The sequence below is a fragment of the Phaseolus vulgaris genome, chromosome 8, assembly GCF_051622355.1.
Source record: "Phaseolus vulgaris cultivar YP4 chromosome 8, ASM5162235v1, whole genome shotgun sequence".
In the NCBI taxonomy this organism is placed as follows: Eukaryota; Viridiplantae; Streptophyta; class Magnoliopsida; order Fabales; family Fabaceae; genus Phaseolus; species Phaseolus vulgaris.
The window spans coordinates 61,289,686-61,392,663 of record NC_143505.1 but is presented as its reverse complement, the minus strand read 5'-3'; the positions used below and the strand labels follow the sequence as shown (position 1 = coordinate 61,392,663).

Sequence of the window (102,978 nt, the reverse complement as noted above, 5' to 3'; positions counted from 1 at the left end):
TTTTGGTGACTAGTATTAAACATTATTCATTCTTATTATTCTTGAGAATTATAGGAGTTATTACACTATCATTAAGATACACATCTCTATTATTGTAGTCAATGTCAATATTAATTCTTCATACAAATAAATACTATAAACAATCAATATAAATAAATAATATTTATAAAAATATTAAAATACAATAATGTCATGAGTAAAATATTCATTATCCTTGAAACTTTTCATAAAATTTAATAGTATTAAATTATAAAATAATCTTTATGAAAAAAATAGCATGATAAAGTTATATTCTTAATATTATTAATAAGGTTAAAAGTTTTCCCAGGTCAAATAAAAAAAGTAACATCTATGTTACAATAATAAAAATCATCATGTTCTGTTTCAATATTTTTAAATGATTTTTAAACAAATTCAACAAAATATTTTGACGAACTTCAAACACAAAATCAATTACTTTAACCACCACAACGATAATGTATATTTTCATTTTGCCTACTATTCTTTTTATCTTTTTCCTTTTTTACTTTTATATTATTTTTCCATTTTTTGTGAAAAAATAAATAAATTTATGACATTTTTCAAAATCATAATAGAAGTATATCTCAATCTCAACCATATAATACTATCATAAAAACTGTATATGGTTGCATTTACTTATTAGAATCAAACAATAACAATTTATAATTTTTTCTAACAATACTTCGTAATAATAATTATAAAATCAACAATATAACATGGAATATATAAATAAACTTATGAATGTAGACAAATATACTAATAATAAAATATTAAAAATAAATTTTGAAATTAACCTCAAAACATGAGTTAACAAATATAGACTTTTCATGTAAAAAAAAAACACTTTATAAAATCAATAAAAGAACGAGATGATATATAAATTCTCTTTCTATCAAATAGATATTTTCTGTTTATAAACTCAGATATAACTTATAAGTTTATAAACAACTTAAAAAGCACTATATTTACTAAAAAAAATATTAAATAGTAAAGTATATAAAGTTATTTAATATCTCTATAACAATTATTCATGGCAAATATTATCGAAGTAGATAAATTACATATAGAACAAGAGAATAGTTGAATTGAGTCTTGTAATATTTTCACAAACGAGATAGCTTATTTATTTATTTATATATAGGTACAAAGTTATAACTATCTTTAAATGTTTTTGTGTATTAATGGAACTTAATTACCAATTACTATTTATTAAAAAGTATTAATGGAATATGAATTATAATATTATAAAATAAAAATATCAAATGTTCATAAGACTTCTATTTAAATTTAACGATGTTTAAGAGTATGTTTCGTTAAAACTTTACTATAATTAAAGAAAAAAAACATAAATAATACATTATCTTATAATCTCACTAAAAACTCTGTCAAAAAAAAAATTCCATATGTGTTTCTAAGTTTTCAAAAACTTTACTTAAGTACATATAATTAATTAATTAATTATCACTAACTGCATAAAGTAAAAAAAGTGTAAATCATTTTTAAATTATACCGATATAATTTTAAATTTAAATTTAATTATTTTTAAATGTTTTATGAACAGCAACAATAAAAAACAAGTATAATTAATTTCAAAACAATTCATAATAGTTTATTTAAAACAAGAATTGTTACTTAGAAAATTAGAAATAAATTATCACTCGTATTTATTAATTTACGTGTTAAATTAACATGTGCATTTTTTTTTCATTTTAAAATATGTGTATAAACTATACTTATTGTAATTATTAATTGTACTGGGCTGGGCGAGAGATGGGACCGAAAGCAATGCGAAGACTAAGCCGAGATCTTAACCCGAAAGTAAACTAAATAAGGAAAGAAATAAAATAGAATGGAAATTATTATTAAGCAAAAGCCCAGCCCATGAAACTGGGCCCAACTGGACCCAAATATGCGGGTGAATGTAGTAAATGTCTGATACAAAGAGAAAACGTCCAAATAACTTCTGGGCCCAATAAAAGAGTAGTATAAATACAGGGTCATCCTGAAAGGTAAAAGTAAGTGGAATTCACTCTGATATCTTGTAAAACTGAATCTAACTTTGGCATCGGAGCACCTTTCAGGTACGCACACCCGTTCGTGAGAGGAAACCGAGACGAAAAACCGAAAGATTAACTGGAGTGAGCTAGAAGTTGACTGGGAAGTCTCCATCAGGCAATCTAATAAAACGTGAAGGGTAAGGAGTGCCCGAAAGATCATACCGAGAAGGGAGTCCGGAAGCGAAGGCCGAGAGATCAACGTTTGGAAGGCGTAGGAGGTTTGTTTCTAGGTCCTTGTAAGAACATTAATATTGGTGATAAAAATCATGTTTATAATTGAGATGTTTTACCCTTATAATAATATCATAGGAGAAGAGAAAAAAGTCATAATCACAATAAAAAGCAAAATTTAAATTTAAATTCATATTTGTCTTTGGGGGTAGTTTAGTCATTTCACGTTGTTATCCTTTTGCAACGGTCATCTAAACATAACTGGATTCAAAAACTTGTTTCTCTTATCTATCTGTCTTTACTCTTGTGAACGTTTGAATCCAAAATTCTCATTCTTTCTCTGTTCTTCTCTCTTTCTATTTTCTCTCTGTTGTGTATACATCCATTACTAATTTATCTACCTCTTCTTCAAAGCCATGAGGCAATTCAGTAATAAACAAACTTCAGAGACTCGTTTTTCTGGCACCATTTCCTCCACATCTCTCAGAAACTTTCTTCCCAGATCATTCTCTTCCAAGCACAAACCCACTTCAAACTCTAAAATCCCAACTTCAGATGCAGAGAACACTCCCCCCACCGATCCCAACATCTTGATCAACCATGACCAATCGTTGCCTACCACAATCAAGCAACCACACTCAAAAACCTCAACTTCTCAGAACAACCTCCACCAATCGAACCCCCCCTCTGAATTAGACCCCCCAGTGAAGGTAAGTACAATTTTGTCTCTCTTTTGAGCTTAGTTTTTGAATTTTGAAGTTGTACTCTGTGAGTCTGAAGATGGGTAAGTGCAAAGTTTCTGCTTTTTTGTTTGCTTATAACTTAATTTTGACACAGGTTGTAGTTCGAATCAGACCTACCAACAACAATGGCATGGAGGGAGATCGAACTGTTAAGAAGGTTTCTTCTGACACCTTGTGTGTCGGGGATAGGCAATTTACCTTTGATTCAGTTTTTGATTCGAACACCAATCAGGTAAAAACTTCACTTCATCGTGTATATGTGATTTGCATTTTTTTTATCCTTCATTAATTTTGTATAACAGTATTGAGGTAATTTACTTACTATTTATATGACTAAAAATGAACACCAAACCAGATATATTTAATATTTCAATAATTTTCTCTAACCGGTTTAAGGTACATAGTTACCATTTATATGACTTGCTTTATGAGGAAAACAGCTATGAATTAATTTTCTTTAGTTCCATGCTGTTGATTCATAATCATAAGGGAAGATAAGTTGATTTATATTTGCTTTTGTTTGTTCAGGAAGATATTTTTCAGTCAGTGGGTGTCCCCTTGGTTAAAAATGCTTTGGATGGTTACAACACTTCAATTCTGTCATATGGCCAGGTACTCATGTTTGCTATATTATGGTAATCTTGATTGAAATATTAAGTTTGAACATTTTTTTTTTAATTTTCTTTTAATCCTTTGTTAGTCTGGAAGTGGAAAGACTTATACAATGTGGGGTCCCCCAAGTGCCATGTTCGAGGAGCCCTCGCCTCAAAGTCACAAGGGAATTGTTCCTCGGATCTTCCAAATGTTGTTTTCTGAGCTTGATAAAGTACGTTTTACTTCCCTCTTGAACCACTAAATCCATTTTCTACAATGTTTTCTGACTATTAACAATTTTTCATCCTCAATTACTATATTAGGAGCAGCAAGCGTCTGATGAGAAGCAATTCAACTATCAATGTCGATGTTCTTTTCTTGAGGTGATTTTTTTATAAAACTTCTTATTTTGGCTTCATCATTTTATGATACTGATCTAGTATTTCTTTGTTCTATTGTTTGAAACAGATATACAATGAACAAATTGGGGACTTGCTAGATCCAATCCAGCGTAACCTTGAGGCATGCATATGTCATCCTTTTGTATCACATACCATTAAACTATTTACTAAATACATTGGTTTTTCATTGCTGCATGCTTATTATATGGCTGGTCCAAATTATTGCAGATGAAAGACGATTCCAAAAATGCGTTGTATATAGAGAATCTGACTGAGGAATATGTTACTAGCTATGATGATGTGATGCAAATTCTGATTAAGGTAGGGACTAGGGAAGTCTAAAAGCAATTATATTGCTGAAAATTAGATGTCTACGTGCTATATGTACTAATTTGGTCTTTATATGCTTCAGGGACTTTCAAGCAGAAAAGTTGGAGCAACAAGCTTAAATTCAAAGAGCTCCAGATCACATATCATTTTAACTTTTGTGATTGAATCTTGGTGTAAGGTATTACCGCTATAGTTGTATTTAACATGACTAGCTGCAGAAGTTAAGCATTTTTTTCTTATTTAATATGGAGACAGATTCATATTGATACTTTCACTCTTATTTAATTGCTGCTTCTGGTTTTCTCTCTTTTACTGGTGATGCAGGGACTATCATCGAATGGTTTCAGCAGTTCAAAATCTAGCAGAATTAGCCTTATTGATCTTGCCGGCCAGGACAGAAACAAAGTTGAGGATGCAGGCAAACAATGTCAAAAAGAAAGCAAAAATGTGAAGAAGTCCTTATCTCAGCTTGGGTAAGATGCCATGCCATGACTATGTTACATTTGGTTCATATTTTCTGCAGTTTGGGTTACATTTGCTAGTTTAACACACATACATGGTTTCTCTTGGTTTCCATTTCTCATGATTTGTGAATTTAACTGTCTATTGCAATTTTAAGTCTCCTTATTTGTCCTCTTTGTAACCTCTAACTTTTTTTTTCACTGCTGTAGGCATTTAGTGGATGTCTTGACTAAAGAAACACTCTCAGAAAAAGCAGAAGTTTCAAACAGGAATTCCTGTTTAACCCGTTTACTACAAGAATCTCTTGGTGGAAATGCCAAACTCTCGTTAATATGTTCCATCTCACCAGATAACAAGTAATTTACCTTGACCAATGAGCATTACTATTACTTAATCATATTATATTTGTTTCTAGAGGTAACCATTGTATCTGTTGATTGTAGGAATAATGGCGAAACTTTGCGCACACTCAGGTTTGGACAGCGAGTAAGAACCATCAGAAATGAACCTGTTATCAATGAGATAAAGGAGGATGATGTTAATGATTTAAGTGATCAAATCCGGCAACTGAAGGTATTGTTTTCCCCCAAGACTTTATTTGAATATTTTTCGAAAGGGTTGTTGCAGATATAACATAACATCCAAGAACTACACATGTTTGATCACAGGAAGAACTTATTAGAGCAAAAGCTGAGGTTCGTTGCAATGATGGGATAAAAAATGGATACTTCCAAGGACGTAATGTAAGGGACAGTCTCAATCAGTTGCGCGTCAGCTTAAACCGCTCTATACTCCTGCCACGCATTGATAAAGACACTGATGAAGAAGATGTGAATGTGGATGAGGAAGACATAAGGCAGCTACGCCAGCAGTTTGATGAATTGTATCATTCATGTGAAGGGAATACTAAAAGCAGCATATCTGGCAGCGAAGATGGTGTGCAGTATTATTCTGTTGCTGAAAATGGTGATGCAGATATGACCAGTGGTGATGAAGTTGAAATGGAGGAGGAAGTATGCTTTGAAGAGACAGTGAGTAAGCTTTGTCCCGAGGAAAGTGAGGGATCTACAACAACCTTGTTTACCTCAGCTGATGACTTTGCCTCAAGGTCAATTAAATCTTCATTCAGAGACAGCATTTCAGTTAGCTCATGTGGTCGGTCTCCAATACTTGAGGAACCACCCTTGTCTGAGTCTCCAAAAATCAGAAATGTCCAGAGGAAAAGCATGGCTTATTCATCAAGTTGTCTGGGAAGTTGGAACAATGTGGCAGAGGAGAGTGAAGATATATTACGACAATCGTTCAAAGAGGGGGAGAAGATGCGTTTGTCCCTACGATCAAGCAAGGTTTTTCCAGGTCCTACCGAATCCTTGGCTGCAAGCCTTCAGAGGGGATTGCAGATAATTGATTATCATCAGAGAAACTCAACATTAAACAAATCTTCAGCTTCCTTCTCTTTTGATCACTTGACACCTTGTTCAGAAATAGACAAGGACGATTCTTGTGATGAAATAAGGCAGCAGAAGAAATATTCCATCGATGAAAGTACTGCTACCTTGCTTTGTGAACCTTGCCGTAAGAGAATAAGCAATCAGGATTCTACTGAGGTTCAAGGCAGCGTGAAATCAAGGACTGAAACTGAAGCAGAAAATCCAGATGGACTGACAGATAATGGTTCAAAAGTATGTGCTATAGAAAATTCTCAAAGTTTTGCGATTAGTTATCAAGTAAAGCTCCTTTATCTTATCTTATTATTATTCTTGCTTCAAGGATTCACAGAGTACAATGGAGAAAGCGATCGCAAGAGAAAAGGAGCTGGAGAATGTTTGCAAGGAGCAAGCTGCTAGAATTGAGGAACTAAACCAATTGGTATAAGGAGCCGTTTCATTCATGAATTATGTTTGCAGTGTGAATTTACATTACTGACAATTTCGTTTGGGTTTATCTAGGTGGAGAAGTTGAAAGGAGAAAAAGAACTACAATCTTCCATCATTGTGTATGATCCAGAGAGAATCAAACAGACTAGACATGAAGACGAGGTCAGTTGTTGATTTTGTTGTAATTTACTATATAGTTCTATCCAATTGAAGGTTCATATCTCACCCTTGTGATCTACCTTTTTTATGTTGTTTGCAGCTTCCAAGAGGCACTTCAATACCAGATACTGTAGAGGAAAAATGTGAAATTAAGGAAGTCAAGGAAGAAGTAAACAGAGACAGCTCTTTTGATGCAGCCGAGAAGGAAGAACTTCTCAAGGAGATTCAAAATCTGAGAAGCAAGCTGCTAATCTGTGGCGATGCACCAGTTAGAAAGTCCACCGACAAACTAAGATCGTCATTATCCTTAATGTCAAGATCCATTCAACAGAGAAAAAGTGTTGTATTTTCTCAGGAGAATAGTGGAGATGATGAGGTAGAGAAAGAGAGACAAAGATGGACAGAAATGGAAAGTGAGTGGATTTGTTTGACTGATGAACTAAGAGTTGATCTCGAGTCCAACCGTCTGCGGGCAGAGAGGGTGGAGATGGAACTGAGTCTAGAGAAAAAGTGCACTGAAGAGTTAGACGATGCACTGAAAAGAGCAGTTCTTGGACATGCTAGAATGGTGGAACACTATGCAGATCTCCAAGAAAAATACAACGATTTAGTTGCAAAGCACAATGCTATAATGGAAGGCATAGCAGAGGTGAAGAGAGCAGCAGCCAAGGCTGGAAAGAAGGGTCATGCTCGCTTTGCCAAGTCTCTTGCTGCTGAGCTTTCTGCATTGAGGGTGGAGAGAGAAAGGGAAGCAAAATTCTTAAGAAAGCAGAACATGAATCTCAAGATTCAACTTAAAGAAACTGCAGAAGCTGTTCATGCTGCTGGGGAACTACTTGTCAGACTAAGAGAAGTTGAGCATGCAGCATCTATTGCAGAGGTAAAAATCTCATCATCAATTCTCTTAAAATGCATATGGTAAAATGAAGGTTGCTAAAAACTTGGTGCACAAACTACCTTAAAAGGCAACTATATGTGCAGAATTATTACATGTGGGGTGTCACAAAAGAAAGAACTTCCATATTTTGGTTATTTCTATGTTTTTTTTCTTGATTTTGGTATTTCTTATGCAGGAGAGTTTCACAAAAGTGCAACAAGATAATGAAAAGCTGAAAAAGCAAATGGAGAAGATGAAAAGAAAACACAAGATGGAGATGATTACCATGAAGCAGTACCTTGCAGACAGCAAATTACCCGAGTCTGCACTGCAGCCACTATTCAGAGAGGATTCTGATGTGGTTCAAAACAATGCAACTTCCCATGATGATCAGGCATGGAGAGTAGAGTTTGGAGCAATCTATCAACAGCATTATTAGTTCCAAATTTCTGGGGTTAACAATTGATGACTTTACTTTGTCTGGCATCAGATCCTTCTTGGATCAATAAAATTCATTGTATTGTTTTATAATTCATTCTATTTTTTAAGCATGTGTGGAATTTCAGTTCTTTTGTCTCCTTGTACTGACAGTAGGTAGGTACCAACATTTGAATGGTTTAATGAAAATGTTTGAATTATTTGAGCAATGGAAATGATGTCTGCAATACAGACACAACTCACAAGCATGAAATGACATCTAACACCTGAAAATGTTAACGTCAATCAAGGCTTTTTGTTCAATTATAGTGATATTTTCATTTGTATAGATAAATATGTAAATTATAAATATAAATATGAAATTAAAAGATTTTCTATAAAATAATTCATTAAGTTTTAGTTATATATTTAAAAATCTGTCTAAAAAAAACTGACAGTTTGTATCTATAGTGCTTGGGCACTCTTCTTAAATGGCGTGTCATGTGTCAGATACACACACCGATACCAATAGCATATTGATGAAGTGTTAAATTCAAAAAATATTTTTATTGGATTTTTGACGATTCTAACACAGTTCTAACATAATTTTAAAAAGAATAAATATATTAATGAAATCTAACACGTGAAAATGTTAACCATTAAGTTTAGTTATAAATTTAAAATCTATCTAAAATAAATAAATAAAACCTTTTGATAGTTTGTATCTATGGTGTTCGGACACTCCTCTTAAATGGCGTGTCGTATTAGACACCGCACTCGTAGGACATATTTTTGAAGTGTCAAATTCAAAAATTATTTTTATTGGATTTGTGACGATTCTAACACAATTCTAACATACTTTTAAAAAGAAGAAAATATATTGATTTTCTAAAAACTCAAACTCATTATATAAATTTTATTATAATTATAAAAATAAAGAATAAATAATTTTAAATCAGTCATGAAAAACATATTTCTACTTAAAAAAAATCTAAAATATATTTATACACATAAATTTTTACTGCAATTTATATAATTTATAATTATATAATATATATTCGTATCATATCTATATTTTAAAGATTATTTGTTGTAGTGTCTATATTTTATCTTATCAATATCTATATTAATGTTTCTCCTCCACATAGGTTTGTATTTCACGTGAATGATATAATCTCGTTTAAACACATAAAGATCATAATTAGCAGGTGCTTACTAAGTCTCTTTCATTATACATATATACAATTTATTCACGTCTTCTATGATCAACGAAGAGATGTATATGATATAAATTAATAACTTAATATATAAATATTTTTAAATAATGGTTTGATGACCGTGATCATGTCACGCTTTCAATTCTAGTTTCAACGATTTGAATAATTTTCGGCGCATTTATTAATATTTTGAATAATCATTTTACAAATAGTTTGCATTAAGATCTAAATACAACAAAAATTGTATAATTATTTTAAAACCAGTTCGTCATTAATTTAAGATTGTGTGTAGATATTACTTGTAAGAAAAAAGAACTATTGAATAATTATTTTTTAATTAAATGACCCTTAATGCATTAACTGAAAGCAATTTTAAAATATCACGTGTTGTTTACATTTTTTCAAAAGAAATTTTTTACCGTGAAGTAAACAGTGGAAAAAGATGAAAACAAGGTCAAATATTTTATTATTTATTTCTAATTATAAAGTGATTTTTTTTTTGTTTACCTAAATCGCAGAGGGTTTATACTTAAAAGCAGTGGGAGGCGTCAAAACGACGTCGTGGTGAGCGTATGAAGGGATAACATCACACTCACACACAACAGAATTTAGAAGAGAAGAACCAAAGAGGAAAACGAAGGAGAAAGAGAGGTTCAACTTCTTCATCTATGGCGACGCCAGATTCTGACGCTAATTCTCAGCCTCAAGATTCTGATTCTCTGTCCATTCCTAATCCTCCCAACGCTCTCGTCCCCGCCGCTCCTTCCGTTTGCCTCCTCCGCTTCGCCACCGACTCTGCCGGTGGCGCTCTCATGGGCTCTGTCTTTGGATACGGTTATTCTCTTCTCATTTATTCGTATTATCGTATTACGCCGTCGTTTTATCAACTGATTATCGTTTATTAAGCCTGATTTCTTCGCTCACCTTTTAATCGAAGATTCGTTGTTTCTGTTGATAGTGTATGTGTTTGTTGCGGATATAGTGCCTTCGTTGTGTTGTGTGTTTTTGTTTGTATTGTCGATTGGTTCGTTTTAGCTATGATTTGCAGTGACTAGACGATTGACGCTTAGTTTAGTGGAACTCTGAAAGAGTGAATGTGTTTTTTACTCGGTTTACAGGAGCAAGTGTCTGGTGTTAGGTTAAATTCAAGTATGTTTAGGTTTTTTGAAATAATTAATTTAGTTTTCAAGTAATGTAGGTTAGTTGTGTTCAGTGTGTATTTGAGTGAAAAAGAAAAACACTAGCACGGGATTTTTTAAGGTGCGTTTATCCTGAAAAAAGTGCGTGTCTGTATTTGAGTGACAAAATCTTTGAGAAATATGAGTTAGTTGTGAATTGATTTTTTCTGATTTTGCTTAGAGATTCTTGTTATGGTCTGTTTCAGGTGCTGGATTGTTTAAGAAGAAAGGTTTTAAAGGATCCTTTGTAGAAGCGGGGTCTTATGCAAAGGTGCATTGGGATCTCGGTGGTCTTTTAGTTGCTTGTTTTACGTTGGCTACTTGATTATGTTTATTTTGTTAGTTTTAATTTAGCTTGTAATTAATAATTTTTTCTTTGTTTTTAGACATTTGCAGTTTTGTCCGGAGTTCATAGTTTGGTTGTTTGCATCTTGAAACGACTTAGAGGAAAGGATGATGGTAGGAAAATTTAACTACAAAATGTTACTTTCGCCTTTTATTGATCTTCCACTGGTAATGTGAATTCTTTTGTATCTGCAGTCATTAATGCGGGGGTAGCTGGTTGTTGCACTGGTCTTGCTCTAAGTTTTCCAGGTATCTCTTGTTTAGTCATATAAATAAATTGACGAATTTTGCTTTCTTTGAAACTTGTAAAAGGGATAAAGGCCTTGCCAATGTGGCTATTCTGAATAAGCTTTCTAGTCATTCTTGATATCATAAGCAAAGGTAATTTTGTCTATAATCAGTGAGTGTGGCAATTTTTTGAGATGAATTACTCTGGATTCCTGTCTCTGCATACCATCATTTTAAAAGGAGGAGTCGAAAAAGTTTGCTGACTTAGAATGCCTTCCAATCATTGCTAATTTTAAAAAATGTTTAGCTAAACATGCTTGTAATATCATTTTGTGTACTTTATTTGTATTTTGTTATTAGGACTTATCCACTACGGTTTTGCAGGTGCTCCACAAGCTCTTTTGCAGAGTTGTCTTACTTTTGGGGCATTTTCTTTTATTATGGAAGGGCTAAACAAACAGCAACCAGCACTTGCAGTTCCCATGTCATGGAAAAAACGATCTGTGCAATACAATGCACGTCCTCCCCTGGCACTCCCCCTGCAACTCCCTCTTCCAGAAGAACTAAAAGAAGCCTTCTCTTTTTTCTCCGAGTCTCTGAAGAAGCGCAGCAAGGGATCTTATCCGACATCTCAATAAGAAATCGGGTATCGTGGTTGTCTGGTATCATGTAGATAAGTTGTCATCCTTTGTCTTTTAGTTTTTAGGTTCCTTGTAGCTTTCATCAACATTTATTTTTATGAACTTAAGGATGACTGCAAATTGTCGAAGGACATGGATTGTTTACATGTTACTGACTTCCAATATGGTTTGTTTTAACTGGGATGGCCTATGTTTGATGATTGATCTAGTTTCCCAAACACTGATACTATAGTATAGCACTATTTGGAAGCGATTTTTATTGGAAAACAAAACTCTGCAATTTTGCAATTCTGCATAACTGACCAAACATTATTACGTAGTTATTAGATCCCAATTCCAATACCTACATCGCGCAAAGTTTGTTGTAACCTGTGAGATTCACGGATTTACCGTTTTGAATTAGAATATTATCTTTCTGAAGTTGGTTAGAATTTAAAGAGCATTCAAGCATTGGGTTTTCTTCTTGGGCATCCACCACTGTCTTCACTTGAATTCCATTTATATTGTCGACTTCCCATAATTATCAAACTTGGTACTAATTTAACCTGCTCACGTGCTTTAAATGTAGACAATTAAACTATATCAACTGTAAGCACTCGACGGAAATTACTGAATAAGCATTTGTGCTAATTTATCTGTAAATCTATGGGTTGCATTAGCATCGAGTTCGTACATTACGTGAGCTAATGGTAAAATGATATTAGAAAGGCGCCATCGTGTCCCACTTGTTTGAAGAAATTTCTTTCAAAACAACTTATTCTAGACACTTGAAAAAACTGTTTTGAATTAGAAGAGTCTGATAATATGGGTGCTCTTAAATACCGCACTCTCTCCACTGATACTAGAATGATTTATCCGAAATATTCTCTAATTTTAACATACATGACTACACACTAGCTGAGTATTTTCGGTATTTTAAACGTGAATACGATTGTGTGAATTGATCTTGCCCACCTTCTTAAAAGCAATACTAACGACCATTTTAAGGAACCTGATTAAAGATTCTTGTGGACTGCACTCCCCATGATTTATTTCCAGACTGTTTCTTCCTGCAACTCCATTCTTGTGCCATACCCATACAAAACTTAAAAATACTTTTTTATCCCTATTATGTCACCCCATAAATTTATAAAATCCAGAAACAATTTTAAAAAGTATATATTCTGGATTACATAATCCAAAAGTTAATATCAGATTTGGAAATAGCTTCTGAATTATGTAATTCAGATAAACAATAAAAAAATCTATTAGAAAAGATTTTTGAATTATGTAATTCATAAACTAATCATGTATCTGAATAGGAGCTTTCTGATTACATAATTCAGAAACTAATTACGAATTTGGAAAAAGATTTTCAGATTATCGTAATTCAAAATATTACAGAAAGATATTTTTGGAATACAAAACTTTATGGAGGTGAGAGAAGAACATATGGAGGTGCAGGAAAAAGTAATCTGATTTCGAATGAACTGTTGCCAGCCTTTTTCTTGTGAAGATTAAAATCGACCAATTTTGAAGTTGGGCCAAGAAATAGAAGTGGAGAGCTAATTGTGAGAATCGGACTTTGACACCATGGGTTTCGGCTTCCACGTCGAGGGGTGCAGGAAGAATTTTATCGGGGTGCAGGAAGAAACACCGAATAGTAATTAAACGATGCGTTTTAATGGAGAAAAGGAAAGATCCTTCACCGTGGATCTGCGTTAGGGCACTGCAAGCAGGAACAACACAGTGTGCAAGACCACTCAAAGAGAAGGTAAAGTTGAACATCATCGCTCCATTTTCTTCTTCCTTAATTCAATCCTAATTCTTCACTCACAATAATAATCTCGAGCGAATCTCTGCTGCTTTTTTTATGTTTTACTCTTCGATCATCTTTCATTTCTCTTTTGGATTCGGAATGTGGATTTACATTTTAAGGACGGGAATCGCCGTGATGAGATTACGTTACGAACTTTTTTTATTTTTTATTTGGAAGCAAAATTCGTCACACTTTTCTTTCTATGTACGTTTTTTTTTGTTTATGTAGGAATTATTTGAATGGCTACTTTGAAGAGTCTGAAGATCAAGACAGGCACTTGCAAACGTATAGTGAAGGAGTTGCATTCTTATGAGAAGGAAGTTGAGAGAGAAGCTGCCAAAACTGCTGACATGAAGGAAAAGGGAGCTGACCCTTATGATCTCAAGCAGCAGGTATTATGCCCTAAACAATCTGCCTCTGCATTTCCATTCTTTGATTTTTGAAACTAATCATACGTGTGTGTTGTTTACTTTTCTCTGCTAAAAACAAGATTGTAGAATTGATTGTAACTTATGTTGAACTACTTTTTTGGATATGAACAGGAAAATGTGTTGGCTGAGTCTAGGATGATGATTCCTGACTGCCGCAAGCGCCTTGAGGCCTCTCTGGAAGACTTGAAAGGAATATTGGTACTTTTTGTTTCTTGTTTCTGTGCTTGCTGTGTCTTTCAGTTTCTGCTGTCATGGATATTTTTAGTAACTCTCACATTCTCAGCATTTGATGCCTTGGCTCTATCATGAAATCACCCTGCTAACTTAATTGTTTTCTCTCTTATTTGGTCTGTGATAAGATGGTGCCTGTTAGTGATGTATGTATATTGACCAAATCGATTGGGATAGGAATATATACCTGTCTTACTTATTATTCCTGACCTTTCTAGTTCAAGGTTCAATACAAAATTGTGTTTCCTAGTTCCTACTGTTTTATTCTCGTCTGGGTCCAATGTGTCTCTCTTCAACTAGTCCATGGTTTCTCAATGAATTCCTGCAACTTCCTCTTTAACTCATTTAATCCTAACATGGAAGTTCAAGAATTATTGACTGGTTGGGGATTGTTTGATCTTTATTTTGTATTTTTATAAATATTTCCTGCAAGTATTTTGTCATTTTTATCAATCCATTTCTGGGGCTTCAAAACAAAGCAATTTATTTTCATTTATGTACAAAAACTCTTTGCTTTTATCCCAGGTGGTTTCTCGATTCAAAATCAACTTGATATGTTTAATTTATGCGTTTGTTGAAATTGGATGGTAACTTTTATTACGGTGGAATTTTATTTTATTTTATTTCCTACTGTCAGTCTGAGTTGGAGGACTCTGATGAGAAGGCGGGTCCTGAAATTGCCGATGCTCGAAACACCATTGTAGAAGTTGAAAAAGTATTTGAAACAACAGAAGCATAAGGGTGGGTTTGATCAATGCTCTTGATGGAGGATATTGTGCCTGTGTTATCCATTATCCAGTTAGAAGCAGTCATACATTCTTCTGGCTGCATGAGCCCTCTTCTCCCCTGTCTATAGAACTTCTGAAACTGAATGAATATGAAAACACTGTATCAATTTGTCAAAGCTTTTACTTCTAAACTTCTCTAATTCTATATGGTATGCCACCTAAAATTCATTAAGTCCTTAATTTCGGCAGTATTGTGTTTGAAGATAAAGGAGTAGTAAATTTGGATGCAATCCTAACTTCTTTGTGGTAATAGCTTTAAGGCATATAATCTATGCAGCATATATCTAGCATAGACACTATTCATAATTTAAGAGGCATGTTCTAGCCTCATAGCATATAATAAATTAATATAAGGTTTCACGTTTTCCATAAATTGTCAGATAGAGTTGTAAACCTACTTTTTTTAGTCAATTCCATAGACTGCCCTATATAATTGACAACTTTTAATCAAATTTTCCCCAACTGCTTGATATTTTCTCCCATTAGAGTTAGTATTAAGTAGTTGAAGACCAATGGTAGGAAAATTTACAAAGTGGGGCAATTTTGCACTCATTCTACGAGAATGAGTAGATTTGTGAAATTCTACATAGATGAACAAGTCTTGCTCTTGGAAACAAGACTTCATTATTATAAAGTCATCTTGTACAAAGATGTTTTTGGTTAGAGGATAAAAAATATTAAAGTCGAGCATGACTATGGATATTTCAGGGTATAATTATTTTTTTATTTTTATAAAATTATAATGTTTTTAAAAAAGTAACAAATTTCTGTAAAATATTTGTAGGGTCATAAAATAAAAATATTTTATTATTTTATATATTTAAACATATCAATAATTAAAAAATACAATATAGATTCTAACATGAAAATATTCTAAAATAACATAAAATACAAACTCCAGAAACATTGATGTATTAAGTCCACAAGTCACTCTAGTAATGAATTACATATTAAGGAATATATTTTAATAAAAAATATAAAAATAAAAATTACTATGTGTTATTATAAATATATTTTTTTGAGTTAAAATTAGTGGTGTTAAAAGATTGGGTGTAAGATTATTTGATCGTTTTTTATAAATTAATATTTGTGTGTAAATTTTTAAATTCTTTAATATGAATGTCATGTCGCATTGTCACAATAAAGGTCATGTTTCAAAATGTTTATCTAATAATATTATTTCTAATTCTTTTATTATATCGTCTTATTTTAATGAGTTAAAATTATTATTATTATTTTTTTAAAAAAATACATGTATACTTATTTTTGTATTTTTATATAATCTATAATTTAATTGACATTTATATTAGAGAGTCTAAAAATTTATATATAAACACAAATATTAATTCATGAAAAAACAGCAAATAATTTTACACTCAATTGTTTAATATAATTAATTTTAATTTGGAAAATATAGTTATAATACATACATAAGTTTTACTTCTAATTTTTTGTTAAAATATATTTCATAAGTGATATATTATGAGAGTGACCTGTCCTAATTTGAGTGAATAATGTTTTTGGAGTCTAAATTTTATTTTACAGAACTTACATGTAATTCTAGAATATTTTTTAAAATCTGTTTTATTTTTAATTATTGACATAATTAAATATATAATGCAATAAAACATTTTTAATTTATGATTTTTTTACACAAATTTATTGTTTTTTTTAAAATTATAATTATATAAAATAAAATAAAAATTGAACTGAAATCATTACATGTGCGACGAATTAAGTGTAAAAAAAATTAACAGTAATTAAATTTTAATCATAATCGTGTTTAAGTAAACATAACTTTTTGATTCAATTTTTTAACTAAAATTGTGAGAGATCATACGATGGATGGCAACTTTAGAATAATGAGAACTTGCTTAAAAATTTCAAATTATTTTTCTCGTAAAATGAGTTTAAAATTGCATAATTTTTTTATAAAATTTTCATAATAAATTTTCATGATTATTTGATATTGATGACTAGTAATGCAAATTGTATTAAAATATAGTGAAGAAAATCTGTAACCCTTATTAAGAATATTATTTAAAGTCAACCAGAATAAAATAAATGAATCCCAAAATACACACACAAAAAGGCTGCTGGTGAATAACAATATTCAAATCATCCTTCATTGACTAAACCTAAGTCTTTGTTTATTTGGTATGCATGCTACAACAAACAAAACATGGATTTAGGATAATTGACCACATTTATTCAAAACTTACTACTACAACCTATTTTAATGCAATTTCCTTTTCACTTCCAAATGTTCACATACTAATCAACATGAGACATTTTAATATATTTTATTACTAAGCTTGTATTAGCTACTTAATGGATTAAATACATATTAATCAACCATCTCAAATCATTTTGCTAATTAAAGGGTAATGTACTTGAAAGTTGAAAAACCTTTTTATACCATTAATAGAGGTATTTGGGTAATTTGCAATTGCACCCATAGTTATGTAAATGAGGTTGATGGTTTCTTCACTTTGCTCTACCTATAATCAAATTGAGAAAAGCTTTTAATTTCCCTTTTTTTTATGTCAATTCACCTTTTTTTTTTTAAAAAGACCTCATTTCTAGCATTAATACACAATAAATGAAACAATACAAATATTATTTCTAACATTAATCCACAATAAATAAAACAGTATAAATATTTTAGAGTTAAATATGTTTTTCGTTCATCTAATATAAAATAAAATTTATTTTATTATCCGTAGTTCAAACTTTATATTATACTTATAATAAGAAAAATAATGAAATGAATTTTTATTAATGCTTTTTTTTGTAACAAACAAATTTTGACAATGAAGATATGTTTTGTCTCATAAGATCTAAAGTTTAATCTAAAAAAAATTAATTTTATATAAAAGTATATGGAGAAAAAAAAATATATGACTATTTTTTATAAATCTAAAATTCCTAGAGTTAATCAAAGAAGATTGACACTAATATATATATATATATATATATATATATATATATATTATTGTTATGAAAGAAGATTATAAAGAAAATCTAAAACCAAAAAAATTAAAAATAAGAAGGGTAATTAACTATAATTTTACTCTGCTTTTGGACCTACTACATGTGGATTTTAATTTACTCGTTCAAACACTATAGTATAAACATAATATAAAGTTAAAAAGGATAGAAACTCTTGGCCTAATTCATACATTCCAATTTACATCAGAACTTATTTTTCTTCCCAAATCAACCAACAAATGTGATCTAAAATAGAATCAATAATCAAGGCTGAGTGCACTTTCAGATCTCCAGTGTCTTGCTTTCTCAAATCCATTGGTATAATTCTCATAATCATCAATTGTTTGGTCAATCTCTTCTTGAGTGTTCATCACAAAGGGTCCATATTGCACCACAGGTTCTCCCAATGGTTCCCCTCCAACCAAAATGAACCTAAGAACCTTAGAAGATTTGTTCCATGCCTCAAGGCCATCCCCAGAACCAAGAAGAAGTATATGATGAGAATTCACAGGTTGATACTTTTGGTTCCCAAAAACACCTTCTCCTTCCAATATGTACACAAAAGCATTCCATGATTTTGGTATAGGTTGCTGCAAGTGAGCACCAGGTTTAAGGGAAAAATCCAAGTACATGGTTGGTGTCCTTGTGTAGATTGGAGACTTTATTCCAAGAGCTTCCCCTGCTATCACTCTAACTTTGATTCCATCTATCATAGTTTCTGCTATGTCCTTGCTCAGCATTTCTTGGTACCTTGGCTCAATCCTAAGATAACAGTACAAAGACATATTAAACCAAAGCATTGGCGTCTGAATTAAGAAACTACTTTACCACTTTAACTTAAACTTCAAGGTAGACAATGATTTTTTCTTAAAGGATCACAAATAGTACTTCCAAGAGGACACTAATGAAAAAGTTGAATTCTTTTCAAGTGGGTCATCCACAACCAGACAAATAAATTTGAAACTAGCATTCACAACATGCTATGGTTGCCCTTTTATCATTGAAACTTCCATCATCACCTTGGGAAATATGGGGTGAGAGGCACTTTTTTTATGCTGGCCATTTCAGGCCATTTTGCACACTTGCTTCCTGTAGAAAAGCACTTCTATGATGGCAAATCATGAGAAAAAAAGTCACTTGTGAAAGTGAGGAAGCCATATCTTGATTCAGAAAGTTTAAAAAGATTTTACTGTTTCCTTGTGAAGAGTGCAGTTCCTTTTTGTCTCACTGATATTTTGGTGATGAGCATTATCCAAAAAACTATACCCCAAATCAATGATGATGATCTTCAGTGACGCAAAGAGTGTGTCATCAAAAAAAGTCTAACATTGTGATTTCAGTATTTCATTAAAAAAATCATGTTGAGTGGTTACTCTTATTTGGAGGTTTTTAGATTAAACTTTTTGATTTTGTATTAACTTCAAGAAGGTGTATCACCTGAAATAACAAAGAGGAGTTTTTGCATTTTTAAATTCATTTGACATGATTTTGTTGATAAACATGTATAGTTGATGCTTATCCAAACCAACTATAAAAATGACTAATGAATTTTTGTAAGTTCAATTAGTACTTAATTAAGTTGCTTACTAATTTTGACCTTTTAAAAGGGCAATAAGTGATTAATTAAGATATATATTCAAAAGTGTTTATGTGATTGGTATAGAAATATTTTGCACCTACATTTTATGTTTTGAAGAGAGGTTGATCCACAGCTGGAGACCCTTTTGGGTTCCTTGAGCTGCAGGCATTTCTGAGTGAACTATCCCTCTCCCTGCAGTCATCCACTGCAAATCACCAGCTTCAATTGTTCCCTTTCTTCCTTCAAAATCTTCATGTGTTATAGCTCCCTGAATTGGGCAAAAAAGTTGCATTCAGGTGAGGTTAGCACATCAGCACATGCATATGCCACCAATACACAACTTTAGATACATTACATTACACTCAAGATGGTAGTTGGCATTCTAGAAAAATAAGCATGATAGCAACATGTGGGGTCACTTCTGGTTTTGTGCTCATAAGTCATAACCAACTACTATGGTAATCTGAACATAAACTTTAATGGTTTGGTTTTTGTGGCACTAATCAAAATGGCTCATTAATTTGTGACTTACATGTTGCCACACCACCAGCACACAGATTGACACCATATTGAGCTGATATTTTGCTCCACTAAAACTATGAGCTAATATAGAATAATACATTATAAGGCGAAATAGTACTATTTTGTTTGCTTCTAATTTTTGGTTTTTCAACTATGTTGATTTGCATAATGACATTTATGTTATGTGCCTTTGACTTTATAACACGGATTGCAAGAAAAAGATAAAATAACATAACACAAGGTTTCTGAAAGTTGGAAAACAGTTTTATAATCAATGAGCAAAGGTTGAAAAGGCAATGAACTGAAACAATGAAAATTAGCTCTACCTGCAACATGTATGTGACTGTCTCAAATCCTGTCAAAAGAAAAGTGAAAAAAACACCACAAGGAACAAGGAGTCAGAAGCTAAACTGAAGAACATAACATCAATGACACAAAAGCTGATAAAAAAACATCAATGACACAAAAATCTAATTGACAAACCTCTATGTGGATGATCAGGAAACCCAGCTGGAGCAGTGACTGCAATATTTCAGAATTTCACATTCTTAGAAAAAACAAAACAAGATTGACCCTGATGTATTTTTTGAGTATTGAAGTTAATAAACAGAGAAAATCAGAAAGATGCACACCTGAGAATTCATCCAAGACAAGGAAAGGATCAAAGTTCTTGAGCTCAAATCTGAACACACCCACATAACCAATCAATTCAAAAAGCTCAGTTTTCAAAAACTTGCAATGCAACATACATTTAAATTTAATCTACACCTCTCAACCTTATTAACAAAACCAGTTTCAGTTAAACAAAATCTCATCAATTCAGAATGGATAAAGAAAAACTGCTATATCGTTCTCTCTTACCTCCCTATGCTTCTTCTAACAACTGCCCCAACACCCTCATGCTGAGGTCTGGCCAAAAACTTTCTGGCTACAAGACGAGGTTCTTTAAGGTGACTGCAAATATCTTGGTTCGGCATTTTGTGGAAAAGAGAGGAAAAAGTTGTGGAATGATGGAAATGTGAGGAGCAAGACAAAGATTGTTTAAGGTATATATAGGAAAGTGGGGGCTGTGGCGTGAGAGGAAGAAACAGAGGCAGAGGTTCACTCCTGGAAAGTCAAACCTCAAAACGTATAGAGTTGCCTGCCAATTAAGATCCACATCGAATAGAATATCGCTTTGCTTCAGCTCAAGGCTCTTTTTATTTCCTTATTCCCATGTACGTCACCATAACGCACTCATGATGCATGTCGTAGGAATAGCCATACCAACTTTTTTTTTTTTTTTTTTTTTAATTTTTATAATTTTCATGTTAATAATAAAGTAATTACTAATTTTTAATTATTACTTTTTTAGATAATGGGCAACTAAATAAATGCCAGTGTAAGAAATATTTGAAAAAAGGAAAAATTGAATTTAATTATTAATTCTGAATAACAATACAGCTCTAATTTCAAGGACTATTTAGCGTTTAATTAAAATATTTTATCATTTTAAAGTATAATATTCAAGAGAAAAATTATATTTTTTACACATTTAACAACAAAGTCAAAAAATTTATTTATAAAAACTAAATTATCTGGTTCTTAAATTTTCACGGTCGTAATTAATCTTTTATTTTTATTTTTATTTTTTATAAGAGTTTAATAGTTTTTTTAATATTATTCTGATTAGTTCTTCGAATTTTTATTATTCTTGAAACTTCTTAATTTAGTTTATTTTTTAATTAAAATAAGTCAATATCATACATTATGTTATAACAATGACATGTAAGATAAATAATAAATTATACTCGTCATTAATTAAAAGTTAACTTTTTTATTAATACAACATAGAAAATCAATGTTACATTATAACTACAATATAGAATAGCATTTAATGAAAATGATTACACCGATTTGTTTCTAGAAAGTATAAATCAAATTAAAAACCTTCAAAATAATAAGATGAAACTAAACAAATCTTGATAAAAAATCATTAAACCTTTTTAAAAGGATTTTTTTTAACTTTTTCTTCATTTACAAATGTAAAAATTAAAAAAAATCATTAAATAATAATTAAAAACTAAAAATAATTAGTCATTATATTAATAAAATTAGATATTATTTTAGAGATTAAAAAATTAATTGTATCTAAAATAGTTTTATTATTAATGAAAATTTATAAAATACTTTTTAAATCAGAATCTAAATTAATTATAAGATTTTAACTACTAATATTTTAGATTCTAAATTAATTTTTTAAAAATTAATTGAGAATATAAATAGTAAATAACTAAAACTTGATTAGTTAATGGTTAGATACCAATTTAAAAAATATTTTATAAATTTTATAAATAATAAAAAATACTTTAGATACTAATAATTTTTTTAATTTATAAAATCATCTCTAATTTAATAAAATAGTGATTAATTATTTTAATATTTAAAAGTAGTTTCTATTTAATGATTTTTTTTTATAAAAAATCTAAATCTAGAATAAGTGTTAATATAAATAATTGTATAACAATTTTCTTAACCAACATAGGTATAAGAAATTGGACTTAGGAATTGTTTAAAATGAAATGTGTGGTTTTTATATTAAAAGGAAAGTTAAGGTTGAATAGGTGGAGTTGTGCATCACTTGACATCACCCACGTTTCAGAATCACTTATTTTTTAACAACCTTCCTTCTTCATCATTTCTTCTACTTTACCATTTTTAGCCTACCTTTTTACCTTTCACACTTTTTTTATTTTTTAAGCACATTTAAGTGCTTCTAAACTTCACTTCTTATTTTTACTTTTATTCATTCTCCTATACTTTATGCCATGTATTCAAAATACTCTTGGGAATTCCTTGGTCCCACTACAATAATAACACATAACCTTACGTTTGAACCTAACACAAATATGGTTTAATGCTCAACTTGAAAAATCATTAGTTGATTTAATAATTAAATTGCTCTTTATTTTTATCTATAATATATTTTATACTAAACAATATTTGGTGATATTTGAAATGATTGGATTAAATATTTAGAAATAGTGTTATTCCTTACAAAGAAATAGGTTAAGTTTTAATGTTAGTTTGTAAGGTATTTTTTTGTTCTATGTAAGTACAAAAAAAAATGGTATATTAAGAAGTGGAGTTTAAATGTAATTCAATTTTATAAAAATGGCTTGTAAGGTTATCGAACTTATATACTATAAACCGTGTATTTATGGATGATCAGATAGTGAGTGACCTGATAAACCCAACAAACCCTTGTTAGAATAAGTTATGAATGAATTGATATCATCTTAAAATGACATGATAGGTTCAACAAACTTTTGACAGACTTTAAAATGAATCTGATATCATTTTAAGAAGAAGACTTTAAGTATAACTAAACCTTACAAAATCAATTTATAAGTGAGGTTTAAGCCACAATAATATTTATCTCTGGTCGAAAATGAGATTATCAATAATTTTCAATAATAAAAAAGTTACACCTGATAAAATATAACTTTAATTATTATTGATGATATTATTTTCAGCTTGATCATCATGTTCAAAAAAAAGTTATCATATCACTCCAAAATTAAAAAAAAAAAAGGGTTGATCTATGACTCAACATGGAAAATGAAGCACAGTGAGATATGGATGAAGGAGTGGTGGTCCTAAGAATAAGGTAGTATGCAAAATTCTACTTGGTAAATATAAATATTAAAAATGATTTGTTTTTTGCATTGTTAACATCTTTCCAAAAATTAATTATGGACAAACAAGATAGTGTAAAAGTGTACTCTAACATATCTATTCAAGTTAATGCACTCTTTTTTGTCAGATGAACAAAATTTAGTTTTCTTCAAGAATGAAAAGATGAAGGTAGAAAATCAAAATATTTTGTATCTTGTTCAAAAGATTGTTAAATGAAATCATATCATGCAAAAAAAAGCATAATGAAATTTTCTGTGAATGGGTCTTGTTACTTTTGTTGAAACCATGGTGTTGGAAGATTTAATTTAACAAAACAAGTTTGAAATGGTAAAGGATTTGAGATTGAGTTGTTGTGAGTGAGATATTTGAAGATGGTGTTTGTGTGGTGATAATAGGAGAGAGAAAGATGATAGTATTTGAGAGAGATGTTTGATCATCATCATCACCTCATGTGGAAGGAATTAATCAAAAGTTTGAAAAATGGTTTTATGAAAATCTTGAATCATACTTCATTCATTCTTCTTGCATCAAACTAAGTAAGTACAACAAACAAAGGAAAAGACTCTAAGTTCCACAACTTTACACGTTGCACCACGCAACTACTTACCACACAAACAAGCCTTCTTCCAATTCTAACATTCTAAATTAAGGTATTTTTGCATTAAGGAATGATGGGTAAGAATTCGAGAGAAAAGTGTGGAAAAAAAATGTTAAATTGTTTTTATTGTTGTATGTTAAAGTGAATTTGTGAAAAGAATGTATTGAAATTTGTCTGTAATTATGAGAGATTTTTTAATTATTTTGAAAAATGTAAAATGTATGTTTGCAGATTTATCATTGTCTTTAAAAACATTTAAGTAATAAAATATGAAGTATTTTTGTGTATATATGAGTTGATTAAATTTTTTAAATTATTTTTAATACGTCAAAGTTTTTCATAAAAATAAATTTTTGAGTGATGCAATGAGTGTGAATAAAATTTTAATTTTTTTAATTAATAAAAAATAAATATTATAAATTTTTCTTTATATTTAAAATAATTAAATAATAATAATGAATTAATTTATATATTTATTTTTTATAATTAATAATAATTTAATTATTATATAACTTTTTTTATAAAAAGTGTTTTTATTTATTTTATTAATAATATTATAAAATATTTGATACAAATAAAATTATTATTATTATTATTTTGTTAGTCGAAATATATCATATAAGATATAAACCTTTAGTATATAGTGAATTTTGCAGAATTTGTTGGAGATCCCATATCGATTAGAGCTTAGAGCCTTTCATTGTATATAAGTGGGTGCAAATGTCAACTCTATGAGTCGGTTTTATAGGGTTGAGTTAGGCTTAAAGTTCACTTTCTAATATGGTATCTCTATAAAGAGAAACAACTTATAATTAGAATTGAGTTGAATTTTTAAATTTATTTTCTAGTAGAACAATATCATATTACCTATAATCGAATATATCTCTTTTCCATCTTAAAAAAAAAACTTAAACTAAATTTGAAATAAAATGGTGATAATTGTATCAAATTATTCTTCATTGCGAGTCTTAAACCCCTTATAAACGTTGGAAAAATGTAGCAAAAATGGCTTGTTGACCGAGTTGATTTTTAAAAATAGGTATGAATTGACCTAAACTCGATGTGGGTTACATCACCACTCATTTACTTTGTTTCTTCTTTTCAACACCAAAAGAAATCTATAATAATTTCCCAACTCAAATAATAACAATTAAATTTGTTGTTAACAAATGTTTTGCATGACATCATTAGAACAAAAGCATGACGCATCAAATCTTCAACTCTTTAATTCATAAAGGTAATACACAAACATACCTTTCTAATAAATATGCTTCTTCCTTCATTTTCATTATCAATATCTTAGAAACATTTCAATCTTTATTTTATTTTATTTTATTTTAATAGATTAAAATACCCAATAACATTTCATTTTTTTCTATAAAAAATATATTAATTATTAGTTTAATACTTTTTTTTCCCACTAGTTCTTGATTAGGTGCCATTTTTCTTAGAAATATGTCAAATTTATTTATTTTTATTAATTGATTGTGATGATGTTACTATATTTTAATTAATAAGTTAACTTTAGCTGGAAGAGTGTGTTTCACTGTTTTGCATAATATGTTTATGCAATAATATTTTTACCATCAATTTGATGGAAAATACTATAATAACTTTAAAAAGGTGTAATCAAATTAAAACTATTAGAAAAAATATCATAATAATAAAATAAGAAAACTAATGAACTTAATTTATAAGAGCTATTTGTTAATATATTTACGCACTTTTTAAAAATACATGTTACTAAATTATTTGGATTTTATAATATAATTATAAGGCTTGTGCCACCAAAATCATGGGCAACTAAAATTGAGAGTGCAATTATGTAGGAAAATTCCACATACTTTAGGTCTTGTTAGAAGCTGTGGTGAATTATTATTCCATTTGTTTAACACAATTCGCACCACAATTGGTCATTATTGCTCCCAATATTTTATGACTTTGTGTCTCATTTCTACATCATACAATCTCTTACAGAGACTTCTTTATAGTGTTCATAGAACCTCTGTGAAGTTGGTGCAGGATGGGAATATGGACTTCCCTGTATCAATTGCTGCTCTGCTATCTTTGGAGATTTTCAGTGTAATTTAGAGAAATCTCAACAGAAGTTGGCATGATTAACTCATTAATATGCTATTGATCCGAAAAGATGATGCCAAATATTTTTTGGTAGTATTAAGAAGTATTAACTTGAAAAGATAAAGTTTATATCACTTATATAATATGAAATGTATTTATCTTTAGTTAATGTGAGATCTCCAACACACTCTTTCATACCGAGACTTATCAACTCGAACGTAAACTTATATATTGTAGCTGGTTCGATGATGAGGTAATCTGATAAGTCCAACAAACTCTTATTAGAATAGACTCTCATATCATATTATCTACTTATATATTATGAATGTGATTATATCTAATTGCGATCTCCAAAGTGCATAGTGAAATCATGAATTCAAAACCCAGTGAAGATCCACCACCACCAGTTTGTTTGGGATTGTCAAATTCACCATCTTCTGCCACTCATTTTGTGAGTGAGGTCAAATGCATTCATTAGGTGCATGTATAACTTAAATAGTACATAATTGTAAATCTTCTGATATTTGTGCTTAATTCCTGTAAATAAAAAAATACACGCTTCATAAATTAAAAGTCTTCATGCTATTGTTTATTTTTCTCAATGGCAACAACAAAATTTGAATTTAAGATCCTGAGTTATACAAATCCTTTGTTAAGGTAACTCTAGTGGGTTTTTCCAGTTGCATTGGATCATAGTATATTATGATTAACTTATTCTTCTAAGAGTGCGTTTTACTCATTTTCCACTTTCTGCAGTTGCAACACCAATTGATGTGTCGAAAATCATTACCCATTAGCCTTCAATTAAACTGAACACCATTCAAACAATTACTATGTTTTGTATTCGAGAATGCAGTGATTTCTGTAAGTTGCATGTAGGATCAGGAGAGTAATACATAACAAATGCATAAAAGTATAAATATATCTTACAACAAGAGATACAAAATACAAATCGTATATACCACTAGAGCTTGTGGTCACAGTATAATCCCGAGAAGCAATTGGGGATTGAAAGAATTTGCTCCTTTTAAGTAGAACAAAAAATGTGGATTGTTCATGAAGTCAATCTGAAGCCAAAAGTTTCATGCCACTCAATCCAAGAAGAGATGTGCAAAAGCAGGGTTGAAACCAGCAAAACCAACCTTTTCTCCTTTTATTCTTTGTTTTTTCTTAGAAGTAAGCTTAAAGATGATTTTGCTCAGAGCAGAAGAAGGGAAGCTATGAACACAGCCAGAGAGGAAAAGAAGAAGCAGACAGCAACCTTAGACTGTGCATTTCCTGGTGGCGCTTTGGTTTCAGCAGTGGGGCTGGAAGCTGGGGCTATTTTAGCAACAGGAGGCAAAGCTGGCTCTGCAACTTCAGATTCTGTCAAGGGTGGGAGTGGTGCTTCAGCTGGAGGCAAGAAATCTGGGCTAATCAGTCCAAAAAGACCACCTGGTTGAACAGGGTCCATGTAAGTAGGTTTCTTGTCACCCAAGTTTAAGCATTTGTTCCCTGCAGTAAAATGGAGAAAAAACATTTCAGTAATGAATAGGTTCACAAAAAACGACCACATGGTACAGCCGAATTTGCCAGCTCTTACTTCTGTATCTGTCGGCAGTTTTAGGGAAATCAGTGATGATACCATCAATTTTTATGCCCTCAGCATTTAGATATGAGTTTATCTCAACAGTGGCATCTGATAAGAAATCCCATGCTTGAGAAACAAACTCATTGCTGAATGTCTCTACAAAAACTGAGAGTTTGGCAGCGTTTAGCTTTGGCACAGTTTTCGTAGTGCCTGTCAGGAATTTATCATTAATAGAAAATACAGACTCCTTGTTGACAATCACAGCACTAGCAAATTTCTTTATATCTTCAACAGCTTCTGATGCAGCATCACCCACAATCTCGTCAATCTTGTACACAAGCTCGTAACTGGTTTTCTCTTTGAACTTTAGCAGTACCGAGCTATTAGTGGATTGAATATAAACCTTTTGGGATCCGGGTTTATCATAACCTGCATTGCTCAAAGCATTGATGACTGCATCAATAACACTTAATCCTTGCTTTTCAGCAAGATAGGCTGCATTCTGATAACATGAAAAACAACAAAACATGCATGTTAGTAAATGGAAGATGAAACTCGAAAATACAACAATTATTTATGTTTATCATCACCATAAAAAAAACAACATTCTTTACTTGGTAGAAAAAAACCATGCTGAAGAAGAGTTAGTGGAGAAATATTTAATGTTAAATTCACATATATATACAAGTTTTGAGCAAGTGAGTCATTTGGGTTTTGGTTTCAAAGAGAAAATAGTCAGCAGCACAGAGTACAAGAAGAACTCTAGAGTTAAAAACTATATATTTCATAATCTTCTGGCATGGTTACAACACTTTAGAACGAATATATGGTCAACAAAAACAAGTGCAACAGGTCTTCTAACCATTTGATAGAAATAATGCATGATAGTAGTAATATTTCATAATTCAATTTGCCCTGTCATTTGACGGTGAAATCAATCATAAGAATTATTAAGTAACTAAGTGACCCTAAGCCATCTTCACAAAAAATTGTTTTATTCTTACAAAAAAGACTAAATGTTCAAATAACAGCAGATATAATAAATGAATTAACAGGTATGAAAGAACAAACCTCAACAATGATAGAGATACCAGATAGAGAAGTCTGATTTTTTGTCAAGGACAAGAAATCTGATAACGACACCAAATTCCCGGAATTCTTAGATTTTGGATTCCTGAACAATTTGTATTTTGCAAAAGGATTCAATATTGAGGCTGCAGGGCAGATAGAGAAGAGAAAAATATGTCAAATATTTGTTGTAACATTTTCTGGCAGCAGCCAAGTGAAAGGCACCAATATGAAGGGGAATATATAAGCTAATTTCCTCTTTGTTCCCAACACAGGACTTGTATCAATGTGCATATATCTCATTCTAAATTTTGGCTAATTCAAAGTATCAGTCAACTAAGCTTTGACTAGTCTGGATTAACTCCATGCAAATACAGAAATATAGAAGAACATTTTACCTAATTGAATAGCAAACGGCTACAGAACTTAAGATCACTTACGGGTCAAAGTTTTTATTTCATTCCAAGTGAGGTTGAATGCAAATATGCCACTGCCAGTTTTGATCTCAGGGATAGTCATGCCAAATTTGCTGAAGTTTGATTTGGCAACTGCCGTACCCTCTATAAGGTCAATGGAGTTTAAGCAAAATGGTGTTCCATCCTTTGACATTTGAACCGGACAGTCAAGAACATCCACACCATCAGCTATGGCCTTATCATATGCTAAGTTGGTACAAGCAGGATAATCCCCACTTGCTCCATATTTTGAAATAATCAAAGTTTTATCTGAACCATGATAAAAAAATTTAAAGAAACAAATCAATAATGGTGCAAGCTTTGGTTCCATCAAATCCTCAAACAATAAAAACACTAGAAATCGCTAAAGAACAAGATGAGAATACATATTCCAAAATTATAACTAAGTATACCTTGTTTCGTAGCATTGGTGCCTAAGTGAGAAAAGCAACCTGCATAACAAGAAGACAAGTGAATATCTACTTAAGAGAGGAAACAGGAATTGTGAACGCAAGCATAAAGACATGTTTTGAGGTTATAATTTATGAGTATGCAGAATGCAGAAGCAGCTAATATGGAGCACATGCTTATGTCTCATTTTAGGGAAATTTCATCAGTTAAAATTAACTTACACGTGAATTAATTTATAGAAGTTATTTCCTATTAACTTCAAAATCTGACTTTTTAACTCGTGAATAAGCTAAGCTTAGGTTATACAGAAGTTAATTTCATTTTTTATCTCCTAAAAGTACTTATGGAAAAGATTCATCCAAACAGACCCTATGTATCTGTGAAATATATTGAAGGGGAGGGGAGGACAGCAGATTTTTCATTTCTAAATTTAGAAACATATAAAAGTGTTAGAAAACAGAAGAAGTGATGATGATTGGTAATTTACATGATAATCTCTGATTTTATTCTTCAAGTTCTGTTATCTTTAGAAATTCTCAAATAGTTAGAATGTTTACATAAAACAAATACTTTTTGCTCTCCTCTAATATCTTCTATCCATAAAACAACCTACGTAAACAGGATTTTGATCAGATCAAATGTATTCTAATTGTAACAGGCTATTCTGACAATATGGGAGAAAAATAAAGAAACTTACCTATAGCTTCAAATGGAGTAACGGGGAAATCAGACAGCACACCATCAACAGAGAAGTCACCGTTGTCTATGAACTGGAGGTACTCAGTAAGTGGATCATAACTGTAATTGAAGCTAGATGGAACATCATTCACAAAATCTGATCCAAAAACTTCTAGCCCCACTTTATGTGCATCCGAGACCAAAGATGTATGTGGTTGTAGATAAAGACTTCCATCTACTGGCCATATGTATCCCTTTGGAACAAGAATTCCAGAAGCAAATGTCTTGATAAATGTAAGATTCTTTAAAAGCGATCCATAAGTCTGATTGATTGATGGTTCCAACTCATCCTTATCCATAAACCGGAAGACAAGTTTTGTTGTTTTTAGGTTCAAGCGTGAAGATATACCTCTCAGAAAATTAACCTCCGGTGAAGAGATATAACTGAAAATTATTCTTTTAGAAGCTGAAATCACAAAGCTTCTCATGCTCAAATTGTGCTGTGCGTAGAATGTATCATGCTTTAAAATATCAGAGAAAACAAGAGTTAGTTTTGAAAGAAACAAGAAGACTGAATCATGAGAATGGATTATGCGTTCATTCCATTTACCTGAATATTCAACCATATTCCTTTTGGTTTTTGATTAAGTGTAACCAAACCATCAACAGTAAGAATTTGAAAACCAACGCCATCAAACCGGTTGGTTCGAGAATATACTCCCTGAGTTACTGTCCAGAAACAGAAAACAGTGAGGAACTATGTAAAACAACAACATCAAAGCTCATTCGCAAACTGGGAGAGAGAAGTTAAAAAAGATCCTGCATTAGATGCTAGACCTCACATCAGCAACACACATTCACTGTAGAAAAGAATCACTTAGTCCATCAAATAAAACTACGTCTTTTAAATAAATTAAACTCACAGAAGACACTGTTTAGCTGCTTCATGGTGTAATCCAGAGAAAAATAGCCCCTGATGGGTACTCCATTAACCAAGTAACTTGTGGTTTCATTTGGGTATCTGGAGGCAATGTAAGTAGAATTTGCAAGGTTTATGTCTGGTAGGCAAATCCCAACTGCATCTTTTGTTAACTGCACATCACACGATACATACACATCCGGCCCAGTCGTTATTACTGCCAAACTATAGGCACTATCACTGGAATCAGGAAAAATCCCTGAAAATCCACCACGTGCCACAACCAACGGGGGACCTCCTGCGAAACAAGAACACAAGTTTCAAAACACCTTGCACAGTGAAAAAAAGTGGCAACAACCTTTGACGTTACATCGACAACCTCAAGTTTGCAAGCAAAAAAATCATTAATGCTGAAAATCCCACTTTCACAAGTGATGTGATATGGCTAGAAAAGAGTATTCTGCTGAGTTAAGCCTAAATCCAAATTCCAAAATAGTTTCAAAACTTATATGAACAATTTTTGGTAAGGTTATGAAGTCAGTCACCCTTGGACCATTATCCGCCACTGGAAGATGTCTTAATACTTGACATGTACGGTCGTTTAAGGAATTGTTAGAAATTTCACATGTGGTTAAACACGAGTATATAACATAAGCTGAGCCAAAACTTTGGGTAACAATTGTTAATAATCCGAACTCAGCTGAAAGAAAGCAATGAAAGTTGAGAGAAAAGAAACGCATGGTAGAAAGTTAGTTGATATAGGTTGAGAAAATAGAATGAGTGAGAAATTTTTGACCATTGAGTGTTTTCCAAGCAGATATCTGAGCAGATACGATAGCAATAAGAGAGTGAAGAAGAAGGACGGCGGAAAGAGCGCGTGGATTCCACATCCCGGCAAAGTTGGAACTGAAGAAGCCAACCACCTCAGAAAATCAAAGAGAAGAGAGTAAGTGTTTGTATGTGTGTGACACTGCGCTCTTAACTCAGAAGCTCAGCTGAACTTACATTTATATATTATGTAATTATATTTAATATTATTGTGTTGAAAAATCAAATAAAATAAAAGGAAATGACACGTGGCGTATCGTGGTTGGTCCAAGGGAGTGGATTGAGAAAACACACAAAACGGCGAGGGTGTGCGTGACTAAGTGGTGTCCATCGTGGAAGGACACGTGGGACCCTGAATTGCGACTGCGATTTGATTAGACATAGCTTGAATAAATGAAGGAATAATAAGTTTATATTTATACATATTATTGTAAGGTATGTATCCGTGAAGTGTTCAATTCAAAAAGTATTTTTTGTTGGATTTCTGACAATTCTAGTAAGATTCTAACATAATTTTAAAAGAGAACAATACATTAATTTTCTAAAAATTCAAATTTATTATATAATTTTTTATTATGATTATAAAAATAAGAAACAAATTATTTTGAACCAGTCATAAAAAACTTTTTTCTGCTCCAAAAAAATAATCTGAAATATACTTGTGCACATAAATCTTTATTATCGATTTATATAATTTATAATTATATAATATATATATTTGTGTCTCTGTGTCCTTCCGTGTCTTACATTTGAGATATTATATGTATTTTCGTGTCTGTGTCCATATTGTATCAGTGTTCGTGTTAGTATCTTTAAGTTGCACTTATACATTATTATATTATTAAAGTGTGTTGTGAAGTGGGTATATTTTTTTTAGAGAGGTGTCCAAATATTAATTTTCCAAGAAAAAAATTGGAAGAGAGAAGAAAAGTATGAATGAGAGGAACCTCAAGTAATAAAGTATATAAGGTGTTTTGAAATAGTCTTGGCCACAACAAATGTTTGGAAGCTCGAGATGTCACACCAAGACAGTGATCTCTTGTCTTCTTAATAAACTCTAAATTATTTATCATTAACCTGTTATCTAAACTGTTGATATTAGTCATTTTTATTTTTTTATTACAAAATTTTATAAGCAAATCATTGGGCTAAAAAGATATGAATGATAAAAGACCAAGACTTTACTTGTATACACTATGGAGAGAGATTTGACTGGTGTGTTCATTTCATAAAACAACAACTTTTGATTTTGTTTCTTTAATAACACTAGTTTCTCATAAATGTGCATGAATTTGAATTACGATGATGTTCTGGCCCCACTCCCATACATTAAATTCTCAGTTTGTCTTGTTAATATAACAGATCATTGTCTTGCAGTCACTTCATCTAAAGTTTCAAAACAGTTTCTGAGACCAAGACTATTTCAAAAAAACCTTATACTACTTAACTATTTGAGGTTTCTTTTTTCATTCTCTTTTTTTTATGACAGTTTTGCCTTGCTTCATTTGAAGAACTCCTTCACTCTAGGATCAGAGAATTCAAACTAATGTACAAGATTTTGTTCTTTACATTTAGGATTAAACTCTTAACAAACAATCAGGTCCTTCATATTTATTTTTCATTTATATATTTTGAATTGTAGAATTTGAAAGATATATCTAGATATAGAAATGGATTATACAATTTAAAATGTTTTTTTAATATACATTGAAAATATTTATCTGGTTTTATTTTTTGTAATTTACATATCTATCTGGTTTTCGAAAAAAATGAATTTAAAAATATTTTTGGATCTATAAATATCTTTCAAATTTTATTATATGAAGTTTTTCTAGATCACTCATTCCCAACTAAAAAAATATCAATGAAATAAAAAGTAAGAAATAGGGGATGTGAGAAGAAACTGTAAAAATGAAGGCAGGAACAACTTGGTTGCATGATATTGAGTTCATGTATTTGTTTTTGAACCTATTGACAAGACAAAACCAATGGATCAATTCTCATCAAGCAAATACAAACTTGGATTTCTTGGTCTTACCTTTAACTTATTCTCTTTTGGCATCTTTTCTTAGAAACCAATTTAGTAAAGTTCTCGTATTACATAAAAATAAGAAAATTAAATAATAACTCAATCTTAAAAAATCAGCTTATAAGATGAAGTTTGTACTCATTTATATATTATGAAATACTCTTATGTCTAGTTAATGTGACATCTCCAACCCATTCATTCTCAAAACTTACAGACTCGTGCATAAGACTATATATTATAGGTAGTCTAATAGAAGATGACTTAATAAGTCCAACAACTCTTGAATAGATTCTAAATGACTCTAATATTATATTAAGACATGAACTTTAAGTCTAACTTAACTTTATAAATCGACTTATAAGTGATGTTTGCATCCACTTATAATATGAAATATATTTATTTCTAGTTAGGATTTTGAACGGGAAGTGTCTAGTTGTTTGCTTGGGATTGTCAAGTTCACCATCTTCTGCCACTCATTGTGAGTTATGTCACTCATTGTGAGTCAAGTTAAATGCATTCATTAGGTGCATGTATAACTTAAATAGTGCATAATTGTAAATCTTCTGATATTTGTACTTAATTCCTGTAAATAAATAAAAAATACACGCTTTATAAATTAAAAGTATTCATGCTATTGTTTATTTTTCTCTTAGCAACAACAAAATTTGAATTTAAGATCTTATGTTATACAAATCCTTTGTTAAGGTAACTCTAGTGGGTTTTTCCTGTTGTATTGGAACATAGTATATTATGATTATTTTATTCTGCTAAGAGTGCGTTTTACTCATTTTCCACTTTCTGCAGTTGCAACACCTATTGATGTGCCTTCAATTAAACTGAACACCATTCAAACAATTACTATGTTTTGTATTCGAGAATGCTGTGATTTCTGTAAGTTGCATGTAGGATGAGGAGAGTAATAAATAACAAATGCATAAAAGTATAAATATATCTTACAACAAGAGATACAAAATACACATCTAAAAAGAATTCATAGATATATACCACGAGAGCTTGTGGTCACAGTATAATCCCGAGAAGCAATTGGGGAACTAAGAATGGACAATCATAACTACAACAAATAAGATTCAAAGAATTTGCTCCTTTTAAGAAGAACAAAAAAAATGTGGATTGTTCATGCAGTCAATCTGAAGCCAAAAGTTTCATGCCACTCAATCCTAGAAGAGATGTGCAAACACAGGGTTGAAACCGGCAAAAACAACCTTTTCTCTTTTCTTTTTTGTTTTTTCTTAGAAGGAAGCTTAAAGATGATTTTGCTCAGAGCAGAAGAAGGGAAGCTATGAACACAGCCAGAGAGGAAAAGAAGAAGCAGACAGCAACCTTAGGCTGTGCATTTCCTGGTGGCGCTTTGGTTCCAGCAGTGGGGCTGGAAGCTGGGGCTATTTTAACAACAGGAGGCAAAGCTGGCTCTGCAACTTCAGATTCTGTCAAGGGTGGGAGTGGAGCTTCAGTTGGAGGCAAGAAACCTGGGGTAATCAGTCCAAAAAGACCACCTGGTTGAACAGGGTCCATGTAAGTAGGTTTCTTGTCACCCAAATTTAAGCATTTGTTCCCTGCAGTAAAATGGAGAAAAAACATTTCAGTAATGAAGAGGTTCACAAAAAACGACCACATGGTACAGCCGAATTTGCCAGCACTTACTTCTGTATCTGTCGGCAGTTTTAGGGAAGTCAGTGATGATACCATCAATTTTTACGCCCTCAGCATTTAAATATGAGTTTATCTCAACAGTTGCATCTGAGAAGAAATCCCATGATTGAGAAACAAACTCATTGCTGAATGTCTCTACAAAAACTGAGAGGTTTACAGCGTTTAGCTTTGGCACGATTTTCGTAGTGCTTGTTAGGAATTTATCATTATTAGAAAATACAGAGTCCTTGCTGACAATCACAGCACTGGCAAATTTCTTGATATCCTCAACAGCTGCTGATGCAGCATCACCCACAATCTCGTCAATCTTGTACACAAGCTCGTAACTGGTTTTCTCTTTGAACTTTAGCAGTACAGAGCTATTAGTGGATTGAATATAAACCTTTTGGGATCCGGGTTTATCATAACCTGCACTGCTCAAAGCATTGATGACTGCATCAATCACACTTAATCCTTGCTTTTCAGCAAGATAGGCTGCATTCTGATAACATGAAAAACAACAAAACATGCATGTTAGTAAATGGAAGATGAAACTCGAAAATACAACAATTGTTTATGTTTATCATCACCATAAAAAAAACAATATTCTTTACTTGGTAGAAAAAAAATCATGCTGAAGAAGAGTGAGTGAAGAAGTATTTACTTTGACGGTGAAATCAATCATAAGAATTATTAAGTAACTAAGTGACCCTAAGCCATCTTCAAAAAAACTTGCTTTATTCTTACAAAAAAGACTAAATGTTCAAATAACAGCAGATATAATAAATCAATTAACAGGTATGAAAGAACGCACCTCAACACTGATAGAGATACCAGATAGAGAAGTCTGATTTTTTGTCAAGGACAAGAAATCTGATAACGACATCAAGCTCCCGGAATTCTTAGATTTTGGATTCCTGAACAGTCTGTATTTTGCAAAAGGATTCAATATTGAGGCTGCAGGGCAAATAGAGAAGAGAAAAATGTCAATATTTGTTGTAACATTTTCAATATGAAAGGGAAATTTTTGCCGTGATAGTTTATCAGTGAGACATGATTGCTCTTTATAAAGTGAATATGTAAGCTAATTTCCACTTTGTTCCCAACACAGGACTTGTATCAATGTGCATATATCTCATTCTAAATTTTGACTAATTCAAAGTATCAGTCAACTAAGCTTTGACAAGTCTGGATTAACTCCATGCAAATACAGAAATATAGAACATTTTACCTAATTGAATAGTAAATGGCTACAGAACTTAAGATCACTTACGGATCAAATCTTTTATATCATTCCACGTGAGGTTGAATGCAAATATGCCACTGCCAGTTTTGATCTCAGGGATAGTCATGGCAAATTTGCTGAATCTTGATTGGGCAACTGTAGTACTCTCTATAAGATCAATGGAGTTTAAGCAAAATGGTGTTCCATCCTTTGACATTTGAACCGGACAGTCAAGAACATCCACACCATCAGCTATGGCCTTCTCATAAGCTAAGTTGGTACAAGCAGGATAATCCCCACTTGCTCCATATTTTGAAATAACCAAAGTTTTATCTGAACCATAATAAAAAAATTTAAAGAAACAAATCAACAATGGTGCAAGCTTTGGTTCCATCAAATCCTCATACAATAAAAAAAAAAACTAGACAATATGAGAATACATATTCCAAAATTATACCTAGTTTTGTAGCATTGGCGCCTAACTGAGAAAAGCAACCTGCATAACAAGACAACCGAATATCTACTTAATAGAGGAAACAGGAAGTGTTAAAGCAAGCATAAAGACATGTTTTGAGGTTATAATTTATGAGTATGCAGAATGCAGAAGCAGTTAATATGGAGCACATGCTTATGTCTCATTTTAGGGAAATTTCTTCAGTTAAAATTAACATACACGTGAATTAATTTATAGAAGTTATTTCCTATTAACTTCAAAATCGGACTTTTTAACTCGGGAATAAGCTAAGCTAGGTTATACGGAAGTCAATTTCATTTTTTTTTCTCCTAAAAGTACTTATGGAAAAGATTCCTCCAAACAGACCCTATGTATCTGTGAAATATATTGAAGGGTATGTTCTAATGGAGAAGTTTGAAGGGGAGGGGAGGACAGCAGATTTTTCATTTCTAAATTTAGAAACATATAAAAGTGATAGAAAACAGAACAAGTGATGATGATTGGTAATTTACATGATAATCTCTGATTTTATTCTTCAAGTTCTGTTATCTTTAGAAATTCTCAAATAGTTAGAATGTTTACATAAAACAAATACTTTTTGCTCTCCTCTAATATCTTCTATCCAAAAACAACCTACGTAAACAGGATTTTGATCAGATCAAATGTATTCTAATTGTAACAGGCTATTCTGACAATATGTGAGAAAAATAAAGAAACTTACCTATAGCTTCAAATGGAGTAACGGGGAAATCAGACAGCACACCATCAACAGAGAAGTCACCGTTGTCTATGAACTGGAGGTACTCAGTAAGTGGATCATAACTGTAATTGAAGCTAGATGGAACATCATTCACAAAATCTGATCCAAAAACTTCTAGCCCCACTTTATGTGCATCCGAGACCAAAGATGTATGTGGTTGTAGATAAAGACTTCCATCTACTGGCCATATGTATCCCTTTGGAACAAGAATTCCAGAAGCAAATGTCTTGATAAATGTAAGATTCTTTAAAAGCGATCCATAAGTCTGATTGATTGATGGTTCCAACTCATCCTTATCCATAAACCGGAAGACAAGTTTTGTTGTTTTTAGGTTCAAGCGTGAAGATATACCTCTCAGAAAATTAACCTCCGGTGAAGAGATATAACTGAAAATTATTCTTTTAGAAGCTGAAATCACAAAGCTTCTCATGCTCAAATTGTGCTGTGCGTAGAATGTATCATGCTTTAAAATATCAGAGAAAACAAGAGTTAGTTTTGAAAGAAACAAGAAGACTGAATCATGAGAATGGATTATGCGTTCATTCCATTTACCTGAATATTCAACCATATTCCTTTTGGTTTTTGATTAAGTGTAACCAAACCATCAACAGTAAGAATTTGAAAACCAACGCCATCAAACCGGTTGGTTCGAGAATATACTCCCTGAGTTACTGTCCAGAAACAGAAAACAGTGAGGAACTATGTAAAACAACAACATCAAAGCTCATTCGCAAACTGGGAGAGAGAAGTTAAAAAAGATCCTGCATTAGATGCTAGACCTTACACCAGCAACACATATTCACTGTAGAAAAGAATGTCTTAGTCCATCAAATAAAACTACGTGCTTTAAATAAATCAAACTCACATAAGACATCGCTTAGCTGCTTCATGGTGTAATCCAGAGAAAAATAGCCCTTGATGGGTACTCCATTAACCAAGTAACTTTTGGTTTCATTTGGGTATGTGGAGGAAATGTAAGTAGAATTTTCAAGGTTTATGTCTGGTAAGCAAATCCCAACTCCATCTTTTGTTAACTGCACATCACACGATACATACACATCCGGCCCAGTCGTTATTACTGCCAAACTATAGGCACTATCACTGGAATCAGGAAAAATCCCTGAAAACCCACCACGCGCCACAACCAACGGCGGACCACCTGCGAAACAAAAACACAAGTAAGTTTCAAAACACCTTGCACATTGAAAAAAGTGACAACAACCTTTGACGTTACATCGACAACCTCAAGATTGCATGCAAAAAATTATTAATGCTGAAAATCCCACTTTCACAAGTGCTTGATACAGCTAGAAGAGATTATTCGGTTGAGTTAAGCCTAAATCCAAATTCTAAAACAGTTTCAATACTTATATCAACAATTTCTGGTAAGTTTATCAAGTCAACCTTAGACCATTATCCGCCACTGGCAGATGTCTTAAAACCGGACATGTTCGCTCGTTTAAGGAATTGCACAAATTCCGCATCAGCTACTCATGATGTGGCCAAAAACGAGTATATAACAGAACCATAATTCTACGGTGGTGAATCGACAAGAATTTCATTCAGCCAAAACCTTCGCTAACAATTGTTAACAAGCTCGAGAAACGCAAAACTAATGAGAAGCAGTGCATCAATTATCGACAAGCCAACACAGAGCATGGCTTGGCTATTTATCCAAATCCGAACTCAGCTGAAACAAAGCAATGAAAGTTGGGAGAAAAGAAACGCACAGATCCTACACTTGGTAGCAAGTTAGTCAATACAGGTTGAGAAAACAGAATGAGAAGCAGAGATCGAAGTAAGAGAAAATACATTAGAAGAATGAGTGAGAAATTTCTTACCGTTGAGTGTTTTCCAGGCAGATCTCTGAGCAGAGGCGATAGCAATAAGAGCGTGAAGAAGAAGAAGAAGCGCCGCGAGTGGAGCAGAGAGAGCGCGTGGATTCCACATCTCGGCAACGCTGGAACTGAAGAACCCAACCACCTCAAAAAAATGAAAGAGAAGAGAGTTAGTGTTTGTGTGTGTGTGTGACAGTGCGGTCTTAACTCAGAAGCTGAGCTTTTCCAAAATGGTAATGGCGTTTTGGTATTTTCTTGCGGTTATATATTGTGGATTCTTATTTATATGTTATTATTTAATTAAATTTAATATTGCTGTGTGAAATAAAATAAAAGGAAAAAGCTGGGGAAAGTGGTTTTGACTGATGTAGCAGGTGGTGCGGCGTGGGGTCCACAATGTGGTTGTCAAAACTCTGGCAGTGGACACGTGGCGCATGGTGGTTGGGCGAAGGGAGTGGATTGGAAAAACGCGCAAAACGGCGAGGTTGTGCGTGAGTAAGTGGTGTCCACCGTGGGAGGACAACGTGCGACCGTGAATTGTGACTGCGATTTGAGTAAACGGCTTTGATATTATGAAAGAAGGAATAACAAGTCTTGTCAAAGAAGTGTAACTCAATTTCAAAAATTATAATGTTAGATTTTTACTTATTTTTAGTTTATAAGGTTAAATTTTTATTATTTATACATTATAAAAAGTTTAATTGGATAATTTGATAAGTTTAATAAATTTGTACAAACTCTTACGTTTCTTAAATGATGTGTTTGTGTCGGATACACGTATTAAATATCAAACGTATTGGTTAAATATTCAATTTAAAAAATATTTATTGAAATTTTAACAATTGTAATCTATGAAGCTCGAACATTCCTCTTAAATAGCGTGTCGGTATCCGATACTCGTGTCGGTGTCCGGTACTCGTGTCGGACACCGACACTCGTATGACACCTATAAGACACGTATCCGTGAAGTATCCAATTCAAAAAATATTTGTTAGATTTCTGACAATTTTAGTACGGTTCTAACGCAATTTTAAAAAGAAAAAATGCATTAACTTTCTCAAATTTAAACTTTATTGTATAAATTGTTATTATGATTATAAACTTAAGAAACAAATCATTGTGAACCAGTCATGAAAAACATCTCTACGTTCCAAAAAAAATAATTTGAAACATACTTGTACATATAAATCTTTATTGTCAATTTATATAATTCATAATTATATAATATATAGATTCGTGTCCCCGTGTCCTACATTTTAGAGATTTTACGTATCTCGGTGTCGTATTAGTGTCCGTGTTACTACATTCTAACACGTTTGTAGCACAATTTAAAAAAAAATACATTAATTTTTTAAAAGTTTAAATTTATTATATAAATTTTTATTATGATTATATAAATAAGTAACAAATTTTTTTAAAACAGTCATGAAAAATATATTTACTTGTGGACATAAATTTTTATTATCAATTTATATAATTCATAATTATATAATATATAGATTAGTGTTCTGCATCTTATATTTTAAAATGTACATGTATCTTCAATGTATGTATGAGTGTATAGTCATATATATAGGATGTGAAAGTCTCCTTGTCTATGTTTTCTTTTTACTACTGCTACTTTAATAACTAATTATTAATTATAATACTAAATATGCATTAAAAATCTAAATCCGAAACATCCAATGATCTATAAAAGATTTTCATAATTAATCTAATCCATTGAGAGATGAATGACGAAGTCAATGGATGGAGGTTTTCTTTTTTTTCTTCTTCTTCAAAGTTATGGTTGCTCCACTTTTAATGCTATTATTAATTCATAAACATAAATTAATGACGTTTATAATTGGTAAAATAATTAACACTGACATTGAGTAGGTATGTTTTTTTAGAAGCTAGTTCGCCTCATTTAAAGAGAGTTGTACTCATACATTCTTATCTGTAATAAAACAAATAAAAGAAAAAAATAAGATTCTATATTTTCAGCTAATTTTGTTAGTATATATTTAAATTCTCATTTAATTTTATGTTTTATTGTATAGTTTGGTCTCTTCATTCCCATGATTTTACAAAGTTTTTTCACTCAACTTTTATATATATATATATATATATATATATATATATATATATATATATATATATATATATATATATAAAAGGTGTTTTTCCTAGAGAAAAATTTGGAATGAGAGAAAAGTATGAATGAGAGGAACCTCGAATAATAAAGTATATAAGGTGGTTTGAAATAGTCTTGGCCTCAACAACACTATGAAGCTCCAGATGTCACAGCAAGATAATGATATCTTCTCTTGCTAATAAAGTCTAAATTATTTATCATTAACCTATTATTTTAACTGTTTATATTACTCATTTATTTTTTATTACAAAAATTTATAAACAAATCACTAGTTTAAATAAATGTTCAAGTCTATTGAAATATTAGGCTAAATAGAAAGCGAATCACTATATTTGAAAATATTTTCTGTTGGAGATTCCACATCGATTAGAGATGACAACATTTCAGTGGGTGTAAACCTCACTTTATAAGTCGATTTTATGAGGTTGAGTTAGGTTTAAAACTTACTTCTTAACATGGTATTAGAGCCATTTTTGAATCCATCTTAACGAGAATTTGTTGGGTTTATCAGGTCACCCGCTATCGGGCCGTTATCGGACCATCCATAACATATATCTCCACGCACGAGTTGATAGCCTCGGCGTGAGGGGGGTGTTGGAGATCCCACATCGACTAGAGATGAGAACATTTCAGTGGGTGCAAACCTCATCTTATAAACCGGTTTTATGAGGTTGAGTTAGGCTTAAAGTCCACTTCTTAACATGTTTGAAATTTTGTCACGGTTCACTTAGTGAGTTAAGAAAAAAGATATTTAAATATTATTTTAAACTCAACTCATAAGTGAGGTAAGACTATGTTGAACATATAAAATAAATATTGTTTTGGATAAGAATTTTGGCGATCTCAGACCTATAACATTTAGAGTAGTCAATAATAAGTGTATTCTTAGCCTAGTGAGTCATATGTTTTCCTTCTTGCGTATTCTCTTATATGTACTAAACTCTATACCTATCTCCTTTGTATTTGACATTGTCATTGACCTAATTCAGCAATAATTGTTGTCTCATATTTAAGGTTGATTATTCAGATCCCTCGATTTGTATATATGATGTTAATATCTTTAAATACGAATATCAATAGATGACCATTTATGTACAAAATCAAATTCGACATATAACAAAATATATATATATATATTCAAATACGACGTTAATATCTTTAAATACGAGTATCGGTAGATGATTATTTATGGCACAAAATTGAATTCAACCTATAACAGTATGAATAATAAAAGAACAAGACTTTATTTTTATACTATGGAGAGATTTGACTGGTGTATTCATTTCATAAAACAACAATTTTGATTTTGATTCATTAATAGAGAAAAACAAAAGTGAATAGAAGTTTCTCATAAATGTGCATGACAGCGAGCTTTGTGTTCATGAATTTGAATTACGACGATGTTCTGGCCCCACTCTCATACATTAAATTCTCTCACTTTGTCTTCTTAATACAACAGATCATTGTCTTGCAGTGACAACATCTCAAGCTTCAAAACCGTTTCTCAGACCAAGACCATTTCAAAAAACCTTATACTAAACTATTTGAGGTTGTTCTCATTCATACTTTTCTCCAAATTTTCTTTGGAAAAATAATATTTGGACACCTCTCTAATAAAATATACCCACTTGACAACACACTTGAATAATAATGTAATGATGTGTTTTTTAAGAGTCGCATAATATTTTAATTTTAAGTTTTTTTTGCAATCTTTAATATTTATTCACTGTATTTACTATATAAACAAGTTTTTCATGTAAGGAAACATGACAAGATAATACTATATCCATTATTTTTTTTACAGAACTGCTACTACATTTTTTGTTCTGTTTTTAAATAATAAAATGCCTCATTATAGTATTTAAGATGATTATTTAATATTAATCATGCTTTTAATATTCTAACTAATAATGCAGTCATTATTATTAAAATTAATAAATAATACATATGTATATGTATATATAAAAATAATAATGCAAGAGTTGTGACTTACACATAGCATAGCTGGCAGGGTCCCTCTGTATTCTTATGGCAGTGGCTATGAAAAGATAAAGGTTATTTATTTATTCCTTAAAAAATAGAAAGTGTATGTTGCATCACTTTCTGAATTCTATTGTCATCCCATATATAAAGTACTGGAAATATTAACTTTTTATTTGAGAAAAGGGTTTAGTTAGGTTAAACCTTTTTGGTGCCTCAAAGTTGAGCCATGAAAAAGTGTAATTTGTGAAAATAAATGTATGCTTGTTCTTAATTTGAAATGGGTTGTGTTCATAAAATATTTTAATTTAAATCAATGACCTGTAACTTTTTTTTAATTTTATGTGACAATAGAATATGATGGGAATTTGCGTCCCAATAATTATTTTAATGCAAGAGCCAAATGGAAAATGAGATAGTGCATTATGAGTAAAAATATTATTTAACTTAATCTTAAAAAATGTGTGGTTGAAAAATCAAAGAAATGCAGAAAATGATTCCAAGTAAATATAAAACAACAATAGATTTTGATGTTGAAGTTGAGGGAATGTAAAACTAATGTTTGTGTTGAGTGAAATAACCACTTAGACTCGGTTTTGGGGTTTTTACACTGTAAGAAAATCATGAAATAGAAATCAATTTTAGAGAACGAAAATAATTAGTTGTTATAGTGACTAAATTAGAAACAATGGTAGACACTAAACAATTTTTTGTTTTTAAATTAGTTTCTGCTTTTGTTAAATGGTTTCTAAATTGTGGTCTAATTAGCAACTAAGGTTTTTGCTACCAAATTTAGAATCTAAATAATTGGTAGCAAAAACTTTGATTGCTAATTAGACACCAATTTTAAAATAATTTAACAATAATAGAATTAATTTAGAAACCAATTTTTTTTAGTCGCTAAAATGGTATCTAGTTTAGTCATTATAAAAACTAATTATTTTTTTATCTAAAAAGTGGTTTTTATTTCATGATTTTCTTGTAATGTTAGTACAATCTCATTATATTCTCTGGAATAAATACCTTTCATATTCTGTCTGAAATTAAATATTCTGAACTGTAAAATTTAAAAGTTATTTTTACATTATAGAGTTTTAATATATTTTTTAAAGATAAATATAAAATATATATTTTTGAATTGTGGAATCTAAAAAGATAAAATGGTTTTTTTTATTGATGTATGGGATGTCAAAAAAAAGTTATGGATGTGCAAGAAAAACAACCCATATTTGTTAGACAGACTATGTTTGGGCTTCATCAAGCTACACGGTCCAGAATAATTTTTAGGCTTGCAAACCTAACTCACTTATAACAATTACTTTCTATATGATAAAATTTGAACATGCACCTAAATTTCTATGTCAAATTCCCCTAAATAAATATATTATAAAATTCATTTTTTAGAATGAGTTTTCGAATTTATTTTTGAAACATAATAATCTTTTCCGAATTTGCTTTATCGAAATATATATCAAGAGGGAAGCAACATGGGTTTATTTTTTGGATAATAATTAGTTAACAAATAAAAAAATATTTGATAAAAATGAGATGTGGTATTGGAATATTTGTTCGTAGTTGGAAAACTAAACCCAACTAAATCCATTTTGGTGGAAAAGTATAATACATTTGAAGATGAAATTCAACCCATGTGCCCCGTCTTTGAAGGCAATCACTCCAAATCAATTTATTTGGAACAAATGAAAATATTAGAAGGTGAGTGATGCCGTGTTCATCTTGATATCCTATTTTATTTTGGCTATAAATCTTCATCTTTCTTTCATTTAAGTAAATCACACCAAACACTTTTACTTAAACACACTTTCAAATGGAGTCATGGGTGGGGTGGTTGCTTCTTCTATGTTGCTATTTGTTCCTCTCTCCCTTCTCATTCTCCCATTCCTTATGTCAGGACAAAATTGCCTTGCTCCAATTCAATAACTCTCTCACTTATTCTATCATTTATGCTCATAACTATTATGATTCTATTTGCGAGAATGTTGTTCCAAAGACCGCAACATGGATAAATGGGACAGATTGTTGCTCTTGGTCTGGGGTTACTTGTCACCCCATCTCTGGTCACGTCATAGGCCTTGATCTTGCCTGCAGTGGTCTTACAGGTGAACTCCATCCAAACACTTCTCTTTTCCGTCTTTCTCATCTTCAATCACTTAATCTTGCTTTCAATTACTTTTCCAACTATCGATTATCATTTCCTTTTGGTGGGTTTGTGAGCCTCACACACCTCAATCTGTCTCGTAATACGTTTCTTGAAGGTGAAATTCCTTCCCAAATCTCACAACTTTCCAAATTAGAATCACTTGATCTCTCTAATACTCGGTTAACGTGGACAGAAAACAGTTGGGAGAAGTTCCTCCAAAATGCAACCATTTTAAGGGAGCTTATTTTGGATTATGTAGATATGACTTTTATTTCGATGAGACCACTCAATCTATCTACCTCTTTAGTTAATCTTTCTCTTAAATACACCAGAGTTCGGAAAAACTTGAAAACTGACATCTTATGTTTACCAAAACTTAAACACTTATGCTTGTCAGCGAATAGTGTTGAGCAGTTTCCGAACTTGAGTTGCAGTGCTGCTTCTCTCACTATATTGGATCTTTCATGGAACATGTTGGAGGGGACAATCCCTGCCTCTTTCTACAACTTCACACTTCTTACTTCAGTTGATCTCTCACATAACTATCTCAATGATTCAATCACATCCTCACTCTTAACCCTTCCACATCTATGTTTTTTGGATCTTAGATTCAATCAATTTAGTGGCCAAATCCCGAATGTCTTTCCCCAGTCAAACAAATTTCAAGAATTACATTTGAGTGCTAACACTATAGGAGGTGAGTTACCATCAACACTTTCAAATCTTAGACATCTCCTATTCTTGGATCTCTCAATGAATTCCATCCTCACTTTCAAATCTTAGACATCTACTTCTCTTGGATCTTTCAAAGAATCAATTTAGTGGCCAAATTCCATCCTCACTTTCAAATCTTCAACATCTTATTCACTTGGATCTTTCACAAAATAAATTTAATGGCCAAATTACATCCTCACTTTCAAATCTTCAACATCTCGTTATCTTAGATCTTTCAGAGAATAGATTTGTGGGCCCCCTGCCCAACAAAATAGCAGGGCTTTCAAACCTAACTCGATTATCCTTCAATGACAACTTACTAAATGGGACAATTCCTGCTTGGTGTTTATCTTTGCTATTTTTGCAAGAACTGAATCTATCAGAGAATCAATTCACAGGCCATATACCTTCAATCTCATCTCAATCCTTGGAGTTTCTATATTTGTGCTACAACAAGTTACATGACAATATTCCACAATCAGTCTTCACCCTTGTAAACCTAACTCTCTTATGTCTATCATCAAACAACTTTAGTGGTCTTCAGAACTATACAATCTTCACCAATGCTCCTCTCTTAGAGATATTGTATTTATCTTCTGTGGGTTTAACTGAATTTCCAAATTTTTTAGGAAAAATCCCAATGTTGATAGAGCTTGATTATCTGACAACAAATTGAATGGAACAGTGCTCAAATGGTTACATGAAATGGGTTCATTACAAATTTTGAACCTATCCCACAACTTGTTGACAACTCCAATGAATCAATTCTCAAGGAACTACAACCTCAAGTTCCTTGACATTAGTTTCAATTTACTCACTAGCGACGTGTCTTCCTCAATTTGTAATGTAAGTAGGCTTCAAGCTCTCATCTTGTCTCACAATAAGTTGACAGGCGTCATTCCACCATGCATTTTTGCAAACTTGTGGGGCCTTTATATTTTGGATCTAGAAAGGAACAAGCTAAATGGCACCTTACCAAATAACTTCTCAGAGAAAACTGATCTCGTTTATTTTAATGTTAATGATAACCAATTGGAAGGTCCTTTGCCAAAATCTTTGTCCAATTGCACAATATTGAATATCTTGAATCTTGGCAACAATCAAATTGAGGATAAATTTCCTCATTGGCTTCAAACTCTACCAATGTTGATAGTATTGGTATTACGAGCCAACAAATTGTACGGTCCCATTGCAGATTTAAAGACAAAGCATGAGTTTTCAAGTTTAGTTATTTTTGATATCTCATCCAACTATTTCAATGGTCCAATACCAAAAAGCTATATACAAAATTTCGAAGCCATGAAGAATGTCTTTCCATATAAAGAGAGTGAGCTATATGAGGACATTGCATTTGTGTCACTTAATGGGTCCCAAAGTGCTACAGTTGGACATGTAACTGTAACTACAAAAGCGATAAGTATGACACTCAACAAAATTCTAAGAAACTTTGTAACCATTGATTTATCCCAAAACAAATTTGAAGGACAAATTCCATATGTAATTGGAGAGCTTCACTCTCTTAGAGGACTCAACTTTTCCCATAACAGATTAAGTGGTCTTATTCCCAAATCCATTGGATATTTGACAAACTTAGAATCATTGGATATCTCTTCAAATATGTTCACCGGTAGTATTCCAACAGAATTAACCAATTTGAACTTTCTTGAAGTCCTTAATCTTTCCAATAACCAGCTTGTGGGAGAAATACCTAAAGGAAAACAGTTTGACACTTTTTCAAACGACTCCTACCTAGGAAACTTGGGATTGTGTGGGTTCCCATTGTCAACGAATTGCAACAACACTAAACAAAATTCTCCATATTCTCTGAGTTTTTGGGGAGAAGAGAGGTTTGGATTTGGATGGGAACCAGTGGTTATAGGGTATGGATGTGGAATGATATTTGGCATTTGCCTCAAACTTTTGTATTATAGGAAAGCTTGAATGGCTTGTGAGGTGGTCTTAATACAAAGGGGAAAAAGAAGTCATGAGAATTGTAGCAGAATAAATGAGTGGAGAATGTTCCATGCACTTGTTTTTATTCAATTTCAATGTAAATCAAGAATCTTATCAGACCATATTGTATTTGAGATTTGATCAATGTTTAGTTGTGAAATAAATGTATTCTACTTTTGTTGTCACATTTCCTTTGTTTGCGTCTTCAAATTTTGTTTGTGAAAGGAATAAACTCACTTTATTGTGACACATCTAATCTTTCAATCAAGTCATATTGAGATGATAGTACATATCAAATTTAAAATAAATTACAATTTTTTTTCAGATTAAATTATCTAAAATCTGATAACTCTATATTGTTAAAAACATAACAAATGAAGAAACAATGTTACTCACAATTTCTATCTCCAGTTATTTATTGATTTTCCACTCTGAAATTTTTTTATCCAAAGAAACAAACATTTTATTAAACATATTACAAGTTTGGATGAAAATGAATGATAAACGTCTTGATATTCTGGTAGAGGTGAACTAAACCTTCGTTTGAAGGTCATCAAAATGTCTTAAAAGATTTAGTGGTGTTGAGAGGTGCTTATAATGGAGATAATAATTAATTCACGGTTTCACATAACCTCTTTTCATGGAAATAAAAATTTAACAAATACAATAATATGGACATGTTTTTTTAAATATACAATTCTCAAATTTATTTTTCAAATCTTGTCATAGATATTAAAAATTAGGGTGTTGATATATTAACATCGTGAACAATAAAAACATACACTTCACACCTTGATAAATTAATATTTTATTCATTTTTATTCTATTTTTTAATTAAAAATATTATTATATTATTATAAAAACATTAAATGTGTGTTTTTTTTATTGTTCAGGGTATAAAAAAAAAATTCTCTAAAAAATATTACATTCTCATTATAGAAACAAACTTTTAATACATGAAACACACTAAGACATTGAATTGGTACAATCAATCTGCACATCTATACATCCTACTGTCATTCCCATAATTTTTTGTATTCCAAAAATGCTCTTCTGTAATACTCTGTAATACTCTAGAGTACGTAATCTGAAAGTCATTTTTCAAATTCATAATTAGCTTCTGGATTATGTAATCCGGAAGTCTTTTTTCAAATGAGTTATTAGTTTCTGGATTACATAATCTGGAAGTCTTTTCTAATATGAAATTAGTTTTTGGATAATATAATCCGAAAGTTTTTTTTCAGAAGCGTGATTAGTTTTTTGATTTCATAATCTAGAAGTCTTTTCTAATATGAGATCGGCTTCCGGATTACATAATCTGAAAGCTATTTCCGAATCTAAAATTAACTTCCAAATTATGTAATCCAAAATATATATAATTTTTTTAAATTGTTACAAATCTATAAGGGTGACGCAAGAATGATAAAAGTGTATTTTCATAATTTGTATGGGGTGACACAAGAAGATATGGAGGTAGAGGAAGAAGCAGTCAACACTCTTATTTGAACTCGTTTGTGGAATCTCCTCTTTCGGCTTTTTTGGACTCATTTGTTCTCTCTAATTTGGGCCACTTATGTCAAGCTATGGCTGTTTAGCAAAGACTGTTTCTTCCTACACCTCCATATCTTCTTCTGGCACCTCCATACACAACATGAAAATACATTTTTATCCTTCTTGTGCCACCTCCATAGAATTACTTCCAAATTATGTAATCTGGAAATGCATTTGAAAAAAGACTTCCGGATTACATAATCCGGAAGTTAAAAAAGATTTCCAGATTATATAATCCAGAAAGTAATCATGCATTTGAAAAAAAACTTCCGGATTATATAATCCGGAAGCTAATTACAAATTTGAAAAATGACTTCCAGATTATGTAATCCAGAATATTATAGAGGGACAATTTTGAAAATACGAAAATCTATGGAGGTGAGAGAAGAAGGTATGGAAGTGCAAGAAGAATCAGCCTTTAGCAAATCATAACTGTTTTCTACAACATTGTTTTTTAAGATACTTTTGTGTATGTGTGATGTTGTAGTAAATCTGGTCCCACTCTTTAATTAATTATGAATTTAATATTTATTTTTTAAAAATAATTAAAATAAGAGATAAAGAATTAGAATGTGGTGTGGTGGGGCACATGTTATTGGGCCACATTTACGATTTGTTTTTGTATCCTTAAATCTTTTAAGTGTTTTTAGTTTCTATTCTAAATTTTAATTGATGTAAACTTTTTTTTTTTAAAATAATTAGTTTCTAATCGAAATTTTAATCCACGTTAAACTTTTTAAATTTCTATCCTTAATTAAGTAATAACACGAGGTGATAATTATAATTGATGTAACGACACTTTTTAAAGAAACAGAAAGAGCGTGGTGCCTCACATTCTTCTTCACACCACAGTACCATTTTTTTCTTCTCTCTCTCCAATTCTCTTCTCTCCCTCTCTCTTAATTTCTCTCCCAATCTTCATCTATTTTAGAATCTGATCATACCACGCTGTAGCAGAGGAGTTAAGGAACATTTCTACCTGATCAGATTTTCAAACAGAGTAAGTTCATTTTTACTCTAAATATCCTTTGTTCTCTGTTTTCCCTAGGATTTAATTATCAATCTTGGTGGGGTCAGTTGAGAAGTTTAATCCTCTCAACTTATTCTATTATATACTGAAATTTTGTTCTGTTTGGATAATTTGCATTAGGCCCGTAAATCTTGAAGTTTATCCAAACGGTGGGGAATAAAATTCTAAAAGTTGCTTGGAAAGCAAGCAATTGAGGTAAGGGAAGCTAAATTTAATTTTTAATAGCACCCTAGGATAGAAGATCTGAATGCGGAAGGGACGTGGTCCCAATATTCAATTTCTCTTGCAGGGATGTTGTGTGTTTATTTATATTGGGGTTGTTTGTTTATATATTATTTAAATTTGTGGAAATATTGGGTTTTGATGATTTAGTATTAAAGTGTTATTTTTTTATGTCAAATAAACTTTTGAATATTGTGAATAACTTTTTGAATGATATTGTATGATGGAATGGTATGGAATTGAATTCATACATTTGGGATAATGTATGGACTGATGTTTGCTGTGTATTAAGTATTGATGCCTATGTGGTAACAGAGATCTCCGAGCTTCACTGATGATCTAAGTCACATAGACTAAGATATCAGGTGGTGAGAAGCTGATGGGGGAGTTCATGCACACCGTGACATATGAGATGCACGGCTTGGGTTGTATTGAACTTACCCTGATCCTTTCTGTTGGATTCGCTGGTAATCTTTGGATCAGGTGTTAGTCTCTAGTAGGACTTACTTAATACGGGTCTTCCGGAAGACGTTGTTTGTTGAATATCTTGGATGTGTAGATCCATGTGAGATCTATGTGATTGTTTTAATGTTGGGATTTGAAGAAGATTGTATAATTTGAGAAATTGATCATGTAATTTGATTTTCTCTTTTGATTTAATTGCGTATATTATAAAATTTTATTTTCACTAGCTTACCATTGCTTTTCTTGCTGTGTTTGAACTGCGATGACTGCACTACGTACACGAGCACATGATCTTACAGGTGTCTGAGGATCAGAAGAGTTTTAAGACGTTGATTTTGAAACTTATGTTGTAAATATTTGTATTTCTATATGCCCTTATCACGTATTAGGAATGTTTTGAAAAACTCCAAGTTTGTATAGAAACTGGTAGAACTTTTATTATAATAGTTATATGTAAATTATGGGGTGTTATATTTGATTGTTCAATATATGATGTCATATGATAATTTAATAATTTAATGAGAAAATCAGGTATATTTTTTAAACTTTCTTTGAATTACCCATGATCTAATTTTGTTATTAATATATATATATATATATGTATATTTAATTTTAACAATATTATTTTAAAATATATTATATAATAAAGCCGATTAGTATCAACACTTAAAGACAACAATAATATAAATATATTATTAGGATATTTTGAAAACAAAATAATATATTTTTAAATTTTCAAAACAATCTAATTCTAAAACAATTCAAGAATCAGAAATTGCATTAAAAAGTATTTAGTATGTTTGCACTTACACTTTGTCTCAGTCTTATGGTTATCCAAACTCTTCATTTTCTTCAGTGATTGGAAAAATAAAAAAACTGATAGTATTTTTCTCATACTTTTTTCTTTAGTTTTACTAAGACCAAAACTGTTACACTTACTTTGGTCTTAATCTCACGAAAACATGTTACAATTGGATAGAAAGGTAAAAGATAGATCATAAGCACTTAAAAAAATATTTATAATAAAAAAAATAAAGATAAAGGTAAACAATTTTCAAACACTGAGTCAAGAAATAAAACAACTTATGAATAAAATAAAATAAAAACGTGTGTACAACGATTGAGAGAAGCCGAACAAATCCTAAACTTTTTACCTTTTGCTTCTATCTTATACAAACAAACATTATCCTCTTTTCTATGAACTTCTTCAATCAAAAGTTCAAATTATTTACATAAAAAAATTGTTGATCGTTCCCGTATGCCAATACAATCCCACATCGCTCAGGAATCGAGGTCAAGGGCAGTTTATATACTCCCTCCTCCCTTCACCCTTCGAGGCGCCTTTTAAGGACAAAACCGTGACGGAGCATCTACCTCCAAAGCGGACAATACCTCGGATGCGGTGATTGACCCTAGCGATGCTGTCCAACGACTTGAGGTCGGAACATTGATCATTGAAAAAAATGTACAATTCTCGATCACTAATTAAAACAACTTCTTCATAAAAACAAAACAAATTTGATTTAACCTTAATAAATCCTAAACTTTAAATTCTTATCCTTTGTTTGAGTCTTGAACAATCAAACACTCTTCTCAATAAAAATAAATAAAGGGTTATTGTTGAAAGATGAGACGTGGACTTTTTGAATCGTCTTGGTCTTCCACTGAGAAAATTTAGAAAGTGGGAAAAACCTACCATAGGAATATTAAATATATTTGCTCCTCCTTTTTCTATGCCTTTAATTTTCTATCTATATCTTACCATCAATTTCAACTCTCCAAGTAAAATTATCATCATTTTACAAATTTTATTATCCATGTTTTTTCATGCATTTTATCATCAAAAGTTTTATTTTATTGAGTTTATAAAAAGATAAAAGAAGTCATTTTGTAGCTAATTCTTGCAAAATGATGTCATATTAAACTTATTTTGTTTAGTTTAAATATTTCTCTGCCATGTCATCTCTATATTAGAAATTTAATAGATTGATTTATAAACAATAGAAAATTTTGATAGTAAAATATGTTTTCGATTATAAAATCTGTAAATTAACTATAGTTGAACAGTAAAAAAATATTATTAAATTTTTAGATACAGTATTAAAAATATAAAAAAAATTGTATATATCATATTAAAAAAAATTATAAATATTTTAGTATTGATGTATATCAAGAGGGAAACAACATGGGTTTATTTTTTGGATAATAATTAGTTAACAAATAAAAAAATATTTGATAAAAATGAGAGGTGGTGTTGGGATAATTGTTTGTAGTTGGAATAGTAAACCCAAGTCCCAATTTTTGGGGCATTGACTTAAAGTCAATTCCATTTTGGTGGAAAAGTATAATACATTATTTGAAGATGAAAATCAACCCATATGCCCCGTCTTTCAAGGCAATTTGGAAATTGAAACATTAATGAAAATATTATAAGCTGAGTGATGCCGTGTTCATCTTCATATCCTATTTTATTTTGGCTATAAATCTTCATCTTTCATTCCTTTAATTAAATCACACTTAACACTTTTCATTAAATACACTTTCAAATGGAGTCATGGGTGGGTTGGTTTCTTCTTTTATGTTTCCATTGGTTTCTCTTTCTCTTCTCATTCTCTCATTCCTTATGTCATCTTCACGACAAAATTGCGTTGCTCCAATTCAAGAAACCACTTAGACTTTTGCATATTTGACTCAATAATAAAGATAAACACTTCTTTTAAACCATTTACTTTATAAACATAAAATTAACAAAAATAATAATTAAAACCCAAATAAATCTAATTCTATGAAATCAATTAAAACAATAAATTAATTTATTGTTATAATTTGTTTATTATTATATTCCTTATGCAGTCACCTTAACTAATTCATTTTTTAATTTTGAAATAAATGAAACCATTAACACAAAAGGCTAAAGGTCTTATTACAAATTCATTGTGAAGTAAAGAAATCATATGAAATACTTGGAAGTTCTTAGATAAAAATAATTTAATAGATTCTATTCACTTTCTGCATAAATAACATTAAATTTTTGTATCAGAAGTCATGCTGATTGAACAAGACAAAAAACTATTCTATATTTCTCTCTACTCTAACCTAACATTGCCAAAATATGAATTAATTAATTGCCTTCTCTAAATTCTTGAAGCTTCATCTTTCATAAAAGTCATTAATTTACACACGAAAGTCAAAAGGGCCCAATGCATTAAAATTAAAGTCGTTGAGTCTACACACTCAACTAAAAAAACACGTTATAACCTAGAAACTATACTAAGAAAATAAAGAAAAGAAAAAAATTAATAGCAAGGCATTAATTAAAAAATATATTTATTACTGTATAGCAAACTTTTTATTGTTGACCTCGTACATAGTATTTATAATTAAGTTTATTCTCTTCAACAAGTTTAGTAAATACCTTTTAATTCTTAAACAATTTATTATCAAATCAATATCTTTATTTTTTTAAACACTATTATTTATATGGTTAACAGATGACAAATAAATAAATAAAAAATGCTACAAAAAGAAATAGAAAATGTGTCTAAAAATATATAGCATTTTATTAACGATAAAGAGTATAAGGAAGAATAAAATATTTACTTAATTGCACTTTTTGCCGTTAAATCATCATCATTTTACAAATTTTATTATCCATGTTTTTCCATGCATTTTATCATCAAAAAAATTTATTTTATTAATTTTAGTAAAAAAGTGATTTTGTAGGTAATTATTGCAAAATGATGTGATATTAAACTCATATTGTTTATTTAAAATATTTATATGGCATGTGATCTCTTTATTGTTTGTAGTTGGAATAGTAAACCCAAGTCCCATTGTTTGGGGCATTGACTCCAAAGTCAATTCCAAATGCCCCGTCTTTGCAGGCACTGACCAAGACAAATTGGAAATTGAAAACATTAATGAAGACAAACTATTTTATTTTGGCTATAAATCTTCATCTTTGATTGCTCTAAGTAAATCACAGTGAACCCTTTTCCTTAAACACAGCTTCAAATGGAGTCATGGGTGGGGTGGTTGCTTTTTCTGTGTTGTCATTTGTTGCTCTTTCACTTCTCATCCTCCCATTCCTTATGTCATCTTCATGAGAAAACTGCCTTGCTCCAATTCAAGACCTCTTTCAGTGATAACAATTATCATTTCCGTTGTGATAATCTTGTTCCAAAGACCAGAACATGGGAAAATGGAACAGATTGTTGCTCATGGTCTGGGGTTACTTGCCACCCCATCTCTGGTCACGTCATAGGCCTTGACCTCACCTGCAGTGGTCTTTCAGGTGAAATCATTCCAAACACTTCACTTTTTCGTCTTTCTCATCTTCAATCACTTAATCTTGCTTTCAATTATTTCTCCTCTCAATTATCATTTCCTTTTGGTGGGTTTGTGAGCCTCACACACCTCAATTTGTCTGGTGATTTTCTCTTTCGAGGTGAAATTCCTTCCCAGATCTCACAACTTTCCAAATTAGAATCACTTGATCTCTCTGATACTTTGTTAACGTGGGAAGAGAGCAATTGGAAGAAGTTCCTCCAAAATACAACAGTTTTAAGGGAGCTTATTTTGGATAAGGTAAATATGACTTCTAGTTCGATGAGTCCGCTCAATTTGTCTACCTCTTTGGTTAGTCTTAGTCTTAGAGGCACTGGAGTTCGACAAAATTTGAAAACTGACATCTTTTGTTTACCAAAACTTAAACACTTATGCTTGTCAGAGAATAGTGTTGAGTATTTTCCGAACTTGAGTTGCAGTGCTGCTTCTCTCACTATGTTGGATCTTTCATGGAACATGTTGGAGGGGACAATCCCTGCCTCTTTCTCCAACTTCACACATCTTACTTCCCTCAATCTCTCAAGTAACTATCTCAAAGATTCAATCTCATCCTCAATCTTAACCCTTCCATATTTAACTGTTTTGGATCTTCGATACAATCAATTCTATGGCCAAATTCCATCCTCACTTTCAAATCTTCAACATCTTCTTCACTTGGATCTTTCAGAGAATAGATTGGAGGGTCCTCTACCCAACAAAATAACAGGGCTTTCAAACCTAACTTTTTTATCCTTCAATGATAACTTACTAAATGGGACAATTCCTGCTTGGTGTTTATCTTTGCCATTTTTGAAAGAACTGGATCTATCAGATAATCAGTTCACTGGACATATACCTTCAATCTCATCTCAATCCTTGGAGTCTTTATATTTGTGCTACAACAAGCTACATGGATATATTCCACAATCAGTCTTCACCCTTGTAAACCTAACTCACTTATGTCTATCATCAAACAACTTCAGTAATTTTCATAACTCTTCATTCTTCACCAACACCCCTCGCTTAGAGAGATTGTATTTATCTTCTGTGGGTTTAACTAAATTTCCAAAATTATCAGGAAAAATCCCAATGTTGATAGATCTTGATCTATCCGATAACAAATTGAATGGAGCAGTGCCAGAGTGGTTACACAAAGTTGATTCATTACAAAGTTTGAACCTATCCCACAACTTGTTGAAAACTCCAATGAACGAATTCTCAAGGAACTACAACCTCAAGTTCCTTGATATTAGTTTCAATTTACTCATTGGCGACATGTCTTCCTCAATTTGTAATGTAAGTAATCTTCAAGTTCTTGTCTTGTCTCACAATAAGTTGACAGGCATCATTCCATCATGTCTTGTAAACTTGCAAACCCTTTTTATTTTGGATCTAAAAAATAACCAACTAAATGGCACTTTACCAACTACCTTTTCAATGAATAGTTATCTCACTATTTTGAATCTCAATAACAACCAATTGGAAGGTCTTTTGCCAGAATCTTTGTCTAATTGCATAAAACTGAAGATCTTGGATGTTGGCAACAATCAAATTGAGGATAAATTTCCCCATTGGGTTCAAACTCTACCAGAGTTGACAATATTGGTATTGCGAGCCAACAAATTCTATGGTCCCATTGCCAATTTAAAGACAAAGTATGGGTTTTCAAGTATTGTTATTTTTGATATCTCATCCAACTATTTCAATGGTCCAATACCAAAAACCTATATACAAAATTTTAAAGCCATGAAGAATGTCATTAAATATAAAGGGAGCGAGTTCTACATGAACACACCACTTACTCAAGTCAGTGCATCCCTAAATGTTATGATTCTATATATAACTGAATATATGTATGAATCTGTAACTGTAACAACAAAAGCGATAAGTATGACACTCCACAAAATTCCAAGAAACTTTTTTACCATTGATTTATCTCAAAACAAATTTGAAGGACAAATTCCATATGTAATTGGAGAGCTTCACGCTCTTAGAGGACTCAATTTTTCCCATAACAGATTAAGTGGTCTTATTCCCAAATCCATTGGATATTTGACAAACTTAGAATCATTGGATCTCTCTTCAAATATGTTCACTGGTAGGATTCCAACAGAATTAACCAATATGAACTTTCTAGCAGTCTTGAATCTTTCCAATAACCAGCTTGTGGGAGAAATACCTAAAGGAAAACAGTTTGCGACTTTTTCAAATGACTCCTACCTAGGAAACTCGGGATTATGTGGGTTTCCATTGTCAATGAATTGCAACAACACTGAACAAAACCCTCCATCTTCTCCGAGCTTATTGGGAGAAGAGAGATTTGGATTTGGATGGGAACCAGTGGTTATAGGATATGGATGTGGAATGATATTTGGAATTGGCCTCAGACTTTTGTATTATAGGAAAGCTTGAATGGCTTGTGAGGTGGTCTTAATATAATGGGGAAAAAGAAGTCATGAGAATTGTAGCAAAATAAATAAGTGGAGAATGTTCTATGCACTTGTTTTTGTTTAATTTCAATGTAAATCAAGAATCTTATCACATCATATTGTATGAGAGATTTGATCAATGTTTACTTGTGAAATAAATGTGTTCTACTTTTGTTGCCACATTTCCTTTGTCTGCATCTTCAAATTTTGTTTGTGAAAGAAATAAACTCACTTTCTTTTGACATATTTAACCTAACAATCAAAGCGTAATATTAAAATGATAGTACATATCAAATCTAAAAGAAATTACAAATTTTTAACATTAATTTATCTAAAATATATTATAACTCTTTTTATTGTTTAAAGCATAACAAATGAAAAAACAACGTTATTCACAATTTCTGTCTCAAGTTATTTATTGATTTTTCACTTTGAATTCTTATCCAAAGAAACAAACATTTTATTATACATATTACAAGTTTGAATGAAAATGAATGATAGATATTCTGGTATAGATGAACTAAACCTGAAGGTTATAAAAATATCTTAAAAGATTAAATGGTGTTATGAGGTGATTATAATGGAGTCACCATTATAATGTATAACTATATTATTAACATATCATGATAAAGTTAATATAAACATCACAATAAAAATCTAGATTTTTATGCTTTTGCTTAATTTTTATAAACATCCTAAACTCTTACATCTACTTCATCCTCCAAGTTATAAACGTATGTATTGTACAAGTTAAAAAAAAAAATACAAATTGGTAATATAATGTTGTAGTAAATATATTTATTTATTTATTTTTATTGTCAGCTCGTACATAAGTACTTATAATTAAGTTGATTCTCTTCAACAAGTTTGGTAAATACCTTTTAATTCTTAAACAATTTATAATCAAATCAATATCTATATTTGTTTTTAACTATAGTAGTATTTATTTGATTAACAGATGACAAATAAATAAATAATATTAAAAAATTAAAAATGCTAAAAAGAATAGAAAAAGTATTTGAAAAGATAAAAATAATAACATTTTGTTGACGATAAAGATTATAAGAAAGAATAACATATTTACTAAATTACACATTTTACCGTTAAATTATCATCATTTGACAAATTTTATCATCCATGTATTCATGCATTTTATCATGAAATTTTTTTATTTTTTTATTTATAAACAGATAAAATAAGTGATTTTGTAGCTAATTACTGCAAAATGATGTCATATTAAACTCATTTTGTTTATTTAAAATATTTATCTGGCATGTTTCTCATTTTTGTCGGCACCGACTCCAACTCAATTCCTATGTTGGACACAAAAGTCCTAAAATGACAAAAATAATATAAATACATTATTCAGATATTTTTAAAATAAAATAAATATATATTAAAAAATCAAGAATGATCCAAATTTGAAAGAACGGAAGAAACACATAAACAGTGTAACACCCCAGAAAATAATATCTAACTATTACAATACAAGTTCTACGTATTTCTATACAAATTTGAAGTTTTTCAAAACATTCCTAATACATTATTAGGATTTATAGAAATACAAATATTTACATATTCATAGCTCAAAATAAAACTCTGAAACCTCTAAGACTTTCCTGCACCTGTATGGTCATCTGCTCGTGTACATAGTACAGTCATCGCAGTTTAAACACAACACAAAAAGCAAGGGTAAGCTAGTGAAAATAAAATTTTATAATATATGAAATTAAATTAAAAGAGAAAATCAAATTACATGGTCAATTTCTCAATTATTCAATCTTCTTCAAATTCCAACATAAAACAATCACATAGATCTCACATGGATCTACACATCCAGAATATTCAACAAACAACGTCTTCCGGAAGATCCGTATTAAGTCAGTCCTACCAGAGACTAACACCTGATCCAAAGATTATCAGCGAATCCAACAGAAAAGATCAGGGTAAGTTCAATACAACCAAAGTCGTACATCTCATATGTCACGGTGTGCATGAACTCCCCCATCAGCTTCTCACCACCTGATGTCTTAATCTATGTGACTTAGATCATCAGTGAAGCTCGGAGATCTCTGTTACCACATAGGCATCAATACTTAATACACAACAAACATCAGTCCATACATTATCCCAAATGTATGAATTCAATTCCATACCATTCCGTCATACAATATCATTTCAAAAGTAATCCACAATATTCAAAAGTCTATTTGACATAAAAAAAATAACACTTTAATACTAAATCATCAAAACCTAATATTTCCACAAATTTAAATAATATATAAACAAACAACCCAATATATATAACACACAACATCCCTGCAAGAAAAATTGAATATTGGGACCACGTCCTTTTCGCATTCATATCTTCTATCCTAGGGTGCTATTAAAAATTAAATTTAGCTTCCCTTACCTCAAGCAACTTTTAGAATTTTATTTCCCACAGTCTGGATAAACTTCAAGATTTACGGGCCTAATGCAAGTTATCCAAACAGAACAAAAATTCAGTATATAGTAGAATAAGTTGAGAGGATTAAACTTCTCAACTGACCCCACCAAGATTGATGACTAAATCTTAAGGAAAAATAAAGAACAAAGGAACTTTAGAGCAAAAATGAACTTACTCTGTTTGAAAATCTGATAGGGTAGAAATGTTCCTTAACTCGCCAGCTACAACGTGGTCCGATTAGATTCTAAAATAGATGAATATTGGGAGAGAAAATTAAGAAAGAGGAAGAGAAAAGAATATGAAGAGAGAAAAAGAAAAAGAAAATAAAAGGCACTGTGTGGGGAGAGGGGTGTGGCTCTGCTTTTATCTTTTTACGCTGTTACAAACAGTATTAAAAAACAATTAGTTTGTTAGTTTTTTTTATCTTATGCTTCAGTTTTACTAAAACCCTAATTTCTTAACATTTGTTTTAGTCTCAAATTCATAAAGCTTGTTAACATAATCAATGATAACACAAAAATTCAAGTAAAGGCAAATATATTGTAAATAAAATAAATAAATCTATATTAAAAACTAAAAGAATCATGAATTTTAAAAAAATGCAAAAAATCACAAACAACTCATACATGTAGGTCAGTATAAACACTACCACAAAAGTCCAAATAGAGGCAACAAATATTTTATATTATGTTATAATGATATTAGCATGTATGTTTGAAGGTTTATATTGTCTACAATGTGAATGTATCAGTAGACTTTTTGAATGAGTTTAATGATTACTAATTATGTATACATTTACATAAATTTATACAAAATTTTATTTGTTTTGTATGAGTTTTAATCACAAACAATATTGAAAGATATTTATATATTCTTTAGTTTCAAACTCACAACAACAAACTAATATCATCCACAAAAGTCTTAATAAAGACAACAATAATGTATATACATTATTGAAATATTTTTAAAAACAAAATAAACATATATTAAAAAAAAAACCATCCAATTCCGAAATCATGAAAGAAATAAAAAATTGTTAGTACGTTTATTCATACTTTTTTAGTTGGTAAGAAGACCAAAACTCTTACATTTATTTTAGTCTTAAAGTAACAAAAACATGTTAATATAAATATCACCACAAAATTTTAATATAAATACATTACTTATATATTTAAAATAAAATAAACCTATATTAAAAAATTCATAATCATCAAATTTATAAAAAAAAATTATAAGAATCACAAGCTATTTTAAAAAATAGTTAGTACTTTAACTCTTAACATTTATTTCAGCCTTCCAAAGATACTAAACATTTACCTGCAATTCAGTCTGAAACTAGAGGACAAAACTTTGTCCTTATTTTGTTGAAATTTTTGAATAGAAAGATAAAAGATAGATCATAAGCACTAAAAAATATTGAATTAAATTGTCACTATTGGTTAAATTAAAAGTTGTTGTATATTTTTAAATATAAGTTTTCTAATGTAGTGTTTATTTTTCTATCTATCATACCATCAATTTCAACTCTCCAAGTAAAAGTTCTTTATTATGTAGTGTTATTTTTAACTAATTCATTTTTTAAATTTTCAGATAAATGAAACCATTAACACAAAAGGCTAACTAATTAAAGGTCTCATTAAAAATTCATTGTGATGTATGAATTAAAATTAAAGCGTTTGAGTCTACACACTCAACTAAAATACACATTATAACCTAGAAAACTATACTAAGAAAATAAAATAAAATCAATATCTTTAATTTTGTTTTAAAATGGTATTCTTTATATGGTTAGCAGATGAAAAAAAATATGAAAAAATTAAAAAATGCTACAAAAAGAAATAGAAAATGTATCTAAAAGATAAAAAAAAAATAGCATTTTTGTTCACGATAAAGATTATAAGGAAGAATACAATATTTACTTAATTGCACTTTTTACCGTAAAATTATCATCATTTTACAAATTTTATTATCCATGTTTTTTCATGCATTTTATCATGAAAAGTTTTTATTTGATTAATTTTATAAATAAATAAAAGTGATTTTGAAGCTAATTTTTACAAAATGATGTCATATTAAACTCATTTTGTTTATTTAAACTATTTATCTGTCATGTCATCTTTTTCCAAGTCCCATGTGTTTTCCATTTTGAAGATAAAATTTCCACCCACATGCCCCGTTTTTGCCGTGATGTCGTGTTCATGTTCATATCCTATTTTATTTTGGCTATAAATCTTCATCTTTCATTCCTTTATGCAAATCACACTCAAAACTTTTACTTAAACAAGTTTCAAATGGAGTCATGGATGGGGTGGTTGTTTCTTCTATGTTGCCATTCGTTCCTCTTTCACTTCTCATTCTCTCATTCATCATGTCATCCTCATGAAAAAACTGCCTTGCTCCAATTCAAGAACTCTCTCACTTATAACTTTGATTTCATTTGTGAGATTATTGATCCAAAGACGCCAACATGGAAAAATGGGACAGATTGTTGCTCATGGTTTGGGATTACTTGTCACCCCATCTCTCATCACGTCATAGGCATTGACCTCGCTTGCAGCGGTCTTGTAGGTGAACTCCATCCAAACATTACTATTTTTTATCTTTCTCATCTTATATCACTTAATCTTGCTTTTAATTACTTTTCCTCCTCTCGATTATCATTTCCTTTTGGTGGGTTTGTGAGCCTCACACACCTTAATCTGTCTAGTAATTTTTTACTTGGAGGTGAAATTTCTTCCCAAATGTCACAACTTTCCAAATTAGAATCACTTGATCTCTCTGATATTTTGTTAACGTGGGAAGAGAGCAATTGGAAGAAGTTCCTCCAAAATGCAACAATTTTAAGGGAGCTTATTTTGGATAAGGTAAATATGACTTCTAGTTCGATGAGTCCACTCAATTTGTCTACCTCTTTGGTTAGTCTTAGTCTTAGAGGCACTGGAGTTCGACAAAACTTGAAAACTGACATCTTTTGTTTACCAAAACTTAAACACTTATGCTTGTCAGAGAATAGTGTTGAGCATTTTCCGAACTTGAGTTGCAGTGCGGCTTCTCTCACTATGTTGGATCTTTCATGGAACATGTTGGAGGGGACAATCCCTGCCTCTTTCTCTAACTTCACACATCTTACTTATCTCAATCTCTCAAGTAACTATCTCAAAGATTCAATCTCATCCTCAATCTTAACCCTTCCATATTTAACTGTTTTGGATCTTCGATACAATCAATTCTATGGCCAAATTCCATCCCCACTTTCAAATCTTCAACATCTTCTTCACTTGGATCTTTCAGAGAATAGATTGGAGGGTCCTCTACCTAACAAAATAACAGGGCTTTCAAACCTAACTTTTTTATCCTTCAATGATAACTTACTAAATGGGACAATTCCTGCTTGGTGTTTATCTTTGCCATTTTTGAAAGAACTGAATCTATCAGATAATCAGTTCACAGGACATATACCTTCAATCTTGTCTCAATCCTTAGAGTCTTTATATTTGTGCTACAACAAGCTACATGGAAATATTCCACAATCAGTCTTCATCCTTGTAAACCTAACTCACTTATGTCTATCATCAAACAACTTCAGTAATTTTCATAACTCTTCATTCTTCACCAACACCCCTCTCTTAGAGAGATTGTATTTATCTTCTGTGGGTTTAACTGAATTTCCAAAATTATTAGGAAAATTCCCAATGTTGACAAAGCTCGATCTATCCGACAACAAATTGAATGGAGCAGTGCCAGAGTGGTTACATAAAATCGATTCATTAAAAGTTCTGAACTTATCCCACAACTTGTTGACAACTCCAATGAACCAATTCTCGAGAAACTACAATCTCATGTTCCTTGATATTAGTTTCAATTTACTCATTGACGACATGTCTTCCTTAATTTGTAAAATAAGTAATCTTATCATTCTCAGCTTGTCACACAATAAGTTGACAGGCGTCATTCCATCATGCCTTGTAAACTTGGAAATCCTTTTTATTTTGGATCTAAAAAATAACAAACTAAATGGCACTTTACCAACTACCTTTTCAATGAATAGTTATCTCACTATTTTGAATCTCAATAACAACCAATTGGAAGGTCCTTTGCCACAATCTTTGTCCAATTGCACACATTTGTTGATCTTGAATCTTGGCAACAATCAAATTGAGGATAAATTTCCCCATTGGCTTCAAACTCTACCAATGTTGACAACATTGATTTTGCGGGCAAACAAATTATACGGTCCCATTGACGATTTAAAGATGGAGCATGGATTTTCAAGTATAGTTATTTTTGATATCTCATCTAACTATTTTAATGGTCCAATACCAAAAGCCTATATACAAAGTTTTGAAGCCATGAAGAATGTCATTCAATATAAAGGGGATGAGATATACATGACATCACCTATGTTAGTTAGCACTTCCCAAATTTGTGAGATTGAAGTTATAGCTATGAATATATATGAATCTGTAACTGTAACAACAAAAGCGATAACTATGACACTCAACAAAATTCCAATAAACTTTGTAACCATTGATTTATCCCAAAACAGATTTGAAGGACGAATTCCATATGTATTTGGAGAGCTTCACGCTCTTAAAGGACTCAACTTTTCCCATAACAGATTAAGTGGTCTTATTCCCAAATCCATTGGATATTTGACAAACTTAGAATCATTGGATCTCTCCTCGAATATGTTCAATGGTAGGATTCCAACAGAATTAACCAATCTGAACTCTCTTGAAGTCATGAATATTTCCAATAACCAGCTTGTGGGAGAAATTCCTTAAGGAAAACAGTTTGCGACTTTTTCAAATGACTCCTACCTAGGAAACTCAGGATTATATGGATTTCCATTGTCAATGAATTGCAACAACACTGAACAAAAATCTCCATCTTCTCCGAGCTTCTGGGGAGAAGAGAGATTTGGATTTGGATGGGAACCAGTGGTTATAGGATATGGATGTGGAATGATATTTGGAATTGGCCTCAGACTTTTGTATTATAGGAAAACTTGAATGGCTTGTGAGGTGGTTTTAATATAAAGGGGAAAAGGACGTCATGAGAATTGTAGCAGAATAAATTAGTGGAGAATGTTCCATGCACTTGTTTTTGTTCAATTTCAATGTAAATCAAGAATCTTATCACATCATATTGTATGAGAGGTTTGATCAATGTTTAGTTGTGAAATAAATGTGTTCTACTTTTGTTACTACATTTCCTTTGTTTGCATCTTCAAATTTTGTTTGCAAAAGGAATAAACTCATTTTCTCGTGACACATCTAACCTTTCAATCAAGTCGTAATATTGAGATGATATATCAAATCTAAAATAAATTAATATTTTATTTATTTTTATTTTATTTTATTTTATTTTTTAATTTAAAATATTATTTATATTATTATAAGCAATATTAAATATATTTTTTTTACTATTTATTGTGTCAAAGAAATTTTTCTCTAAAAAATATTACATTCTCATTATAGAAATAAACGTTTTAGTATATAAAACACATTGAGACATTGAAATGATAAAAGACACTCTTATTTTAACTCGTAGACTTATAAACTCTTTAGCAAACCTTCATAATAAATCTTCTTATTAACCCTCACACACTTTTTTAAATAATTAACTACTCTCAAATATTACGGGTGAAAGAAAGATATAAAAACACATAATTATTTAAAAGTATAAAGTTATATTTTATTTAAAATTATTTAACACATATGAAAATGGAAGAAGAATTTTCTTATTAGAAATTAAAAATCCAAGTGATGGTCACATAATCTAACAGAAGAATAATATGTAGTTATTTTTATTAACTATGTTTCTTAATCTCTTGTATATTGATATATTGTGGTTAAGTCAAAAAATTGTTGCACTTTTATAGGTAAATTAAATTACCCATCTCGTTTTGCATCTTTAGTCAATAAATTTTAACATAAGATTGGTAAACTACCCTTTAATTTATTATTATAATCATTTTACTATAGTATACTTTGCATATATACTACAAAAATCTGTTTAAGATAAATTTTAATTGTATACATCATTTATAAACGTTTTTGTATACGATGGTTTCGTATATTGTTATAGATTTTATCGTTACAATATATAAAAACTGTTTATACTTGAATAATTATAACATTTGTAATTTAATACATTATATAAACTTTAAATTTAAATATAAAAAATGATAAATTGTTGTTAAATTTCTTATTATAACTTTTTTCAATATAATATACTTTGTATATACGTTACAAAAAAATTGTATTTAAAATGATGTATTTACATATTGTCATAGATTTTATTAATAGTAGAAACTAATTTAGAAACCAATAATTTTTTTAGTATCTAAAATGGTTTCTAATTTAGTCACTATAATAACTAATTATTTTTGTCTTTAAAATTGATTTCTATTCAATGATGTTCTAGTAGTGTGCACTCCCAAAAATTGTGTTTAAAATGATAATTTTTATTGTACATAATGAGTTACAAACGTATTTGTATATGACGGTTTCGCATATCGTCATAGATTTTGTTGTTACAAAGTATAAAATGGTCTTATTTGAATACATCACCAACTCCTATACTTTTTTTTATCGACAATAAAAAATAAATAAATGTGAACCACTTCAGGAGTGATTCAACCCTTATACAAACATAAAATACCTAAGACACTCCATCTCAACACGCATACCGCCAGACGCCTAGAATTACTAAACAATCCTAACTCAACCCATACAATCTGAGCTAAAAAATAATTCAAGAAATCATCGTCATACAAACCAAAGGTTCGACCAACTCCTATGCTTTAATATAGGGTTAAATATGTTTTTTCTCTATACTCTAATACGAAATTGGTTTCAATTATTTTATATACAAAATGATTCATTCCAATCATTTTCATACTATAAATACATAATCCCATTGTTTTGTTAATGTAGGATGTTTCTAATTGCCATTTTTCTAATAAATTGTAAAATATAATATATGACTTTTAAGTGACGTATAAATATTTTGTAGTTATCCACTAATTTGTACAATCTCGTAATTTAATAAAATTTGTTCTTAATAATTATCAATAAAAAGAATGATAAATAAAACCTGTTTTAATAACTTTCAGTAAAAAATGATAAAAAGACATTTAAATTAAGCAACTAACATTTGTAATTTCATATATCATATATAAAAACAATTTGAATATGAAGTGTAACACAATATGAATTTGAATGCATGTATGTTTGAAGGTTTATATTATGTACAATGTGTAACACAATATGAATATGAATGCATGAGTAGACTTTTTGAATGAGTTTGATGCTTATTAATTATGTATACATTGAAACACATATATGTACAAAATATTCTTTATTCTGTATATGAGTTTTAATCACAAACAATATTAAAAAATATTTAGTATGTTACATTTTATTTTTTTCTTCAATCTCATAAAGATCCTAAATTTTATATATTCTTTAGTTTCAAACTCACAAAAGTAAGTTCATATCAACACTACTAATACGATCAGAAAAATTTCAAGTAAAGACGATAATAATATAAATACATTATTAAGATATTTTTAAAACAAAATAAACTTATTTTAAAAATTTCAAAACAATCTAATTCCAAAACAAATCAAGTATCACAAATTTTATTACAAATTATTTAATATATCTGTTCTTATCTTTTATCTCAGTCTTGTAGTTATTCGAAGTTCTTCAAAAAAATTTCAGTCAAGTCACAAAAATCAACTTAATAAAAATATCACCCACAAAAGTCTTAAAAAAAGATAAAAGATAGATCATAAGCACTAAAAAATATTGAATTAAATTGTCACTATTGGTTAAATTAAAAGTTGTTGTATATTTTGACATATATTTGCTCCTCCTTCTTCTAATGTAGTGTTTAATTTTCTATCTATCTTACCATCAGTTTCAACTCTCCAAGTAAAAGTTCCTTATGTACTCAACTTAACTAATTCATTTTTTAATTTGAAATAAATGAAACCATTAACACAAAATGCTAACTAATTAAAAGTTATTAATTTCCTTCTCTTAATTCTTGAAGCTTCATCTTTCATAAAAGTTATTAATCACAAAAGGGGTCATTGGCTTTTGGTTCAGAAAAGTGAAAAGGGCCCAATGTATTAAAATTCAAGTGTTTGAGTCCACACACTCAACTAAAACACACGACATATCCTATAAAACTATACTAAGAAGATAAAATAAAATCAATATCTTTAATTTTTTTTTTTTTAAATGGTATTCTTTATATGGTTAACAGATGAAAAATAAATAATATGCAAAAATTAAAAATGGTAAAAAAAGAAATAGAAAATGTATCTAAAAAGATAAAAATAATAGCATTTTGTTCACGATAAAGATTACAAGGAAGAATACAATATTTACTTAATTACACTTTTCACCGTTCAATTATCATCATTTTAAAAATTTTATTATCCATGTTTTTTCATGCATTTTATGATGAAAAGTTTTTATTTTATTAATTTTATAAAAAAATAAAATAAGTGATTTTGTAGCTAATTCTTACAAAATGATGTGATATTAAACTCATTTTGTTTATTTAAAATATTTATCTGTTATGTGATCTCTTTAATGCTTGCAGTTGGAATAGTAAACCCAAGTCCAATGTGTTTTCCATTTTGAAGATGAAATATCAATTCATATGGCCCCGTTTTTGCCGGAACATTAATGAAAGGATTAGAATGTGAGTGTTCATGTTCATATCCTATTTTATTTTGGCTATAAATCTTCATCTTTCATTGCTTTAAGTAAATCAAAGTGAACACTTTTCCTTAAACACAACTTCAAATGGAGTCATGGGTGGGGTGGTTGCTTTTTCTGTGTTGCCATTCGTTGCTCTTTCACTTCTCATCCTCCCATTCCTTATGTCATCTTCATGAGAGAACTGCCTTGCTCCAATTCAAGACCTCTTTCAGTGATAATGATTCTGATTTTCTTTGTGAGAATGTTGTTCCAAAGACCGTAACATGGGAAAATGCGACAGATTGTTGCTCATGGTCTGGGGTTACTTGCCACCCCATTTCTGGAAACATCATAGGTCTTGATCTCGCCTGCAGTGGTCTTTCAGGTGAACTCCATCCAAACACTACTCTTTTTCGTCTTTCTCATCTTCAATCACTTAATCTTGCTTTAAATGACTTTTCCTCCTCTCGATTGTCGTCTCTCTTTGGTGGGTTTGTGAGCCTCACACACCTTAATCTGTCTAGAAATTTTTTCCTTGAAGGTGAAATTCCTTCCCAAATCTCACAACTTTCCAAATTAGAATCACTTGATCTATCTTTTACTATGTTAACGTGGAAAGAAAACAGTTGGAAGAAGTTCCTCCAAAATGCAACAATTTTAGAGGAGCTTATTTTGGATTATGTAAATATGACTTTTAGTTCGATGAGGCCACTCAATCTATCTACCTCTTTGGTTAATCTTAGTCTTAAATACACCGGAGTTCAGGAAAACTTGAAAACTGACATCTTATGTTTACCAAAACTTAAACACTTATGGTTGTCACGTAATACTCTCGAGCAGTTTCCGAACTTGAGTTGCAGTACTACTACTCTCACTATATTGGATCTTTCATGGAACATGTTGGAGGGGACAATCCCTGCCTCTTTATCCAACTTCACACATCTTACTTTCCTCGATCTCTCAATTAACTATCTCAACGATTCAATCCCATCCTCAATCTTAACCCTTCCACATCTAACATTTTTGGATCTTCGAAACAATCGATTCAGTGGCCAAATTCCATCATCACTTTCAAATCTTCAACATCTTCTTCACTTGGATCTTTCAGAGAATAGATTGGAGGGCCCTCTACCTAGCAAAGTAACCGGGCTTTCAAATCTAACTTTTTTATCCCTCAAAGACAACCTATTGAATGGGACAATTCCTGCTTGGTGTTTATCTTTGCCATTTTTGCAAGAACTGGATCTATCAAAGAATCAATTCACAGGCCATACACCTTCAATCTTAGCTCAATCCTTGGAGTCTTTGTATTTGTGCTACAACAAGTTACAGGGAAATATTCCACAACCAGTCTTCATCCTTGCAAACCTTACTCAATTATGTCTATCGTCAAATAACTTTAGTGGTCTTCATAACTCTCCAATCTTCACCAACGCCCCTAACTTAGAGCTTTTGTATTTATCTTCTGTAGGTTTAACTAAATTTCCAAAATTATCAGGAAAAATCCCAATGTTGATAGATCTTGATCTATCCGATAACAAATTGAATGGAGCAGTGCCAGAGTGGTTACACAAAGTTGATTCATTACAAAGTTTGAACCTATCCCACAACTTGTTGAAAACTCCAATGAACGAATTCTCAAGGAACTACAACCTCAAGTTCCTTGATATTAGTTTCAATTTACTCATTGGCGACATGTCTTCCTCAATTTGTAATGTAAGTAATCTTCAAGTTCTTGTCTTGTCTCACAATAAGTTGACAGGCATCATTCCATCATGTCTTGTAAACTTGCAAACCCTTTTTATTTTGGATCTAAAAAATAACCAACTAAATGGCACTTTACCAACTACCTTTTCAATGAATACTGATCTCACTTTTTTGAATCTCAATAACAACCAATTGGAAGGTCCTTTGCCAAAATCTTTGTCCAATTGCACAGAGTTGGAGATCTTGAATCTTGGCAACAATCAAATTGAGGATAAATTTCCCCATTGGCTTCAAACTCTACCAATGTTGACAGTATTGGTTTTGCGAGCCAACAAATTGTACGGTCCCATTGACGATTTAAAGACGGAGCATGGATTTTCAAGTATAATTATTTTTGATATCTCATCCAACTATTTCAATGGTCCAATACCCAAAACCTATATACAAAATTTTAAAGCCATGAAGAATGTCATTCAATATGAAGGGGACGAGATATACATGGACACATCACCTACGTTAGTTAAAGCATCCCCGATTCTTGTGATTGAATTTATAGCTATGCATATATATGAATCTGTAACTGTAACAACAAAAGCAATAAGTATGACACTCAATAAAATTCCAATAAACTTTGTAACCATTGATTTATCTCAAAACAAATTTGAAGGACAAATTCCAGATGTGATTGGAGAGCTTCATGCTCTTAGAGGACTCAACTTTTCCCATAACAGATTAAGTGGTCTTATTCCCAAATCCATTGGATATTTGACAAACTTAGAATCATTGGATCTCTCTTCGAATATGTTCATCGGTAGGATTCCAACAGAATTAACCAATTTGAACTCTCTTGAAGTCCTGAATCTTTCCAATAACCTGCTTGTGGGAGAAATACCTCAAGGAAAACAGTTTGCGACTTTTTCAAATGACTCATACCTTGGAAACTCGGGATTATATGGATTCCCATTGTCAATGAATTGCAACAACACTATACAAAAATCTCCATTTTCTCCGAGCTTATTGGGAGAAGAGAGATTTGGATTTGGATGGGAATCAGTGGTTATAGGATATGGATGTGGAATGATATTTGGAATTGGCCTCGGACTTTTGTATTATAGGAAAGCTTGAATGGCTTCTGAGGTGGTCTTAATATAAAGGGAAAAAATAAGTCATGAGAATTGTAGCAGAACAAATGAGTGGAGAATGTCCCATGCCCTTGTTTTTGTTCAATTTCAATGTAAATCAAGAATCTTATCACACCATATTGTATGAAAGATTTGATCAATGTTTAGTTGTGAAATAATTGTCTTCTTTGTTGCCATATTTCCTTTGTTTGCATCTTCAAAAAAGGAATAAACTCATTTTCTCGTGACACATCTAACATTTCAATCAAGTTATAATATTGAGATGATAATACATATCAAATGTAAAATAAATTATAAACTTTTTAAGGTTAATTTATCTAAAACATGTGATAACTCATTATATTGGTAAAAACATAAAAAATGAAAAAACGACATTATTCACATTTCTATCTCAAGTTATTTATTGATTTTCCACTTCAATTTTTATCAAAAGAAACAAACATTTTATTAAACATATTACTAGTTTGGGTGGAAAGGAATAATAAAAGTTCTAATATTCTGGTAAAGGTGAACTAAACCTTCATTTGATTCTTACAAAATTTAGTGGTGTTAAGAGGTGTTTATAACAATGGAGGTCATAATTAATTCATTGTTTCACATAACTTCTTTTTATGAAAATAAAAATTTAACAAATACAATAATGTGGATTTTTTTTTTCTTCAGAGATACAATTCTCAAATTTATTTTTCAAATTTTGTCATAGACATTAAAAATTAGGATGGTGATATATTAATATTGTAAACCGTAAAAACATAGCACTTCACACCTTACCTTGATAAATTAATATTTTATTCATTATTATTTTATTTTTTAAGTTAAAATATTATTATATTATTACAAATAATATTAAATGTATGTTTTTTACTGTTCAGGGTGTCAAATAAACTTTTCTCTAAAAAAATATTACATTGTTATTATAGAAATAAGGGAAATGTTCCCTGCACCCAACACTTTTGAACCTACACCCAACATAATTTCAAAAATTGCAAAAATACCCCTTATTCCAAAAATAAAAATCTAGAATTGAAAATAATACATTTCAGACAAAAATATTCGGAAGAGGTTTTTGTGTTTCGGATATAAAAATCCGGAAAAAAAATCAAAATTTCATTCTGGATAAAAAAATCCGGAACTGAAAATAATACATTCCAGAAAAAATTATCTGGAAGAGATTATTGTGTTCCAGAAAAAGGGGTCCGGAATGTAATTTTATATGTACCCCATTTTTTTAAGGGTATTTTCGATATTTCCCCTGTGATTGGGTGCAATGATATGGTGCAGGAAGCAATTGCCTAGAAATAAACTTTTAGTATATGAAACACGACACATTGAAATGTCCTCTTTGGACTTATTTGGGCTCATTTGTTCACTCTCTTATTTGGGCCACTTTTGTTAAGCTACGACTGTTTAGCAAACTTTCATAACTGGATAGCTTCTTCCTGCACCTCCACGGCTTCTTCCGGCACTCCATACTAAAAGCACACTTACTATTATACCCTTCAGTAAAAAATATTAAAAAATTAAAATATAATTTTAACCTACTTTCACTTTCTCTTTCTCACGTTGTCTTTCACTCCCAGCACCGTGCAACTCCCCCCTCCCACCTCCTTCAAAGTTTTATCCTTCTCTCAAACTCTCATTCTCTCAAAGTTCTCCTTCTCTCAAAGCTCACATCCCTTCTAAACCTCTCATTCTCCATCATTTACCATTGTCCTCTTCATTCACCAGTTAGTAATTTCACTCGTTTTAATTTTTAAGTATAATATGGCATAAGTATTTGAAAAGGCATAGAGTAGTCTAGTATGTTCTTTGCACAAATATGTATCGGATTACGTAATTCGTGGGTTTTAAAATTAGGTTATGGATTACATAATTCAGTAGGATTTAGGGTTTCAAATAGTTTTGAATTACGTAATCTGATAGGATTTAGGGTTGCAATAAGTTTCAAATTATGTAATTCGGTATTGGCAGTATTTTAGTGAGGGTTTCAAATTATGTAATTCGGTAGGTTTGTCCAATTAGTTTTCGGATTATGTAATCAAAAAGTCATATTTTAAGTTCTAAAATTACTTTTGGAATCCACAGTTCATTTAGTACTGGATGAGTTTGGTACGTTCCGGATCCGGTATACATTCAGATTATCTAATTCAAAACACTTTAGTTGTGTACTTAGGGCAGATTGTCTGATCCGTTGATCCAACAGATTAACTTTTAAGGCACGACACGAGAACTTACTAAAGAATGAGAGAATAACGAGTCAACCAACCGTGATATTATCAACATCAACACGATCGTTACCACCACCACAACATACTACCTCAGGGAAGACTGCACTCCCACCACCACCACCACATCAAGCACCTTCTTTTTTACTCGTGGACATAATATAAAACAAAATTTTCATTTTTTATTTTATTTTATTGAAGGACAGTTTTAATATTTTAAAACTATATGGAGGTGCCCAAGAAGTTATTGGAGGTACAGGAAGATATTTCTACAACTTCTTTGTTTTTTAAGATACTTTTTGTGTGTGTGATGTTGTAGTAAATCTGGTCCCACTCTTTAACTAATTATGAATTTTATATTTATTGTTAGAAAATAACTAAGATAAGAGACAAAGAATTAGAATGTGGTGTCGTGGGGGCACATATTATTGGGCCATATTTACGATTTGTTTTTGTATCCTTAAACCTTTTAAGTGTTTTTACTTTCTATTCTAAATTTTAATTGACGTGAACTTTTTAATTTTTTTTAAAATAAATAGTTTCTAATCGAAATTTTAATTGACGTTAAACTTTTTAATCTTTTAAAATTTCTATCCCTAAGTAATAACACGAAGTGATAATTATAATTGATTGTTCAATAGTTTATGACGTCATATGATAATTTAATGAAAAAGCAGGTAATTTTTTAAACTTTGTTTTATTTACTCGTGATCTAATTTGCATATTAATATATATATATATATATATATATATATATTTAATTTCAATAATATTATTTTGAAGTGAAGGTTGTTATAATGATAATTTGATTAATCAATTATTTTTTCTTCTCTGTTTTGAGTTTTTTTTTTCAAAATTTTTTTTTTCTTTCACTAATAGTTTTGAGATTCGACAATGTGATGATGTTCACGTTAAAATTATGATTTACTTAATGATAAATACAAAAGAATGATAATTTGATCAAAGAATAGAGTTACTTGAATGAAGATAAAAATAAAAATTATTTTATTTGATGTGTGATATTTGTGTGAAAACCAAATAAAAAAAGTGTGTTCTATCTTTTTTTGTTATTGTCCTAGAATAAGGAATTAAGAGAAAAGTAAAGGAATTACTTTGCATATAAAAAATGTCTATTAATATTAATTTAAAAAATAAATAAAAAATATTTATAATTAATATAACTGATAAAATACTTTATTTTACTGATGAAATGGAATATATTAAATAAAAATAAAACAGTAAATATTTGTAGAAAAGAAATGTTTATTTAAAGAAATCCGATAGATATAAATGTTTCTTAATCTGTGTGATTAAGTCTAACTTCTAAATGACGTGATAAATAATCATTCTTAATGGCAACACAATAATCCAAAAAAATATTAAAAACATATTTAAATTATATACAGTAATTTAAAAATAATTTTATCCAACTTTACAGCAAACATCATTCGCCTTCTTAATTATATTATTGTTTTCAGCAAAAAGTTAAGAAAAGATGATTTCTGATTGAAACATAAGAGTTCACACATTCTTACACAGTTAAATATTCATTCAAGAACTGATAGTGATCAAATTTTTTATCCTATCATAAACGTTGCAAAAAACCGTGACAAAAAATATAAAAAATTTGACACGAGATCTGATGGAATATAAATACAGAAAGAACCGTGACTAAATATATTATATATTAAAAATATAATAGTAATAATAATAATATTATTATTATAACTATTATTATATAATAAATGTTGCGTAATGCAGTGTTGTATTGGGCCCATACCGAATCACGCACAGCTGTGCGATGAACATGTGAGCCATAATGATCCGACGGCTGGATTTTGTTGAGATGAAAACAAAAACCACATCAAAGTCGGTTCCACAAAACACCAAAATTACTATACACCAAGACTGCGACGTGTTGGAACGGTAGAGCGAGTACGAAACGTGGACGTACTCGCGAAGTTACCCCACGCGCCCAATTGAGGAACAAACCAAAAACACAAACAAAAACAGTAATATAGGACTTGGGAGTCTCACGGTGTGTTTTCTTCTCTGTCACTTTGCCTACCCACTAAGAAAAATCGATCCTTTCTTCTCTTTCCTACGCTTCTCTTCATTGAATGTGTTGTTAGTGAAACAGTGAAGGGTAGTTGAACATTTAAACAACCTATGCCTCATTTTTATGCGTGGGTATTTCTTATTATTAATTTCACTCATTAACCTGAACAAATTGCCATCACTGCAATGCATGTACCACCATCTGCGTGCTTCTTACTCAACTTCTTCTCTTTCATGTCTTCTTTCTCCACCTCAACATTCCCAATTCAATTTTGCTGTCTGGGGGGAGGGGTAAATAACCGAATACCAATATTAGTCGCTTTGCTTTCATTGGAAAAAAGAGAGGAACATTGAACAGATGTGAAATGCGTTGTACCCTTTTGATATTTTTGATGGAATTGAGGTTCTGTTCGGTTTTTAAGTGATGGGGTTTTCTCAATAACTAATCTAACGAACTTTTTTTTTTTGTTTTAGCATTTGTGTTCTGTTTTTTTTTTTCTTTTTTAAGCTTATCGTTTGTTTTTGTTATCTGTCAGGATAACGTTGGACAGGTCGGTGAGTCCGGGGGATAAACCGCTTCTTGTGTTGGTTTCGTTGTAGATTTGGTCGTTATATTTGAATTCGACCGTGTAGCATTGCATCTGGTAATCGGTTGTTGAGTTACCAGGCATAAACGTCTTGTTTGTGCTGCAAATATTTTCAAGCTTTTCCGGGGTAACATTTGTACCTTTGGTTAGTGATTCTTCAAGATGTCTAAATTCGAAGGTGTTATTGTCTCCGATCAATCGCTTCAAAGCCAATTCACGCAGGTTGAGCTTCGCAGCATGAAATCAAAAGTAGGTTCTTTTCATTGCTTCCCTGTAATGGGCCTTTTGGTCCTGTTTCATTATTCTTTCAAATTTGATGGCTTTCGTGCTTGGTGTTTTGTTTACCTTATATGGACCTTCTTCCTGGTGTTGTAGTTTGTCAATCTAAAGAATCAAAATGGTAAAGTTACATTTGGAGATTTGCCAGCTTTGATGGTGAAGCTAAACGCGTTCAGAGACATGTATAACGAGGATGAGATTAGGGGGATATTGGGTGAACCAGGCACTGATTTTACCAATGCCATTGATTTTGAGATCTTCTTAAAGGTTAGTACTTTGGTACGCCTTCGATTCTGTCTTTTTTAATATTACTAGATTAGGAACCTTTTTCCATGTTGTGAACTCGAAATAAAGGGATGGTGTGTAAATTAGTTGTATTAATGAAACAGTTTGTGTACCATGTAACAACATTAAATATAGTGTATGTAAATTTTCAATTGATTACATTTTTCATGCAGGCATATTTGAATTTGCAAAGCCAACCTACTGCAAAACAAGGTGGTAGGAGGCACTCCTCGTCATTTCTCAAGGAAACTGTGACCACCCTTCTCCACACAATCAGTGAATCAGAAAAGGCCTGTTATGTTGCCCACATAAACAGCTATCTTGGTGATGATCCATTTTTGAAGCAATATCTTCCATTGAACCCAGCTTCAAATGATATATTTGATCTTGCAAAAGATGGCGTTCTTTTGTGGTATATAAGCAGGGTCTGCTGATTGTTGCATTATACTTATGTGTGTATGAATCTTTAATATGTATTGACTCTGGTACATGTTGTGTTTAATGCAGTAAGCTCATCAATGTTGCTGTGCCTGGGACTATAGATGAGCGAGCCATCAATTGCAAACGCAATCCCAGTCTTTGGGAGGTCAACGAGAACCATACTCTATGCCTCAATTCCGCCAAGGCTATTGGCTGCACAGTGGTTAACATTGGTGCACAGGATTTGGTTGAAGGAAGAGTAAGTTTTAGCAATCAGCTCCCCAAATTCTCTATCGACATTTACTTAGGTTCCTAACTTTAAGTCTTTGTCACATTTTTGTTGGTTGTTTGTGTTGCAGCCTTATCTTGTTGTAGGTTTGATTTCCCAAATTATAAAGGTAAAGATACTTGAACTGCATATATCTTTCCTTTATTTTTAGCTTAGTTATTTGAATTTGTTTGTATGTTGAAATCACTTTTCTTATTGGCCTGGTAGATATTTTGACTTGTGGAATGATCAATTAGTCATTGTTTTCTTTTTGCTCCCACTCTCTTGGATTTCAGATTCAGCTGCTGGCAGATCTCAACCTTAAGAAGACACCTCAACTTATGGAATTGGTTGATGACAGTGAGGTAATGAGATATGCATTTTTTCTTCTTCTTTAATATCTATTTTCATTGCAATTAAATCAAATTTTAATGTTTCATTCATTGCATATTGTGTTTTAGGATAGCTTATGTATTTTCCATTTTGTTGTTGTCTCAGGAGATCGAAGAGCTTCTTAGTTTGTCTCCCGAAAAGGTTCTTCTAAAATGGATGAATTTTCATCTCCAGAGAGCAGGATACGAGAAAACTGTCAGAAATTTTTCTTCTGATGTAAAGGTACTTGAGCACGTCTTTAATAGCCTTTTATGCGTAGGGTTTGGCTAATTTATGATTTGTTAATTTTCTTTGTAATTATTTTTGTATTCTTTATGAGTGAGTACAACTAAATAAATGTAATTGGTGGATTATTTTTTATACTTTGAGTAATGATAAATCTAAATTTGTACAATGGTATCTAGGATTTCAAATCTTGCAAATGTCATCTAGACCATGTCATATTGCTTAATACATTTTAAAGAGGATTTTCACTACAAAGAATCCAATTCCAATTTTTCTTATGTTTGTTCCAGCAGAATTTTGATTTCTTCAAATTCCAGCTTCTAAGCCAATAGTGCTAGAACTCATGAAAGTTTTATAATCGAAAATCGAATCAAGCTGTTATCAATCCATTGTCCTAATTTGCTGACACCTGTTTATTTACAGGATGGAGAGGCTTATGCTTATCTTCTGAATGTCCTTGCTCCTGAACATTGCAGTCCAGCCACCTTAGATACCAAGGATTCCACTGAAAGGGCAAATCTGGTTATTGATCATGCAGAGAGAATGGGCTGCAAAAGATACTTGACCCCAAGGGATGTTGCCGAGGGTACTTCGAATTTGAATCTCGCATTTGTTGCACAACTGTTTCATCACAGGTATGAAATGAATTGTTTAGTTAATTTTATGCAGACTATTTGATAATTTAAATCAATATCCGTATGGCATGGAGTCCTTTTCCTGGGTTTGTTTATTGTATCATAATCATAGTTATTTTCATGCATTTGAGCGGTAGCATGTAGGCTAAGTTGTGGGCATTGTAATGCATTAGAAGAGCATTCCGTGTTGACATCAAGCATTTAGGTTATTGGTTTTCTATGATGTGTTTGCAAACACAAAGACACAAAACAGACATTATTTAGTTTCCTCTGTAGATGAAAGATCAAATATTCTTTTCATATGTAGATCAGATCAGGAAGGAGCTACTATATGCATGACCTAGTCAATCCAGTACTGTGTTCTTACTCTTCAGAAAACACTTTTGTTTTGCAGCATTGCATATGTTAATTTCTGGATTTTTTTTTCCATTCAAGTAAGTCCTGTAGTTATTTAATTAGGACCCTACACAATGCAGGAGTGGTCTATCTACAGACACTAAAAAGATTTCCTATGCTGAGATGATAACAGATGATGTCCAAACATCTAGAGAAGAGAGATGCTTCCGAATGTGGATCAATAGTCTTGGAATTTCTACACATGTAAATAATCTATTTGAGGATGTCAGAAATGGGTATGTGTTCCATTTCTTAAGCTGCATTTATTATTTTCTCAAACTCGAAAGCCTTGTACATGCGTAAAACTGTAAATTTTCTGTGTCTCAAAACATAATGACCAAAAGATCCACCTGGCAGATATTTATTCACTTCTATGTAGAGGTCTTCAATTGCTCTGTTTTTTAACAAACTTACATAATTCTTTATCGTATCTTCAATTTCATGTTGGGTAAAAGTAAGTGGGTATATGTAGAGGCTCTCAGTTCCTCTGTTTTTTAGTACAAGTAATTTTTTGTCTTGTCTTTATGTTTATGTTCAAGTTTCTGGTAATTTTCCAGTTATCCCATGTTGGGTAAAAGGAAGTGAATGTCATATCCAACTTTATAAAATTCACTAAGTGTTTGATTCCTTTACTTTCTGCATGTAGATGGGTACTTTTAGAGGTGTTAGACAAGATTTTTCCTGGATCTATTAACTGGAAACGGGCGACAAAACCTCCAATTAGAATGCCATTCAGAAAAGTAGAGAACTGCAATCAGGTCATAGAAGTTGGTACACAACTGAGATTCTCACTGGTCAATGTAGCTGGCAATGACATTGTGCAAGGAAATAAGAAGCTCATTCTTGGTAAAATCTTCATCTCATTATAGCTTCCACACAAATGTTATGGACATAATTTACTCTTTTTTTTGTGAGTTCTTTTAAGTCCCTTTTCCCACCAATTTCTTGAGCTTTCAATTTGGTCTAAACTATTATGTTTTATTTTTCAGCTTTGTTGTGGCAGCTGATGAGGTTCACTATGCTTCAACTGTTGAGAAATTTGAGATCTCATTCCCAAGGAAAGGAGATCAAGGATGCCGATATCCTGCATTGGGCAAACAGAAAAGTGAAGAACTCTGGCAGAACTTCTCACATAGAGAGCTTCAAGGTTTTCTCCAAAAGAAATTCTGTTTTATTTTTTGTCAATAACAATGTTCTGCAACAGAACTATAAATGATTATTTACTATTCACACATTTTTTATCCAACTTATGTAAAGGACAAGAGCTTGTCAAATGGACTCTTTTTCCTTGAGCTTCTGAGTGCTGTTGAGCCCCGAGTTGTCAATTGGAACCTTGTCACCAAGGGTGGAAGTGGTATGATTCCTTTCAAATGTTAACATTTTGTATAGATAGATAGATACATAGGTATATATATCTATAGGAATATATAGATAAACAGGTCCTTTGTATACAATGGAACATATTTTCTATTTTCTTTCTCATCCCTTCCAAATTGGCTTAATTTGTTGTTGTAGATGATGAGAAGAGGTTGAATGCCACCTATACAATCAGTGTTGCAAGAAAGCTTGGTTGTTCCATTTTTTTGTTACCTGAGGATATTATGGAGGTATGAGAGTTGCAACAAAACTTTTTCCACTCCATTCTGTTTGAAAATAAACTTTTTCACAAACACACCAATTAGAGAAACATGCAAGGTTAAATGAATTAAACTTCTCCCACAAGTTAAAATCAACTAAAACCCTTCAAACTGTAATAAAATTTCTTTCATCTAACATCTTAAAAGGCTGAAATACATCATTTAACTTTAGCTCATGGAAGAAATTTGATTCATTTTACCTTTTTATTTTCTTCTGTTTATAGAGAAGCTTATTCAAGAACATATAAGAACAATCAGATAGACACATTCTGAATTGACTTTGTTTATGATGTGCTTCTCACACTTTCTTGGTTGATGGTTGGTTGATGGCAGGTTAACCAGAAGATGATTCTCACTCTTACAGCTAGTATAATGTATTGGAGCCTGCAGCAGCAGACTGAAGATCCTGATTCATTTCCTTCACCTGCCAACACTACCACCTCCACACCTGAAGCATCCCCAGCACCTTCTGTTTGTGGTGAAGATGAAAGTTCGTCCATCGGCGGCGAATTCTCCAACTTGAGTGTCGACGATACCACCTCCGACAGCACGGCCTCTTCACAACCAGAGTGTGATGGTGTTTCTGCAGCAGATGAGCTTTTATGAGTCCCTTATCTGCATGAGATGGATGAATGTTTTTGTTAGAGGAAAAGATAATGACATTGAAAAGCTTAAGGAAGCACCTCCACCATGTCTCAACCTTCAAAAAAAGGTTAAGGCTGTAAACAAATCTATAGAATGGTAGATGTGAATAATCTGTACAAAATATCTTGTTCTTTGGAGAGGAATGCATGATTATTCAGAGGGATCAGAATGAATAAAAGCTTAAGAAGAGGGAAAGAGAGAAATGAATGTGATCAATTCACACTACTCTATTTGTATTTTGTCATTCTTAAACAACAACAAATATAATAAGTTTTCATTCATTGGAAATATTTCAGAATTCAGATGATAGATAATGTTTCTTTATTTGTACTTTTTTTTTTTTGAGAAAATGGATTAGAAATGTTAACTTTTGCAATACTTGTGGTGTAACATTTTATGCATTTTTTTTTCTTGACCACGTTGTTATTAAAAAATTATCTTTAATTTATTTCCATCTATTTAAAAAATTATTAAATAAGAATATTTTTTAATAATAAAATAACATGTTATAACATGAGACCGTTAAATGACGTGTGTCATATACTTATGGACATACTCTATGTTATATCAGTACCATATTATATATTAATTTGTGAAGATTTATCGTGTTTTTTAATTATTTGATGATATCTTTCATTAATAAAATTTTAATAAATTTTAATCAGTAATTATTGAATTTGAAAATTAGTTAAATATTATTAAGACTAAAGAAAATAAATTGACTATTTTTTTCAATTAATATTTTTGGTAGCTTTTAGTAGATAGGTTTCTTTTTCTTGATTTTAAGAATACTTTACTAAGTAATTCCTAGAAAATAAAAATTGGGAATAATACATTGCAATCATATACGTACCAAAATACAATATACTTATATCGTTGAAATTGTAACTAATGTAACAGATAAAAAACTGTAAAAATATTTGTGCTGAAAAGTAGAAACAATTAAAAAAAATTACGTCACTTTAATTGATTAAAACTAAAAAAAATGAATACCAGTCAAATTTTTATTATTTAAAAATGAAAATGATCAAAACCTTCTCAATGAAAAAGTAATTTACCCTTTAGCCCAAACTGTGTTTAGAAATTACCATGCCTAAAACAGAGTTAGGCATTTAAATCTTAATTGAATATTATTTATTTTTTTATATAAAATTAATCATGAAAGTTTGACAAGTGAACAAATTATAATATTTTATTTAACTCTAATTTTTTTCACCAATAGCAATAGTTATATGTATTATTATATCAGTTATATTTTAGAAACAAATAAAATTGTTTATATAATATATTATTTTTAAGGTTTAATTCAATTTTAAGTCTCTTTAATTGAGTTCCAATTAAAAATTTAAATTTTTTTGTTAACTGAATGATGTGATTAATAAAACAATCAAATTTATAAATATTCAATTAAAAATATAATTTTTAAAATATACAATAAATAGAAGAATTCAACAGAAATTCAGTATTCTAATTCACGAAATTCTTTAAATTTAGTTAAGTCTGTTTTTAATATAATATAAATTTCCTTTGTATTTACTTAGCAGATTTTAAAATTTTCAAAATAAACCAATAATATTTTTCAAATCACTATCATCTAAAATTTTCATTTTTTTAGAAGTCAAATATAAAACTAAGCATGATATCATATTTTAAAAAATATTCAAAATAAATTTTAATCAAGGATACAAAATAATTTAATATGTATGCACACAAAATAATAAATAGAATCTTTAATTAACCGTATAATCTTTATCTTATCATCAACATTTTCTCTGAAGTTTGTTATGATTTAATCTTAAATCCACTCGTCAAATTTAATTCCACACTAATTTCAACTAATTTAGAAAGATGAGAAAGAGATCCAAAAAAAAATTATTCAAATTGTTAAAATAAATAATAATTTTACACTTACACAAATTATAATAACATTCCTATTTTCATATAAATATTTTCTAGTCTTATTAGTAAAAATATTGATAAATAATATTTTATTTTTTTGTTTTGTGTCATCGTAATATATATCGTAATTAAAGATCTTATTTCTTTCTCTCTCTTATTCTATCTATTTTGTTTCTACTATCGTAATTGTAATATATATAAAGATCTTATTTGTTTTATATTATATAAATATATTATTTCTTAAGTCATAAATATTTTATTTCCGTTTGAAGAAAGTGTCAGATAAGGTTCTTTGTGACAGGTGGCGGTTTGAGGAAGAAGAAGAGTGACGTGGCAACTCCTATAAAAATCGTAGCAGCGCCAAAATTTTCATTGTGGATTTAACTTTCTAACCTAAGAAGAAACTCTTCGCTTTCACTTCTACTTTTGGTTCTTTCCCTCTCTCGCGCGTTACAAGGTTACTTCATTTCTCCACCATTGTCGTTTTCTTTTTCGATTTTTGAATTTTTTAGGGTTTTTCTTGTTTCTAAAGAGTTTTTGTTTCTGCTACCATTGCATTTTTTCAATTTGTTACACTCCTCCATTGACGAGGGAGGGGTTTTGTGTTTAAACCTTGAGTGGTTATGATTGCTTTATGTATACGTTATCATTAACAATTACTCACTCTTTTGATTTTGTTTTCTTGGTTGTTTTGGTAGTGTGTGTGGAAAGTGAGACTTTGAGATGAAGAGGGGTAGGTCGCATTCAGATGATGAAGATGAGTGTGAGTCTGAGGTTCAGTTAATCTCTGTGTCAAATTACCATCTTGTTGACGATGAGGACAATCCTGTGTCTTTTGCTGTGTTGCCAATTCAATGGGATGATTCTGAGAACTGTGGTGGTTGCGAAGAGAAGGTGTTTCTGGACGGGGATGCCGATAGCGGGCTGTTGAAGATTTTCATGCAAGTGACGGCGTGGAGATTTGATCTTTCCAAAGCGAGACCCGAGGTGTTCTTGCTGGCAAAGGATGGAAGGTGGATCAAGATTGAGAAGCCTAGGAAGGGTTTTCAGGAAAACGTAAGGACTGTTTTGATCACCCTTCATTTCCTCCATAGTTTGAAGGGAGGACATCAAATGTCTGTGGGATCTCTCTGGCAAGACTTGAGCAAGGATAGGGAGTTGAGGTATTTTTTTTCTTTCTTCTGAACGTTCTTATTCTGATAATGATGTATGTGAAACTGCATTTCATGATTCTTTTTTTCTGAAAATTTATTTGTAGCTCTTGTGGGTTTAAGCCTTCACAAAAGGATTTATCGGACCACGTGCTTTTGATTGGCAAAGCTTCCAAAAGGGATTCTGTCTTAGCTAAGTCCAAGGTTTGTATTTCCCTTTCTATATAGTCTTACTGTCGATTCCAGAAAATTTACGTCGTGGGTGCAACATTATTGTGTATGTAAACGTTTAATTACTCATTTAGTCCCTGTACTTGTCTGAAATCTGAATGAGCATGTGTTTTGGTCCCTGCTTAAGGTGATGATGTTAAGACTGCTACAAAGTAAGTAAACTTCTTCACAATAGAAAATTTCTGGCGTATTTACATAGTTATCAATCTTGGTTTCAAGGTAGAAATCTCATGATTCTATTTTATTCTATACTTTAATTTGTTTAAGTAAATGATTTAGTTTCACAGATAAATGGCAATACATTTTTAAGTAGGTTTTTAATGGAGTGTATCCTATGTTGAGGAAGTTAATTGATGAACTTCACATATGACACTATGTTTTTGAACCACTTTGACTTCCGTTGTTGATGGGATGAAAAATATATAACAATAACTTGTATCAGATTGACTCCTTTTTAATTTCATTTTGAGGGAGACCCTTCTTTGTTCTTTATATTGGATGATGTATCTATGGGATTTCATGTTTAGGACTAGTTCGTGAAAATTGATTGTACATAACACTGAACTATATAAGATGTTTTGATCTCATATACTATTCTATCCTTAAGAGTTTGCACGCGGCAATGAAATTTGATCAATTTGCTCTCTGTTTCTTTTAATTTTCTCTATTTTCATTAGATATGACTTGTTTATTGTTCCCAACATGTGTGCTTCATTTTAATTTGATGACTTGTACAGATTTTGCTCATGGTTTTGGAGAAACTGAAGAATCAAAGTCTTCTTGATGAGGTCTGTTTTTACAATCATTGAAGTTGATTTTCTCTGAGGCACTTAATTCTAGCCTTGTGTATTTTTAATGATTTTTTCTACTTTATTTCAGGAAGTTAATGATTTTGAACAGCATGGACTTCCAGTTGTTGAAATTGACAGTTATATGCTAGATAAATCTAATGAAGAGTCTGAAGAAATGGATGCTTTGGATGTTTGCGCATTTTGTGACAATGGTGGTAATGTTATATGGTATGTTATTTTTTCAGATGGGTTAATTTATTTTAAGAATCTGTATCTGTCCTCGTGTATCTTTCTGACTGCATATCTATTGTTAAGGATTATTGGAATAATGATTATGCATAATAATACTCTATACTGAAATTTCATAAAATACCAACACAATGGTTCTATTTACAAAAGGTATCAAGTACTTGATCTGTAGAAAATCTAGTATAAGCAAAATCCGCCAAGATATTGCGAGCCATAATCATAATAAAAAAATGGTGGTAATGTTATATGGTATGCTATTTTTTTCATTGGGTTAGTTTATTTTAATTGGTATACTTTAATCTATTTTAAGTGGTGGTAATTTATTTTCATTGGTATACTTGATCTGTCCTCCTTTATATTTGTCTCACTGCATGTCTTTCGTTAAGAATTATTGGAATAGAGACTGCATAATAATACTTTATATTGATACGGTGTGTAAAATTAGAATAAAATACCAACACAATGGTTCTATTTACACAAGTAATCAAATACTTGATTGCGGGCTGTAGAAAATTCAGTATAAGCCAAATCCTGCCAAGATATAATGAGCCATAGTCATAATAAAAAGGAAACAAACAAAAAAAAGTAATAAAATCAGTAACCATCTCCTAAGATGACTAATTGATTCTACAATATATTCTAAAGATAGTGTAAGGAACCTGAAGTACTATATATTCTGATAAATTTCTTACAGTAAATTACATGAAGTTTTCATTTGCTTCCCTACTGTAGAATAGTTTTTGAGTTTTTGTTCTTAATTTAACATTATTTAATATTAATTGCAGTTGTGATGGCGTGTGCATGAGATCATTTCATGCTACAAAGGAGGCTGGTAGAGAAAATAGTTGTTCTTCTCTTGGTTTTACCAAGAAGGAAGTTGATGTATGATAGTGCTCTATTGTTTTCCATTTATATTTTACTTCTCCTTTTCCACTTCATATAATTTGGAAGAAATTTGTTTGACTGTGGCCATGGCAAAATTATGCAGGAGATCCAGAACTTTTATTGTAAGAATTGTGAATGTCATCAGCACCAATGTTTTGCATGTGGCAAGCTGGGGTCTTCTGATAAAGTTATTGGTGCAGAGGTATAGCTATGGAAAAAGCTTATCTTCTTGCTTTCATCATTTAATTATTTTCCTTTGGCAGAATGATGTGCTTCCTTGTCATTGTTAGTCAAATTATTGGTTGTTTACTACTTTATATTGACTTTTTTAGCCATTGTAGTAGAATTGAGATCCAAATTCAAAATCAAGCATGCCCTTTGAATCTTACATTTCCCCCCTTTTTTCTTCAATAAATAAAGCAACTTTTTTGTATTACCCAACCCCAAAAGTAATCTTATTAAGGGATGCGGACAGGTCTGTCATTTCCTCACAATGTTGACAATTTATGAAAACTAACCTTGACATGAATAGTATTTTATCTATTCCTCTTCTCACACCATGCATTCATGTGAATTTCATAGTCAAACACTTCTCCTGCTTCAATATCTGTTCTATCTTGCACTAATTATGATCGATTTATTAAAACACCAACAAGCCTTGGAAACAAGGTGGTTGTTCTGGAGCTTCCTGTAATACATGGTACTAAGTTTTTGGGAATTCTCCTTTCAGGTTTTTAAATGTGCTTCTGGAACCTGTGACCGTTTTTATCATCCACATTGTGTTGCAAAATTACTTCCCGATGTAGTCAAGCAAGTCACAAAGGAATTTGAGAGCAATATTGCTGATGGGAATCCTTTTACTTGCCCCCTTCATTATTGTTGTGTCTGTAAAGGATTGGAAAATATGATGGATCCTGAGTTGCAGTTTGCTGTTTGTAGGCGTTGTCCAAAGGCATATCATCGTAAATGTTTGCCAAGGTTTGTCTTATTTTATTACGTATTTCTTGTCTTCATTTTTATAATTCTAATTGACAGTGTCTAGAGGGTTGATTCTCAAATTACTTTTTTCAGAGAATTTACTGCTGACAAAAGTGATATACTAAGGGCTTGGGAAGGTCTTCTACCAAAGAACCGCATTCTTATATATTGCTTGTAAGTGTTATGGATTCTTTAGTTTTTCAATTTGTACTTGTTAATACTTGATGTAACTATGTTTTACGTTTACATTGACCAGAAATCATGAAATTGATCCTAAACTTGGGACTCCTGTAAGAGGTCATATAAAATTCCCCAAAATGAAAGCTACTGCTCAAAAAATTGATAGTACTATTGAGCAGAAAAAGCCTTCAACTAAAAAGAGGGTTATGTTGAAGAAAAATATTGACTCAGATAGCTCAGCTGGCAAAAGCACTTCAAAAGGATCTAAATTGACTGCGAAGAAGCCATCTAATAAGAAGATTTCCAGTTCAAATATGTCAAAAAAGCCAAAATCAAAAGAAACATCAAGGTGTTTGACTGAAAATAAGATGTCAATCTTGAAGAAATTTGAAATTCCTGACACTGAGCAAAAATATAACCAGCAAACAGAGAATGAGGGTTTGGAGCAAATTGAGCGTGACAATCAGATAAATAAGTTGAATACTATGCCTATTGGAAAGTTGAGTATTGATTTGCCTCCACTGGATGCTGATTCGGAAAAGAGGTAAATCTGTCTTATTTTCTAAATATGATGATGATATTGAAATTTAATACTAGTATTTGACACTGAGAATTCTCTTGCCTTCTTGTTTGAAACTTGAGAGCTGAAGCTGTCATTAAGATAATGTTAAGAACTTGTTTACATAAACATGTTTTCCTCCATTGTAGTTTGTTGGATTTATTTAAAGAAGCCAGTTCATCCATTACGTTGGAGAATGTCTTAGAAAAGCACACATTTGCTTCTACTCATAGTCAATCGATGAGAAGTGTTGTGGAGAAGACCATTACAACGGAGAAATTGGAAGATTCAGTCAATGTACATAACTTTATACGTTTATTGCTATGGTTTCCCACTCAGGAATTTCCGGTAAGATTATTAATTTTGTTGTTCTTTATGTACAGTCCGTTCGAACAGCTATAAGGATGCTCGAGAGTGGGTGCAGCATTCAGGACGCGGAAGCTGTTTGTGATCCTGATGTTCTGAAACACATATTTAAGTGGAAGGTGCTTAGTGCTTTTCTTTTTAAATTCTTTTATTTTATTTATTTATTATTATTATTATTTTATTGCAATTGAAAAAGGAATGTTAGTTTATAGGCATGTTATAGTAATGATTGACACATATTGATGTAAAGCGAAAGTGAGTCTACTTGTCTATAGCTGGTGGGAGTACCATGTACGTGTTTGATTCTGAGCATTTGTTTTTTATAGAATGTGATAGGTGAGTTTTTTTATCTAAGCCATTGACCAGAGTCATGGGAGAAGGTCATAATGTTTGACCTTTCATTACCCTAAGACTATTGATTAAGGAATGGTGTCTTTGTATTTGTTACCTGAGAGAAAATTTCATATATTGTTCTTTTTGCATTGTCATTGTGGTGGTGGCTTTGCTCAGTACTTATTCAGAGATGTAGATAAATCAGCAAAATTGTAGGTCTGCTCAGTACTTATTCAGAGGTTGTGCTGTTAAAACTTGATTAAAAGCTTAAAACTAATTGATCTTATTATATTACAATTTCATTCATGACATGATAAGATAGGCTTTTGAGCATTAGCTTTGAAATTTGATGTATTGCCAATGTTCCTGTTATTTTACAAAATTGACCATGGTCAAGATTTTCATTTTTTTTTGAGATTTTTCAATTTAGTAATCTGTAGTCTCAACTTCATTCAGTGAATTTCCTGTAGGATGAGCTGAAAATATATCTTGCACCCATTCTATATGGTAACTGCTATACATCGTATGATCGCCAATTTACACATGTGGAAAAGTTGGAAGGGGTACCTACTTATATTTCTACTTAAATTTATCTCCTTCTGTTCTACAAACTTAATTGAATTTATGTACCATTTATACTCTTTCTTCTATTATATTTTTCTATTTTTAAGTCTTTAGGTATTGTTGAGTTGGCGATATATGATGTCTAGCCTTTATATCCTCTTTTCTGTAAGAAGCATATTATTGATTTTGAACTGCCCTTTGAGCATTGACTATAGGCTTCAAGTAGAGGCAGATATTATCACGAATAGGATAAATAGTAAAGTAAGCCTCTCCTGTTTTGTTAAAGCAAAATAGAAGCTTGGCAGTATGTACAGGGATAGGAAACAGGTTGACTTATGCAGTTATTTGTAGAAACTCATTCTCCAAGCTTTTATGGAAAAACTGTTTTTTTTTCCTTTTACTTTTACGTAATAAGCTTTTAGATGTGTTTTGTCCAATTTCTCCTTTTTAGGAGAAGAGAAGCCTAAAATATTTGGGTAAACACCACCTTAGAGGACCCGATACAGTCAGGTAGATGTGTGTTCGGTTTAATGGTTGCGGAAAGTGATCAATAATTAGGAAAATGTGATGTGTTCTTATGAGGGGGGAGCTGTTGGTGTTAAGTAAGTACTTTATGCCAAAGCCTAACCAATCTAGGAGGTGGCCACTGGTTACCTTTATAATTATATCCCTTTATATTTACCTGTATTTGAGTTTCGCAGTCACTATACGTAATGATTTCCTTATAAAAGAAAGGGTTAGCAAAGGAACATCGTGTGACCGTACTTTTTTATTGTGTTTAAGCCTACGTCATATTCATTGTTTTCATGCCAATTAAATTTAGTTTGCATCCTACCTATGTATCCATATTAATAATTGATAGTATATGCTATGATAGTTGTTGCAACTTGAAAGTACAAACTGTTGTAGGTGCCTAGTCAGCATTTTGTAACTGTCTAACTGAAGCCAGTTATACCGAACTGTTAGTTAATTATATAGTCTAGTTTTCAAAGTTGCTGCTAATAACACATGGTCAGTTATGCTAGCTTTCAGTTATTATATCTATGGTATAGTAAATATAGTTAGCAAAGCATGTAAGAGCAAGCTACTTCTGTATAAATACCAACATATGTACTTCAAGCAAGTAATGCATTATATCATTTCTCATTCTCATTATTACTGTATTAACATATGTACTTCAAGCAAGTAATGCATTATATCATTTCTCATTCTCATTATTACTGTATTAACATATGTACTTCAAGCAAGTAATGCATTATATCATTTCTCATTCTCATTATTACTATATTACTTTCTTAAATAATCAATCATACATCATTCAAGCATTGCTCAAAGAATGATCTTTACTTATGCAGATCGCATATAAACTTCAGTGGTTTGCTCAGAATGGTGATACGGTAGGCCCTCCTGTACTTGTGCACTTATTTTAAATATCACATCTCCATTAGTAGCATAAATTGTCAGTAGTTGACCTTTTTATTATCTGAACCCGAGCGAAGATAATAATTGATTTGGCATTGTACCAATCTGTAGTTCCTAGTTTCTTGACAGATATGTAGGAAAACTTTGTTTAAATTTTTTAGTCAATGATTTAAGGGAACTAAATCTTGCTGTCTTTGACAATTCTCTCTCTTATCATTGTTATTGGTCTCACTTGTTTTGCAAAGATTTTTGTTGAATTCCATGCTGATTTTCTTTTAATGAATTTTAGGCAATATACTTGAAACCTGTTTTTACAATAAATTTCTTGAGTATGCTTGAATTTTCTTTATATTCAATTTTCACAAAACAAAATTATCTGATTTTCCTCGTGAAATTTTCTGTCTGGTGGATGAGCATTCGTGACATTTTATTCTATTTCTGATTGTTGAAGTTAAATACCTGATATACATAGTTAATGATGTTCAGATTGTGGACTTGAGCTGTGGTGCTAATGATTTTAGCATCCTTATGAAGAAAAGGCTTGAGGAGGCTGGGAAGAAATGTTCGTACAGAAAATATGATTTACTTCCAACAAAGGTAGATTCTGGTTTGTGTTGGATAGTTAAATATGGAAGATACATGGTTATTGGGAGAATAATGTTTAGATTATAATGATTTATTCTAATTTCACATAATTTAGTAATTAAAGTTATTATACTTTAGTTAAAGATTTTGCTTTTGACTATCTTTTTAGTTTTTTTATGATTCTTTTGTTGTCAATAACAGAATGAATTTAGTTCTGAAAGGAGTGATTGGATGACTGTACATCAAACCGAGTTACCCTCAGGGTCACAGTTGGTAAGAAAATTTCAATTGCATGGTTAAGATGTGCATGGATATCTCGAAACGAATGCACTTCTAATTTTTTATTTTTGCTTCTGTACCAGATCATTGGTCTCACCCCTCCTCCCCTTGGTCATAAAGCATTGGCTAACAAGTTTATAGACAAGGCTCTTGAGTTTAAACCAAAGCTCCTAATTCTTATAGTAGACCCAGAGATAGAGAGGTAAGACCCTTTCTCAGTAAGACCCTTTCTCAATCGTCTACCCTAGAACTGTCACTGACATTGTTGAAGTTTTTCTGCCTTTTCACCATTGTTTCTTGCTTGTCATACAGGCTCAATAAAAAACTATCCCTGTATGATCTTATATGGGAGGATGAGAATTTTCCATCAGACACGGTTAGTCTCTCTGTCTACCTGCATGCACTCACTCACGAGATGGGGATCTGCTTATAATGAATTGCTCTTTTGTAAAAGGCACATTTACCCGATCTAACCATCGAATCGTGTCACAATACTTGATGATCATGCATGTCAAATTGAAGACCAAATAGGAATTTATAAGAGTCTATAAAGTAGTTCATAATTTAAAGTAATTCTATAAAAAAATTATCAATTTTAGATTATATGGAAATTTATGGGCTGGGTCTACCTTCCATAAAACTTTAAATCCGAATTCAATTTATGTTGTTCGATGCTTGTAAGAGTGATTAAATGGTATGATCAAACTGTATCAAGACTTAACCCCAAGACTAAGTGGATCCCCACCATGTACATTGCAGTTTTATTATGTATTAAAGCTATTCTTTCATGGAAGCATCTTAACCTAACGGCACTATTTCCTTTTTTCTTGTTCCTGCCCTTTTTACGCAGTCAATTTATGTACCTGGATCAGTTCATGCAAATGACAGACAAATAGATAAAAAGAATGTAAGGCCTCCCAGACTCTCCCTTTGGAGCCGCTCTGACTGGACTACGAAACACAGAGTCATAGCCCAAGACTATGATCATGTGTGCAACGAGCATGACACATTGGCTGCTGCTGTTCATGCTACCTCTGGAACTTATGCTGACAATTCAAAGTTAACTCATGACGAAGAAGATCAGGCATCTGTAAGTGGTAATGTTCAGAAAAGAAGCTTAAGTTACAATGTTGACGAATGTTGGAAGGGCATGCCTGGGAAGTCACGAAGGAAGAGAAAACATATTGAAGAAAATATCTCAGCGGTAGCTGTGATCCCACCAGCCAAAAGGCATGCTGTAAATAAAATATGTAATGGAGTAGCTGACGACACTCAACCCATTCCACTGAATACAAGTTCTTTGGGTTCTGAACCTCGTACATTCAGTAAAAGCGTCAGTTTTGGATATGGTGGTGGATTGCATGGTTTTGCTGCTGCTCCTAACTATGAATATGCAAGCAAACATTCGTGTGGTTGGCTCGAAGAGTAGTTATTTAGTTCTTCTTCTCTTCTTTTTGCAGAATCATGTCCCTCGCAGTACATACACTGATGAAGGGAAGAAATCTCTGAATAGCTTAAGATTAACTAACAATTTTGATATTAGGAAATCATTGAGTTTTACCTAGTTTTTGTAAAAAGGCTTGCATAAAATATATTCTTTCTCGCAGTACATAATATATACCAGTCAACTTTTTATCTTATGGAAGTTCTTCCTTTGCTTGTAATTGATTCGTATACAGGACAATAGTTGGAGAATTGGAATTGTTTGTCAAAATTTCATTTTTTCTTTAAACAATCATTTTTCACATTATTATAGTATTTAGTTATTAAAAATATTTTAATTCATCCAAATCTAAAAGTGAAGTTTTAGTCTCTGTTAAATTTATACATTATTTCTTAGTCATCTAATTTGAAAATAACTCATTTTACTTCATAAAGCTGTTAAAACATCTTTACACTAAATTAAGATTGAAAAATTTATTAATAGTTCAAAAATTCAATGGATGAGAAAAAAAGGATAATTTGTAAATAAACTTTTATCCAAATGCTGGAAATTAAAAATGACATTCCAATTTAAAGAAGCATTGTGACTCTGTGAGGTTAGAATTGAGGAAAGAAGATGAATATGGGAAGAGGTAAATGTGTGGAAATGGAAGGAGAAATGAAGAGCTTAATGAAGGTATGGGTTTCAGTGCTGATCTCACTGTGTTACTGCTATTTCATTTCATCAAAGTTACCCAAAGGCATGTTGAGATTTGTGTCTCTCTCACCTGTGTTGTACCAATTCTCCATGCTACCTCTTCAACTCTCCTCTGTTCTTCCAACTGGTGTCACTGCCTTCTTCATCACTTTCCTCACCAACTCCAAACTTCTTCTCTTCACTTTCCATTTGGGCCCTCTCTCTTCAAACTCCATCACTCTCCTTCACTTTTTCTCCTCTGCATGCTTCCCAATCACACAAACCCTAAAACCACACACCAAACTCAAATTTCACCCCATTTTTCTCCCAATCAAGGTCTTGCTTTTTGCACTCCTTCTCATACCCATCAACCAAAAACTTCACCCCACACTTCTTCTAAGCCTCTATTGCACCCTTGTGTATCTTCTATTGGATATTATCATAGGACTCTGCAACATTCTCGTCAACGCCGCGTTTCGCGTTCAGCTACAGTTACCGTCCGATGAACCTTATCTCTCGACCTCGTTGCGTGATTTCTGGGCGAGAAGGTGGAACCTCACAGTGACGCATACGCTGCGACACACCGTATATAATCCTGTCAGATCATTATTGTCCGATTCACTATTGGGCCCCCAGTGGGCCTGGGTGTGTGGCGTCATGGCCACTTTCTTGGTGTCTGGGTTGATGCACGAACTTATATTCTACTACGTCACACGTGTGGGTCCCACGTGGGAGGTTACGTGCTTCTTTTTGCTCCACGGGGTTTGCGTGGTTGCGGAGTTTGGTGCGACGAAATGGTTGGGCCGTAAATGCAGACTGCATTGGGCCGTTACGGGGCCCATTACTGTTGGGTTTGTGATCGCCACCGCCGGGTGGCTCTTCTTTCCACCGTTGATGCGGAGTGGCGCGGACCAGAGATCCATTACGGAGTTCAACAACGTTGTTGAGTGTGTTACGGGAATATTTTACTAGTGTCACTGTAACATTTTTCTTCCTGCACCCCTGTATTTGAAATACTGTGGGTGATTTTGAAATAGGGATTTCGTAAGCAATAAGTGTTTCGGAATAGGAATTCCGTAAGCAAAGGATGTTTTCATAATAAGAAATTCAGAAGATAAAAAATCATTCCAAAATATTTTTTATGGAATAAATTTTTTTATTTTTGAATTGGTAAACCCAGAATTAATAAAATGTATTCCAAAAAATCTGTTCCAGAAATATTCTAGAAAGAACAATGCATAAGTCATTTTTAAATGGGTAAAATAGTCTTTTTCGAAAATATTGATGCAAAAAGATATTTGTTAAGGTGCATAAGCCTAATAATTATTAGTTACTTATATAACTTTTGACTCTTTTATTATATAAAAACTTTATCTCATTGTTCTCAATTAAGTTTAGGGTTAAATTTTTTTTTTCCGTGGGCGTAACTTACTTTATTATTCACTATTGATTAAATTTATTAAATGGAATTTGTGCAGCGATGTTTAGTTGATGTAAAACAGAAAAGATTTAATTTACTAGCAATTTATAAATACTGATTAAAGATTAAAGAGTATTCAATATAACATATTAAATAATTTCATTCATTTAAAATGTTGTGGTGGTGTGAATACGGGAACTATGAGTGAATAAAGTGGCTGAGGGTCAACAGATTTTATGCTTTTAAAGAAACTAGAAACAGAAACCAAAATGTTATTCTTGTAAATGTACTAAATAAAAACAGAAAATGTAACTTTGAGCCAAAAAGTTCTTTAAGTATTTTTTTTCTTCAAAAAGTTGGATATTGACATTGTATGTGTAGCTCAAAAGCAAAATTGTAAGTGGAATGGATCAATATGTAGGTGTAGGTATCCTTAAATTGTTTACTAGATTAAGATAACAATATATAATAAGCAAGATTAAAGGCCTGCTTGTGTAGCGGTTCAAACAGTTGAATTTGTCATTTTAAGGCTTAAACACCAATAAATACAAAAATAGTAACTGTGGCAACAAATCTCTTTGCTGATGAATAGAAATGGGAACAAAAACTTAGTACTCAATTTTAATCCTCAAAAATGTCAGATGTTAATGAGATGGTGACAGATCCACAACCGTAAAACGGAAAATGATAGTTAGACAATTCTTAGAGTTGCATATAATTCTTAGAGTTGCATATAACGATAAGTTAAAAAATAAATATATATAATAAAAAGTAAGCTTGTAATTAAATTATATAAAAAAATATTAAAATAATAGTATTAAGAGTTGTATAAAAAAGTGGTTGTCAATTACTCTTTTGGATCAGACAATTTTTATCAAAAAGTTATAACAAAGAGGATTCTAGATAATGGATTACAACAAAGTAAGGAAGATACATAACTTGGTGTATAGCAAGGCATAAACATTCCTTCCCTCCTTACTCGGGCAATCGCTAAACTAAATGAGCAAAGTTAAGGATCACATCATCACCTATTAAGAGTTATGAAACGGTAGTTCGGCACATTAACATTCCAGCAATTAATCTTTCATATTGTACAAGAGAAAAACACACTATATATAAACACTTAAATATGTCAATTACAATACAACCACAAATTCCATGTCATTGAGGAAGTAGCAAGGGAAATCATGAAACTCCGTTATGATACTTGTGTGCACGTCAGAAACAAACACAAAAGAATCTTGAGAAGTTGGGTTATTTACTATGGCATCACAAATATTTGACCAATAGCCAAATCACAATAACTAAAAGCACTATACCAACCACTGATAAAAGCATGCAGAGGCAGGAACAACCACCCTTGGTTCGCTTATTTAAAACTGCTAAGTTCTTCTGCACTCTCTGTTTTCACAACACAAATGTTCAAGTTAAGCTGCAAGTAAATTTCAATAATAACATAATTTAACTTTGATATGATTAAACGAGGGATTTGACCCAACAGAGTTACTAAGAGTGTTACCCTAAGGCGAGAATCTGTGACATCTACATGCTGGTCCAAGCCATCCTGGCAGATTAAAAAAAAGGATTCAATTTTAGAAGTGAGAAGAGAAAAAAATTGCCATAAAAAACAATAATGAAAATTAATGCACGAAGGGAACGTACAATGAGTCTGGTGTGTAAACCCAACTCTTCATTCACTGCCAAAGCAATATGTTTTGTGCTTGCTATAGTCTCTTCCAATTGCTCAAGGCCCTCGTCTTGTTCTGCTTGAACAGCAAAGCATTATTAGATCCAAAGAACAGACTGAAACTGATTTATTTTCTAACAGTCTCATCAAGTGACCTTTCATTAGTTGCCGTTGAAATCCGACAAGTCCATTGTTGTCCATGCCAACAGTTCTGGCCATTGCATCTGGTTTTCCTTCTGGTCCAAGCAAACTATCTCTATTTGAAAAGTTTGACATGTTCAATGTGGAAGCCATTTGATTGACTCTTGATCTCAAACTCGCGAGCATGTCCTTGCGGCGATTCATCTCCTTCTCAGATCTGCATCAAGTAAGTGAAATACACTTCACAAAACAGTAATGCAAACTTCATCATACACCTTCACAGCGTAATTGAAAGCATTGTCTCTTTTCTACTAAAACTACATGGCTTAATAACATATATCTCCTGGTAGACTGGTTCCCCGACAATGAATTTAGTATTACAGTGTTAAAAACATCACTAGAGACATTATTAATATCAGGAAACTTCTACAAAACATTTATTCAGGGATAGAGAAGTATTAGAATAGAAGATGCAATGCATAGTGTTCCAAGATTTATTACACACTCACATGGGCTGCTTTCCAGGAAATTTGGACAATAGAGATTGCAAGCTATCAAGCCGGGTACCCAATATAGTAATCTTCCTCCTTATAGCAGTTGAATGACGCTGGATTTCTGGTCCAGATGCAGAAAATGAACTCTGCTCAGAAATCATACCACTGATATCATCAGAAAGTTTCAGTGCTTCATTATATTCCTTCATCCATGAGTTTGAAGAAGATGCCATTTGCCTGAAAGAAAAGAGTGAAAAAAGCAAAACAATTAATTGTGTTTTTATAAATAAAAAAATGAAAAAATAACAACAATTAACAGGTTGACAAAACATGGATGCCTGTTTTGAGTGCTTTGGTGTTGTATTCCGATCACGATTGAAGTTTCACCTCAAAAATCATAATGCACATGTTACCGAGGTGAAACTCTAATTTTAATCGGAGATTAACACCGAACTCATCAAAGAATCATATTTAAGTTTTAACCATAACAAATTGCCCATAGTAAATAAACTACAAAGGCCTAGAAAACTTTATGTTAAGAAATGGAATTTAAACCTAATTCAACCTCATAATCATAAGGTAAGGTTTTGTACCGGTTATAACGAATGAAATATACTAATGAAATATACTAATCTCTAGTCGAATGTAACATCTCGAACACCTCAAATGGCAGGGGACATGACAGAAGGAAAACATTCCAGGTCACATCATCACAAGAACAATTCTATTTGCTTAGTACCCATACAAAATTTACCAGTACAACCATGGTTATCAAACTCGCGTCCGAGTTTACGTACTCACTTTGTCTTGCCGAGTTAACTCGGTAGTAAACTCGTTTTTTGGGTAAACTCGGTGGACTCGGCGCAGACTCGGTGAAATCGCAGTGGACTCGCGACTCTGGTCCGAGTTGGCGAGTCCAACTGGGTTTTTTTTAAACCCCAAAACGGTGTCGTTTGTCGAGTTCTTCTGTGGAGTGCGACGATAGATCGAGCGGAGCGTGCGGTGATCGCGGGTTACAGGTGGTGGCGTCGCGGTGGTCGAGGGTTGCAGTGGTGGCGTCGCGGTGGTCGCGGGTTGCAGTGGTGGCATCGCGGTGGTCGCGGGTTGCAGGTGGTGGCGTCGCGGTGGTCGAGGGTTGCAGTGGTGGCGTCGCGGTGGTCGCGGGTTGCAGGTGGTGGCGTCGCGGTGGTCGCAGGTTGCAGGTGGTGACGTCGCGGTGGTTGCAGGTTGCTGCTTATCATTTAAGGTTAGAGAAGGGTGGTGTGAAATTAGGGTAGAAGGGATTAGGGTTTTGTGTTTTTTTATTTGGCTGCTGTTTTTTTTTTTTTTTTATCAGCATTGGGCTGCTGTATGTCTGTTTTTTTAATTGGGCTTGCTGCACATTTGTTTTTTTGGCAGAAATTGAATTTAAAGGAGGAGTATATTTTTTAAGGAATGTGTGGGAGGGAGTAGATCAAATTCAAGTGAGGTTAATAGAACTACATCTTCTAAAAATGCTCTAGGAAACTATTAATTTTATTTTTTTTAATATGAAAGCGAGTCTACGAGTCGAGTCTAGGGAGCTCCCACGAGTCTACGTAGACTCGCGAGTTTGACAACCTTGAGTACAACTGTTCAAATTAAACTACTCATCCCAACAAAACTTTCCTCCATTTAAACCAGAATTGCCGTTACATTGAGAAAGAAAAGGGAATCGCGGGTAATATAATAACTAATTACTACGTCAATTGAAGTATGAAAGAACAACGAGAAGAGCCCTTAAAGTTCACGATCGCATAGGGCAATAAATCATGGAGTCATGAATTCCCACCCATCATAGGGTGCTAAAAAACTCTATAACCTTTAACAACAACTGCACCATACAAAGTCCCCGAAACAGAAAATTAACTAGAAATCATGCACCATTAATCAAATGCAAAAATATATAAAAAAAAAATTATCAGAATAGCAAATTTCACAATCAGACTCAACACACACAGTTCTCAGCAGATGAGCATAAAGAGTAACAAACATAGTACGGTTCAGAAGGAGAAGTGTGTCGATAACTGAAAGAAATTGGAGTTAAAGTTAAGAGAGGAAACAATAGGGTGAGGAAATTACCCTCCTTTTTGGGAATTTAGGACTGTGAGCGAGAGGGAGAGGAAAGGGGTGATGGGTGCGACGTCGTTTTAGGAAGGTGACGACGGCGATAGATGGAATGAGAGGTATGGCGCCACTCACCAACCGGCACCGTCGTGTACCTCGCGGAGTGTGGAAGCGAAATGTTTCTAATTATTCTTCACCGCCACGACGTCGTTTCAGGTATTCGCGAGCTCAGAATAAAAACAATGATCATAGTTACTGGTATTTAGTTACGTGTGGTAAAAGAATTTACCACAACTAAAAATTATAATATTTTATTTTTTATAAATGATAAAAACTTTATTTTATAAATCAGTTTATGAAATTAAGTTATATTTAAAACTTATTTCTTGATAATAAAATTATTTATTATATATTCTAGCAAAGAGTTTATACGACCACCATCACATATATTTCTACGGTGAAAATATTTATGAATAAAAACCGTATCATGAAAAGTGAATTCAAATAGTTTCCGTCTTTCAAATTTAAATTAAAATAGAACCATTCACGCAAAAGAAGTATATAGTAGTAATCCCAACTTTGAAAACTGTCATTGATTTTTTTCCCCTCAATTTTGTTGTTTGTTTTTAGTTTTTATCTTAACTCTAACTATTCAAACCAAATAAAATATTTCCGGATTCTTTTATCACGATTTTATCAAATTGAATTACATAAGTCACTATTCATAAAACTTGTATATTAGATTTTTATTACTTCACATTAACTTGCTATTTGTGTATGTGACATCCTATTAACATGTACAATAAGGTAGTTGTAATAATTGTGTATAATATATCCTATAATTCTCAAACTGACCTGGGTTACGTCTTCTCAATTTAATTTAGTTATGACCTTGGTTCTAACCCGTATATTAAAATTGAGTTGAGTTGAATTCACATTTGATCGTTGAGTTGTTAATGTCAAGTTGAGTTGAGTTTGATTCTCGTGGGATCAAGTTAATTTTGTCAAACATGGTAAACTTATAATGAGTTTAAATCAGTTAACATTGACATAAGTGGAGTTTTGAAAATGTTAGATTGAGTGACGTTGGATTCACCTCAAGCTAAGTCGTGTTTGTTCCACCTCATGTCTAGTCAAGCACACCTCTGGAAAGTTGAGTTAGACTTACCTCAGGTTGAATCCAATTATACCCGTATTAGATTGAGTTGAGTTGAGTCATACCT

At 31.6% G+C, this 102,978-nt stretch overlaps 13 protein-coding genes and 1 pseudogene across 20 annotated transcripts; 10 read left to right on the top strand and 4 right to left on the bottom strand.

Annotated features, from left to right (window-relative positions):
- The first annotated feature begins 2,547 nt into the window (after positions 1-2,547).
- Positions 2,548-8,345, top strand: LOC137826123 (kinesin-like protein). The gene is made up of 16 exons (XM_068631982.2): positions 2,548-2,959; positions 3,087-3,224; positions 3,521-3,604; positions 3,693-3,818; positions 3,910-3,969; positions 4,055-4,108; positions 4,216-4,308; positions 4,400-4,495; positions 4,642-4,790; positions 4,989-5,135; positions 5,223-5,352; positions 5,448-6,461; positions 6,550-6,648; positions 6,729-6,818; positions 6,916-7,695; positions 7,889-8,345. Exons 1-16 carry the CDS (start codon positions 2,666-2,668, stop codon positions 8,129-8,131), a joined length of 3,597 nt encoding a protein of 1,198 aa, XP_068488083.2. The 5' UTR covers positions 2,548-2,665; the 3' UTR covers positions 8,132-8,345.
- Positions 8,346-9,827: 1,482 nt separating this feature from the next.
- LOC137827027 (Mitochondrial import inner membrane translocase subunit Tim17/Tim22/Tim23 family protein) lies at positions 9,828-11,920 on the top strand. The gene is made up of 5 exons (XM_068633220.2): positions 9,828-10,160; positions 10,711-10,775; positions 10,891-10,963; positions 11,045-11,098; positions 11,462-11,920. The coding sequence occupies exons 1-5, from the start codon at positions 9,995-9,997 to the stop codon at positions 11,713-11,715; spliced, it is 612 nt and encodes a 203-aa protein (XP_068489321.2). The 5' UTR covers positions 9,828-9,994; the 3' UTR covers positions 11,716-11,920.
- Positions 11,921-13,362: 1,442 nt separating this feature from the next.
- KIS (tubulin folding cofactor A (KIESEL)) lies at positions 13,363-15,146 on the top strand. Its single transcript, XM_068633217.2, has 4 exons — positions 13,363-13,471; positions 13,745-13,908; positions 14,059-14,145; positions 14,816-15,146. Exons 2-4 carry the CDS (start codon positions 13,756-13,758, stop codon positions 14,915-14,917), a joined length of 342 nt encoding a protein of 113 aa, XP_068489318.2. The 5' UTR covers positions 13,363-13,471; positions 13,745-13,755; the 3' UTR covers positions 14,918-15,146.
- Positions 15,147-18,005: 2,859 nt separating this feature from the next.
- LOC137826280 (pirin-like protein) lies at positions 18,006-21,232 on the bottom strand. The gene is made up of 6 exons (XM_068632191.2): positions 20,920-21,232; positions 20,691-20,740; positions 20,542-20,580; positions 20,385-20,413; positions 19,638-19,804; positions 18,006-18,719 (listed from the first exon to the last, which is right to left on the bottom strand). Exons 1-6 carry the CDS (start codon positions 21,033-21,035, stop codon positions 18,215-18,217), a joined length of 906 nt encoding a protein of 301 aa, XP_068488292.2. The 5' UTR covers positions 21,036-21,232; the 3' UTR covers positions 18,006-18,214.
- Positions 21,233-27,232: 6,000 nt separating this feature from the next.
- LOC137826404 (glycerophosphodiester phosphodiesterase GDPDL3) lies at positions 27,233-32,523 on the bottom strand. The gene is made up of 9 exons (XM_068632363.2): positions 32,311-32,523; positions 31,519-31,812; positions 31,206-31,324; positions 30,615-31,116; positions 29,920-29,958; positions 29,492-29,776; positions 29,055-29,197; positions 27,996-28,485; positions 27,233-27,907 (listed from the first exon to the last, which is right to left on the bottom strand). The coding sequence occupies exons 1-9, from the start codon at positions 32,402-32,404 to the stop codon at positions 27,612-27,614; spliced, it is 2,262 nt and encodes a 753-aa protein (XP_068488464.2). The 5' UTR covers positions 32,405-32,523; the 3' UTR covers positions 27,233-27,611.
- A 2,765-nt stretch (positions 32,524-35,288) lies between these two features.
- LOC137826403 (glycerophosphodiester phosphodiesterase GDPDL3) lies at positions 35,289-40,600 on the bottom strand. The gene is made up of 9 exons (XM_068632362.2): positions 40,302-40,600; positions 39,326-39,619; positions 39,013-39,131; positions 38,422-38,923; positions 37,704-37,742; positions 37,295-37,579; positions 36,836-36,978; positions 36,034-36,523; positions 35,289-35,945 (listed from the first exon to the last, which is right to left on the bottom strand). The coding sequence occupies exons 1-9, from the start codon at positions 40,408-40,410 to the stop codon at positions 35,650-35,652; spliced, it is 2,277 nt and encodes a 758-aa protein (XP_068488463.2). The 5' UTR covers positions 40,411-40,600; the 3' UTR covers positions 35,289-35,649.
- A 5,640-nt stretch (positions 40,601-46,240) lies between these two features.
- LOC137826090 (receptor-like protein 54) lies at positions 46,241-49,277 on the top strand. Its single transcript, XM_090293485.1, is given in 3 exon segments — positions 46,241-47,334; positions 47,336-47,943; positions 47,946-49,277. Coding segments are annotated over 3 exon segments (2,985 nt in total). The 3' UTR covers positions 49,229-49,277.
- Positions 49,278-56,469: 7,192 nt separating this feature from the next.
- On the top strand, positions 56,470-59,443 carry LOC137825592 (receptor-like protein 7). The gene has a single exon (XM_068631292.2). The coding sequence runs from the start codon at positions 56,523-56,525 to the stop codon at positions 59,244-59,246; it is 2,724 nt and encodes a 907-aa protein (XP_068487393.2). The 5' UTR covers positions 56,470-56,522; the 3' UTR covers positions 59,247-59,443.
- A 4,550-nt stretch (positions 59,444-63,993) lies between these two features.
- Positions 63,994-66,917, top strand: LOC137827132 (receptor-like protein 49). The gene is given in 2 exon segments (XM_068633350.2): positions 63,994-66,705; positions 66,707-66,917. Coding segments are annotated over 2 exon segments (2,742 nt in total). The 5' UTR covers positions 63,994-64,003; the 3' UTR covers positions 66,747-66,917.
- A 3,575-nt stretch (positions 66,918-70,492) lies between these two features.
- On the top strand, positions 70,493-73,450 carry LOC137825591 (receptor like protein 22-like; annotated as a pseudogene).
- A 4,089-nt stretch (positions 73,451-77,539) lies between these two features.
- Positions 77,540-83,625, top strand: FIM1 (fimbrin 1). Of its 5 annotated transcripts, none has more exons than XM_068632345.2 (15): positions 77,540-77,695; positions 78,104-78,403; positions 78,530-78,700; positions 78,892-79,130; positions 79,226-79,397; positions 79,498-79,536; positions 79,703-79,771; positions 79,905-80,021; positions 80,448-80,659; positions 81,136-81,291; positions 81,702-81,901; positions 82,045-82,202; positions 82,313-82,409; positions 82,571-82,662; positions 83,026-83,625. In XM_068632345.2, the coding sequence occupies exons 2-15, from the start codon at positions 78,317-78,319 to the stop codon at positions 83,296-83,298; spliced, it is 2,082 nt and encodes a 693-aa protein (XP_068488446.1). In that variant the 5' UTR covers positions 77,540-77,695; positions 78,104-78,316; the 3' UTR covers positions 83,299-83,625. The 5 variants fall into 5 exon arrangements, with proteins under 5 accessions (XP_068488446.1, XP_068488449.1, XP_068488445.1 ...); XM_068632348.2 differs by having other exon boundaries at positions 77,542-77,655; XM_068632344.2 differs by having other exon boundaries at positions 77,544-77,858.
- A 1,888-nt stretch (positions 83,626-85,513) lies between these two features.
- Positions 85,514-95,465, top strand: LOC137824211 (protein ENHANCED DOWNY MILDEW 2). Of its 3 annotated transcripts, none has more exons than XR_016514904.1 (19): positions 85,608-85,693; positions 85,935-86,399; positions 86,495-86,591; positions 87,356-87,406; positions 87,498-87,637; positions 88,444-88,540; positions 88,647-88,745; positions 89,274-89,521; positions 89,615-89,695; positions 89,778-90,245; positions 90,410-90,557; positions 90,644-90,745; positions 91,416-91,522; positions 92,879-92,920; positions 93,432-93,542; positions 93,732-93,803; positions 93,893-94,011; positions 94,122-94,185; positions 94,660-95,465. XR_016514904.1 is itself a non-coding variant. In XM_068629738.2 (19 exons), exons 2-19 carry the CDS (start codon positions 85,960-85,962, stop codon positions 95,236-95,238), a joined length of 3,051 nt encoding a protein of 1,016 aa, XP_068485839.2. In that variant the 5' UTR covers positions 85,608-85,693; positions 85,935-85,959; the 3' UTR covers positions 95,239-95,465. The 3 variants fall into 3 exon arrangements, 2 of the variants coding, with proteins under 2 accessions (XP_068485840.2, XP_068485839.2); XM_068629738.2 differs by having other exon boundaries at positions 91,430-91,522; XM_068629739.2 differs by lacking the exon at positions 91,416-91,522 and having other exon boundaries at positions 85,514-85,693.
- A 392-nt stretch (positions 95,466-95,857) lies between these two features.
- On the top strand, positions 95,858-97,030 carry LOC137824210 (putative long-chain-alcohol O-fatty-acyltransferase 5). The gene has a single exon (XM_068629737.2). The coding sequence runs from the start codon at positions 95,869-95,871 to the stop codon at positions 96,898-96,900; it is 1,032 nt and encodes a 343-aa protein (XP_068485838.1). The 5' UTR covers positions 95,858-95,868; the 3' UTR covers positions 96,901-97,030.
- A 1,407-nt stretch (positions 97,031-98,437) lies between these two features.
- On the bottom strand, positions 98,438-101,990 carry LOC137826389 (syntaxin-51). Of its 2 annotated transcripts, none has more exons than XM_068632340.2 (6): positions 101,771-101,990; positions 99,686-99,907; positions 99,191-99,393; positions 99,011-99,111; positions 98,868-98,912; positions 98,438-98,749 (listed from the first exon to the last, which is right to left on the bottom strand). In XM_068632340.2, the coding sequence occupies exons 2-6, from the start codon at positions 99,901-99,903 to the stop codon at positions 98,618-98,620; spliced, it is 699 nt and encodes a 232-aa protein (XP_068488441.1). In that variant the 5' UTR covers positions 99,904-99,907; positions 101,771-101,990; the 3' UTR covers positions 98,438-98,617. The 2 variants fall into 2 exon arrangements, with proteins under 2 accessions (XP_068488441.1, XP_068488442.1); XM_068632341.2 differs by lacking the exon at positions 101,771-101,990 and adding an exon at positions 100,472-101,049.
- Positions 101,991-102,978: the final 988 nt, after the last annotated feature.

Bases quoted from the DNA above. Each gene is read 5' to 3' on its own strand.
- LOC137826389 (XM_068632340.2), bottom strand. From the start codon at position 99,903: ATGGCATCTTCTTCAAACTCATGGATGAAGGAATATAATGAAGCACTG. The intron at 99,112-99,190 runs GTCACTTGATGA...CTGTTCAAGCAG, and splicing joins TCAACGGCAACTAATGAAAG to AACAAGACGAGGGCCTTGAG. The intron at 98,750-98,867 runs GTAACACTCTTA...TTGTGAAAACAG, and splicing joins TCACAGATTCTCGCCTTAGG to AGAGTGCAGAAGAACTTAGC.
- LOC137824211 (XM_068629738.2), top strand. From the start codon at position 85,960: ATGAAGAGGGGTAGGTCGCATTCAGATGATGAAGATGAGTGTGAGTCT. The intron at 92,921-93,431 runs GTAGGCCCTCCT...AATGATGTTCAG, and splicing joins TTGCTCAGAATGGTGATACG to ATTGTGGACTTGAGCTGTGG. The intron at 93,804-93,892 runs GTAAGAAAATTT...CTTCTGTACCAG, and splicing joins TACCCTCAGGGTCACAGTTG to ATCATTGGTCTCACCCCTCC.
- LOC137826404 (XM_068632363.2), bottom strand. From the start codon at position 32,404: ATGTGGAATCCACGCGCTCTTTCCGCCGTCCTTCTTCTTCACTCTCTT. The intron at 28,486-29,054 runs GTTTGTTCTTTC...TCATGTTATCAG, and splicing joins GTATCTCTATCATTGTTGAG to AATGCAGCCTATCTTGCTGA. The intron at 27,908-27,995 runs GTAAGAGCTGGC...ATTTTACTGCAG, and splicing joins AACTGCCGACAGATACAGAA to GGAACAAATGCTTAAACTTG.
- LOC137827027 (XM_068633220.2), top strand. From the start codon at position 9,995: ATGGCGACGCCAGATTCTGACGCTAATTCTCAGCCTCAAGATTCTGAT. The intron at 10,776-10,890 runs GTGCATTGGGAT...CTTTGTTTTTAG, and splicing joins AAGCGGGGTCTTATGCAAAG to ACATTTGCAGTTTTGTCCGG. The intron at 11,099-11,461 runs GTATCTCTTGTT...ACGGTTTTGCAG, and splicing joins TCTTGCTCTAAGTTTTCCAG to GTGCTCCACAAGCTCTTTTG.
- LOC137824210 (XM_068629737.2), top strand. From the start codon at position 95,869: ATGAATATGGGAAGAGGTAAATGTGTGGAAATGGAAGGAGAAATGAAG.
- LOC137826280 (XM_068632191.2), bottom strand. From the start codon at position 21,035: ATGCCGAACCAAGATATTTGCAGTCACCTTAAAGAACCTCGTCTTGTA. The intron at 19,805-20,384 runs GTAGAGCTAATT...TGCCCAATTCAG, and splicing joins CAGTCACATACATGTTGCAG to GGAGCTATAACACATGAAGA. The intron at 18,720-19,637 runs GTAGGTGCAAAA...CTGTTATCTTAG, and splicing joins CTCTCTTCAAAACATAAAAT to GATTGAGCCAAGGTACCAAG.
- LOC137826403 (XM_068632362.2), bottom strand. From the start codon at position 40,410: ATGTGGAATCCACGCGCTCTCTCTGCTCCACTCGCGGCGCTTCTTCTT. The intron at 38,924-39,012 runs GTAAATGGAATG...GATATTTTAAAG, and splicing joins GAATATGGTTGAATATTCAG to CATGATACATTCTACGCACA. The intron at 36,524-36,835 runs GTGCGTTCTTTC...TCATGTTATCAG, and splicing joins GTATCTCTATCAGTGTTGAG to AATGCAGCCTATCTTGCTGA.
- FIM1 (XM_068632345.2), top strand. From the start codon at position 78,317: ATGTCTAAATTCGAAGGTGTTATTGTCTCCGATCAATCGCTTCAAAGC. The intron at 78,404-78,529 runs GTAGGTTCTTTT...CTGGTGTTGTAG, and splicing joins TTCGCAGCATGAAATCAAAA to TTTGTCAATCTAAAGAATCA. The intron at 79,131-79,225 runs GTATATAAGCAG...TGTTTAATGCAG, and splicing joins AAAGATGGCGTTCTTTTGTG to TAAGCTCATCAATGTTGCTG.
- LOC137826123 (XM_068631982.2), top strand. From the start codon at position 2,666: ATGAGGCAATTCAGTAATAAACAAACTTCAGAGACTCGTTTTTCTGGC. The intron at 3,970-4,054 runs GTGATTTTTTTA...TGTTTGAAACAG, and splicing joins GTCGATGTTCTTTTCTTGAG to ATATACAATGAACAAATTGG. The intron at 6,462-6,549 runs GTATGTGCTATA...TCTTGCTTCAAG, and splicing joins TGACAGATAATGGTTCAAAA to GATTCACAGAGTACAATGGA.
- KIS (XM_068633217.2), top strand. From the start codon at position 13,756: ATGGCTACTTTGAAGAGTCTGAAGATCAAGACAGGCACTTGCAAACGT. The intron at 13,909-14,058 runs GTATTATGCCCT...GGATATGAACAG, and splicing joins CTTATGATCTCAAGCAGCAG to GAAAATGTGTTGGCTGAGTC. The intron at 14,146-14,815 runs GTACTTTTTGTT...TCCTACTGTCAG, and splicing joins AAGACTTGAAAGGAATATTG to TCTGAGTTGGAGGACTCTGA.
- LOC137825592 (XM_068631292.2), top strand. From the start codon at position 56,523: ATGGAGTCATGGGTGGGGTGGTTGCTTTTTCTGTGTTGTCATTTGTTG.